At 43.0% G+C, this 144,179-nt stretch overlaps 3 protein-coding genes across 3 annotated transcripts; all 3 read left to right on the forward strand.

The window, feature by feature from the left end:
• Positions 1 to 1,353: 1,353 nt before the first annotated feature.
• LOC103171325 (centrosome-associated protein 350-like) lies at positions 1,354 to 82,780 on the forward strand. Its single transcript, XM_039911972.1, has 27 exons — positions 1,354 to 1,431; positions 6,394 to 6,508; positions 11,158 to 11,780; positions 19,495 to 19,599; positions 21,896 to 21,994; positions 31,160 to 31,294; positions 32,040 to 32,701; positions 34,027 to 34,121; positions 34,783 to 35,498; positions 36,867 to 36,948; positions 41,747 to 41,971; positions 56,247 to 56,338; positions 56,731 to 56,828; positions 58,221 to 58,334; positions 59,294 to 59,418; positions 62,610 to 62,689; positions 63,754 to 63,908; positions 64,762 to 64,934; positions 66,207 to 66,294; positions 69,368 to 69,514; positions 72,479 to 72,657; positions 75,605 to 75,783; positions 76,871 to 76,959; positions 77,248 to 77,335; positions 78,422 to 78,636; positions 78,882 to 78,991; positions 82,684 to 82,780. Exons 2-27 carry the CDS (start codon positions 6,459 to 6,461, stop codon positions 82,778 to 82,780), a joined length of 4,821 nt encoding a protein of 1,606 aa, XP_039767906.1. The 5' UTR covers positions 1,354 to 1,431; positions 6,394 to 6,458.
• On the forward strand, positions 78,794 to 86,465 carry LOC120638331. The gene is made up of 3 exons (XM_039911788.1): positions 78,794 to 78,991; positions 82,684 to 82,769; positions 83,417 to 86,465. The coding sequence occupies exon 3, from the start codon at positions 83,425 to 83,427 to the stop codon at positions 86,050 to 86,052; it is 2,628 nt and encodes an 875-aa protein (XP_039767722.1). The 5' UTR covers positions 78,794 to 78,991; positions 82,684 to 82,769; positions 83,417 to 83,424; the 3' UTR covers positions 86,053 to 86,465.
• A 13,275-nt stretch (positions 86,466 to 99,740) lies between these two features.
• QSOX2 (quiescin sulfhydryl oxidase 2) lies at positions 99,741 to 139,006 on the forward strand (the record flags this gene model as incomplete). Its single annotated transcript, XM_029063159.1, has 12 exons — positions 99,741 to 99,969; positions 115,631 to 115,731; positions 116,887 to 116,935; positions 117,182 to 117,287; positions 117,941 to 118,031; positions 120,895 to 121,040; positions 121,764 to 121,907; positions 122,299 to 122,428; positions 124,963 to 125,085; positions 127,867 to 128,017; positions 131,564 to 131,752; positions 135,443 to 139,006. Coding segments are annotated over 12 exons (1,983 nt in total), but the record flags the coding sequence as incomplete, so codon positions are not given.
• Between the last annotated feature and the right edge of the window lie 5,173 nt (positions 139,007 to 144,179).

The following is a 144,179-nucleotide window of genomic DNA, read 5'->3' on the forward strand; positions in this document are numbered from 1 at the left end:
AATGATTGATTGAAGGAACAGAAAATTTCTGCCTTCTATTTTCATAGCACCTGAAAGAAGACTGACTCTCACCCCTAGATAGTCTTCCTAGATTTACACCCTCCTAAATTTCTAGAGAATACACTCACCCAAGCAGAAAATCTCTGATAATTATCTTTAAATGTAGGGAAAAAAACCAAACCATAGAACACTGGAAATCTCTTTCTCCTTCCACTTTCTCTCTAATAATAGTGATGGTAATTAAGTGCTTATCATGTGTCAAGAAGTGCTCCAAGTAATGGGGTAGATATGAGCTAATCATGTTGGACACAGTCCCTGTCCCACATTGGGATCATAGTCTTAATCCCCATTTTGCAGATGAGGTAACTGAGGCACATAGAAATTAAGTGATTTGCCCAAGGTTACACAGTAGACAAGTGGCAGAGTTGGCACTAGAACCCAGTTCCTTCTGACTCCCAGGCCTATGCTCAATCCACTAGACCATGCTGCTTTCCACCCAGCCTCACTTGTATTTAAGGACAATTCCAGAAGCCAGTTCTCCAGCTAGGACATTGGAAGTAGTTACAGGGGTTTGGTCGATCCAGTTTACAGTGCTGGAGGGGACACTCCCCTTCTTGGACTGTGTGGGTGGGGTGGGCTCTGGCATGCTTAGCCTCTGCCTGTCCTTCCCCAGATGTGGGCCTGGCTTGGGCCAGCCTTCGCAGAGCTGAGGAAGTGGTAAGTCATTGCGTCTGAACCGTTTGGCCTTGAGATCGTTTTTCAGGTGGCTTTGCCAAAGCTAACCATCTTGCTGGGCTCTGTTTCAGTGTGTGTTAGGGGGCGGGGGGGAGGGCGGGGGGCGTGTAACCAATGACCTAATCATCGGAGATTTTCGATTCTGATTCTCTCAGAAATTGGGATATGTTGCCACTGTTGGGTGGTGCTGGGGGAAATGGTGGTTGGTGCTATTCTGTCCCTAAATAGTTTTCTCTAGTGGGTGGCACAGCTTCCATTTAAGGCTAAGGTCCTTCCTAGCAATAAGTCCACAGCATAGAGGCTAAAGTGTAAATAATTGTTTGGACTGCCAGGGGTGGGGGGGAGGAGCAGGCATCTTGGCTTTTATCTTCCCCAACGTTGGAAAATAACTCAGACTGCAACATGCCCAGGCATGCAGAATGTGTGCATTTCCAGGCTGTGTGGGGGTGAGCAGTGAAAAGCCTTGTTAATTTGAGCAGTGCTGCTTGCCAGCACTGAAGAACAACAACAACAAAAAAACCCACAGCATAACAAAATTAAACTGCCAGAGAGATGTGGTGAAGGTCCCTTTGGAAAGTAAATTTGTTCTTTTGCAGCTTCAGAGGATTGAAAGCAAGCTTGCTACACCCAGATGGCACCAGTCCAATTTGGAGAAAAGCAGAGGGCTGCTCTGGTGGGAAAAAAGTGTGGGTTTTGGTAAGTTTTGATTTGCTAGAGAAGGGGATGGACTGGCCCAATTTTTTCCAATGACGGGAGGAGGATCTGGGGGTGGGGAAGGGGTGAGGAATAAACTGCGGCCCATTATGGTAAGAGCTTGATTTTAGAGGGATCTTGGTTTCTATGGATGTTGTCTGAAGGATTTGTTGCCAGAGATGGACCTGGGTATTCATGAAACTTTGGTAGGACTGGATTTCTTAACCTTCCCTTAACTTCTCCATTTTTCCCTGCCCCATTCCCTACCCAACTTGAATTTCTTTTGAAAACCTCTACATCCATACTGTGTTCTTTGCTCCCAAATACAGTGTTCTGCACACTGTAGGCACTCAATAAATGCCATCTGTGCTATTCATCTCAGCCTCCCAGCATCTATGTACATATCTGTAATTTAATTTAATATCTGCCTTCCCCTCTAGACTGTAAGCTCATGGGCAGGGAATGTGGCTACCAACTGTTACACTGTACTCTCCCAAGCGCTTAGTGCAGTGATCTGTACACAGTACGACCCCAATAAATATGATCGATTGATTATTGTTATGATGTTTATTATGCACTTACTATATGTCAGTCACTGTTCTGAGCATTGGGATACGTATGACTTAATTAGGTTAGTTAGAGTCCCTTTTCCATGTGGAGCTCACAGTCGAAGTAGGAGGGAGAAGAGGTTCTAATCCCAGCTCCACCAGTTGTCTGCTGTGTGAATTTAACATGTCCAAAACAGAGCTCCTTATCTTCCCACCCAAACCCTGTCCTCTCCCAACTTTCCCATCACTGAAGATGGCACCACCATCCTTCCTGTCTCACAAGCCCATAACCTTGGCATTATCCTTGACTCCTCTCTATCATTCAATCCACATAGTCTGTCGCTAAATTCTGCCGGTCCCACCTTTACAGCATCGCTAAAGTCTCCACCCCAACTGCTATCACGTTAATACAACCACTCAACCCATGCCGTCTAGATTATGCATCAGCCTCCTTGCTGACGTCCCAACCTCATGCCTCTCCCCATTCCAGTCCATACTTCACTCCACTGCCCAGATCATCTTTTTACAAAAACATTCAGGACATGTCACCCCCCACCTCAAAAATCTCCAGTGGCTGCCTATCCACCTCTGTATCAAACAAAGCTCCTCACCATTTGCTTTAAAGCACTCCATCACCTTGCCCCCTCCTTCCTAACCTCACTTCTCTCCTTCTACAACCCAGCCCACACACTTTGCTCCTCTTGTGCTAACCTTCTCACTGTGCCTCAATCTCGCCTGTCTTGCCGCCAGCCCCTGGCCCACATCCTGCCTCTGGCCTGGAACACCGTCCCCCCTCAAATCCACCTGACAATTACTCTCCCCTCCCTTCAAAATCTTACTGAAAACACATCTCTTCCAAGAGGCTTTCCCAGACTAAGCCCCACTTTTCATCATCTCCCACTCCCTTCTCCATCATCCTGACTTGCTCCCTTTGCTCTTCCCCCCTTTCCCAGCCCCACAGCACTTATGTGTACATCTGCAATTTTATTTATTTGTATTGATGTCTGTCGTCCCCCCCCCCCCATCTAGACTGTGAGCTCGTTGTGGGCAGGGACTGTCACTCTTTATTGTTGTATTGTACTTTCCCAAGTGCTTGATACAGTGTTCTGCACACAGTAAGTGCTCAATAAGTACAATTGAATGAATTAACTATGCCTCAGTTACCCATCTGTTAAATGGGGATTAAAACTGTGAACCCCATATTCATTCAATTGTATTTATTGAGCATCTACTGTGTGCAGAGCACTGTTCTAAGTGCTTAATGGAACATGGACTGTGTCTAATCTGATTATCTTGTATCTAATCCCAGCGCTTAATATAGTGCCTGGCACATTTTAAGCGCTTATAAATGCCATAAAAAGGTAGGTATTTAATCCCCATTTTAAAGTTGAGGAAACTGAGGCAAAGAGAAGTTAAGTGACTGATCCAAGGCTACATAGCAAGCATTTGGCAGAGAGGATTAGAACGCAGGTTCTCTGACTCCCAGGCCCGTGCTCTTTCCACTAGGCCACACTGCTTGATGATAGCTCACTTAACTTCTCTATGTGGACATCTAGTCTGTGATGATCACCATTCCTTTGGCTTATAAAGGCCAAAATGCACTGGTCTTCCAAAGTCCTGGATTCCATTGATTTGAATCCCATGAGAAAGGACCACAATTTGCTCTGACAAATTGCTTTGCCAATTCCATTTCAATCGGTAGTTTTGAGAAGCAGCTTGGCCTAGTGGATAGAGTACAGGTCTGGGAGTCTGAAGAACCTGGGTTCTAATCCTGCCTCCACAACTTGTCTGCTGTGGTCACCTTGGGCAAGTCACTTCACTTCCTCTGTGCCTCAGTTACCTCATCTGTAAAATGGGGATTAAGAATGTGAGCCCCATGTGGGACAGGGACTGTGTCCAAAATGATTTATGTGTAACCACCCCAGTGCTTGGTATAGTGCCTAGCACATCGTAAGTGCTTAAATACCACAGTTAATTAATTATTGAGCTCTTACCATATGTAGAGCACTGTACTGAGGCCTTCCTTTCACTTTTGCCCCAGACCTAAGTTTTTCAGGGCATCTCAGAGCGATTGGCCCACTTTGTGCCAGTGCAGTCCCAGCCTGACAAATAACCAGCACCTGCGATCTGGTTTAGGCCTCTCACAAGAGCCAGAAAAGAGAGAGCATGGGGTTAAGTCAAGGGCACCAGTATGACATCAGTAACCACAGGGACCTTCAGCAGGGCAGGGTTCTCTCTTAGCGCCCAACAGATCTCAGAATTGTCAGGGTGGAACCACCTTAAGCAGGCCTCACCGCTCAAAACAGAAGGGCTGAGAGGCACCCTGATTACCACTCCCGAAACTGAGGCCACCCGTGACCGCCCTCCCAATGATCAGATTTTGATTCAGCTTTGGCAGAGGCACTGAGAAGCAGTTGGAGGAGCAGAAAGGAGTTTGAACTATATGACCAAACGGAACCAGCATGGCCCAGAAGAAAGAGCAAGGACCTGGGAGTCAGGACCTGAGGTCTAATCGCAGCTCTGACAATTGCCTGCTGTGTTACCTTGGACAAGTCATTCAACTTCTCTGTGCCTCAGTTTCTTCATCTGTAAAATAGGGGTTAAGTACCTGTTCTCCCTCCTACTAGACCGGGACTCGATCAGTCATATTTATTTAGCGCAACTATGTGCAGGCCTGTACTAAGAGGTCTTTACTAAGCACTCGGGGGAGTACAGTATAACAGAGTTGATAAATGTGTTTCCTGCCCTCCACGAGTTTACAGTCTAGAGGATGTCCCATGTGGGAAAAGGACACTTTACAACCTGATTAACTTGTATTCACCCCAGGACTAGAACAGTGCTTGTGCATAGTAAGTGCTTAACAAACATATTAATGATAATATAATAATAGCCAGATACCACCTTGCAGAGCACTACAAAGTGCCTGACGCTCTCCTCAGCCAGCTGGCACCCTATAGAGGAGATTTGGGGAGTATGAGGGAGGGTTCAGCAGTGTCCCTCTGCTTCTCTCTGGGAATCCTCACAAGCCATGATCTTCCTGCCCTGAGCTATGGGAAAGGGAAACAGTCTTTGGATCAGAGACACAGCTTAATACTGAGGCAAGGAAGTTTAATAATGGGGCACAGCGGAGCTTTCCAAAGCAAGATTTAACTCTTTTGGTGTCATCGTTTTGAACCTGGAGTTTACAAGTTCATTCTGGAGAGCTCAGTGAGGTGGAAGAGCTCGTTTTCTTTGTTGAGTCTATTTCAGTCAGTGGTATTTACTGAGCCCTTATTGTGTGCAGAACAGTGTACAAAGTGCTTGGGGGAATACAGTACAACAGAGTTAGTAGACACGCTCCCTGACCACAGTGAGCTTGCAGTCTAGAGGGGGAGACAAACATTAATATAACAATTTCTGACCAGCGGGTGCCTGGAAACCTTTACAGTGTTAATGGCAAACTGCCGATGCAGCAGTTTGTCCCTTGAAGTCATCTCTGAGAAGCCGGCGGGGGGAGGAGGTGGAAAGGAAGTTTACCCACTTCTCTATAACTCACATGATGATAATGCTGTTTATTTGGTTTTATTTTCACATTCCCCATGTATTTGTTTTCATAATTTTACTTCTATTGACAGTAAAGTGTTTAAACTGACTGCTCCGTTGTATTTATTGATACCATTTCTTTCTAGAGCACTAGAACTCTGCAGATGTCTGGTAGAGACAGCTTAATACCAGGCCTGCTTTTCTGCTAATGGAAAAAAAAGAGCCATATAGTTGCCATCTATTACAAGGAAATTGATGTTGTGCTTCTATCACTTCCACATATAAAGGCCTCCCTCCCCACCCCATTTGGGAACGCAACTAGAGAGACACTGAGAATGGAGATTAAAAATCTGCCCTAGTTTTTAGCCAATTCCCCAGCCTTGAGAACTGGTTAGGGGTTTGAAAATACAGTCCTTTTCAGAAAGATTTTTTTTGTTAGGGACAATGTGTTTCGTATGGTGCATACATTTTCTTGGGGCTGCTTGACTGAATGTTGAAAATAAATAAAGGGAGAGTAGGAACAAGATATGTTACAGCATGTTGGGGTTCATCTGTTAGAATTTGGGTTCCCAGAGGGCTGAGTTTGACAGATCTTGAGGGATTTAATAAAATTAACCAACTTTATTTTCCCTACAAAAACAGCAGCAGAACTGATAATTTCTGGGTCTGAGCTGGATTGTAGGGTAGATGTGGGAATGGAGAGGGAGTCTGTTGATACTCTTGACCCCGGAGGCGGGAACTGAGGGACTCTGGTGGTGGCCAAATCTTTTGCTCTTAACACTTATTGAGCAACTCAAAAGCACACAGAGTCAAGAGAAACAGCCTCCACCTTTAACTGTTTTTATGACACCGAAGGAGGACTGGAATCAGTTAAGCTTCATTTATTATTCCCCAGGTAGCAAGAGAAGTTATGATGACGTCTTCTCTGTGAGATCGGCAACCCCAGGGATCGTCTGTGAGATGGCAGACCTGGGTGGCTGCAGATTTGAGAAAACATTTCTGTCTCGGAGGTAAAACCAGCTTCGGACCAAGTGTGCTTGGCTTTGGCATAGTTAGTATGGAAGGAAGCCTCAACAGCTACTGCTTGAGCAAGGAACCATTTAGTGTGGGTGGTGGGATCTGGAGGTGGGGAAAGCGCTTAGTACAGTGCTTTGCATACAGTAAGCGCTCAATGATTGAATGAATGAAAGAAATTCTCCTCTTTGGAGGCCTGGAACAATTTCCTTCAGTTTCCTTCCCATGTTCCCGCTTGGGAAGAGTATCCATGGGCCGGTAGGATCCCTGATGGGATGTTTTACCTGTCTAGACTTTAAGCTCACTGAGGGCAGGGAATGTATCTATCAACTTTGTTGTTTTGTACTCTCCCAGGTGCTTCCTACAGTGCACACAGAAAACAATAAATACTCTTCACTGATTTTGGAAAGGGTAGTTTTTTTTTGTTTTTTTGTGGGGTTTTTTTGGCAGAAGTATGGCCTGGGGAAAGAGCATGGGGCTAGTAATCTAGAAGCCTAGGCTCTATTCCCAGCTCTGCTACTGGCCTACTCTATGACCTTGGGCAAGTCACTAATCCTTTTTGTGCTCCAGTATCCTAATAATAATAATAATTGTGGTGTTTGTTAAGTGATTACTATTGTGCACTGTACGAAGCTCAGGGGTAGATAAAAGATAATCAGGTCAAACACAGTCCCTGCCTGACATGGATTCTCAGTCTAAGGAAGAGGGAGAAAAGGTATTTAATCCCTATTTTACAGATGAGGAAACAGAGGCACAGAGAAGTTGTGATTTAGCCTAGATCCTCCCAGAAGGCAAGTGATGGAGCTGGGATTAGGGGATAAAATACCTGCTGTCCCTGGATCTTAGATTGTGAACCCTGAAAAAATGGGGATTGTGTCTGATTGTAGTAATCAATCAATGGTTTTTATGGAGCTCTTACTTTGTGCTGAACACTGTACTAAGCACTTAGGAGAGTACAATACTAAGAATTAGCAGATACATTCCTTCCCCATAATAAACTATTATCTTGTATCTGCCCCAGCTCTTAGCACAGTGTTATGCTACAGAACAAAAGCTTAATAAATTCCATCACTACTATGGAAGGGTACCTATCCTCAGACTGGGGAGACCCAGTTTGAAGGAACACATTCTCTTTTGAATATGTCGAGTAATTCTCTGTTGAACACTACCAAGTGTTAACATACAGATGGTTCAGAAACCTTTTCATCGTTGACCCCGCATCCTAGATGTTCCCTTCCCCAAATCTTGCCCCACATCATCATAAATCCATTCGGCGCTGCAATGGCTCTTAAAGGCTGGGAGGAAGGGGAAGGGCCTGGGAGTCAGAAGGACCCGGGTTCTAATCCCTGCTCCTCCACTTGTCTGCTGTGTGACCTTGGGAAAGTCATTTCATTTCTCTGTGCCTCAGTTACCTTATCTGTGAAATAGGGATTAAGACTGTGAGCCCCATGTGGGATATGGACTGTATCTAACCTGATTCACCTGCATCTACCCCAGCATTTAGAGCTGTGCCTGGTACATAGTAAGCAGTTGGCAAGTACCATAAAAGAAAGAAGGGAGAGAACCCAGAACCAGAAGGAGGATAGTGGTAGAGAAAGGACAGCTGTTTTATGAAACTTTCTTTCTCTTCCCCCTGTATGTGTTTGCCCCTTGCTGATAATAATTGAGTGTGGTATTACCCTGTTATGTTTTGTTTTTAAAGGGTATTTGTTAAGTGCTTTCTCTGTGCCAGACATTGTACTAAGTGCTGGTGTAGGTAGAAGCTAAGCTGGTTAGACACAGTCCACACTCCACATGGTGCTCACTGATTTAATACCCATTTTATAGATGGTCCCTATTTGAGGCACAAAGAAGTGAACTGGTTTGCCTCAGGCCACACAGCAGATAAGTGGCAAAACCAGGATTGGAACCAAGTCCTCTGACTCCCAGGCCCATGCTCTTTCCACTTTCACCCCCTCACACCCTGCACAGATCGTTATTTTAAAACAATGTTGGAGCATATCACTTTCCCCTTCCTAAACCACTAATGGCTACAAATTGCATTTTCCATAAATGAAACTACTATTAACTTGTAGACTGTCCTTCTCCCTCTTAGACAAGCAGCATGGCCTAGTGGAGAGATCATGGACCTGGGAGTCAGAGGACCTGGGTTCGTTCATTCATTTCATCATATTTATTGAGTGCTTACTGTGTGCAGAGCCCTGTACTAAATGCTTGGGAGAGTAAAATACAACAAAAACCAGACACATTCCCTAATCCCGACAGATAATTATTTGCTGTGTGACCTTGGGCAAATTACTTAACTTCTCTGTTCCTCAGTTACCTCATCTGTAAAATGGGGATTAAGTTTATGAGACCCCTGTGGGGCATGGACTGTGCCCAACCTGGTTATCTTTATCTACCCCAGTGCCTGGCACATAGTAAGTGCTTAACAAATATGATAAAAAAGGTACTCTCCTTCATGGGTGCATCTGCCATCTCCCTCAGGTAGACAAAGCAGGCAAGACCTTCTTCCCCTCTTCCTCCATGGATCCCTCAATCAGTGGTATTTATTGAGCACCTATCAAATATCAAGCAGTGTACTAAGCACCTGAGAGTTTCCTCATCTGTAAAATGGGGATTAAATCCTATTCACTCCTACTTAGTCTGTGAGCCCCATGTGGACAGGGACTGTATTCACCCTGATGATTTTGTATCAACCGTAATGCTTAGTACAGTGCTTAACACATAGCACTTAACAAATACCATTATTATTATTATGATGATTAATTCCTGATTCTCTTCTCCTTCTACACTCCAGCTCATTCTCTTTGCTACATCCCAGCTCTCAGTCTTCGCTCTTCCCAATTTAAACCCCTACCTGTTCCTGGCCCCTCCCTCTTCCATCACTAACCTATTTTTTCATGTCTTTCCCCTTGCAGAGAAATCCCTCTCACTCAAACTGCCAAATCATGACTTTTATCACCTTCACAGCCTTAGTTTTTTTAAAAAAGGCACCTCTTCTAAGAGCCATTCCCTGACTCACCTTCTTGGTAAGACTGTGAGCCTGTTTTGGGAAGGGATTGTCAGCTATTTGTTGCTAAAATGAATTGCTCTGTGCACAGTAAGTGCTCAATAAATATGCTTGAATGAATGAATTATATCCCTTAGTCCTGGTTTGTATATCTTATTTAGTTATCTATTTAACTACTTAGCCTTTTTAAAAACCATTTATATATCAGATCTTCCTCTTTTACCTATTGTATATTTCACAATCTGGGTCTGGTTTTCAATCAATCAATAGTATTTACTTAGAATTACTTTTCTACCCCATTAGACTGTAAGTCTTCCAAGAATTTAAGCTGTTTTAATCAATCAGTGGATTTATTGAGTGCTGTCTGTATGCAGAGCACAGTCCCCTCTTTTGTCTGTTCCCAAGCCCTTTGCGTAGGACCTGATACACTGAAAATACTCACTCGATCAGGTAATCAATCAAGCAATGGTATTTGGAGCTTACTGTATGCAGAACACTGAATATAAGCTCTTTTACCTCTCTTGACTCTACCCAAGTACCTAGCACAGGGTCTTGTCCATTGGAAATACTATATCAATCAATGGTATTTATTGAGCAGAACATCATAACTAACCATTTGGGAGAATACAATAAAGTTGATAGATATAATATGTGCCCTCAAGGAGCTTATTATCTGGTGTGGGAGACAGATCTAGTGGGTTCAGACAATACAGCTGCTCCTCAAGATGACCAGCAGAAACCTTTGATCAGCCTTAGTTTGGCAGGACATGACCTATAAACTCTCAATATCTTGCTTCCTTAAAATTAAACATTTCTGGCTAGTAAGTCTAATAGATAGAACCATTAGGATTCAGGGTCCCTGAGCCTGCCTGCTAATTGACTTCTGAAAGTTCCTTCTGTCAACTATTTAGTCCTGCCAACAAAGGCGATTTAGTTTGGGCAGAGTTCACTTTCAATGAACCTGTTGATCTGTGCCCTCTCTTGGCATGATCCTTGAAGGCCTGGACTTTGTTGGTCCAGTTTTTAAAAGATTTCTAGGATCCAGTTGGACTACTGCCATCTGTTATTCTTGGTGGCAGCATGTACAGTATATGAATTCGACGTAGCATCCTGAAGAACAGGAAGTGTGTTTCTTTACTAAATAGTGGCTTCCAGCCTAATGTCATTGCTTGAAAGGCACTGATAGACTAAATATAGATTTACCTTCCTCATCTGGCCATTGTAAGACATCATTTAGTGGGGAAAAACAGTAGGGAAAAAACTAATAAGTATCTTAATGTCTCTGTGCCTCAGTTTCTTCAACTGTAAAGTGGGGCTATAATAATAATAATAATGATAATTGGGGAATTTGTTAAGCACTTGCTATACACTAGGCACTGTTCTAAGTGCTGGGGTGGATACAAGCAAATTGGGATTGGCACAGTCCTCATCCCACATGGGGCTCCCTCTTAGACTGTGAGCTCCAAGTGGGGCAGGGACAGTGTCCAACCTGATTAACTTGTGCTTGCCTTAGTGCTTAAAACAGTGCTTGGTACATAGTAAGTGCTTAATAAATACAGTAATAATAATAGTAATATTAATGATTTTTGGTTTTGGCCTTGAATAGTTGCTTTCTGGGTTTTCTCTAACAAGGGAAGACGTGACCAGTAATACTATCAATTCCTGGCCAAGAGAGATGGAGTCTCTTGAAAACTATTATGCAGAAAGTATTTCGCCCAGATCCACTGTGATCCAGGACATCCTGGAGCCGAGCTCCTTGAAGCGAAGCCCATGCAAAGCAATGGTGGGAGAAAGTTTGTCTGAGTTTGGGGCTTATTCAATGCAGAAGACTCTAAGGCCAGTAAGGAACATGCAGCTGATGAGTGACACCACCAAGACAAAATGGAGGAGCCGGCCAGCCACAGAAGGCTTGGGCTCTGCGGTATATACTTCTCGGTCCCCAGAAGGGGCCAGCCCACCTCCAAACTCTCCACATGGACCTTGGAAGGACAGATCACCCCAGACTCTGGGGTTTTCCTTTTCCTTCAGGGAGAGTCCCAGCAAGTGGATTCTGGGAAGCCCGAGAGACCCCTCTCCTGACTATCGGCTGGAAAAACTGAAAGAAAAGATCCGAGCACAGAAGCATCAAGGCCCAAATCTCTCATGGACACCAAACCCATCTCCTTCCTGCCTTACCGGAAGATCACCCGGGAAGCAGCCGCTGAAGAAGAAAGTTCGAAAAGTGGCGTTTGCTCCACCACCCCCAGTTTACAGAGGTCAGTGTTTCTTAGTTGGGGAATTTTCTGGCGGGCACAGTTGGCCAATAATTGGTCAATCAATGAATGGTATTCATTGAGTGCTGTATTTAGTGCTTGGGAGAGTATAGCACTACAGAGTTGGTAGTCACGTTCTTTGCCTACAAAGGAGCTTACAGTTCAGAGGAGGAGACAAATGTTTTGTACATATATGTACCTAGGTGGTGTAGGGCTGAGGGCAGGGTGAATATTGAATGCTTAAAGGGTGCAGCTCCAAATACCTAGGTAACAGAAAGGAGATGGAGTAGGGGAACTGAGGGCTTAGTTGGGGAAGCGATCTTGGAGGAGAAAATCAATTGTATTTATTGAGCATTTACTGTATGAGAGCACTGTAATGAGCACTTGGGAAAGTACAGTATAACAGAGTGGGTACCTATGGTACCTATGTTCCCTGCACGCAATGAACTTACAGTCTAGAATTTTAGTAGGGCTTTGAAAGTGGGTAGAGTGAAAGTCTGTCGAATATGAACGGGGAAGAAGTTGTAGGCCAAAGGCAGAGTATGGGCAAGGGGTCAGTGTTGAGACAGAAGAGATTGTTGCAGCGATTAGGTTGGTTTTAGAGAGGTGAAGTGTAAGGGTTGGTTTGTAATAGGAAATCAAGGAGGTAAGGTAGCATAAGGGCAAGCTGGTTGAATGCTTTAAAGCCTATGGTAGGGTGGCTTCTATTTGAAGAGATTGGTTGGGTATCCTTTGGAGGTGCTTGAGGAGTGGGAAGATCTAGACTGAACGGCCTTTTAAGAAAAAAAATCCAGGTAACAGAGTGAAGTAAGAACTGGTGTGGGGAGGGGCAGGAGGCAGGGAGGTCAGCAAGGAAGCTGATACAGTACCCAAGGTGGGATGTAAGAGGATCAGCATAGAACAACTTGGATGGAGAGAAGAGGGCAGATTTTATGGTTTTGTAACTAGAAATGACAGGATTTGGTGACAGACTGAATCAAAAGATTGTATTTATTGAGTGCTTACTGCATGCAGAGCACTGTACTAAGTACTTGAGAGAGTATAACAGAGTTGGAAGACACATTCCCTGCCCATAATGAGCTTACCGTGCAGTGGGAGAGCCAGACAATGATATAAATAAATTATGGATATGTACATTAGTGCTGTGGGATTGTGGGTGGGAGTGTGAATCAAGGGAGCAAGTCAGGTGGACCCAGCAGGGATTGGGAAAAGAGGAAATGAAGGCTGAGAGAAGCCCTCTTGGAAGAGATGTGTCCTTAATAAGGCTTTGAAGCTGGAGAGAGTAATTTCTGTTGAATATGAAAAGGGAGGGGCATTCTACGCCAGAGGCAGGACGTGAATGAGAGGTCAGTGGCAAAATAGATGAGGCTGAGGTACAGTGAGTAGTTTGGTATTAAAAGAGTGAAGCATGGGGGCTGAGTTATAGTAGGAAAGCAGGGAGTTAAGGTAAGAGGGGGCAAGGTGATTGAGTGCTTTAAAGCCTATGTTGAGGAGTTTCTGTTTGATTCAGAGGTGGACGGGCAACCACTGGATGTTCTTGGGGAGTGGGAAAACATGGACTGAACCTTTTTGTAGAAAAATTATCCGGGCAGCAGAGTAAATATGGACTGAAGTGGGAAGAGACAGGAGACAGGGTGGTCAGCAAGGAGGCTGATACAGTAATCAAAGTGGGGAAGGTTATGATAGGATAGGAAATGATGATAGGATAGAATATGTGGGTTTTGAATTACCAGGATGGATGGATGGGAGAATCCCTCTAGGTTGTAAGCTCACTGTGGGCAGGGAACATGTCTACCAACTCTTCTCTGTTATATTTTCCCAACTCCTTAGTATAATGCACTGCATCAGGAAATCCTCAATAAATACCACTGATGATGATGAGAGAAGGATTAAATCACTGTTTTTTTCTGATTGTGAAATCATGGATCCCAGCTACTTGTCTGGTGGACTAGAAATCTGGGAGTTAGGTCCAAGGCTGGGTTTATTAGCCCCTGTGGCTGATTGCCCTCTCCCTTCCTCCTCACCCCTTTGCTACTTTTAGTAGTGAAATCAGGGCTTGCGGGCTGGGGGAGGGGCTGATTTGAACTCCTCTCTCTCTCTCTCAAGCACATGAGCTTGTCCCTGTCCCCAGAGTTTACTTGGAGTTTATTTTAAGCACTTCCTATCTCCCAGATGTGTAGCAGCAAATTTGGCCAAGTAGGGAGGAAGTGGGGAGGGAGTACCAATAATCAGCACAGAACTGTAGCTCTTGTTCAAGCTCACAAAAACCCTTCTGGGGAGAAGGTGGGAATATAGTTTTGCACCCCAGATGGCATGGTGTGTGGGCTTCACAGCTCTCCTCCACTGTTCCTGCTTTACAGAGGGACACCTGGTCCTGCTCTGACAGATCTTCAGAAGCAGCCACTTGCCAGGAAAGCTGTTACTCTATACTGTAAGCTCACTGTGGGCAGGGGAGGTGTCTTCCAACTTTGTTATATAGTACTCTTCCTAATAGTACAGTGCTTTGCACTCAATAAATACAATTGATTGATTGAGTTCTCCCACGGACAGAAGTAGGGGTTCATGGAGATCTGCATCATTATTAGACTCTTTCTCTTTAAAAAAAATGGTATTTGTTAAGCCCTTACTATGTGCCAGGCATTCTACTAAGTGCTGGGGTAGATAGAAGGTAATCACGTTCATTCATTCATTCATTCATTCATTAGTATTTATTGAGCACTTACTATGTGCAGAGCACTGTACTAAGCGCTTGGAATGTACAATTCGGCAACAGAGACAAGCCAATGATGGGCTCACAGTCTAATCGGGGGAGACAGACAGCAGAGCAAAACAGAACAAAACAAAAGCAAGACAACATTATCACGATAAATAGAATCAAGTGGATGTACACCTCATTAACAAAATAAATAGGGTAATAAAAATATATATACAAATGAGCACCGTACTGAGGAGAGGGGGAGTGGGAGGAGCAGAGGGAAAGGGGCCTTAGCTGAGGGGAGGGGAAGTGGGAGGAGCAGAGGGCAGAGGGGAAGCAGAGGGAAAAGGGGGCAGCTCAGTCTGGGAAGGCTTCTTGGAGGAGGTGAGCTCTCAGGGCTTTGAAGAGGGGAAGAGAGTAGATTGGTGGAGGTGAGGAGGGAGGGCATTCCAGGACAGCGGTAGGACGTGGGCCAGAGGTTGACGGCGGGATAGGCGAGAACGGGGGACAGTGAGAAGGTGAGCGGCAGAGGAGCAGAGTGAACGGGGTGGGCAGTAGAAAGAGAGAAGGAAGATTAGGTAGGAGGGGACAAGGTGATGGAGACCCTTGAAGCCCAGAGTGAGAAGTTTTTGTTTCGTGCGGAGTTGATAGGCAACCACTGGAGGTTTTTAAGGAGGAGAGTGACATGCCCAGAGCATTTGTCCCTGTTCCACATAGAATTTACAGTCTTAGAAATGAGGTAACTAAGTGAGTTTCCCCAGGTCACATAGCAAACAAGTGGTCGAGCTGGTATTAGAACCCAGGTCCTCCGCCTCCCAGGTTCAGATTCTTTCCCTAGGACACACTGCTTCCTTTCTCTCCCCCACTCCTACTCCCCTGTCCCTCTTAATCTGCAGCTGAGTCACCAGTATAGCTGAAATCCCAGTAGGTTAAGTTGCGGGTGAGGAATCCACCTGCCAAAATGGAACATTTCGGTGCCTTCCCTGTGCCTGATGTCGCTGGGGTTTGGCTGGGAATGAGGCAAATTTGCTGCAGCTGGTTGGGGGGTGGTCATTGATCCAGCTTTTTGCTGGTCTTTCCCCTGTCTGGAATGGATATGGCACTGGGAATCTTTAGGTCTGAGATTTTTATTTTCCATGTCCAGTAATCCTCTTCCTCAACCTCTGCCAAGTTCCCTGGCTCTGAAGTGGCTCCTATGTTCAGAGATGGGAAAGATTCCAACTCTGCCATGAGTGAGGGGGTTAGAGGTACCCCCCCATTAGAGAAATGCTCCAGTTTCAGGGGGGTCTCAGGCAGACTTCAGCAAAACTTTCCATGTGTTGTTAATGATGTTCTTCTGCAGTCCCAGCCTAATGTGAGTAACCTAATGGGCATATGAGTTTATGTGTCCATTGCTGCGAGTTCTGACACTGGCCACCCGAGACAGCAGTGGGAGAAGATAATAATAATAACTGTGGTATTTGTTAAGCTCTTACTATGTGCCAGGTATCATACTAAGTGCTGGGGTGAATACAAGCAAATATGGTTGGACACAGTACCTGTCCCATCTGGGGTTCACAGTCTCAATCCTCATTTTACCACTGATGTAACTGAAGCACAGAAAATAATAATAATGTTGGTATTTGTTAAGTGCTTACTATGTGCAGAGCACTGTTCTAAGCACTGGGGTAGATACGGGGTAATCAGGTTGTCCCTCGTGAGGCTCACAGTCTTAATCTCCATTTTACATATGAGATATTGAGGCACAGAGAAGTGAAGTGACTTGGCCAAAGTCACACAGGTGACAAGTGGCTGAGCTGGGATTCGAACCCATGACCTCTGACTCCCAAGCCCGGGCTCTTTCCACTGAGCCACGCTGCTTCTGGAGCCGGCTGGCCAGGGCCATTGGTGGGGACTTAGAGCAGAGGAGGGAGCAAGGGGAATCTACAGTTAGCTGAAAGGTCCAGCGTGGCCTACAGACCATGTCTGCTGGGGTCCCACCCTCTGCTCTGCAGATGCCTTGGACTAATCATTCAATCAGTCATATTTATTGAGTATTTACTGTGTGCAGGGCACTGTACTAAGTGCTTGGGAGCATACCAACAACAATAGAACAGATACATTTGCTGTCCACAGCCAGTTTACAATCTAGAAGGAGAGACAGACATTAACATAAATAAATACATTACGGATATGTACATAGTGCTGAGGGGCTGGGGGCAGGGGTGGTCAAAAAAAGGAGTAAGATAGGGTGACTCAGATGGGAGTGGGAAAACAGGAAATGAGGGCTTAGTCAGGGAAGGCCTCTTGGAGGTGATACCCTTCAATAAGGCTTTGAAAAGGGGAGAGTAATCTGTTGGATAGGAAAAGGGATGGTGTTCCAGGTCAGAGGCAGAGCGTGGGTGGGAGGTTGGTGGTGAAATAGATGAGCTCTTGGTTCAGTGAGTAGGTTGACATTAGAGGAGTGAAGTGTTCCGGTTGAGATGTAGTAGGAGAGCAGCAAGGTAAGGTAGGAGAGGGCAAGGTGATTGAGCGCTTTAAAGTGGGTGGTAAGGAATTTCTGTCAGATGCGGGAGTGGATGGGAAACCTCTGGAGGTTCTTGAGGAATGGGGAAACATGGACTTTACTTTTTTTAAATGATTTGGGAAGCAGAGTGAAGTATGGACTGGAGAGGGGAGAGACAGGAGTCAGGGAGGTCAGCAAGGAGGCTAAATGCTTGGATTAATGTGGTAGCAGTTTGGATGGAGAGTAAAGGTTGGAGTTTAGCAGTGTTGAGAAAGTTGAACCAACAGGATTTAGTGATAGATTAAATATGTGGGTTGGATGAGAGAGAGGAGTCAAGGACAGGGCCGAGCTTACAGGCTCGTGAGACAGGAAGGATATTGGAGCCGTCTACAGTGATGGAAAAGTCAGGGGGAGTACAGGGTTTGGGTGGGAAGATAAGGAGTTCTGTTTTGGACATGTTAATTTTGAGGTGACTGCAAGACATCCGAGTAGAGAGTCTTGAAGGAAGGAGGAAATGTGAGACTGCACAGAGGGAGAAATATCACATTTGGAGGGAGATTTGGAAATCATCCATGTAGAAGTGGTAGTTGAGGCCATGTGAACGAATGAGTTCTCCAAGGGGGTGGGTTTGGATGGAGAGTAGAAGGGGACCCAGAACAGATTCTTGAGGGATACCCACAGTTATGGAGAGGGAGGCAGAGGAGCCTGCAAAAGAAATTGGGGATAAGCATCCAGAGAGATAGGAGGAGAACCAGGAGAGGATGGTGGCAGTGAAGCTGAGGTTAGATAATGTTTCCAGGTGTAAGAGGTGGTTGATAGTGTTGGAGGCAGCTAAATTGTCAAGGATTAACAGAATGGAGTAGAGGCTGTTGGATTTAGCAAGAAGGAGAACATTGGTAACCTTTGAGAGAGTGGTATCTGTGGAGTGAAGGGGATGGAAGCCAGATTGGAGAGGGTCAAGAAGAGAATTGGAGGGGAGGAACTTGAGGCAGTGTGGGTAGACAACTCTCTCAAGGAGTTTAGAGAGGAACGATAGGAAGGAAATGGAGTGATAACTAGAGGGAGCTGTGAAGCTAATGGAGGGTTTTTTTTTAGGAAAGGGGAGACGATCATGTTTGAAAGCAGTGGGAAAGAAGCCACTGGAGAGTGAACAGTTGAAGATCGTGGTCAGCGTGGGGGAAAAAAGGAGGGGGCAAGTATTTTGTTAAGGTGTGAAGGGATGGAGTGAATGCATAGGTGGAGGGAGTGGATTTTGAGAGAAGACAAGAAATCTCTTCTTGAGAAACTGCTGAGAAGGATGGAAGAGTTGAAAAAGGGCAGGAGGAGGCAGGGACTGGAGAGGAGCAGGGGAGATTTTAGGGAGCTCGTGCCTGATAGTTTCAGTTTTATTCAAATAAAGTAGCCAGGTCATTAGGGGCAAGGGATTGGGGAGGCGGTGGGGGCTGGGGGTTTGAGGAAGGAGTTAAGTGTCTGGAATAACAGGCAAGGGTAATGGGCATGGGTGTCGATAAAGATGGAGAAATAATTTTGCCATGCAAAGGAGAGGGCAGAGTTAAAGCACTGAAGGATGAACTTGAGGTGAATGGTGTTGGCCTGATATCTAGATTTCTGTGAGCAGTACTCTTTGGCTCAAGAACTGGAGCAAAAGAAGTGGACTCTAAGGGTAATCCAGGTAATCTAGTGGTTTGAGATCTATGAAGAGATAGGGAGGCCAGTGTGTTGAGATGAGTACAGAGGGTGGAGTTGAGGGAGTCAATTTGGTCATCAAGGGAAGGTAGTTTGGGTATGGTGGTTAAAGGGTGCAAGATGACTTGAGTAAAGTGGATGGGATCAAAAGATCGGAGATTATCGAGCATGACTCACTGATATTTGATATAGATTTAAAAATCCACATTCCTCAAAATCCTAACAGGGATCAGGATCTATTGTCCTCCAGACCAGCTCCATCTTCCACGTACACTTCCTCTTAAAAAGTAATCATTTATCTCACACCCTTGTATTTCCCCCAGTTTTTTCTGACCCATTTTAAAATTAGTTGCTGAACTTACCATCACACCAGCATCCACAGGAGAGCCGCTTTTCTTTTAGCCGGTTCATAAAGGGAGCCTCTTTAAAGGGGTCCCTTGAAATAAGCCCCAAGGACTTTCACATTCCCTTATCTCCTTCCTCCTGCCCCTCGACAGACAACCACTCTCCTCACCTTCAACATCACATTAAAATAATATCTCCTTCAGGAGGTCTTCCCTAATTTCTCACTTCCCCAGCTGATACTCCCGCCCTGAATTGCCTTTGAGTCCACACCAAATAAGCAGCAAGATACACCACTGCCATTACACTTAGGGACATATCCTTCTACTCTGTTGCTATCCTATCTGTAACTTATTTTAATGTCTCTCTCCCCCACTAGACTGTAAGATCCTGGAGGGCAGGGATGGGTACTACCAAAGGTATTATACTCTCCCAAGCACTTAGTACAGTGTGCTGCACACAGTAAACAATAAATGCCACTGATTGATTTTATATTGGCCCTCTTCTAGGTTTCAGTGCAGTAAAGCTAAAACCGAAGTGCTGTGCGGAAGGAGAAGTTGAAAACTGGAATGTTGGCATCTATGGAACCTGTGGGTCAAGAACCCAAACTTCAGGTAGGCGTGGCTCCTGAGGATGCAGCATTGTGTACCATCATCTCTTCCCTTTAGATTCCCAATCTAAAATGTTTGTTTGAACCAGGGGCGTTTCTTCAGGAAAGGAAAATGGGTAAAGAGCGGCCTGGTATGAACAGGGTTTCTGAGACTTTGGGAGCCGTCCGGCTTTACCATGGTGAGAAGTACTGTAGGGACGACCGGGACCAAAGGTCAAATTGGGATGCTGTAGGGAGGGATGAGGAGGGATATCAGTGAAATGATCTGAAATAAAGACATTTTCAAGTATGGGAAGAGAACTCCTCATGGGCAGGGAATGTGTCTGTTATAGCATACTCTCCCAATTGCTTAGTACAGTGCTCTGCACACAGTAAGTGCTCTATAAATACAATTGGTTGGCTGATTTTAGTCAATTGTAATGGTGAGCACTTTTCAACAATGGTCCCAGCCCCAAATGAGAGGGAGGGTGGGGCTGGTGTTCGCGGGACTGGAATTTCAAGGGGTTTGAAGGGGGAGAGCAGGAGGAAAGACCAGTTTGGGCAGGTGTTGGGGAGAGAGAGGTAGGAAGGGAAGGGGAGTTTTGCAGGTTAGAGTAGAAGGAAAAAGCAATCTGTGGGAGAAGAGGGAGGAAAGAAAGGGCAGTGTAGCAACACGGTCTTACCATGGTGTCAGGAAGCCCTAGAAAAATCCTGTTGTTCACTCATTGAAAGGCCAGTATGCTATTCACAGCCCTGATTCTTCAAGTAGGCCTCACTGTGCCCTGGATCGTTCTCCTCTTTACCAGGATTTTTTTTTTTAACAAAAGAAACCCTCCTGCTTTGCCTTTTATAAATGGACAAAGATGGTGGCGGGTGCTTTTCCCTTTTACATTCATCTCTGATTGAATGTGCTCTTGGTCATTATCTGCTCTCCAAATAGCCAGTGGGCTGCACCCCCCCCCCCTTCCATCAGGCTGCCTCTCAGTCTTAAACACTGTTGACCATTTCTAATGGCTCCATTTAAGATCCCAGTGACATCTGACCAATTTACAAGCCATTTTTCCCCTACCTGTAGATATTCTGGAGGATCCATTAGCGTAATACCATCGGCAATTATTGTTCATTCTGTGATCTCAATCTATAAGTCACATAATTTACTGGCTGTGTCCATTTATATTTTCTAAAGTGTCTGCATTTTAATCTCCTTGTTAACCTTTTTTTTGAGAGTGAGAGGGGCATTGTCTGCCCAGATGGAGTGGCATGGTGAAGCAATTCTGGTGAATGTAAGAGCCTAGCCTACCATCACAATGCATTTCTGTATGGAAGTGTCATGCACATTTATATCGAAAGAGGAATAGGCCTTACAGCCCTGGAGCATTGTGGAAAAACGAGTCATCAGCTGAACAGAATCTTCATTTAAATTAGATTCTATCTGGAATCTAATATAAATGAAGCAGCATGGCCTAGTGGAAGGAGTATGGGTGTGGGAGTCAGAGGACCTGAGTTCTAATCCGAGGTCCCCCGCTTGTCAGCTGTGTGACCTTGGGCAAGTCACTTAACTTCTCTGGGTTTTAGTTTCCTCATCTGTAAAATGAGGAATGAGACTATGAGCTCCTTGTGGGACAGGGACTGGGTTCAACCCAGTAATCTTGTATCTACTTCAGCACTTAGTAAAGTGCCTGACACATAGTAAGCACTTTAAAATGCCATAATTATTAATATTATTATTACCTGAATTTTAATTCTGTCTCTGCCACATGCCTGCTGTGTGATCCTGGGCCAGTCAGTCACTTAACTTCTCTGTTCCTCAGTTTCCTCATCTGCAAAATGGTGTTTAATATTCGATCTTCCTTCTCCTTAGACCGTGAGTTTGGTGTGGGACAGGAATTTTATCCAATATGATTACGTTATGTTTATCCCAGCGCATAGCACAGTGCTTGGTACATAGTGAGCGCCTAAAAAATACCATTATTATTATTATTACTAAAACTCCCTGATTTGAGACCGATAAACATCCCCCAGGTAGATCCTCAGATTTGTGCCATTTTTTCACTCATTCATTGAATCGTATTTAATGAGCTCTTGCTATATGCAAAACACTGTACTAAGCCCTTCAGTCTCCAAGGTGGAGTTTGCCTAGATAAAATGAGGGACCCAAACCTGAGTCTATTTTGTGTGGATGTCCAGAAAGGAAGGCTGCTTCTGCCTCCCTTGGCACCTAGGAATGTTGTATCTTGGTTGGCAGATGGGAAAGAGACCCAGAATCTCCACTTTTCTTTAAGTGCCACTGCAAGCTTCTCCTCTTTTCTTCCCCATCAAAGGCCCAAGAGAAAAAATCAAAGCAGTCAAAAGCCATCATGCTGTCCACACGAAGGGTTCACCCAGGTCATCGGCCCTTGGAAGAACCCTGAAAGACCAAGGTAAATTTTGAAAATGATTTGAGGTCGAAGAGTAAATGTGTCAGAAGAGAGGATTTAGCGTGTGGGATGGGCAAATGGGTGTGATGGAGCCATTAGAGCAGAAGGCTTCCCGCTGCCCTACCGGGTGACCTTCAGCCAAGCTATCTGCTTTTCTGGGCCTAGTAAAACTGGAACAGATGGGCCCATTCGATCAGGAAACAGTAAGCTATCTGTTGCTATTAGGAAGCCTCTTTACCCCAGGTGGAATTGGGGTTCTGATATCGTCTCCCGGAAGCTCATTTTGGGCAAGTTGTCCTTTTTTTCACTTATAAAACGGGTTGGCGATACTAAACTGCCTTGAAAGGAAGGGAGGTGTGTCTTCTAAAAAGGACACAGTATCTATAATATTTCATTAGAATGTGTTTTCTTAGTCCTTTCATGCAAGGGTTAGCCTGTCTCGGGTAAATGATCCTAAAATGATGGTTTTAACCTCATGTTTTGAAGAAATGAGTTGGGATGGACTGTCCCATCTGATTAACTTGTGTCTACCCCAGTGTTTAGAACATTTGAATACCATAGTTATTGTGATCAGTATTATTATTATAATTATTATTAATCTTCATGTCTCTAATGGAATTTTTAGTTCTTAGAGCACTAAAAGGAATGTTGTTTTTTTCTTCTACTTGTTATTCGTGAACACGGTAGGTCTTTAAAGCTTTAGAGGAAAAAGTTAACTTGGTAGTCCTTTTTTCGTGTGTATTAAATCCACTGAATATGTGACATCTTCATGAAATACTGTGCTATGAACATATTGTCAGGGTATGGGGAGCACTATTTAAAATGCACAAAATATAAAATCATTTCTCTCCTTCCCTCCCCTGCCCCTTTTTTGTTTTAATGGATAACTTGAAAAATGGCTTGCTCTTCCTCTGAGACTAGGTCACAAGATCATGCCATGTGAAACATTCATCATTGTAACTGCCAGTGTCACAGTGTCTTTATTGGCCATTAGTTTCTGTCAGTGATGAAGTCAGAGCAGGTCTAAAAAGAGATGAATTGGAGGTCAGAGGTCAGAGCCACAGTGCTTGGGAATTTGATGAATTATAAATTTGCTGTAGTTAACAAAAAATTAAATCACAATAGTTGTAAAATATTCATCTGTCCGTACAGAGCAAAAATGGAACAGAATATATAATTTAAGATTATTTCTTCTAGCTTTGCATCTTTTATAATAGATTAAGCCTGTTCCGGAACTTTGACATGCACACTGGAGACTTAATACGTTTTCATAGATTAAAAATTCTCTTTAAAATTAATTGAAATTAAACTGCTCAGTAGGAAAAAAAAAATGTCCAGTATGATTCATTTACTTATTTGATAGCTATAGGACAATCCTTTAGGAAACTATGAAAAAATAGCTAACGTCTATTGTAATTTCAGAATGAAAGGTGGATTGTCTCAGGTATTGGACTTAATGTTAATCCTAAACTTAGTGAAAACCTAGTGGTTTTTGCCAGGTAGAGCCAGGAGGCTTCATTCTGACTTTAATTAGTTCTCAGGGTCAATCGAGTAGACCCCTGATTATGTCAGATGAAGGATGCATTTTCGACCCAGTTGAACACCAGACACGGAAGGGACAGGATTTATGAGAAATATTATTTTATATGGGCTGGCTGGCCCCTAAGAAGGGCAACTGTATTGGTTGGTCTTAGAGGGAAATCGACTTGGAGGTATCAGAGTTGTTAAGGTTTCCTTAAGGTCAGAATCTGACTCCAGCTCTCAAAGGTGGTTCTGAAAGAAGTGACCTGGCATCTCAATTTGGGCAGAATGGTCACTCTCTTTAGGGTTCTGGCACGCCACCTGAAAGGCCTTGGGTGAGGCCCACTAATAGTCCTCTTCTGGTCAGGGTGGCCTCAATGGGGCAGCAGGGAAACAGAAGACTAGAGGAAAAGCTTTCCAATGGCCTCTCCCACCTCCACATCCTGCTTCTCCATCTCTCTCTTGGGACTGAATTGGGAAAGTCCAGTTCAGACTTACCTATCACCCTCACCTCTGCTGATTCCACTCAGGTGGCAGTAGCAGTGTTGGGAAGCAGCATGGCTTAGTAGATAGAGCATGGACCTGGGTGTCAGAAGGACCTGGGTTCTAATTCTGACTCTGCCACTTGCCTGCTCTCTAAGCTTCGGCAAGCCCCTTCACTTCTCTGTGCCTCAGTTCACTCATCTAGAAAAAGTGGATTTAGACTGTGAGCCCAATGTGGGAAAGGAATAGTGTCCAACCCAATTACCTTGTATCTACCCCAGCATTTAGTACAGTGCCTGGCACATAGTAAGCACTTAATGAGTACCATAATTGTTGTTGTTATTTTTATTGGCAACAGTGCTGGTAAACCTACCCCTGCAGAAGGCAACGGTGGGAATACTGTAGGCTGGCTTAATCACCCCTCTCTAATAATAATAATAAAAATGATATTTGTTAAGCACTTACTATGTGTTCTAGGTGCTGTTCTAAGTTCTGGGGTTCAGGATGTCCCACCTGGGGCTCACAGTCTTAATCCCCATTTTATAGATGAGGTAAATGAGGCAGAGAGAATAATAATGTTGGTATTTGTTAAGCGCTTACTATGTGCAGAGCACTGTTCAAATCACTGGGGTAGGTACAGGGTAATCAGGTTGTCCCACATGAGGCTCACAGTTAATCCCCATTTTACAGGTGAGGTAACTGAGACACAGAGAAGTTAAGTGACTTGCCCACAGTCATACAGCTGACAAGTGGCAGAGCCGGGGGTCGAACCCATGACCTCTGACTCCGAAGCCCAGGCTCTTTCCACTGAGCCACGCTGCTACCCTTATTGGCTTGCCCAGGGTCACACAGCAGACAAGTGGTGGAGCCAGGATTAGAACCCACATCCTTTGACTCCCAAGCTCGTGCTCTGGCCACTAAGTTGCACTGCCTTCTGTCTTCCCTTTCCTCCTTCCTTTGCTCCTCTCTATGCCCCTCCAGACCTTGTCTTTTTTCCCCAGTGGGGAGACTTTTAATACTATCACCTTATCCCAAGAGACCTTTATGCCTAGGATTGATGTGAATCTGAAATCAAGGGAGGTCTGAAATCTGAGAAAGAGGAAGCAGAGAGGTCAGCAAAGAGGCTGATGCAGTAGTCAAGGCAAGATAGGATAAGTGCTTGGATTGGCATAGTAACAGTTTGGATGGAGAGGAAAAGGCAGATTTTAGCGATGTTTCGAAGATAGATCCAAGAGGATTTGGTAACAGAATATGTGGATTAAATGAGAAAGATGAGTCAAGGATAGCCCCAAGGTTGTGGGCTTGTGAGACAGGGAGGATAGTGGTCTAGTTATGAGAAAGACAGCCGGAGGACAGACTATGGGTGGGAAGATGAGGAGTTCTGCTTTGGACATGTTAAGTTTGAGGTGTCAGTAGGACATTCAAGTAGAGATGCCTGGAAGGCAGGAGGAAATGTTAAACTTCAGAGAAGGAGAGAGGTCAGAATTAGAGAGCTAGATTTGGGAATCATCTGTTTAGAGATGGTAGTTGAAGCTGTGGGATTGAATAGGTTTTCCAAAGGAGTGGGTGTATATGGAGAATAGAAGAGGACCCAGAATTGACCTTGATGGACTCCCATAGCGGGTGGGAGGCAGAGGAGGAGCCTGAAAAAGAGAATTAGGAGAAATGGCCAAAGAGATAGGAGAACTAAGAAAGGTCAGTATCAGTGATGCCAAGATTAGATAATGTTTTCAGGAAAAGGGGGTGGGCCACAGTGTCAAAGACAGCTGAGAGGTCAAGGATGATTAGGTTGGAATGGAGGCCATTGAATTTGGCAAGAAGATCATTGTTGACCTTTAAGAGGACAGTTTCTGTGGAGTGATGGGGATGGAAGCCAGATAGAAGGGGCGGAGAGGAAGTGGATGGAGGCAGTGGGTATAGACAACTCACTTAAGGAGTATGGAGATGAATGATAGGAGGGAAATGAGCCGACATCTGGATGGAGCTATGTGGTCAAGGGAGTGGCTTTTAGGATAGGAAAGACATGAGCATGTTTGAAAGTATGGGGAAGAAGGCAGTGGAGAAGAAGCCATTGGAGAGTGAAAGGTTGACAGTGGTGGTTGGGAAGGGAAGAAGAGAGCGGGTAAAGTGCCAAGGAATGAGGTAGACGCAGGTGGAGGAGGTAGATTTTGAGAAGAGGCAGAAGATCTCCTCTTGAGATAATGCTGGGAAAGAAGGGAGAATTGGAGAGGGGGCAGGAGTAGAGAGGGACTCGAGAGGAGCAGGGGATATTTCAGAGAGATCATACTTGATGGTTTCAATTTTATTCATTCATTCAATCATATTTATTGAATGCTTACTGTGTGCAGAGCACTGAACTAATCACTTGGAAGGTACAATTTGGCAACAGATAGAGACAATCCCTACCCAACAACGAGCTCACAGTCTAGATGGGGGAGACAGGCAACAAAACAAAACAAATGGGGGCAGGTCAGAAGGGGCAAGAGATGGGGCGAGGGGGGAAACGAGGGATTTGAGAAGGGAATTAAACATCAAAACTGGCACATGTTATAACGACGGGTAAAATGAGACTGAAAAATCTTGGTACAGCTTGGTAAATCTTTTGAGACTCTTTGGATTGAAAGGTAATGTGGCTGATTTGTGGTTAATTCCTGTTTTGTTGGTTGCTTCCAGAAACTGACTACACAGTTCTCACTGCAACTGTTACGGGACAGTAAATTGGGAAACTGGCCAAACTGACTTTTTTACAATTTGGACTCCCAGAAATTCACAATATTTTTTTTAACCATTCCAAAAATTATTACTTGGGAAAGCTATTGAATTGACTTTTGAGTGGTTAACAGTCTAGACCCAGAGGACACCTTCTTATCCTGAAAGTCTCAGCCATTTTGGGTGACTTTGGATTTACATTTTAAGTGAACTTTCTACCCAGAAGAAACCTGGTTAGACTCCAGCTGATGAAGGGCCCATCACAAGCCAGGGTTTCCCAAGAGCATTTTCCTCCCACCCATTCAACTTTGACAGCCTACCCGCTATTCCAAATGGGTATACAAATCACATCTAAGGCTCTCTTCTAGAATCAAGGGGTGTGATGAGTGTGCTCTGAACCTACTAGCCAAGATGTCCAGTGTGAACAATGATAGTGGGCTCCTTAAGTTGGTCTGTTGCCCAAAGAGATGTGTAGTTTCTCCCGAGATCACCCTCGTCTCCCAGTAGCAGCCATCTGTCATTGCTGGGTGGAACCCCTTTACATTGGTGATGGGAAAATCTTCTGCATGACAGAAAAGCAGCTTGACCTAGTGGATAGTGTATGAGCCTAGAAGTCCAAAGGACCTGGGTTCTAATTCTGACTCCACCACTTGCCTACTCTGTGACTTTGGGCAAGTTGCTTCACTTCTGTGGACCTCAGTTATCGCATCTGTAAAATGGGGATTAAGACTGTGAGCCCATTATAGTACAGGGACTGTGTACAACCCAATTACCTTTTGTCTATACCAATGCTTAATACAGTGCCTGGCAGAAAGTAAGAGTTTAACAAGAGCTTAACAGGGAAGTAGTGTGGCTTAGTGGAAAGAACCCAGGCTTGAGAGTCAGAGGTCGTGGGTTCTAATCCCCGTTCCTGCCACTTGTCTGCTCTGTGACCTTGTACAAGTCACTTAATTTTTCTGTGCCTCTGTTACCTCATCTGTAAAATGGGGATTGAGACTGTGAGCCTCACATGGGAAACCTGATTACCTTGTATTTACCCCAGCGCTTAGAACAGTGCTTGGCAAATAGTAAGTGTTTAACAAATACCGTAACTATTATTAACAAAAATTATTTTAGAAAATGACAGGGATCCCAGTCAACAAATCCCTCTTTCAAAATGCCTTTTGAGACTTTGTTAATGTGGAAATTCAAAGGCAAGGTGTGTGCATGCATGTGTGTGTGTGTGTGTGTGTGTATGTGTGTAGTCTATGGCAGAGGGCTATTGAGAATGTATTTATAATGATATTTGTGTAGGTATTGGCATCCAGTGAATATAATCAGAAATTATGAAGTAAAACCTTGATAAATGTTGTTTATTATGTGACAACATTTATTAAAGAAAACTAATTTGTGCCTGGAATGTGGTGGATCGTTTATTTTTGCATTCTGTGAGGCTCCTTGTTTGTCCACAGCTGGTAGCAGACATTGATTCTCCTCCTCTGTATCCTGCTGACTCTTGCCAGTTTAAAAACAAATTAGTTTACTCCAGTGAGGGGAAATCGTCAAAAATAAAATTATATTTCCATTAACCCTCCTGTTATCTCCTCCAGTCCATTGGGCCCAAGATGCCTTAGGAAAGTCCTGACATCTCTGAGTCTTGGGAGATGGCCGTGTTTTTAAAGGGAAACCATCTGAATTGCAGACCCATGTCTCATCTCTTTGAAAACACAGCCATATGGAGAATGCCTGCTGGGTTCCAGTGACTGATCTAGGAAGCCGGCTTGTGCGGGGAGAGAAGAGAGGGCTTGGGGAGACTTGGTTTGTAAAGCATCAAGTGATTTTTACAGTATCCTTGCAAAAATTGACCAGCCTATCAGTATCAACAGGATTGATGGAGGACCTCCTATGTACAGGGCACTCTACGATACACTTGGGAGACATACAGTTGAAGTAAAAGACATCCTCCCTATCATTAAGGAGTTTACAATCTGATCTTCCCTGACCAGTCCTTCCCTAGACCCCCCCACCCCCAGCCTCCCTACCCTCCCAGGCCCGTGCTTCACAGGAAGAAAATAAATACAAATGCCCAGCTTTCCCAGAGGTCACAAATTCACACTGGCTCTGGGCATCTTCAAAGTTCCTACCCAGGCCACTCTGAATAACACACAGGATGGGAGAACATGGTCTAGTGGGTAGAGCAAAGGCTGTGGGGTCAGAAAGACCTGGTTCTAATCCCTGTACCACCACTTGTCTGCTGGGTGACCTTGGGTAAATCACTTCTCTATGCCTCCGTTACCTCATCTGTCAAATGGGGATTACGATTGTGAGCCCCATGTAGGACAGGGACTGTTCAGTGCTTAGATCAGTGCTTGGCACATAGTAAACGCTTAACAAGTACTATAATTATAGTAGCTTTTATCTAAAATGTGAGCTCATTGCGGGCAGGGATTGTGTCTGTGTACTGTTATATTGCACTCTCCCAAGCGCTTAGTACAGTGCTTTGCACACAGTAAACACTCAATAAATATAAATGAATTAATCCACTCTCAGTGCTCAGTACAGTGCCTGGCACATAGTAAGTGCTTAAATACCATAAAAAAGAAGGTCAGGGTTATTATGGATAATTAACATCCCCAGATAAATCCAAACACCTCTTTGAACCTAAAGCTCCAGTTTGCTTTCTCAGCGACTGTTTTATTAGGTTACAGAGGTGTTCTGGGCCCAGCCCAGCTGTAGAGGCCCAGGCAGGATTGTTGGGGGGCAAGGAGTTTGCAGTCACTAATTGACTGTGACTAGTGACTGTAAGATTCTTAAGAGCAGAAACCATGTCTACCAACTCTAGTATATTGTACTCTCCCAAGCACTTAGTACAGGGATCTGCACACAGTAAGGGCTTAATAAATATCATTGGTTGAAGGAGGCAGTGGTCATCTCTCAGGCCTCCTCCCTCACTCTGGTCCCCACCACTGCAGCAGTCCCAGGGTTGGCAGCTGAGGAGCTGGGGGGCCACCCCAGCTGTAAAATGAGTTATAAGAAAAGCAGGGATGTGGGGCCAAATGCCTCAAGGGTCAATAAGCAGGGATTCAGAATGGGAGAAGCCAAGGAATGGGAGGGGCCTCCAGCCTCTTCCCCACTCTGCTCTATACTACAGGTAGCTACATGGATCATAGCCCTGAAGCATTGCTCAGCCTGCACCTCTTCTCTGCTCAAAACACTCCACTTTCTTCCTGTGCCTTCCTGCATCAAACCTCCTCCCCACTGGCTTTAAGGCTCTCCACCAACTCATTCCTTACCTATCTGTTTTCTTCACCTGCGATTTTCCATCTGGTTCTCTTAGTTTCTCCCAAGCCAGAGTTCTACCTGTATCTACCTCTAGCCTCTTCCCTCTTGCCCATGCTGCTCCTCTTCAGGATCTCACTCCTCCCCCAACTGACAGACCATAGTTCTCCCACATATGTCCCCCTCCTAAAATCCCTTCTCACCCAAGTCTACCCAAAGCTGTATTCACCCACCAGTCAATTCTAACATTTATGGACTTATTTATATCCAATCTTAGCACTCACTTATATTCTTATTCATTAGTTTATTTTGACCACTTAAGCTGTAAATATTTTTCATATTTCTCCCGTTCAAATATATGCTCCTAGTAGGCTGGAATCATATCACGTCTTCATTCTGTATTTCCCAAGCCCTTGGAACAGTGCCCTGCACCAAGTGGGTGTTTAGTAAATACTACTGCTTTTACTTGGTCACCTGGTGCTTAATAAATACTACTACTATTACCTGGTCACCAGGAAGAAGCACTATGTGGGGATGACACATCTGCTGTTTTTTTTTCTGCTGAAGTAAACGCTAGCTCTGCCATTGTGGAACCACATCAGAAGCAGCATGGCCTAGTGGAAAGAGCACAGACCTGGGAGTCAGAGGCCCTGAGTTCTGATCCCAGCTCCGCCATTTGTCTGCTGTATGACCTTGAGCAAGTCATTTAACTTCTCAGTGCCTCAGGTACCTCATCTGTAAAATGGGGATGAAGATTGTGAGCCCTCTGTGGGACAGGGACTGTGTCCTACCTGATTGTCTTGTATCTACCCTAGCGCTTAGTACGTTGCCTGGCACATAGTACGTGCTTAACACACACCAGTTATTATTATTTGGTTCAGAACCAGGTTGGCTAACTGCTGAGGTGAGGGTGCAAAGAGAGGAACTGGAAATTTCAGAATATGCTCTATGGGTCACTCTGAACATCCTTTTAGGCCTGCAGAAAAGGAGTAGGACCACTTATGGAGCGCCTGCTTCAGTACACTGTACTAGGCACTTGGGAAATACAGACTGAAGGAGTGACACAGTTTCTACCCCCAAGGACCTCACACTCTAATGAGGGAGATTAAAAAAATAAAGACAGTTAGAACTTGAGTGGTCAAAATAAATCATAGAGTAATTAGGTTTGTGGTTGATTCGTTTTTTTATACATTTCAGATGTGAACTCAATTGGCACTTCTGCATGGAGAAAAGGACAGGAGCTGGCCAAATTTCTGCTTGGTCCTTTGCCCACATTTCCCCAGCTAGAGTGTTTGCTCCCTGCAGAAGACAGGGTCCTGGAGAAGGAATCAGGTACCTGGTGGCATTTGGCAATTACTTCACTCTGCTGCCTGGATCATTTTCCTAAAAAGCAGTTTGGTCCACATTTCCTCATTCCTCCCTCCTCAAGAACCTCCAGTGGTTGCCAATCCACCTCTGCATCAAACTGACTGGCTTTAAAAGACTTAATCACCTTGCCCCCTCCTGTTTTACCTCACTGATTTCATGCTATAACCCAGCTTGCTCACTTTGCTCCTCTAACACCAACCTACTCATCGAACCTCAATCTCCTCTATCTTACTGCCTATCCCTACGCTGCGTCCTGCCTCTTGCCTGGAGCTCCCTCTGCCTTCTTATCCTACAGGCCATCATTCTACCTGCCTTCAGTCTTATTAAAATCACCTCTCCTCCAAGAGACCTTCCTCTAGTCTCTCTCTCTTCTATGCCACCCTTCCACATGGATTTGTATGCTTTAATCACCCAAAATTTGTTTTAATGTCTACCTTTCCCTTTAGAATGTAAGGTCCTTGTGGGCAAGGGGTTGTTTCTGCCAACTCCATTTTATTGTACTCTCCCAAGCGCTTAGCACACTCTGCACATAGTAAGCATTAAATAAATACCACTGATGATAACGATAATACTTTCCCAACCATTTAGTGCACATGGTAAGCACTCGATAAATCCCATGGATTGGCTGATTGATTGGAAAGAAAAGTGCCACGTACTTATTTTCTGAATTGCAACAAGGAAATATGGATTTGTGGGAATGTTTTTACAGAGAAAGTGGAGAGGGTCCTAACAACTGAGCAGATGCCAACCTCATCTCAGGTCCCACAAAGCCCCACAGTGGACAGGCCCGCTTCTAGAGGACGAATGGTTCCTGAAGACCCACCAGGTTTGCTTCAGTCTGCTAGGAATGTGCTGCCAAGAAACGCCCAGCAGGTGCTGGGTGATCTCCTTCTTCTAAAGCCGGCTGGTGCGGGGAGCGGGCGAGTACAGCCCAGCATCCCAAAAGGTCCTCCGGAGGGACTGGTTGGAGAACCCATTCAAAGTTGTAGGCCCCAGCCCTCAGCGATGAGAATAGACCTCTCTGAAGGGAGAGGTAGATTCCCCAAGGGAGGCAAAGCCCAATGGAAGAAATGCTGGAAAGAGAATATTCTCCAGCCACCCAATAAGAGGATAAACAGAGGCCCCACCCATCGCTACACCCGAGAAGAGGTGCAGGAATTCATGAATCAGCAAATTGCCCAGAGAAAGAGAAAACACCTTGAAGAGAAGAAATCTTTACTGAAAGCCCTCGAGCTAAGAAGTCGAAGGCTGCAGGAAGTGTATAAAAAGCAGAAAGAAGCTTTCTCCAGGAAGACTAAGTCAGGCACTCCCAAAAGGGCCACCAAGGAAGACTGTGCATGGAAGCTGCCAGCAGAACCCCAGCGATCAATAGTGAGTAATTGGAAACAGAGCCTTCTTCCAGGGTGACAGTCCCCCTAGAGGGAGAGGGCAGGCTCACAGAGGGGCAACTCTCCATTCTGGGTGCTTTAGGCAGGAGGCAGGGGACTATACTAGAAGACCTCTTGAGGTATCTTCCTGTTTCTAGGTTTCTGATACTGTTTTTCACCCAGATACTTATGCATTGATCCCACTAGACTGTAAGCTCCGTATGGGCAGGGAATGTATCTACCAACTCTGTTATATTGTACTCTCCCAATACTCAACAGAGAGTAAAGTCCTCAGTAAATATGATCGATTGATCCAGCAGGCTCTCCAGCTATATCGAACAGTGATGATGACGATAATGATGGTAATTATAATAAGTGAAAAGGGCCCACCCACTCACATCTAGAGTGTAATCACATTATGGGCAGGGAACATGTCTGCAAATTACTCTCCCAAGTGCTTAGAACAGTGTTCTGCACATAGTAAGTGTTTAATAAATTGATTAATTTGATTAATTGATTCATCACCTGCAATACAATCGTAGATGTCCTTTTCAAACATGGTGTGCAGTAAGTTCATTTCCAAGTGGGCCCAAGTGGCTGGTTGAGGTACAGACATGGGAGATCAAGTGGATACAGCAGCCTAGGTTTCTTTCCTCACTGCTGCTCCACTTCTTGATCTTTTCAGGGGGCCCTTCAAAGAGCAGGTCAACAGGGCAGGGCTGCTGGGCTATTAAAGCCCCAGGAGGATGTGTGCCCCTGACGGAAATCTTCTAGAGTAGGTGGTGGCAGGAATGCCCAGCACTAAGGTTGTAAGAGCTGGTGCCTTGCCACTCTTTAGACGTTGAGATCAAGACTGTACTGTCCCAAGTGTTTAATCCAGTTCTTAGCATCTAGGCTCATAGTCGTACTACTTATTGAGCACTTACCATATGTAGAGCACTGTATTAAGCACGTGGGAGAATACAATAGAATTAGTAGACATAATCCCTGCCTTCAAGGACTTTACGATCTAGGTGGGTTAGACAGAGATTGAAATAAATTACAGGTCAGGGGAAGCAGAAGAGTGAAAAATATTTTTATAAATGTTAAGGGGATGGAGGTGGATGGGAGGGACCCAATTGATAAGGTATTGCAGAGATGCTGGCGTGACATTTTATGTGTTGGGAGATGAGAAATTAATCAGAGATGGCCCAATTAATTAGTACTTTTAAGAAATGTCATTGATTATTCATTGAGAAATAGACATACTACTCTGTAACAATGAAACCTAAAATCTAAAAGCTTTTGAATCTCTTTGTGTTATTCTGTTTGTGACATTTTCAATAATAGGCCAGGGAGATTGGAAACAGCAGTGAGAAGAAAGCTTTGAAGGGGGCAGTGCTAACAGCAGGGGTCTTGTCGGAAAAAGAGGCACCAGAAGACAGGTGTGTATTATAGAACCTGGCTCTAGGGGCCCCTTTCCCAACTCCATCACTTGCACCAATGACAAGCTCATATTTCATCTTTTAAATTAAAAAAACAAACTGATTTCTAGTGTGTTTTCACCTGACCTTTCCTTCTGTCTAACCTAAATCCAACAGGAACTGTCTGATGAAATGCCATATTTTATGAAAATCCTTTTGTACCTTTATTGCCAAGGAGGAAAAACCCACTTGATTGGTGAGGTTTGGAGCCATTTTCTGTCAAAATATTCTCAAAGCTTACCTCTGAGGACTGTCTTTCTCCAACTCAGAGGCTCTCTCTGTCAGTGGGCTCCGTCGGAGTGTAGGTTTGTGTCTCTGTCTTCTCTTTATGATATTCTTTCACTCTGCCTCTACCTTCTTCTTTTTCTAATGCACTGGATTTATACATCTGTTCCCTACTCTCCATCTCAAGGCATTAAACTATGCAGTGCTCCCTATCTGAAACACAGAGTGTCTAAATCTCTGGGGTTTTTTTCCCTGAATTCTCTCCTGCTTCTCTTGCCTGTCATGGTATGAAGGACAGAAAGTCTTTCTTGGATAGGTGCTGTAGACTTGGAGGAATATTTTCCCCAAGCACTAAAGTGAAAAAAACACCAATAATACTGTTCTTTCTTCTATGCAGTTTCCTCCAGTATTTGAGCAAGGCCTTGACTGACACCAAGACTAATGAAATTCTAGAAAAAGGCTTGGGTTGTCCGTCTTCTCCTCTGTCTGGGAATGGAACCCATGGCCCTTTGAAGCTTCAGGACCTGAGTATCAGCTGCTCACAGGCCCAGCACTCTTCACCCCAGAGTCTGCCTCCTTGGCTGAGCAATATGAATGCAGCCCACAAATCCACCTCTCTTGGAGACCCGACCAGCTTCTTGCTCTTCCAAAACAAAAGGGCCAGGGTGCAGGCCCTTCATGCCACGGCCGAGGAGCTTGGGGAGAGGATTGAGATGGCATCAGAGCAGCTGAACTTCCCAGCTACCTCTGGAACAGCTACTGGGCAATCGGGGAGGTGGGCCATTCCACCTGATACCAGCACCTCACCAAAGAAGGAGCCTCTCGAGGAGGTGATCTCCACAACAGTGATGGCCAATGGGTCCCGAAGGGGAAACCCCACTCAAAAAGGCCCGTGGGTGTCAGGAGAGCAGACGTCAATCACAACAGCATCCTTTGAGGGTAATGAGGGAAGAGCAGCTTGGAGAGGTGGAAGAGACAGTGTGGAAATGAAGAGAAGGACCAGGGCTCCATTTTCCTGCTCCCCATTGGTTGGTGAAGAATTAACATGGAACTTTGATTCAGAGAAGCAGCAGAGTGTTCATTGCGGGAAAGATCTGAAACATAAGTCTGAAGGTAGGACCCTGGGGTAGTGACCGATTCAGATTAAAGAAGAGGTAGTCCAACATCAATCCACCAGTAGTATTTATTGAGTGCTTACTATGTGCAGAGCATATCGAATAGTTCAAAATGCTTCTTCATAAACGATATAATCTCTATCACCCGTGCAAATGGGAGGAAGGAAGGGTATGGAAAAATACAGAACAACGGATAATATAAAACAAGGGAGAGAGTTTCAATTCCATTCTCTAGGGAATCTCCAAGGATAGCACTGGTTTGTCCTGAATCTGTGGAATCTAGAGAGAGGTCCTATTGCAGATTGTAGTTGCCAAGACAGGAGAGGTGATTGGAAGGAAAATAGTCCCTCATCTGGTTAGAGTTTCAAATAAGGCTTCTGCAGATGATCCACAAAGCATAGAACCCACTTATGAAAAAGAAAGTTGATACTGTATGGAAGCTTAACTCTTGCTGAGCCAAATCCCCGCCCCATCTTTCCCCAATAATTAATATTGGGAGAAAGTAAAGCATTCTCTCGGATCATTAATGCATACAAGCAGCTTCCAGATGTTCTCGGCTCTGTTCCCCAGAATACCATGTATGCTGGGAGCACATAGCTCTTACACTGGGTATAGCAGGAGTGGAAGATAACAGTCCCTGCCCTCAGTTTTCACAGGCACATAGATAGGCTCCCAGACATTTTCCAGCCATGAATGCCAACGTGGCACTGCTGCCCAACAAGGCCCCATCTTATTTCTCCCTCTCTTCTGGGTGGACTGGTGTGTGGATGGAGAGAAGAGTCTGCAACAGAAGAAGGAGGAAAGGGATGAAGACCTTTAACTCAGAGTCCTCACTCTCCTCATTCCGGCCATCACGCCCTCTTACTGGAATGAGTGGTGGGTGGGCGGGAGAAGGTCCAGGAGAGGCAGGAAGGAGAGAAAAGGCATTCTTGCTGCAACTGGGACTAAAACCTTTTACAGTAAATGCCCCATTATTGATGTTTTGAACCAGTTCTTTTCAACTTTTCCCCTACCCTGCTACAGAAGCAGCATGGCTCAGTGGAAAGAGCCTGGGCTTGGGAGTCAGAAGTCATGGGTTCGAAGCCCGGCTCTGCCGCTTGCTAGCTGTGTGACTTTGGGCAAGTCACTTAACTTCTCTGTGCCTCAGATACATCATCTATAAAATGGGGATTAAACCTGTGAGCCCCACGTGGGACAATCTGATCACCCTGTATCCCCCCAGCGCTTAGAACAGTGCTTTACTCATAGTAAGCACTTAACAAATACCACCATTATTATTATTATTACCCTCTGAACTCCCTCCAATGTGGCATGCTCTCCATCAGGGAAGTTTTACTGTTCCTCTTCCCTTTTTTTTTCCCTGAAGGTCTTACCAGGAGTGAAGATGGGGCTGTGGAAAATCCAATGCTGAATACCACCGTCACTCCACAAGGATTCTTCAGGAGGAGGTAATTAGAAGCTGGGAGAGGCTCCTGGCCTAGGCTGGAAAGACCAGTTCCCAGACTCTGCCAGCAAGCCATTTAGTTCTCACTTACCTCCTTACCTCATTTACCTTTGCTCTCCACTCTCCTATTACAACCCAGCCCGCACTCTTCGTTCCTGTAACGCCAATCTATTCAATGCACCTCTATCTCGTCTATCTTGACCTTGACCCCTCATCCATGCCCTCCCTCTGACCTGGAGCCCCCTTAATAATAATAATGTTGGTATTTGTTAAGCGCTTACTATGTGCCGAGCACTGTTCTAAGCACCGGGGGAGATACAGGGTAATCAGGTTGTCCCACGTGAGGCTCACAGTTAATCCCCATTTTAATAATGTTGGTATTTAAGTGCTTACTATGTGCCGAGCACTGTCCTAAGCGCTAGGGTAGACACAGGGGAATCAGGTTGTCCCACGTGGGGCTCACAGTCTTAATCCCCATTTTACAGATGAGGCAACTGAGGCACCGAGAAGTTAAGTGACTTGCCCAAAGTCACACAGTTGACAAGTGGCCGAGCCGGGATTCGAACCCATGAACTCTGACTCCAAAGCCCGTGCTCTTTCCACTGAGCCACGCTGCATTTTACAGATGAGGTCACTGAGGCACAGAGAAGTTAAATGACTTGCCCAAAGTCACACAGCTGACAAGTGGCAGAGCCGGCATTCGAACTCATGACCTCTGACTCCCAAGCCCGGGCTCTTTCTGCTGAGCCACGCTGCTTCCCACTTCATATCTGACAATCCATCACTCTTTCCACCTACAAAGCCCTCCTAAAATCACATCTACAACAGAATACATGACGCTGATTGTTAGATCAGTTCTCTCTCTACTAGACCATGCAGTCTGCATCAGCGAGGTCTTGTGAAACTAGACTAGATAGAGGACAAGGCGGCAATTTTCAAGCTTATCTGTGTCCTAGGACAGAAATTGTTAAACAAGATTATTGCCTGAGACTTTGAAGTCCGAGATGGAGGAGATCTTACCATTTTTTATTTCCAGTATTGCCAGGAAAAAAATATTGTAATATGAAACACAACTGTATTCTGCCTCCCCACCCACTCTAGGTTTCAATTTAATGCCCCCAAAATGATTTTTGCCAAACTAGTTATCATTTTATATAGAAATAAGGCCAGGAATATAAATTAAACACAGAACATCCCTTCAACAAATGTCAGGACATTGAATAACCTATCGTACATCATGCTGAGATTTAGAAGTTTTTTTTCTGTGTCAAATTCTGAAATGTATTCTACAACTAATATTATTGTACTCTCAGGGATGTTATTATTCAAAGAGAGTTTTCATAGAGATCACATTCATTTTTGCCTGCACAAACACCAGCCCTGTTTAAATTTGGTGTTGACAGAATTTGAATAAATGGGTCATCTTAATAATATTATGAATACCTAGTTAAGCTTCTACTATTCTCCTCTCTTGATGAGATTTACCAGATTACAAGGTTGAAGAGCAAGCTCACTGTAAGTGTTTCTACTCATTTGAGGTTTATGCCAGTTGTGGTTGTTTTTTGTTCATGTTGCCGCACTTTTCTGGTGAGCAAATGGGTGTGTCAGAGTCTTTAGGAATGTATTCTATCATCTCCAAAAGGAGGTGGTCATAATTTTGACTTCTTTGGACAGAATGTGAAAATTTCAGTTTCCAAAAAAGGAGGCCAAAATATGGATATTTACCCACTCCCCTCCATTCATTCAGGTGTATTTATTGGGCGCTCACTGTGTGCTGAGCACTATACTAAGCACTTGGGAGAGTACAACAATAGACACATTCCTTGCCCATAATGATCTCAGAGTGTAGGGGAGGGGAGACAGACATTAATATATGAATGAATAAATTACAGATATGTACTTAAGTGCCTCCACAGAATCCCCTGTTGGCTGTACACTTTGCATAAAGCCAAAACTCTTAGCCATTGCCTTTAAGGAACTCCATCAGCTATTTCACCTTCTATCTCCTCTTTTCTCTGTTCTCACATTCTTGTCTCTGCATGACTGGTTTCAAGATTCTCCACCAACTCCCTCCATCTTCCATATCACTCACTATTCTCCAGTATGCTCTCTTCATTTCCCCCAAGCTACTTGACTGCCCATCACTCAAGGCTACTCCACTGGTCTGGAACTTTCTTCCCATCCAGATCCACCAGACTGTAGTTCTCCCCAGCTTTAAAACTCTCAAAAAATCCCACCTCTTCCAACAAGCCTTTCCTAATTAACTCCCAATGCCCCAAATCACATCAACCCATCAGTCACCTTTAGCCCATATATGTTTATATTATATGTATGCCATGTACGCTTATTTATATATGTATAATGTATTGTACATAAGTGCTGGGGAGAGGTATAATTATATATGTGTAATCTATTGTAAGATCAATCTCTTCTGATTACTCTATTTTTAAATATTCTTAGGTCTGTTCCACCCATTAGACTGTAAATTTCTTGTGGGTCAAGAACAAGTCTCATCCTTATGTTGTACTTTCCCAAGTGCTAAATCGAAGTGCATTGTACTTAGTGAGTGCTCAATAAACCCCTGTGTACTACTGTTCCCAAGGTAGTCTTCTAAGAAGCAGCATGGCATAGTAGCGTAGTGGATAGAGCACCAGCCTAGGAGTCAGAAGGTCATGGGTTCTAATCCCAGCTTGCCTACTTGTTTGCTGTTTGGCCTTGAGCAAGTCACTTCACTTCTCTGGGTCTCAGTTACCTCATCTGTAAAATGGGGATTAAGACTGTGAGCCCCATGAGGGACAGGGACTGTGTCCAACTCGATTTGCTTGTATCCATCCCAGTGCTTAGTACAGTGCCTTGTACATAGTAAATGCTTAACAAATACCACAATTATTACTATTATTATTATTATCCCCATTTAACAGATGAGACAACTGAGGTACAGAGGTTAAGTAAATGACTAGCCCAAGGACACACGGCAGGCTTAATATAGCACACCATTCCACCATTCCATTATTCCGCTTTGATTTTTATGGTTCTCTATGTGTGGGGTATGGCAGAAGACAGGACAATTCTGGGGCAAATATATCCGTAGAGTCGCTATGAATGAGAAACACCTTGATGGCACTTGATAATAATAATGTCTGGAGAAGTGTTGAAGTATACCGGTTTGTATCATGGAGATTAGTGAAATGGTACTCAAATTTGGGACCCATGAAAATTTGGTGAGCCCAAAATAATCTTGAGCCTAGGGTCTAAAGAAAGCTATTTTTCAAAATTGGTGTAAACATCTTCATTCATTTAATAGTATTTATTGAGCACTTACTATGTGCATAGCACTGTACTAAGCGCTTGGAATGTACAATTTAGCAACAGAGACAATCCCTATCCAGTGACCAGCTCACAGTCTAAACAGGGAACATCTGTAAAATAAGCCCGCTTTGTCCAAGTTTAGATGCTGCCTCAGGGGCCACACTTTGACTCTGGGAAAAAAATGCACTTTTTTCCTGTTCAGGGACCCTGTGATGTGGCATTGAGCCAGTGAGGCACAATGAAACACCCTCAGCACTGTGGCTCTTTGAGGAGTTCCTGCCCTGCTCCCCCTCCCCCCCACTCCCAACTCTTTCCGACACCCATTTCCCACAGGCAGCCTGCCGGGCCTGCATTGTTGTGAGCTATTTTGATTCATTGTGAGCTGTTTCTGGGTCACTCTCTGCCAGGAAAAACAAAGACAAGCTTATTAATGAGAAATATGAAATGAGATTTTGCTAAGCTGATTGCTGATAAAAACCTATCCACATTCATTTTTCTGTGTTAAAACAACAACAACAAAAAAGCAAAAAAACACAAAAGCATCTGTCACTGCTACAGCCAGCCCTGGCTGCTCTGCGATTTTTTGGGATGCTGCCAACTTGGTAAGTGCCCATTTTCACACTTTCCAACTAAGCTTTTTACCTAAGCTTTATACCTAGCTTGCTTTTTATGCATGCAGAACTCAGCAGCAGTTGTAAAATCAGCCACCCACTGCTTTTAGAATGAAAGCCAACATGCAAATTCAGGCTCCTATTAAAGTGACCAAATTCTAGGTGGTCCAAGAGAGAGAGCGCATCTCTTTTTAAGAAATGCAAGTCATAAGCTACATTGAAGACATGAATCTGAGTTTAAACTCATGGGAACAAGTTTATACACATCCAGATAGCTTGGGGTCCTCAAGGCCTAGCATTCATTTGTGTATTTTGAGTGTTATACTATAATGGCAAAGATTTCATTATGCAGCAGATCGTGGACTGATGAAAAAATTGAATGTAATTTCTTTGTTTTGGCCTGTCTCAAACTTCTGACCCGAAATGTCAGGCAAGGCTGCAAATACCATAAAAAAAATAGTAAAAGTTGCTCCTATAAAATCCTGGGTAGTAGCTCTCAGGGTCTGACTTTTGCCATGTTGACCCCTAGGACTGGACTTTTAACCAATCGATAGATCAGCCAGTGATATTTATTGAGTGCTTACTGTGTTCAGAGCATTGTACTAAGATTTGGGAAAGTGCAGTACAACACTGTTAGAAGACGCATCCCCTGCACACAAGGAGCTTATATTCTAAATAACTTTTAAAAAACTTGTTCCTTAAAGACTAACTTTTAATTTTGAAAAATGAGTAGTAACACAACAAACACCATTTTAGCTTTTGCCTAGTTATAGGCAGTCAGTTGTTGTTTTCTGAATTTGAAAATTTTCCATCCAAAGAGTCAGAATAACTCCAGATGCTAAGGATACCCAATGCGTTGACTGTTTTGTGTATGTTGAACAGATCACAATGGGAAACATCAAATCAAGACTACTTGCTTATTGCTGCAGTGAAACCTCAGAAGCCAGATGAAATGTCTATATTTTCTCCTGAAAGCTATTTTGGAAGCCCAAGTTGGAATAATGGTATCCGGTCATCTTCCTTGCTCACTAAATCAAGACTTGAAGGGAGCTCGCTCATGACGATGGGTAAGATGGTGGCTACATATGGAATAGGGGAAAGAGCCAAGTATGGAATTCTTTCAAGGCTTTGCTGCAGCAGGTCATGGCTATGAGAAAAAAAGTCACACAAATTCACAAACTTTACATGAACTGAAATGAGCTGTGCACTTTCTAATGAATCTCAAATATAAGCTTCAGGGATTCTTCTAAATAGCACCCAAGGAATACAACAATTTAATCACTGTGAGAGAAGGGGTTTCAACGTATTTTAATCTCTTGATCACTGGGGTACCTGGAGCAAGCGTATACATCTGAACAATGGCCTTTTTATTTTTTTTTAATGGTATTTGTTAAGCACTAATTATGTGTCAAGCACTGTTCTGTTGAGGTAATGCTGGGGTAATGCAAGTTAATTAGGCCAAAATGGGGCTCACAGTCTAAATAGGATGAAGAACAGGCATTGAGCCCCCATTTTTCAGTTGATTAAATGGGGAGACAGAGAAGTTAAGTGACTTGCCTAAGGTCACACAGCCTGCAAGTGTCAGAGTTGGAATTAGAACCCGTACTTTATCCAGTACACCATGCTGCTTCCCCTTCCTGACTCACTTGCAAGTTGTGAAAATTAATGAGATGATTGAGGTGGCAATTCTTTGATGGGAAGTTTCTAACTAAATCCAAGGTGTTGTCTTATGAATTGTGACTTGATTTTTAAAATCATTGTGATACAATATCAATAGAGGGAAATGACACCATTAAAAAAAATCAGTTTCTTTTTTAAGGCTATTCTGAAAGGTTTCCTTGGGCTAGCTGCTCTTGTTAGGTTAATCTGTAGAGAGCATTGACTTGGTGGATTTTTGTATCGTTCATGTCTTGTGACTAATACAGATGCTGATTTCACTGGTTCGAATATAGTGATGATTTTTTTTGTCCTGGCTTGCTAGGTAGGCCAAGGTAAATTCATTCATTCAGTTGCATTTATTGAGCACTTACTGTGTGCAAAGCATTGTACTAAGCGCTTGGGAGAGTACAATGCAACAATAAACAAACACGTTCCCTGCCCACAACGAGCTTACAGTCTAGATTGAGGGAGCCCGATGTCAATATAAATAAATATAAAAATTTGTAAGATACTTTATTAAATTTGGACCTCACTTGTCTTCCCTTTCCCTTTTCTAATGTTGCCAAAGGAAGAAAGAAGTATTTGATCCTTTCAGTGGCAAAAAAAGCTTCTAATACTCAGAGCAGCAAGGGTAGAGGGAGGAAGGAAGAGCTATTTCCTGACTTTCCAGATTTAAGGAAACAGACTAGTACAGGCAATAGAAGCTAAACCTAAGTTTACCTCACACATATTTTCTTAGGGAGCTGCACATTATGGTAATAATAATAATTGTGGCATCTGTTAAATGCTTACTATATGCCAAGAACTAAACTAAATGCTGGAATAGGTACAAGAAAATCAAGTCCCACATGGGACTCACAGTCTAAATAGAAGGGAAACAGTTATTGAGTTCCTATTTTGAGGATGAGGGAACGGAGGTAAAGAGAAATTAAATATTCTCTGGTATTCATTAAGCACTCATTATGCATCAAGCCCTGTTTTAAATGCTGAGATAGATACAGTAAATCTGATTGGACACAGTCCCTGTCCCACCTGAGGCTCACAAACTAGAGCCTAAATTTCTAGAGTCTAAATTTTAGGTGACTTCCCTAAGGCCACACAGCAGGTCAGTGATGGAGAAGAGTGCCTGGCACATAGTAAGCACTTAACAAATACCATAATTATTATTATTACTATTATTATTCAGGATTAGAACACAGGTCTCTGTCTCCCAGGCCCATGCTCTTTTCGCTAGGCCATGCTGCTTCTCCATGCTGGATGGTAATAATAACTGTGGTATTTTTTAAGTGCTTACTATGTGCCAGGCACTGTTCTAAGCACTGGGCTGGACACAGTCCCTGTCCCACATGGGGCTCACAGTCTCAATCCCCAATTTATGGATGAGGTAACTGAAGCACAGAGAGGTGAAGTGACTTGCCCAAGGTCACAACAGACAAGTAGGCTAGCTGGGATTAGAACCCATGACCTTCTGACTCCCAGGCCCGTATTCTATCCAGTACATCATAGCAAACCTATAAAAGGTTTTGTCTTTTTTTTTTAATGACAATACAATTCTGTCTCTTAATTCAGTCTAATTATAGACTGAAAGCTTCTTGTGGTAAGGAACATGTCTACCAATTCTGGTGCTCTAGACTGTAGGTGCATTTACTTAGTACAGTAGCCACTCAACAAACCCAGCTCTGCCACTTGTCAGCTGTGTGACTGTGGGCAAGTCACTTCACTTCTCTGTGCCTCAGTTACCTCATCTGTAAAATGGGGATGAAGACTGTGAGTCTCACATGGGACAACCTGTTACCCTGTATCTACCCCAGCGCTTAGAACAGTGCTCTGCACATTGTAAGCACTTAACAAATACCAACATTATTATTAAATATGATTCATTGATTGAGACTCCTTTCTCCCCTTCTCTTACTTAGAATTAATTAGATTTTACCATAAAATACCATTAATGTGTGTATGTTTATGTGTGTGTGTGAGGGAGTTTGTGCCTGGCCCATAGTAAGATCTTAACAAATACCATAAAAAAGAGTATGCGACATTATGTGCTTCTTGAGGTCCTTTTTTCAACATCATTGGCCACCTAATTCGGAAAAATAATCTGTAAAAACCTTTGGAATCTAACTTGGGGACATGCCCTCCATAGTTCCATAGTCATCATTTGCTACCTAGACTAAATATTTCCAGTAAAATTCCCAAGGAGTGTAAAATCAAAATCAATCAATCTTATTTACTGAGCACTTACTGTTTGCAGAGCACTGTACTAAGTGCTTGGGAGCATTCAATATAACAATATAACAGATACATTCCCTGCCCACAACAAGCTTACAGTCTAGAAGGGGAGACAGACAATATAAATAAATAACAGATATATACATAAGTGCTGTGGTGGAGGTGAATAAAGGAAGCAAATTAGGGTAAATCACAAAAGAATTGCAAAGAGCAGGAGATTGTTCAGGATGGATAATGGATAGAGCCCAAGCTTGGGAGTCAGCTCCTGCTCCGCCACTTTTTTGCTCCGCCACTTGTTTGCTCCGCCACTTGTTTGTTCTGTGTTCTTGGGCACACTTTACTTTGTCACTTTACTTCTCCATGCATCAGTTACCTCATCTGTAAAATGGGGATTAGCACTGTGAGCTCCATGTGGAACAGGGACTGTGTCCAACCTGATTTGCTTGTGTCCACCCCAGTCTTAGTACAGTGCCTGGCACGTAGTAAACACCTAACAAATACCATTATTATTATTATTATTATTTTGACTGATGCCCTTGAAAGGAAAAGACCCTAGTTAAACGCTAAGAGAGAAAGTATGCTGTGGAAGGGGTTAAGGAAAGCAACAGTAGGGAGTGGGGGATGACTTCTCTCAGCACCACCTTCTCTTCCTCCTCCTCTTCCTCCTCCTTATACCAAACAGGAGCAGCAGATGGTGCATTGTTTTTAAGTGCTTTTCAGAGCCAAAAATACAAGATCAGATAGGCTACTCTCAAGTAGCCTCTAGAAAAAGTTCTTGTTCTTATCAAGAGTTTCTCCAGTTCCTCCTCAAAAATGAAAAAATTAGTTTGTAGTGTTGGGCCTGGGAGGTGAATAGGGAGGTGAAGCTTATTTATTTAGTGCTGCAACTGGATAGGGAATTTTTGAGTAAGGTATTAGGGCGTGGGGGGTTGGTTGCCCTTTGGTTTTGTTTTTTGTGGGGGATTTTTCCTACAACTTTAAGCTCTGTGTTTGCTTAGTTTTAAAGGAAGAGTTTGAGTTGGGGAACACTGCAGGCAGGAAGAATCTGTATGAATCCTGCCAAACTGACTGAAGCTGGAAGGAGCTGTTGGGAGCCTTCCCTGATCAGGTGAAGGTGTTGAGCAGATTCTGGCTGGGATATTCCCACAGGGTCAGACTGATGAGACAATCCCAGAATCGTAGAGCTGCAAGGGGCTTTTAGAGAGCATCTGGTTCATTCCCCTACCTCTGGGCAGAAATCACACACACACACCAAAAAAACAACAAATCACTCCAGGCAGACTAGAAGACTCTGGTGGGGAAAGCCCCAGGTGTTAGGACCATTCTTGGGCCTTTCTAGTCCATATCTGGGCTTCACTGTTACCCCACCTACTCCATCCTCCTTCTTCTGTTATAGCTCCCTTTCCTTTAATCCTGAGAAAATAGATGATTGAAACTATGCAAACTCTGTCCCAAAAACCCTAAAGTCAAATCATTCTCTCCACTTCCCCTACCCCATCCCCAGCCCATCTCACAATGCTCTGACCCAGCTGGGATACAAAATAATATGCCGCACTTTCCCCTCCATCCCTGCCACCTCCAAGCTGACAAGATAAATGGCTCCTGCCCTCCAGGTCAGGGCTATGGCTCACAGCTGAGAAGCAGTGTGCCTGGGGATCTGCTGGGGCGATGATGGCAACTGTCTGCCTTGGCCCTGGGCATATCCCACTCTGCCTCAATATTAATTGTGGTATTTGTAAGTGCTTACTATGTGTCAGGAACTATACTAAGTGCTGCGATAGATACAAGTTACTCAGGTTGGACGCAGTTCCTCTCCCACATAGCTGACAGAACCACAGCTTAATTCCTCTCCCACACAGGGCTCATAGTCTCAATCCACATTTTACAGATGAGGTAACCGAGAAGCAGAGAAGTGAAGGGAGTTGCCCAACTTCACACAGCAGACAAGTGGCAAAACCCAGGTCCTTCTGACTCCCAGGCCTGTGCTCTATCCACTAGGTCACACTGCTTCTCTATACCAGTGCTTAGTATAGTGCCTGGCACATAGTAAGCACTTAACAGATACCATCATTATTATTATTATTGCCTCTTCAACTGCCTGTCCTCCTCCTCCCATACTCTTGGTGGCAGCAATTAATCGTATTCACTGAGTGCTCATGGTGTGCAGAGCACTGTACTAACTGCTTGTTCATTCAGTCGTATTTATTGAGAGCTTACTATGTGCAGAGCACTAAATATTAGACTGCTTGGGAGAGTACACCAAAACAGAGTTGGTAGACACCTTCCCTGCCCACAGTGAGCTTACAGTCTAGAGGGGGAAAGAAAGCAAAGAAGGGAAAATCAGGACAGCAGACAGGCCTCAAGTCCCCCTACTCAGACATGGGACACCATAATCATGCCCCTCCCCTCCACCCAGCTGTGCTGCAAATCCAGAGATCTGGCCTACCAGATTGACAAAAATAATTCTCTCCACCCCACCCTTTGGTGAGGTTACTGAGGCCCAGAGAAGTGAAGTGGCTTGCCCAAGGTCACACAACTGACAAGTGGTGGATTTGGGATTAGAACACATGACCTTCTGACTCCCAGGCCCATGCTCTACCCACTATGTCACGCCGCTTCTCTTTGTCCTGGGTGCTAGTCTGACTCCAGCCTTCCCAGAAAAGCTGTGGAAACCCAACCCTGAAACCCACTGACATTACAGGTCTGTCAGGAGAGAACCACAGCTTAATTCCTTCATTCAGTCATATTTATTGAGGATTTACTGTATACAGAACACTTAACTAAGCACTTGGGAGTGTACAATATAACAATAAACAGAAACATTCCTGCTCACAATGAGTCCAATGGCTCCTGGGCATCAACACGCACAGCAAGAACCAACCCATTCTATAGGTTTCCTCTGGTAAGGTGCTAAACTTCAGCCCCTGATTCTAGGTAAGTGACTATCATGAACCTATTAATCAATCAATGATATTTATTGAGCACTTACTGTGTGCTCACTGGACTAAGTTCATGGGAGAGTATAATTGAATAAGTATATGATTCCTGCCCTCAAGGCAGCTTACAATCTACTATGTATTTTACTTTTCTCTCCCAAGTCCTTACTCCAGTGCTCTGTCAACTGTGAGCCCTCAAAAAATACCATTAATTTATTGACCATCAAGCCCTCCCTCCTCATATCCAACAATTACTCTTCCCACTTTCAAAGCTTTATTGAAAGCACATCCCCTCCAAGGGGCCTTTCTTAACTAAGCACTCTTTTCCCCTTCTCCCACTCCCTTCTGCAACTCCCTGACTCGCTCCCTTTATTCATTACCCCTCCCAGCCCTACAGTGCTCATGTACACATCTGTAATTTTATTTATTTATATTAATGTCTGTCTCCCCTCTAGACTGTAAGCTCATTATGAGCAGGGAATGTGTCTGTTATGTTGTTATATTGTAGTCTCCCAAGCACTTACAACAGTGTTCTGCACACGGTAAGCGTCCAATAAATATGATTGACTGGCTGAATAAACCCACTGTAACCTCTGATATCTTCTTCCCAGCCTTCAGAAGCCATAAAGTGAGAAGGCAAGGGAGAAGGGAGTCCGAGCCCTGGTCAAAATTTACTTTGTCCCAACTGACCTGCTTTATAAGGCATGCAATCTGTCCCAGCCTACGCTGGGGTCGGTCCAGCCCTTCGGAGGCAAATATTTTTCTAGCATTCGAGTCTCACTGTGGGATCTCCTTTTCCGTAAATATTGCACAGGGGTGGTTCTGTCAGCAGAGGGTGCTACTCTCTTGAGGAAAATGAAATGATTTTATATGTGATTATAGCAATAAGAGGGTGATAAAAAATATCTAAACTTTGTGGACCTAGTTATTTTCCCTCAGGTTGAAATTTAGAAGGTGACAGGCCATGTGGGGTTATTGCTCGTTTCCTAAATAAAGAGGAAGAGATACTGTCAGGCAAATAGTCCTTGTGGGAAATGATCATTTTTAGAATGACCGATGAGGCTTGCGTGGGGACCGAAGAATTCAGATACATTCATAAAGGGCATATGAGCACTGCCATGGCCCAGCCAAACACAGAGACGTTTCCCAGAGTGCTCAGTAAAAGGACAGTCTTTTCTATTTTTAAGCGAATTTGATGATGTTAGTGAGCAGGTCCTTAGGTGCAGTGTAAATCAGGAAATCCTTGCTGAATTACTGCCTACTTCACGCCAATTCCAAAAAAAGACACTTACCCCAAGTAAACCCATAGCACACATAATAAGCTCAAAAATAAGGCTCTCACTTTTGTGTCCCCCAGCTTAAGTATAAATAACCACAAGTCGCCCAAATATTTAAACATTTCCTAAAGCATACATTTAGCAATTTAAAGTTTTGTACATTAATCGTTTGCTAAATTAACCACTCCCCTTCCATGCAAACCTCTGGTCTCCCCTTCAGTTACCCTTCTTTTTGCACGAATTCCTTTTATTCATCAATCAGTGGTATTTATTGAGCATTTACTGTGGGCAAAGAATTGTACCAAGTGCTTGGGAAAATAGAACTAGTAGATTAGATCCCTGCACTCAAGAATCTTACAGTCTAGTCGGGGAGGCAGACATTAAATTATGGGTAAGGGGAAGTATAAGAGGCAAGGGCAAGTGGCTGGAAAACGGGCCTGGGAGTCAAAAGGACCTGGGTTCTAATCCAGCCCTGCCGCTTATCATGTGTGACTCTGAGCAAGTCTCTTCACTTCTTTGGGCCTCACTTCCCTCATCTCTAAAATGGGGATTAAGATTGTGAACCCCACGTGGGACAGGGACTGTGTCCAACCTGATTATCTTGTATCTACCCCAGCACTTAGAACAGTGCCTGGCACGTAGTAAGCACTTTAAAGATACCATAAAAAAGTATCATAGTGTTTAACAGGTGTAGAACCAAGTGCCTAGGGAATGCAGTAAGGAAGGAAAAGAGGGTGGGGAGCTGAGAAAGATTTACACTGATTCACAATTAAACTTATTTTATTCTGGTACATACCCCCCTTTTTTGCTATAGAAACTGGATTTTCTTCCCCTAGATTCCACCTCATTTTCAGAATACAGTCTCTAGACTGTAAGCTCGTGGACAGGAAATGGGTCTACCAACTCTGTTGTACTCTCCCAGGTGCTTTGTACAGTGCTCTGTGCACAGTAAGAATTCAATTAATACAATTGATTGATTAAAGAGAGAAACAACTGTAGTCTTCGTGAAGGTTAAGCTCAAACAGCCCCAACCTCCTGAAAGGATCATCTCATACATGTGTCAGAGACTGTGACTTGGCCTCTAGGAATGTACATGCTATGGGATGTAAGATAAAACAGATTGTGTTCTTTTTTCCGTATTAGACATTTTTAATATTTCGGTCTAGTGTTACATCAACAGTTGTATCTAATGGCACAGCTTATTAAAATTGTCTTTCTATAGACTTCTACTAGACTAAACTCCTTGAGGGCAGGGATCGCAAGTACCAACTCATATTGTACTTTTCCAAGCATGTAGTACAGTCCTCTGCACACAGAAAGCCCTCAATAAATTCCACTGATTGATTGATTCCTCCCAGGCAGGGTGCCTGGGTTGACACTCATCAAACATTCCATTACATGGGGCAATGCTGACTTTTAAAGAGAAGGGTCAGCAGTTCAGCCTATTGACTGGCCTGATGGATTGAGAAATCTGAGGTGCTTCAGGATATGAAAATTCTTTGCTTCAAGAGTTAACTCGGTTCTGATCTTTCAGACAAAGAGGATTTGTACTCAGGGCTCAAAATCCACCGATCTGTGGAGAGCACTGCCAAGCATTCTGAACCCCAATCCTGCTTGTCCTTCCCTCACCTTAAAGTGCAGTGAGACCTCTATTTTCAAAGATGACAACCGGGTCTAAACTAAAAATTTGTAATGCACGATCGCATGTGAGAAGTGGAAATTGGTTTCGGCTGATTGCTGACTTGAGCAGGAACGCCCGAAGACTTCTTTGCATTAAGTAGCAGAAAGTAATTCTGACTCTTTTCCCTTGCACGGTTAAAATGGAAATTCTCCAGCCCCGTCTCTCTAATTGCATCCAACAGGGATATTGATATGTTTTAGTTAGATTGTGGTTACTACGTGATGAAAAGTTGTCAACCAAACCTCATTGCCCGTAGATCAAATAGCTTCTCTTCCTATGATGGAGGCCCCAGGATTTGGTACAGGCTAGTGGGTTTCAGTACTTGAAGGGGGAAAAGGGGATTTTAGGAGACATGTTGCTCTGCTCCTCTGGTTTCTGAGGTGGCAGATGGGTACTGACCTAGCCCAGACTCAGCTGTGGGAAGTGACTGAGTTCCTTGTTTACAACACAGCTCCCTGGCCCTGCTTCGCCTAGCAATGGCTCTGAAGCGGTATTTAAGGGCCTGGGGTGGAGGGGTCATAGAGGACACTATAGCATGCTTTAGAGGAACATAAGCATCTTCGTGAGTAATATCCTGACCTTGCATTAACCTGGGTTTCAAGAGAAATGAAACAGGGGGGAGGTGAGGCCTCAGATATTTTATCCACTTAGGAAAAAATGCAGTTCTGCTGTTTCTCTGATCAATGCAGAGGTGGTGTTTTTGAGCCAGGAAGGAGAAAATGAGGCTGCAGCAGGTGGGTTACCCAGCTCTGGAGGGGCCTGCGCTGCTTACGAACTATATTTACACATTCGATGAAGCTGATGCTATTGCTAGGAATGATCCGTGTCCTCTGATCTCCTGTGCTTTTCCTGAAAAACCTATTTCTTCCCCTCTACAACCTGGCCACCGCACACTTTGATCCTCTAACACCAAGCTACTCACTATGCCTCACACTTGTCTCTCCGGTTACGAACCAGTTGCTCATGTCCGCCCTCCCTCCTGCAACTCCTTCTCTTCACATTCAACAGACCACCTCTCACCCTATTTCAAAGCTCTATTAAAATCACATCTTTTCCTCCAGATTAGATGCTCCTCTCCTCCCCTCATGCTATTTTCCCTCCTTACTATTTCACCTAAGGACTTAGTCTTAGCCCCTTAACCTTTAGGTACCCACCCACCTCCCACCCTCACAGCACATATGTATATATCAGTCAATCAAACAATCAAACAGTGGTATTTATTGAGTTCTTACTGTATGCAGAGGACTATACTAAGCACTTGGGAGAGTACAATATAACAGAGTTGCTAGACATGTTCCCTGCCCACGATGAGCTTACAAGATAGTGGGGGAGATAGATATTTGTATAAATCCTTATGCTCAGTTGCTTCCCCTTCCTGAAATTGATTTTACAGTCCGTTGCTCCAGTTAGACCGTAAACTCCTTGAAAGCAGGGATTAGGTCCACATGTTCTGTTCTACTCTCCTAAATACTTAGTACATTGCTCTGCACAGAGTAAGTGCTCAGTAAGTACCATTGATTGATTGATTGAATGACTGGCCAGGCGCAGGCCTCATTCTGGATCTTGTTTGGTGCCTCAGATATTGGCACTTAAAACATACTACCACTAAAAATAATAGAAAGAATGGCCTGAAGGGCTCTGAATCATTCACAATCAGCAAAATAAACTATAATTTTAACATTCCTGTGGCTGAAAAGCAAGGAAACTATGTTAACTTCATAAGCAGCTGCTCTAGTGTGTTGAAATATAAACACAGAGGTCAGGAGCCGAGATTCTGAATAACTTCATGCCAAGGGCTTAAATGCTGTCTCTAGGCCAGTTCTCCTAGCCTTGGGGAGAATGCTCTACCTTAGCCAGTGCTACTTGGTTGTTTATAAAAGTGAAAGACAAGTATCCGCTAAGCACAGAATTCCAGAAGTAGCACAACCCTAGGTTATACCAGAGGCCTTCCAGCTCCAGATTCTGCCTATCTCAGTGACACCAAAGAATGCTTGAGGAACAATGTCACATCAGTCAATCAATGGTATTCACTGAGTGCTTCCTGTGTGCAGAGCACTGTACTACCTGCTTGGGAAAGTACAATAGAACAGAGTTGGTAGTCCCGTTCCCTACTCACAAGGAGTGTGGCCTAGTGGATAGAACATGGCCTGGGAGTCAAAAAGACCTGGGTTCTAATCCCAGCTCCATCACTTGTCTGCTGTGTGCCCTCAGGCAAGTCACTGAACTTCTCTGGGCCTCAGTTACCTCATCTGTAAAATGGGAATTAAGACTATGAGCCTCATGTAGGACAGGGTTGTGACTTCTAGACTTCTAGACTGTGAGACCATTGTGTAAGGATTGTCTCTGTTGCCAAATTGTACTGTCCAAGTGCTTAGTACAGTGCTCTGCACACAGTAAGTGCTCAATAAATATGATTGAATGAAGGGATGACAGGGACTGTGTCCAACCCAATTTGCTTGCATCTACCCAGTGCTTAGAACAGTGGCTGGCACAAAGTAAACACTTAACAAATGCCATCAGTATTATTATTATCCTTCCAGGCAGAGCCAGGAATTGGCTGCAGGACACATCATCATCACCATCCTTCCTAAATAGTCATCCTTCCTACTCAAAGAAGACTATAACAATGAATTTTGCCTAAGATTGTCTGGGTAACTGAAAATGCCAGTGCAGGGATGACAGTCCTGGCTGCCCTGTGCATACAAAATGGTGGTCCCTTTTGTTCTGTTGCCACATTCGATGTCTAGAAGGGATGACTTTCCACCAGCCCACAACAGGTCTGTGGGATGTTGCTCATCTGTGAATTGGAATTTCAGTGCCTTGGAAATCAACTAAGTTAAGTGGAAATCCAGCCTATGAACTATGAGGAAATGTAGGTGATTTGATATGGGCGTCAATTTAAGATGAATTAGAAATTTTGTTCCCAAGGAACAAGAAAACAAGTCTGCTGCCAAAACCGATTTGCTCTGTCTCGTAAAATCTTGCTTCAGATGTTTTTTCCTTCAGGTTTTGGAGTATTACTCTTTTTGGGAAAAAAAACCAACTTTATTGCTGAACAAGTCTTTCAAGCTTTGGAACAGTGAAAGCCGTTTTGTTCCATTCCAGGGTTCTGAAGTTGAAGTGTGTGCCATTTTCCCTTGTAACTAGCTATATTTGAGGGTTGAATTATTCTGAAGTAGTCAGGATAAACTACGGACCTACCCATGCCTCATTAATTACCGTTTGCCCACAACTCCCTGTTGGACCACATTCCAACAAAGGGTTTTCAACTTTTTTAAGAAGCTTCAGATGTTTTTTCCTTCAGGTTTTGGAGTATTACTCTTTTTGGGGAAAAAAACCAACTTTATTGCTGAACAAGTCTTTCAAACTTTGGAACAGTGAAAGCCGTTTTGTTCCATTCCAGGGTTCTGAAGTTGAAGTGTGTGCCATTTTCCCTTGTAACTAGCTATATTTGAGGGTTGAATTATTCTGAAGTAGTCAGGATAAACTACGGACCTACCCATGCCTCATTAATTACCGTTTGCCCACAACTCCCTGTTGGACCACATTCCAACAAAGGGTTTTCAACTTTTTTAAGAAGCTGTAGCCTTGCAGCCTCAATATTCTGCCTGAAATAACTTCATCCTTTCCTAATCCTAACAGTAGTCCTTATCTTCCCACTCCAACCCTGTCCTCCCCGTGATTTTCCCATCACTCTAAACAGCACTCCTATCATTCCTGTCTCACAAGCCCATAACCTTGGCGTTATCCTCGATTCATCTCTTTCATTCAACCCACACATTCAATCTGTCACCAAGTCCTGTTGGTTCAACCTTGACGACATCACTAAAATTCACCCTTTTTTCTCCATCCGAACTGCTAACCACGTTAATCCTATCGTACCTTGATTACTGTGTCAGCTTCCTTGCTGACCTTCCTGTCTCCTGTCTCTCCCCATGCCATTCCATGCTTCACACTGCTGCCTCGATCATTATTATAAAAAGCCACTTAGTACATGTTTCCTCACTACTCAAGAACATCCAGTGGTTGCCCATTGACTTCTGTATCAGATAGAAACTCCTTCCATTGCCTTTAAAGCACTCAATCACCTTGCCCCCTCCTACCGTATCTCCATGATTTCCTAGTACACCCCAGCCCTCACATTTTACTCCTTAATGCCAACCCGTTCACTGTACCTCGATCTCATCTATCTCATCTCTGACCACTCACCCACATCCTACCTCTGTCCTGGAATGCCCACCCACTTCATATCTGACAGACTATCACTCTCCCCACCTTCAAAGCCTTATTAGAAGCACATCTTCTCCAAGAGGCCTTCTCCCACCAAGTCCTCATTTCCTGTTCTCCCATTCCCTTCTGTACCAACTTTGCACTTGGATTTGCACCCTTTATTCGCCCCTCCCTCAGCTCCATGGCATTTATGTACATATCTGTAATTTTATTTATATTAATATCTGTATCTCCCTCAAGTCTGTAAATGCACTGTGGGCAGAGAACGTGACTACCAACTCTGTTATATTGTACTCTCCCAAGAGCTTAATACAGAGCTTGGCACACAGTAAGTGCTAATAAATATGATTGATCGATTGATTAATAATCTTGACCTTCTCCCTCACACTTTCATTCAAGGCCTCTTCTCACATAGCTTCCCTTCTCCCTTTTCACCCCTACACACTTCTAATCACACACATCTAGAAACACTCTCCAGAAACCAGTCAACTCTATGGAGGGGGAGATAGCAGGAAACCTGAGAAAACAGGTTCTGTAGGCTTAAAAGTCATGGAACTTAAGCCAGGCTGCTGCCCACTCGCTACAACGCTGTTGTAGTCTCCTAAATGCTTAGTACTATGCTCTGCATATAGTAAGCACTCAATACATCAATGGAGTGATTCTTAACTGGCTACCTAAAGTTCCCATCGTCCACTAGCATTGCTTGCCATAATGGCCACGCCCACTGCCCCTATTGACTCCAACTGTATTAACAGAATTGATTCACATTGGCAAATAATAATAATACTTATGGAACTTGGTAAGCGTTTACTATGTGCCAAGCACTGCTAAGTACTGAGGTAGATACTGAGGTAGCACTGTTCTAAGTAGTGGTTGGACGGAGGTCCCGGTCTTAATGCCCATTTTACAGATAAGGTAACTGAGGCCCAGAGAGGTTGTGATATGGCCAAGGTCACACAGGAGACCTGTGGTGGGGCTGAATTAGAATCCAGGTCTTCCGGACATCCAGCCCCATATTCTATCCACTAAGCCACGCTTCTTCTCTAAGCCACGCTGCTTCTCTCCACATGGGGATCAACCACATGGACGATTCCCCAAATTTTATTTATTGATCTATATTTTGTTGTACTCTCCCAAACCCTTAGTTCTATGCTCTGCAAACAGAAGGCACTCAAGAAATACAATTGATCTCAAGAGACTGGCTAGCAGTTCTTAATTTATGCTGGGGCTTGTTGAGACTCTACCCAGGAAACTCTGCAGTTGCCAGGTTGGCACCCTGGCAATATGCATGTTACCCTTATTGATAGTAAGACCTCCCCACCTTCAAAATCGTGACATATTTAACATATAAAATTGCATTATCACTTGAGCCCCGAACACCTCCTGCACTGCAAGTTGAGCACCCTGTGGTTGAGATACTTCAACCAATTTCTCAGAATGCCCAGAAATCTTAGTGCAGAAGGTAGGCCCCAGAACAGTGATACCCAGCCTGGCCCTAAACTCATCAAACAGAAAAGAGGACCTCACTTCCAGGAGTGGGGAAGGCACTACCCTTGCACTCTTCATCTCAGTCCCTAAATGAGTTTTAAATGCTGGGATATTGAGGGGATCACAGTGCTAGCCAACCTAGCTTGAGGCCTGACTGGGTCTTGCTGAGTTTTGTTGAGTTTCAAGTGTTTTAGCCTGGTCTGACCCACAGGCCAGTAGCCACCCGACTCCCATATTGATGGGGCCCGTGTGGGACCCTTCTACCTCTACCTCAGTCTACGTTCTTCCTGCCATTTAGATGAGACTGAGGCTCTTACCTGCCTGTGTGTTAATGTACTCACTGGTCTGTATTGGTTATTTTTCTAGGTGGAGGGAATCAATATAGTAGTTATCCCAGAGAATCTTATATGAACCATCTCGCCAACATGAAGCTGAAATACCATACTTTGCTTCAGACACTAAAGGTATGACTAGTTTCCTGCAGGGTTTTTACTGTTGCTGTTGTTCTTGGTGTTTTGTTTTATGGTATTCCTTAAGTGCTTATTATGTGCTCTGTACTAAGTGCTGGGGTAGTTATAAGATTATCAGGATGGATACACTCCCTGCCTCACATAAGCGCACAGTCTTTATCCCCATTTTACAGATAAAGTATCTGAGGCACAGGGAAGTTAAGTGATTTGCCCAAGATCACACAACAGACAAGTGGCAGAGCCAGATTTAGAATTCAGGTTCTCTGACTCCCAAGCCCACACTCTATCCATTAGGCCACAAAACTGCTCTAAAGGTTCTTGGGGTTCTTTCAGTGAAAATACACTGCGGGTATTTTTTTTATTATAGGTAGATGAAATATTCTTTTCTTGGCTAAATGAAAATAAAATGTCTCTCCAAGTTTGCTCTTCCCAGTTCACAAGTTGAATTGCTGAAAGCAGGGTGCTATTCTATGGAATAGAATCTTGGAATTATTTTTAATCTCATGAGTTTAATTGAAAGCTTTATTTTTAGACCTAAAGGCTGACTAGAAGAAACTCCAGAATTTTTAATTGCATTATTAATAGATCCTCAAGTTGAAATTTGGTCTCTGCAAAGCAAGGGAAAACTGAAGAAGTGAGTTGAATAGAAAATTGGAGTTGGGAGAGAGCAGAGATGGGGAAGAGGGGAGGAGTAAAATCACAGAAAGGGAAAGGGAAGGGATGGAATGGAGGACATATTTCCATTGCAGGGAAAGAGATGGGTAATTCAGTGAGGGAAGGGGAGATGGCACAAAGTTTGGGTTTTTTCCCCCAAATTCCTTTTCCTGAAACAAAAGTTCCCTTCCAGGTATCTATCTTAACAGCATTTATTGAGTGTCTCCACAGCCCCACTCCTAACAAGGAGCTCAGAATCCTATGGGCCAACTGATCAAGAAAGTGATTTTAAGGAGTTCTAGTTCAATTTGGGGCAGAGCGGTGGAATAAGATAGGTGTGTGTGCTCAAGTGGAGGGGAATCACTTCTGGGTTAGCAAAGGAAAAAAACCCTTTTCTAGGCAGAGAGGTAACTGGCTTTATTCCTCTCCCAGTGTAAGCTGAGCTGAATTTGAAGGTTTTGTCCACATTCCAATCAATCAATGGTGTTCGAAGAGCACCTAAGCAAAACTCTCGTGCTGCTTGCTTGTTGCCAGTTTTCTCTCAGGAAATGAGAGATGCCCCTGCCTTGGATTAAATTCAAAAGCCCCATATCATGACAATGAGCTTCTGGAAAATGAAGCCAGGGTGAGTTGCATTTCAGTTTGGCTGTTTCCTGTTACTGCTGCCGCACCTGGTTACCGAAAGTCATTTGAGAAAGATGGTTAGTGCCGATATGTCTTCTCCCCACGTAGCTCCATCAGCTGAAACAAGAGCAAGAGATGGCCCTTCTGAAGCTGAGAGCAGAACTGGAATCCCGGGAGGCTCAATCATCTTTGGAAGAATTGCTCTTCCGGCATCAGTTAAAGGTAAATCTAGCTGTGTGGAAAGTGCTGTACCACTTTCAGCTACCACCACAGGGATTCTCAGGACTCCCGTCCCCAGGATTCATTTCTTATACCCACATAGACTTTTTATTGAAAAGATTTCTCTGGGCAATGTACAAATAGAGGCTTCTTAAAATCCATTTCAAATGGCATTATTTCCAAAAAATCTATTCTTTCCTCTACATTATCTGCCTGTTGACCGTGACCTCTGCCAATCTTATTCTATCCATTTTTATCCATTTAAATTCAGAATTTCTACCCAAGACCCCTCTTTCCTTTCTCTGTTTCCCTTTGGTAATGATTTTTCTCTGTTGGTCTTTGATTGCCTTTATGGTAATCTGTTGGTTCTTTCATTGTGCTATTTTAAGATACTATTGGAGGTAGCCCATGATGCTTGGGTTTTGGGGCTCCTCAGGCCTCAATTTACATAACCTCTATAGCATTTCTGGGTCCAGGTCCAGACTCCCTCCAAAATCCTTATTTGGGCTTCCCGAAAAACACACTGGAGGGTGACATGGAGCATGCTGGCAGAAATGGGGGAGAGTTGAAGAGAGGAAATGCCTTTGCTTCCATCGAGTTGTTCTCCTAACTGGCTTCTAGTGGCTCCTAGACTTAGCCAAGTAAGAACAGCACAGTGGAAATAACTTCCATCAGCTGCAAAGCCAGACAGGCTCACATTGGCTCACATGAGTACTAGTCCATTGGGGTTTTCCCAGTATCTGACCCTGCCTGGGACCTCTGCTAAAATATTTTGAAAGAGAAAGGTAGAAATTGGAAATGCCACTTTGCAGGTAGACAAACCTATGCCTGTGACTTCTGGGAAAGCTGTGACTAGAACACAAGACTCCTAACTCAATCGATTCCTTCATACCACATCTTCCCTTGAGCTTGCTCTGAGGAGACAGCCCCTGGCAGTTCCTAATATATACCTTGTTTTACAGTGCTTTCATAGAAGCAGTGCGATTGGGTGTAGAATAGAAAACAGGGTGGACAAGTGGAAGAGAATACAGACTCAAGGGAATGCTGAACTCCCAGTCTCATCTGCCAACAACTCGGCTGGATGCAGGTAAGGAGTGAAGGGGACAGCCTGCCTTCTCCCTTCCCCAGAATGGGGGATTGGTGATTTAACTGAAAGTAGTAGAGTCTCTTTGAATTGACAGGAAACCCAGAAATCCAAAATTAATTCAAGAATCCAGGGCTGGGTCTCCCAAACATGTTGATCAATCTCTAGTATTGATGGGGTGCCTCTTGGGTGTACTGAGGTGAGGGAAGGAGAGGAGAAAGTGTGGTTCCTGCCCTTAAGGGCATGCAAACACATACACACCAGCTCCCAGTCCAGGGAATCAGGCTGTCCTGATCACCTAGGGAGTATTTATTGAGTACCCACTGAATATAGAATGCTGTGTTTAGCACTTGGAAGAGTGTAGTAGTATTAGAGTCATGATCTTTACCCAATCAATCAATCAATCAATCATATTTATTATTTCCTGTCTACAGAGCACTATATTAAGCACTTGGGAGAGTACAGATTTACAGAGTTAGAAGATACATTCCATGCCCACAGTAAGCTGATTGCATAGAGGGAGAGACTGACATTAATATAAATAAATAAATTACAGATATGTACATAAGTGCTGTGGGGCTGAGAGAGGGGTGAATAAAGGGAGCAAATCAGGGTGATGCAGAAGAGAGTGGGAGAAAAGGAAATGAGGGCTTAGTCAGGGAAAGCCTCTTGGAGGAATGTGCCTTCACTAAGGCTTTGAATTTGGGGAGAGTAATTGTCTGTTGGGTGTGAAGGAGGAGGGTGTTCTAGGCCAGAGGAAGGACGTAGGTGAGAGGTCAGTGGCTAGATAGGCAAGATCAAGGTACAGTGAATAAGTTGGCATTAAAGGAGTGAAGTGTGCAGGCTGGGTTGTAGTAGGAGCGGGTAAGATGATTGAGTGCTTTAAAGTTGATGGTAAGAACTACTGTTTTTCGTGGTGGTGGATGGGCAACCACTGGAGGTTCTTGAGGAGTGGGAAAACATTGACTGAACCCCCAAGGAGTTTACAGAATAGCTCCTGGGTCAGCCCCTCCATCCCCCTCTGCAAGGCTGCCCCAAATCCCTGGTAGGACACAGGAGTGCAGAGAACCTCCAACTGTCACATGGGAGCTCCAGCTGACCAGAGAGTGGACTGCAAGGGACTGCATCATATTCACTGAAACAGCAGCAAGACAGGACTAAAGCCAGTGCCAGGGGTGGGATCACCCTCCCTCCTCAAGGACATGACAGAGTCTTGTCAGCTACTCATTGGCCAGACTTCCCCAATTCCTATTTTAATTGGCCTCTCCCTCCTTCCCTCTGCATTCCCCAAGAAGAGAAGCCCAAATACTCCGACTGACTGTAATTTAGCTTAGACCATAATGTCCTATTTTCACTACCAATAAAATTCCAGAATGCTAGACAGGTAGATCCCACAGGGAGTAACTGAGTCTAGAACACTTCTGCAGGGCATTTCCCCACCTGCATAGGATCAATTCAATGTATGCTGCAACTAAAACAGCAGGCCAGAACCAGAAATTGCCTGGGATTATTACAATTCATGTATTTTGGCCTTGGTTCTCTCCCTGCAAAGGAGGGTGGGAAAACTGGGGCCAGTGGTTGAAGGGAGATGAATTGTCCCTCCACAACCTGTGTAACCTGTTGAGGGCAGCTCCTTGAAATTCATCTCCCTCCAACCACATCCAGTGACATTAAACATGTTGGCCAGGCTACTTTAGTGGAGCATCTGGGGCCCAGAGTCCTTAACCCCTAGGACGACTGAACTATTCAGAACATGGGGCCTGCAATGGGGTCAGAGCAGCCTTGGCATCAGGATCGGTTACTCTGAACCTCAGGTACTGCTGGATGATGAGACAAGACCAAGTCCGCATTTTGGGAACTTCAGAGCAGAGGACTAGGAGAGTTGAGTGTCTGATTCAGTGAAAGGGAGAGGGAGGTAACAGAAACTCCTTACCATTGGCTTTAAAGCACTCCATCACTTTGCCCCCTCCTACGTAACCTCCTACGTAACTCTCCTACTACCACCCAGCCCACAAACTTCACTCTTCTAATGCTAACCTTCTCACTGTACCTTGATTTAGTTTATCTGCCAACAACCTCTGGCCAACTTCCTACCCCTGGCCTGGAACGCCCTCCCTCTTCATATCTGACAGACAATTACACTCCCCCCGCTTCCAAGCCATATTGAAGGTACATCTCCTCTAAGAGGCCTTCCCTGACTAAGCCCTCTTTTTCTTTTCTTCCACTCCCTTCTGCTTCACTGTCTTGCTCCCTTTATTCATCTCCCCTCCCAGTCCCACAGCATTCATTCATTCATTCATTCATTCAATAGTATTTATTGAGCTCTATGTGCAGAGCACTGTACTAAGCGCTTGGAATGTACAAATCGGCAACAGATAGAGACAGTCCCTGCCCTTTGATGGGCTTACAGTCTAATCGGGGGAGACAGGCAGACAAGAACAATGGCAATAAATAGAGTCGAGGGGAAGAACATCTCATAAAAACAATGGCAAATAAATAGAATCAGGGTGATGTACATCTCATTAAACAAAATAAACAAAATAGGGTGATGAAGATATATACAGTTGAGCGGACAAGTGCAGTGCTGAGGGGGTGGGACGGGAGAGGAGGAGGAGGAGAGGAAAAGGGGGGAGAAGAGGGTTTAGCTGTGGAGAGGTGAAGCGGGGGGTAGAGGGAGCAGAGGGAAAAAGGGGGGAGCTCAGTCTGGGAAGGCCTCTTGGAGGAGGTGAGCTTTAAGTAGGGATTTGAAGAGGGGAAGAGAATTAGATTGACGGAGGTGAGGAGGGAGGGCATTCCAGGACTGCGGGAGGACGTGGCCCAGGGGTCGACGGCGGGATAGGCGAGAACGAGGGACGGTGACGAGGTGGGCGGCAGAGGAGCGGAGCATGCGGGGTGGGCAGTAGAAAGAGAGAAGGCTTATGTACATGTCTGTAATTCATTTATGCTAATGTCTGTTTCCCCCTCTATAATGTAAGCCAGTTGTGGGCGGGGAATGTGTCTGTTATATTGTTATGCTGCATTCTCCCAAGTGCTTAGTGCAGTGTTCTGCTCAAAGTAAGCACTCAATAAGTAAAATTGACCAACCGGCTGACTGAGAGGGATGGTATAGCACTTTCTGGGGCCTAGTCTGCACCTGTCTTTATTAGAAGATAAGAATAAATTTATTGGGTTCATTGGCAACTTTTCCCCACCAGAACAAACCAATCTACAGAAGAAACCCCAGAGACGAGGAGGAAGTCACAAGGGGAGCTATTGAGTGGTACAGTGTCTACAGGTAATTCATTCAGTGGGGCGGACTTCGGGAGTTGTCCACCGCTGGGACTGAGGGGATTAAAGACAAAACTGAGAGTCTGTCCTCCATCTCTGATGAGGGTAGAATTAGAGAAGATAAGTTGCAATAAGAAAAAAATTTAGATTAGAAGTAAGGAAATTCTTCCTAATAGGGAGTGATAAACCACTGGAGCAGGACCTGAAAATGACTTAGAGTCTTCATCCCTGGAGATCTTTAAAACCAACTCAGCCATCTGATTGGGGGGGTTAAGTTTAGAGAAGCAGCGTGGCTCAGTGGAAAGAGAACGGGCTTTGGAGTCAGGGCTCATGAGTTCGAATCCCAGCTCTGCCACTTGTCGGCTGTGTGACTGTGGGCAACTCACTTAACTTCTCTGTGCCTCAGTTCCCTCATCTGTAAAATGGGGATTAAGACTGTGAGCCCCACGTGGGACAACCTGATTCCCCTATGTCTACCCCAGCGCTTAGAACAGTGCTCGGCACATAGTAAGCGCTTAACAAATACCAAAAAAAAAAAAAAAAAAAAAGTTTGTCCCTGCCTGGGTAAAGGAGGCCGGAGTACATGATCTCTTGGGATCCCTGAGAGTCAATGACTGGCGATGGGCATAGGCTGAAGGCACTGGGTTACGGTCTCTGCTGGTGTAGAATGATCAATCTCAAGGCAGACTTTAATTATCTTATTCCCCCTTTCCCTCTTACCTGCTGAAATGATTTCCCAGCCTCTTCCTTCCATTGCTCATTGAATTGAAGTAACCACCCTTTGAATTGAGGGCAAATTAAAGGCACAGAAAGTATAATTGTATTTATTAATTTATTGACAGGTTAAACCCAACATATAAATCTAGGTGTATTTTTTTAAAAAAAACTAATATTGTAATGTGAAGTCTAATCTAATATCCAAGTGAGGGAATGGAGTACCAAGCTAAATTACTCAAATTTAATCTTGACTTTTTATGCCTGAGCCATAAAGTGCAGAAATGAGATGAAGCTGTTTTGCTTTTTCACTCAAATGAAGAAGTATTTTACATGGAGTGGTCTGACCGTTTCTAGCTGCAGGGGTTCTGCCAGGAAAGCAGAGGCCGGCTTCACCCCCAGCACTGTCCTGGGGTCTTCCGCCCCCTCCCACAAATGAAAAGAACAGCGCAACGCCTGTAGGAGTTGACCCCGAAGACAGCAGCGGGAAAATCACAGATGTCCCCAGCCAGGTATTTATACCAGGAAATAGCCATGCCAAATTTTAGTGTTCCTCTTTCTTTTCCTTGTGCCTGGTTCAGTGGTCTCCTCCCATGCCTTTTCCTAATAGAAGCAGCACGGTCCAATGGACAGAGCAAGGAAGGACATGGGTTCTAATCCCATCTCTGCCATGTGTCTGCTCTGTGACCTTGGGCAAGTCAATTCTCTGTGCCTCAGTTATCTCATCTGTAAAATGGGGATTAAGACTGTGAGCTCCACAGGGACTGTGTCCAAACTGATTAGCTTGTTTCTACCATTAGAACAAGTGCTTAGTACAGTGCTTGACACACAGTAAGGGCTTAACAGATATTCATTCATTCGTTCAATCATATTTATTGAGTGCTTACTATGTACAGAGCACTGTACTAAGCACTTAGAAAGTACAATTTGGCAATAGATAGAGACAATTCCTACCCAATAATGGGCTTACAGTCCAAACGGGGGAGACAGACAGCAAAACAAAACAGAACAAAACAAAACAAGTAGTCTGGCGTAAATATCATCAAGCTAAATAGAATCATAGATATATACACATCATTAACAAAATTAATAGAGTAATAAATAATATATACAAATATGCACAGTACTGTGGGGAGGGGAAGGGTGAAGAGCAGAGGGCGGGAGAAGGGGGATTAGGGAGGGGAGAAGGAGCAGAGGGAAAGGGGGGGCTCAGTATGGAAAGGCCTCCTGGAGGAGATGATCTCTCAGTAGGGCTTTGAAGAGGAGAAGAGAGTTTGGCAGATGTGAGGAGGATGACAAATACCGTAATTATTATTACCATTATTATTGTTACTAACAACTTCCTATCGTGTGCTCTGGCTTTAGTGGAGTGAAGTCAGTCCAGCCGAGTTTGGCTGTTTCACCTCGAAGATGATCGAGCGGTCCCTAAAGGCCGAAGCGGAACGAGCCAGTCACCAGGCAGGCCTCCTCAGACTCTGGGAGAAAGCACTCCAGGAGAAAACCCGGGCGGAGCTGGCATGGCTGGAGGACCAGAGAGTGTAAGACACAGACGGCTCTTCCAACACCGCTTTCCTTTAAGTGGGAGAACATTTCTCAACTTCTGCCCCTCTGTCTGCCTGATATATTGACATAGTAAGAATTCTGTCTCTGGACTCTGCACCATGCTTAGCTCCTGGCCTTCAACAAAGTACGTTAATGAGGGAAATTCCGACATTCCTAAAGGTGAAGCAAAAATTTAGAGGGACATCCACTGCTATTTTTTCCCAAAAGAAAAATTGATAGATGAAAAATGATTCACTAAGCCTTAATAAAACTCTTAACCCTTGCCGAGAAGCATTCTTCTTTTAAATTGGAATCAACTATAGAACAACATGGCCTGGGGGAAAGAGCATGAGCCCCGAGAGTCAGAGGACCTGGGGGTTCTGATCCCTGCTCCACCACTTGGGGTGAGCAGAGGCTATAACTTAAATTCTGTGGATCTCAGTTCCCTCATTTGCAAAATGGGGATTCAATACCTTTTATTCCTCCTTCTTAGTCTGTGAGTCCCATGTGGGACCTGATTATCTTTTATCTACCCCAGCCCTGGGTACAATGCTTAGTACATAGTAAGCGCTTAAGAAATACCACTATTACTATTATTATTAATAATAATACTATACAGGAGTAGTGATGAGCCACTGCAGGGAGACAGAGGGATATGGCCCTATTTTGTGTTTGAGCTATAAGATCAGTAACATTGGTGCAGTAAGAACCTGGAATCACACTGGGGCCACAGATGCCTAGAGAGGACAGAAGAAAGGGAGGAAAGCCAAGCTTATCAACAGTGAGAATTTAAGTATCTGACACAGATCAACCACAAAATCCCAAGCAGGAATAATTGAGAGTTGACTGTACTCCTTTGAATTTTCTGAGCAATTCACATTCAGAACCAGCTTGGAGTCTTGAGAGGCCCTTGGCAATGGAAACATAAGGGTGCCCAGCTTAAAGTGGGCCCCTTCTTGCTCTTCCTGGGCCATATATCCACTGTGAGGCTATTTCTCAGCAGCGATAGGGCTATTTTCATCCATCCATCAATCAGTCAATCAATGTAGTGCTTACTGTGTACTGAGCACTATACTACATGCTTGGGAGATTTATCCAGGATTAGTTGTGGTTTCACAGAGCTGAATAGGGGAGAGAGAACAGAAGCAAGTGGGGATATCTGGAGTGGCTTCAGGGGCCACTTGAGAGCAGTAGATCTAGGACCATCATCCCGTTTCCTCAGTCACTAAAGCGGCCCTGTTTCACACTGTTATCAATCTTTCCTCCAGCTCTCTGGGAAACGTGGGCAACCATAAAGCTGCATCCGCCATCATGGAGAAGCAGCACAGAATCCTAACCAACCTGCAGCAGGAACAGGTGGGGTGACTTTCTGATTTGGCATTCCCTCCATTTCCCCAGACACCTCTGTGCTCATCTGCCAGGAAGTGGCTTCTTCCCTTGGGCTGAATGTTCTTCCTTAATACATGATTTCATTGGTTTTCTTGATTGTTTATTTTGCCCCTGGGGTGGTTGTGACCTGAATCTGCACACTGCATGTTTTAAAATTATAATAATAATACTTGTTAAGTCCTTACTATGTGCCAAGCACTGTTCTAAGTGCTGGGGTAGATACAAGTCAATCAGTTTGGATACAGTCCTTGTCCCTCATGGGGCTCACAGTCTTAATCTCCATTTTACAGATGAGGTAACTGAGGCACAGAGAAGTTAAGTGACTTGCCCAAAGTCACACAGCAGACATGTGGCAGAGCTGGGATTAGAACCCAGCTCCTTTAGATTCCCAGGCCTCTGCTCTATCCACTAAGCCATACAGGGTTTACCCCTTCCCTACTCCAGACAACCCCAGAATCTTTCTTAAACAATCAATTGAATTTACTGAGCACTGTACTAAGCTCTTGAGAGAGTACAGTACAGCAGACTTAGTAGACACATTCCCTGCCCACAACGAGCTTAGGGTGGAATGTGTGGTTTGGGATTCAGAGAAAGGTTACTGAATCATCTGACCCCCGTAATAATGAGCTAGGTCTGATCCCCCACTACAGTGGAACCTCCTTCTCAGAGATGGGATCCCAGTATGTTGATGATGGAACCGGTCCTATGAATGGCCAGACAGTTAGTGGCTCACCTTTGAGAGGTATGTTAACTCTTTCACCTCCCTGGGATCCCATTCATCATCCTAGAAGAGTCTTTTTCTAAAGATTTTCTTGGTGGCCTAAATATCTAAATCTAATACCTAGAAGATACTTTCATCCCTGCTAGATTCAGAACCCAGCACTACTAATTTTGTGCATGGATCCTCACTTGTGTGAGCTTCCTGAGGGCAGGGATTGAATCTCCCAACTCTATTGTACTCTCCCAAGTGTTCATTACAGTGAACAGCACACTGTAAGTGCTAATAAATTCCACTGATTAATTGGTTGATTGCATGATGCCTCTCACCTGGAGCTCTGCACACACCAAATTAACTTCATAATGGCTTCCCTATGAGATGAGAAATATATATGCTTTAAGTTTCAAAAAATATGGATCAAATACCCAGAGCATAAAACAAGAAGAAAAAACAGGGTCCATGAGTCCTTATTAATCAGATTAGTCCTAACAGTTATAGCGTCGTATGGGGCATCAAGGCCGGTCTTTCAATTGGTCTCTCTTGTCTGGGTCTGACACAGTATCAGATACCTTCATATACCCATGTTTTTTCTTTTCAATGCCCAGCCTCCCTCTGCTCAGCCCCAGCTTCCCACACCTGTGCTTACGGAGACTTGGAAGCAGAAACAGCAGTGGATAGTGGATGCTACTTGTCTGCTGCGTGACCTTGGGAAAGTCACTAAACTTCTCTATGCCTCAGTTACCTCATCTATAAAATGGGGATTGATTGTGATCCCCATGTGGGACAGGGACTGTGCCCAACCTAATTAGCTTGTATCTACCCTAGCGTTTAGTACAGTGTCTGGCACAGAATAAGCGCTTAACAAATATCATTAAAAAAAAAGCTGCGTGACTTAGTGGATAGAACATGGGCCTGGAAGTATGAAGGACCTGGGTTCTAAGCCTTGCTCTGTCAGTAGTCTGCTGTGTGACCTTGCACAAGTTATTTAACTTCTCTGAGCCTCAGTTCCCTAATCTACAAAATAGGGATTACGACTGTGAGTCCCATGTAGGACATGGACTGTGTCCAATCTAATTAGCTTGTATCTATCCCAGCAGTTAGTACAGTACCTGGCTCATAATAAGTGCTGGGGAACTTACTGGCTTTGGAGTAAGGGTTGGGTCAGTGGGTCCCCACCCTGGACAGGCTCGAGGTTCTCTGAATTGCCATAAAAGGTTCCATATAACATCAATTCAAGTCATTGCAGAGCCTACTTAACACATAATAATAATAAAAATGATGGTATTTGTTAAGCGCTTTCTGTGTGCAAAACACTGTTCTAAGTGCTGGGAGTGGATACAAGGTGATCAGTTGTCCCACATGGGGCGCACAGTCTTAATCCCCATTTTACAGATGAGGGAACTGAGGCACAGAGAAGTTAAGTGACTTGCCCAAAGTCACACAGCTGACAAGTGGCGGAACCAGAATTAGAACCCATGACCTCTAACTCCCACGCCCGTGCTCATTCCACTGAACCACGCTGCTTCTCTAATGTAATGTAATGAGTGTCTATTTCTTCTGGGTCAGCAAAGGCACATCCGGTGCTGTGAGTGCCTCCCTAGAGGGACGATAAATCCATAATGATAATAATAATAATGACAATAATAATTGTGGCATTTGTAAGCAATTACTATGTGCCAATTTAAAGCCTTATTAAAATCGCATCTCCTAGAGACCTTCCCTGACTCAGTCCTCATTTCCCCTATTCTCACTCCCATCGGTGTTGCCTTTGCATTGAGCTTTGCACATTTTATTCACCCACCTTCAATCCCACATCACATATGTACATATTCTCAGTGTATTTATTTTCATGTCTATCTCCCCCTCTACACCGTTAGCTCCTTCGGGGCAGGGAACATGTCTACCAACTCTATTATATTGTACTCTTCTAAGTGCACAGTGAGTAGTTAATAAATAGGATTGATTGATTCAATCATTCAATCATATTTATTGAGCACTTACTATGTGCAGAGCACTGTACTAAGTGCTTGGACTGTACAATTTGGCAACAGATTGAGCCCAATAATGGGCTCACAATCTAAATGGGGGAGACAGGCAGCAAAACAAAACAAGTAGATTGATTGCCAAGCTCTGAGCTAAACATTGATCTAGATATGACTCCATAAGACCCTGGGCCTCACTGGTTTAACTCCTTAGTCCATCCAGTTGTCTGCCTTAACAATGTCACTAAAAGACACTTGAGGAAAGGGGGTGGTGGTTCTCCTCCATAAGTATCTTGATGATTTATGCCTGCTTCCTCTTCCTTTCCTTTGCCACATTCAGGTAGAAATTAAACACCTGCAGAGTGTCTCCAGCGCAGCTCATCAGGAAAGGAATCTTTTAGCGAAACAGCACAAAGACATCTTCAGTATGCAGCAATCAACAGTTCTTCTGCAACAGGAATGGCAGAGTTTGGTTAAAAAGCAGCAGGTGAGAACAATCAATTTAAAATGGCTGAGTCAAGCCATCAAGGGTCCCATGACAGCACATATCCTGCTGTAGTGATTTCTACTTGCTTCTCCATATTTGTGGATTCAGCAGTTGAGTAAGGCTCACCTGCCCACCTCAGGTCCTGATTGACCTCCTCACACCCTGGACTCACCCTCCCCTTATCATTTTTGGGTTGAGGGACAATAAAATATGTTGGGGGCTTCCTATTAACACGTGACAGAAAAACTGTGGAATGTTTTCTAGGAAGTTTTGAATGTTAATGCCCTCTTTTTTAGCTATACAAGACAATCAATTAATCGTATTTATTGACCATTTGCTCTCTGCAGAGCCCGCTACTAAGCGCTTGGAAAAGTACAATATAATAGAGTTGGTAGACACATTCTCTGCCCACAGTGAGCTTATAGTCTAGAGAGGAAGACAGATATTAATACAAATAACTAAATTATGGTTATATACATAAATGTTATGGAACTGAGGTTGGGGTGAATAAAGGATGCAAATCCAAGTGAGGGGGTGTAGGAGAAGAGGAATTGAGAGCTTAGTCAGTGAAGGCCTCTTGGAAGAGATATGCTTTTAATAAAGCTTTAAAAGTGGGGACAGTGAATGTCTATAGGCTATGAAGAGGGAGGGCATTCCAAGCCAGAGGCAGAATTTGGGTGAGGTCTGTATCAAGATAGATGAGATGGAGGTACAGCGAGTAGGTCGGCATTAGGGGAGCAAAGTGTGTGGGCCGTGTTGTAGTAGAAAATCAGCGAGGTAAGGTAGGAGAAAGCGAAGTAACTGAGTGGTTTAAAGCCGGTGGTAAGGACAATGTGGAAGTGTCCTACTCTCTGAATTAGTGAGGCAGAGCCACCAAAATTAGAGCAGTGGGTAGTCATATGTGATTAAATCAGTCACACCAAAATGGGAAATTCCAGCATGTCCCTCAGCAGGGATGTAGGGAGGCCTGGTCAATGACAGCTTAAAGCCAGGATCGAGCTCCTGCTGGTTAAGCCGCAGTAGGGCTCACGGTTTCAGGAGGTGTAGTCTTGCCAAATCCAACAGCTTCTACTCCATGCTAATCCTCCATCTCTCAGATGCCTTCAACACTGTCGATCACCCGCTTCTCCTGGAAACATTATCCAACCTCGGCTTCACTGACACTGTCCTCTCTTAGTTCTCCTATCTCTCTGTCCTCTCTAGGTTCTCCTCCTTTCTCTCCGTCCGTTCATTCTCACTCTCTTTCGCAGACTCCTCCTCTGCCTCCCACCCCCTAACTGTGGGGGTCCCTCAAGGTTCCATTCTGGATCCCTTTCTATTCCCACTGCCTTGGAGAACTCATTCGCTCCATGGCTTCAACTACCACCCCTAAGCGGTTGTTACCCAGATTTACATCTCCAGCCCTGATTACTCTCCCTCTCTGCAGTCTCACATTTCCTCCTGCATTCAAGACATCTCTACTTGAATGTCCTGCTCATATCTCAAACTTAACACATCCAAAATAGAACTCCTTATCTTCCTACCCAACCCTGATCCTTCCCCTGATTTTCCCATCACTGGGAACAGCACCACCATCCTTCCTGTCTCGCAAGCCCATAAACCTGGTGTTATCCTCTATTCATCTCTCATTCAACCCACATATTCAAATCGTCACTAAATCATGTTGGTTCAACCTTCCCAACGTTGCTAAAGTCCACCTTTTCATCTTCATTCAAACTGCTACCACATTAATCCAAGCACTTATCATATCCTACCTTGATTACTGAAACAGCCTCCTAGCTGACCTTCCTGCCTCCTGTCTCTCCCCATTCTGATCCATATTTCAGTCTGTTGCCCGGATCATTTTTCTACAAAAACATTCAGTCCATGTTTCCCCACTCCTCAAATACCTCCAGCGGTTGCCCATTCACCTCTGCATCAGACACTCCCTACCACAGGCTTCAAAGCAATCAATCTCCTTGCCCCCTCCTACCTCTCCTCGCTGCTCTCCTTTTGCAACTGAGCCAACCTACTCTAATGCCAATTTACTCACTGTACCTCCATCTTGTCTGTATCACCTCTGACCTCTCGCCCACATCCTGCCTCTGGCCCGGAATGCCCTCCCTCTTAAAATCCGATAGAGGTTGACTCTACCCATCTTCAAAGCCTTATTGAAGGTATATCTCCTCCAAGAGAGCTTCCCTGACTAAGCCCTCATTTCCTCTTTTCCCACTCCCTTCTGCCTCACACTGATTTGTCCCCTTTACTGCCCCTTCCTTGACCCACAGCACTTATTTACATATCCATAATTTATATTAATGCCTGTCTACTCCTCTAAATTGTGAGCTCGCTGTGGACAGGGAATGTACTAACTCTCCCAAGCATTTAATACAGTGCTATTCATACAGTAAGCTACCAATAAATACAATAGATTGCTCTTCAGGTAGTAAGCACTCAATAAATCCCTTTGTTTGACTAATTGACTGATTAGCTTTGCCAGTGGCCAGAGGGACCTCCCATCTATAGGGAGGGAATGTCTGATCTCTTCTGGAGCTGTCCACCTGGGAAGAAGTTTTACGAAGTAAACATCTCCTTGCTCCCTGAGCCAATCCCAATGGATGTAAAAGACCTGAGGTTTTCCGCCTGGGCTGCTCCAGCAAGATCCATGCCAGTTTGTTAACTTGGCATTCCTGCCCCATCTGTTCTAGTAGGGTGTCCTCCACTTGGCCTGGGCATCAAAGTGTTTGCTTTGGCCTTGACTCTCCCCACAGCCACCACCCACTCTGACACACATGCCTTCCTTTTCTTGCAAAGAAAAAAGTTGTGTGGACATTTTTTTCCAACTGGCAACGCTCAGCACTGGTCCAAGGCAGATAGGTGGCATGTAAAATTGGCTGAAATCGGAAAGGATAAAGTAAGAGTCAAGGGGATATGCTTGCTGGCTTCCATCCCCCAAATCCTGTCAACCTGGGCGTTCTCTTTCAGCCTCCCGATGTTCAGACAGATGTCAAGGGAGCAGTATGCCTGAAGGCAGAGAAGAGTCTCAGACCTGGGATATCAACACTGAATCTGGAAGGAGCCATGAACTCAAAAGTGCCTGATGTGGCAGAAAAACAAACCAGTCGTGTTCCAGAAGGAAGAAAGCAAAGACATAAGGATAAAAAGTGTGTTTGGGTTTTGCTTTACAGTTGAAATGACTAAGACTCAGTTGAGATTTTTTTTCAGGCTACCATAACATCTGAGAGTGGAATATCTGTTTTCCTTAGCTTTGAGCTCAACATAGAATATGCCACTGAGGGGCAATTTGAGATATCTGAGACTTCTAAAGTGAGGTGACTGAACTCCACCCCTGAGGTCTGGCAAGAGATGACCCCCAAAAACGTTCACAGACCTGTCTTTGTATAATCTGACAATCTTCTAATTATAACAGCAAATTGTCAACAGAAGAATCCAGCTGCATACTTCCAGGCTACACTGCAGCCTTTAGACGATAAACGCCATAGCCAGGAAATGGGTATTTCAGACAGGATGGATATATGTCCAGCGACTTTGATTTTACACCCTCCTTCCAAAGGACTCTCAGGTGAAGCAGTTCAACCTGAGCCTCATCCCTGATCATGAATGAACAGGTAAACAGTTACTATCCAACAGTACATTTGAGGTTCATAGGTTGGTGGTCTTACCTACTTTTAGAGAAAGCCCACTGATTCGATCTCAGAAAATCCCTTTAATATGAGGAAAGAGGCTACATTGTAATCCACTGTGTAAAATTGTTGAGCTAGTTTAGAAAAAAGGATGGCTTCCCAGTTAGTGAAACAGTAAGTCTAGCAGTGCCTATGTATTCCTCTTTCCTACCTAGAAAGGCACTATAATTGCACTGGTTACAAAACAGCATTTTCACAAGCTTCACAACTTCTTTAAAACGCTTCAGATCTTTTATTCCTTCCTTAATGAACATTAATTTATTTGATGTGAGTTTAGGTCCCAGTTCCCAGGAAAAGATGTCTTTATTTTGAAGGGAAGAATGCTTTGTCCTTACTCCTCCACCACTACGTTCCTTGAAATGACTTTATAATCTAAAAACCTGATACACTCATGAATCATGTGCCCCCATAAAGAGTAAAGCTCAATCAATTCAATAGACAATCTGAATGATGATGAGAGATGGCAGTTGATGCAAGAGCCAGGGCATAAACAGTGAGATGATAGTGGATTTTACAGAGCAGGCTCCCGGAAGCAGCTCCAGATTAAACCCCCAAACATTACAGTTTTTTTAATATATATTTTTCCTATCATTTATTTGGGGAAAGATCAGGTACTGTTCTAAAATATCTGTGAATAAAAGGAAGTAATTCAACAATAACAAATCCAAGAAGAGCAGCCAATGAGTCAGTGCTGCACATTTACTTAGCTTTCCTAAGGGAGCGGTTTTCAAATAAATCCCCGTCCGAAACCGATCTATAATTCATGTTGCTATTGATTACAAGTCAGGGGAATCTTTAAAAAGGTTTCTTGGCTGCACTTTCACTTCTGATTACAGAGGAGTTTGCTTTGAGTGGAATGGAGATGATTAGCCCAGGGGGTTAGCAGAGAAGGCCTTTGGTGTACACAGCCCCCCTTCTTGGCCCTGAGATCGGCCTGTTGGGGAAGGGACCGATCCTGGTTTAGCTCTATAGGATCTGATGGCTTTATGCAAAAGGAAAGTCAGAGAGTAAAAGGTTGGATGAGCTGGTACCAAACAAATGAGGCGTTTTTTCCTAGTCATATTATTTACTACTCTGACCCCAGCTATGCACGAAGAAGGTGTGTGATAAATCTTTTTTGATGGTGGTGGTGGTACCTTAAGAGTCCCTTGGGTTTTTAAAATTAGTTTGATGCTGTGGCAAATGAAGTCCAAGGGCTCTATGATCTGAAGAACGACACCCGTGGGTGCAAGGTGATGTTGGGGTGAGGACCCCTGTTCCTGGAGTTCAAAAATGTTAGGCAGCAGGTCTGGAAGCAGGTGAGCCACAGAGAGGGGCCAGGAATGTGGTGGGATAGCAGTTCTATTGGTAATAACAACCATCTTTCCCTCCCCAGCCTCCTCAATTTCTAGGAATCTGGGATCCCTGATCCATTTCCTACTGTTAACAGTGGATAACTTCAGTGGTCCATCGGTCCCGAGCTGCCATTTTGTCACGGGGTCTAGGCAAGCAGATGGTCGCAAAGATGTGGAGGGAAGGCACCCACTTCTGGGGTTGGGATCAAAATCTGTGTTGCTGAGAGAGTAGTCCCAGAAGGGGCGAGAAAGTTGAAATGCGCTGAATCAACTGTTCATTTGGAAACATAATCATTCTTAAATATATCAATAATAATAACAATAGTAATAATAATAATTGTATTTGTTAAGCACTATGTGCCACACATAATACTGGTGTACAGTGAGGTAGACACAAGCTAATCTGGTCAGACATTGTCCCTGTCCCATATGAGACTCACAGTCTAAAGCAGAGGGAGAACCAAGTATTTAATCTCCATTTTACAGATGAGGACACTAAGGCACAGAGAAGTTAGATGACTTGCCCAAGGTCACAAAGCAAACAGGCGGCAGAGCCAAACTAGGTCCCAACCTGACTCCCAGGTTGGTGCTCTTTCCCTATCACAATGAAAAAGGGAATTCTAGGTGGGAGAGAGAGAGCAAGAATGACTTACCAGACTTAAGAGGCCAAAATGCCTAAGTGGGGGGTATTTGTATCTGCCCTTTCTCTTGGTGTTCCTCCATCTCCCATCCCCCTTCCCCAATTTTTACCACTATCCCACTACTTTTCCGAGCCAATGGAAATTGGTCAAAGTCAAAGTGAGTTTTTAAATATCCCCAAGAGTGCCCAGCCAAAATTTTAATCTCAGGGACATTTGGGACACCTTTCTTTCCCTGTAATCTCCTCAAAGCTAGGCCAGGAGTGAAAAGTAAGAGAAACAATAATTTTTGGTGGGCGGGGATTGCCCCAGGAATGACTCTCAACAGAAAGTCACACCTTTTCTTTACTGAATTCTTCCAGGGCAACTGTTTCTAAATTTCAGAGTTTGGCCTGAGTCTGAAAACATTCACCGTTTTTCTGAATTGCCTTGCAGCTGCCTCTCTGAGAAGAAGGATCCATGGCTGTCCTGCAGGAGGTCCCTGGAGAGCCCAAACCCACAGTTGCAAGGATGCGATGAGGAACAAAGTGAATCTAGAGACAACCACAGTGTGACTGATCCCAAAGAACAAATCCCGAGCCAGAACTTGGGGAATGATGGCTGCGAAAGCAAAGGTATTGTTGAGGAATGCTTCAATCAAAGTATAAGATAATTGTTCTGGACATTGTAGATCATTTAAGAGAAGCAGATACTAGTCCCCAGGTACCAGTCTTCTTAGCAGCAATTGTATTGATCTTTAAGAAGTGCCCAGACAATCAAGAAAAGAAATCACTTTTTCACTTCCTTAAAGTGTTGTTTTAAAGTGTTTCCAAGGCTGAGTCTGTGCTGGCCATCTCATCTCAGAATTCTTGAAGTAGACAAGGTGACAAATTTTTGAGGCCAATGAAAGAGGTATGGTGGATGAAAGCACTGTTGGTAGTATAAGAATAGCTCCTTATTTCCACTGGGTTTTCATGGAAATGGAATGATTTGTACATTCCAAGCACTTAGTACAGTGCTCTGCAAATAGTAAGCACTCAATAAATACTATTGAATGAATGAATGAAAAAAAGGCAAAAGAACCAGCCAAAAAAATTGCTGGTAGGAACGAGCAAGCCAAATCAATACTTTTGACTTTTGATCATTAAAAGTATGCAATTATTTAGTTTCTCGTGTATCATTATAGAAGTGGTTTGTTGCCAATTGACATTTATGAATCCAAATAGCAACAGATCCTGGGGATCTAGAAAGGAATTGCAAAATACTCAAACAGAAACCAGAGAGAGTTTTTAACCGACACCATTTCTTTTCAAAAAGGTAAAAAAAAAGTGTCACACAGAAGATAGTGTGAGTAGAAATTATTTCCCCAGCTTAGTAATAAATGTTTCTCTTAATGCTGGGCTTGACGTATTGTCATCCAAGTAACATGCCATTTCCTGATTCATGTTAAGAGGTTATATTAAAGGTTTTTATGGAATGGCTTCACATGCACTCATCGTATTGGGTGCTATGTGTGTAGAATGCAGAAAGTAGAAATGATTTTCTGTGTGTGTGTGTATCCTATTTTTTAAATTAGGGATTTTGCAGTTCATACATTCTCTGAAGAGCCCCAATGATGCTGGATGGATTGTTAAAACATCTAATAGTGTCCCGAGATTAGAACAACCTGATGATTCCAGGGATAAAATGTCATGTTAATTTTTGGAAAATTTTGTCTTTCAGAAACTGGTGAGGAATATCGTGTTCTCCCACAATATTCTGAGGAAGTATGCCTTTTAAAATTGAATGAAGATTCAAATCGTGTCTTCACCGTAAGAGCAAACTTGGGAGCCTTTTAGTCATTTTAAAAAAAGTTTGTTTTAAAATTTTCTCTGGTGTTACCAGTCTGTGGTGACATTTTGACCTCAATTGTGCTCTCAGTGAAAGCCCTGAGTGTCTGAAGTTATATAATTGTCTACATGTTAAATCTACAGGCCGACAATTCAGTTATTTAATCTAACACTGTGTGCAAAGCTACAGTCATGCAAAAACCTAACTATATCATGTCTTTTTGTTTCAAATATCTCTTGATACTAACTGTGACTTTTCAAAATTTACAGAAGTCAAGAATGGATGAAAATAAGCTTCTTTCAAATCATGAACTACTTCCTAGAGACAATGAATTTGAGACCCGAAGTGTTCAAAAAAGTGAGTTTGTGAAAAAAATTATTTAGGTGATTTTCTTAATTTATTCTGTTGAAAATATTCACCAAAATACGGAAAAGCATAGTTAATGCTATCATATACAATCTGTTTCAGTATCCTTAATCAAACTTGATCTACACCAACATGAATGCACAAGTTTCTCATTTATTATCTAAGCATCTCGTTCATTCTTATCCAAGTATAAATCATCTTCAGGCACAGTGTTGGAAATCTGTCTAAAATTCATGATGAGAAATTGTTTCCTTTTTCTCAAGGAAACACTGCTTATTCTGTTTGTTTCATTTTAAGATATTTTTAATGGTGTTTGCGGTGCTTTAAAGGATTTGTGTTGCCAAAATGTTTGTAGATATTCCAAAGAGAAATTTCTATATGTTGATTTTATATATGTTTCTGTTTTACCTTGGGTCCAAGGCTTTATTATTACGCACAACATTGCTGATTCTAAGCATACCCTATATGTCTACCCACATTAGTTTTCTTCCAAACTGTGAGGCCTCTAGAATGGGAAATCAAGATCAGGTAATAATTTTGTTTTAATCTACAAGGGTAAATATGCACTGTTTTCCCTCAAAGTGATTTTTGGGATCCAGAAAGTTGGATAATAATAAGTATGGGATTCAGAAAGTTGGAAAGTAAGCACTACGTGTCAAGCACTGTACTAAGCACTGGGGAAGATACAAGATAATCAAGTCCCACATGGGGCTCACAGTCTAAATAGGAGGGAGAAACCCATTTTGCTGATGAGGGAACTGAGACACGGAGAAATTAAGTGTCTCGTCCAAAGTCACATAGCAGACAAGTGATGGAGCCGGGACTAGAATTCAGGTCCTCTGACTCCTAGGTTCATCTTCTTTCCACTAGGCTGTGCTGCTTCTGAATCACTTCGGGATCTTCTGGCTCACTTCAAAAGCTCTGATCCCTGTTCTCTAACATCCTATTCTTAATATGCGGCCTGCAAATGAGACCGTCTTCTTAGATCTACTGTGTTTGTTCCCACTAGTTTACTGTCCTTTTTGAAATTCAGCTTTTCAAACTCCTAAGGCTCCTAACAATTTGTATGTATTACAGATGAACCTGAAAAAGGCTTCCTCCCCTTAGCACTGAAGGGGAGCCAAATATTAGTTAAAAGTGAACCGGTTATAAAGGGAAGAAGTCAACGATTACCTACAGAAGAGGAAGACTTTTGCTCTCAACAGAAGGCACGTATAAGGGTTATGTCCCTTGAAGAGCATGTAATTAATATTTTCGGCATCAATCAATGTTCTAACGTTCACAGTATAAACGTAAAGATACTTTTATATCAAATGCTTTGCTGCCACAAGTTAATATGATAAAATTAAAACCCATACATTTGATTGATTGATATTTGGAGAGTGCTTGGAGAATTATGTGCCAAATAAGTGTATTTACAGTTATAATTTGGGGGCTGGTCCGATAGCTCTTAGTGGCCTCCATTAGTTTTCCTAAACTTTTGTACAAAATCAGCAAATCTGACACTCGGATAATTCCTCAAACACATTCCTGACAGGTTAATGACAGCCATATAAATCAAGAAAGGTCTGTGCTGAATTCAGATGGCATCAGAAACCCCACATCTCAACCACCGGAGCCGGAAAGGACGCTAACCCAAGAGCAGAGGTACTGTGTTCATTGACTCTTGAAAGACCCCCTGATCAAAACCAATCCACAAGCCAAGAATTCAGCCTGCAGTTATTTGTTCATATGTTTATTCAATTACTGGTATTTACTGAGATTAGCTCGACCACTTGTCTGCTGTGTAACCTTGGGCAAGTCACTTCACTTCTCTGGGCCTCAGTTGGCCTCATCTGGAAAATGAGAATTGAGACTGTGAGCCCCACTTGGGACAGGGACTGTGTCCAACCTGATTTGCTTGTATCCACCCAAGAGCTTAGATCAGTGCCTGGCACACATTAAGCACTTAATAAATACCACAATTATTATTATTATTGTAGTTGTTACATTTACACGCTTATTCATTCATTCATTCAATAGTATTTATTGAGTGCTTACTATGTGCAGAGCACTGTACTAAGCGCTTGGAATGAACAAGTCGGCAACAGATAGAGACAGTCCCTGCCGTTTGATGGGCTTACAGTCTAATCAGGGGATTATGCTTATTATGTGTCAAGCCCTGTTCTAAGTGCTGGGGTAGATACAAGTTAATCAGGTGGAACACATGGGGTTTGCAGTCTAAGCAGAGGAGAGAACAGGAATTGAACCCCCATTTTAAAGATGAGGAAACTGAGGCACCAAAGAGTTAAGTGATTTGTTTGGGGTCACCCAGCAGGCAACCGGCAGAGGTAGGATTAGAACCCAGGTCCTCAAACTCCCAACCCCATGCTCTTTCCACTAGGCCATGCTGCTCCTCTCTCAGGTGTAGAGCACTGTGCAAGGCGCTTTGGACCATGAGCTTGGAAGTAGAAGGCACCCTCCTTGCTCTTGAAGAGCATAACAATCCAAGGAGGGAGACAGGCCAAAAAAATTTTTTTTGCATACAATAGGAATAAGAATATGAACATAGATCCAAGTGGTCAAAACAAAAATAAGCCCAAATAATAATAATGTTGGTATTTGTAAGGCGCTTACTATGTGCCAAGCACTGTTCTAAGCACTGGGGTAGATACAAGGTCATCAGGTTCTCCCACGTAGGGCTCACATCTTCTTCCCCTTTTAACAGATGAGGTAACTGAGGCACAGAGAAGTTAAGTGACTTGCCCAAGGTCGCACAGCTGACAAGCGGCGGAGTCAGGATTAGAACCCACGATCTCTGACTCCCAAGCCCAAGCTCTTTCCACTGAGCCACGCTACTTCTCAAATGTGAGGGCTCCCCACCTTCAAAGCCTTCCTGAAATCACATCTCCCGCAAGAGGCCTTCCCCGACTAAGCCCTCATTTCTTCTTGTCACTTTCCATCTGTGTCGCTTATACACTTTGGCCTGTTGTCCTTAAGCAGTTTGATACTCACCCCACCCTCAGCCCTTATATACACATCCTTACACCCTGCCATTTCCCTTACCTGTAATTTCTTTTAATGCCTGTCTTCCCCTCTAGACTGTAAACTCCCCATGGGCAGGGAATATGTCTCCCTATTCTGTTGTAATATATTTTCCCATGAGCTTAGAGCAGTGCTCTGCACACAGTAAGCTCTTGATAAATACCATTGATTGAAATGGGATGAACAACGGATATATTTCAAGGCGACTAATGTAACAATAATAATAATAATAATTATGGTATTTAAGTGCTTACTATGTTCATTCAATCATCTTTATTGAGCACTTACTGTGTGCAGAGCACTGCTACGTGCCAGGCATTGTACCCGGCTCTGCCACTTGTTAGCTGTGGGACTGTGGGCAAGTCACTTAACTTCTCTGTGCCTCAGTTACCTCATCTGTAAAATGGGGATTAAGACTGTGAGCCCCACGTGGGACAACCTGATTCCCCTGTGTCTACCCCAGTGTTTAGAACAGTGCTCTGCACATAGTAAGAGCTTAACAAATACCAACATTATTATTATTATTATTAAATACCAACATTATTATTACTAAGCACTATGATAACATAAGCAGGGTAGGTGGTGAATGCCTCCTGGAGGAGCTGGCTTTTCAGGAGGACTTTGAAGTGGGGTGGGGGAGAAGAGAGGTTTGTCATGTGGTCAGGGGAATTGGAGGGGAGAGGAAATTTTGGGGGAAGCAAGGCCAGGTTAAATAGCAGGCTCAAGAAAGAGTTTCAGTGATGTCAAATTATAGTCTGTTCGCATATAATGTAGTTTTTCACTCCATGTTTTTGGTAGAATACAGAGGAACAATTTATGGTCACGGTTCTGTCAATGTGCATCTGTCTAGGTAGGATACAATCCTGTGATGGAAGAAACGGTTTGGTACATTCATGCAGTGCAGCATTGAGCAAGGGGACTCTAATCTAGGACAAGTTTTTGTTAATGGGGGGTATGCGAGCACATAACTCCTGCATTAATCTAGAACTGACTGCATTTCCTAACAGCTCCTTATGGGCAAGGACTTGTCTACCAGCTCTGGTGTATTGAACTCTCACAAGCAGTCTAGACTGTTAACTCGCACAGGATATGTGTCTACCAATTCTGTTTTATTGTAAAATAATAATAATAATTGGGGTATTTGTTAAGCACTTACTCTGTGGCAAGCACTGTACTAAGTGCTGGGGTGGATACAAGCAAATTGAGTGGGACACAGTTCCTGATCCACATAGGACTCACAATCTCAATCCCTATTTTACAGATAAGGTAACTGAAGCACAGAGAAGTGAAGTGACTTGCCTAAAGTCACATATGGTGGAGACGGGATTAGAACTCATGACCTTCTGACTCGCAGGCTCGTGTTCTATCCACTACACCATGCTGCTTCTCTATTGTACCCTTCCAAGCCCTTAGTACAGTGTTGTGTTCACACTAAGTGCTTAATAAATACCATTGATGATAACAATAATAATAATAATGATAATTGTGGTGTTTTTTAAGCACTTACTATAGGCCAAGCACTGTACTAAGCTCTAGGGTGAATACAGATAAATCAGGTCGGACACAATCCCTGCCCCACATGGGGCTCACAGTCTTAATCCCCATTTTACAGATGGGGAAACTGAGAAACAGAGAAGTGAAGTGACTTGCCCAAGGCCACACAGCGGACAAGTGGCAGAGCTGGGATGACAGTGATGCTCAGAACACAGTAAATGCTCAATAAATATCACTAAGTGATAGGAATTAGAGTGTGGAGCTGAATCAAAGACTATGGGAGAAAAGGCCATTTAGCTGGTGCCAGGAGAGAGGTAGTATTTAAAGAACCGATTATCCGTGGCTCTGGAGTGGTTTTTGCCTTCCCCTGCCTGAAAGCAAAGATTTGGCTAGTTGAATTTTTAAGGTCACTGTAAGAATGTGACTTTATGACCTAGAAGCCATGTGGCCTAGTGGATAAGGCATGGCCCTGAGAATCTGAAGGAACCTAGGTTCTAATCCCAGCTCCGCCACTTGTCCTCTGGGTCACCTAGGGGAAGTCACTTCACTTCTCTGTGCCTCAGTTACCATATCTGTCAAATGAGGATCAAACCAGTGAACCCTATATGAGAGAGGGACGGTGTCCTATCTTGTGTCTGCCCAGCGCTTAGAACAGTGTCTGGCACATAACAAGTGCTCCACAAATGCCATTAAAAAAACTAATTTGACCTTAAGTCTAGAACAAATCCTAAGCCTGGAATAGTTGGTTTGTGTCAAAATACCCTTTTATGCCCTTCCAAGGATCCTGTAGAGAGCTGTGTGATGTGATTATGAATTTTCAGGATAAAGGAGAGCTGGAAGGAAGAACTTGGCATCCTGAGCATTGAACAGAAAAGTGCCCAGATCTGCAAAATCTTTTCCCTCCAAGGTATGACATAAATTGCTTTTCCAGTAGTAGATCATTCTCTTTCTTTCTGTCTCTCTATCTCTGTCTTTCTTTTTCTTGCTCTAGATATATTTAATAAATATTTTTTCTGATCTTAACAAATGTTGGCTTAGATCAGAAGATGAAACACTTCTCTGCCTTTGCTAGCGTGACCTGACTTTTGGTTAATTGATTGTAGTTTTTTGGATGCAGTGCTGGAAGTAGGGCGGAATGGACCCGCATTTGGCTCTGGTATAAGGAAATGTCCCAGAATAGTCATTCTGGTTATGAAAATGGCACAGGAGAGGCTCTTTCTTCCCTTTTTTTCCTCCAATGGTATTTGTTAAGCGCTTACTATGTGCCAAGCACTATTCTAAGCACTGGAGTGGATACAAGATAATCAGGTTGGACACAGTCCCTGTCCCACCTGGGACTCACATTCTTAATCACCATTTTACAGATTAAATAACTGAGGCCCAGAGAAGTTAATGACTTGCCCAAGGTTACACAGCAGATATGAGTCAGAGCCAGGATTAGAACGCAAGTCCTTCTGACTCCCAGGCCTGTGCTCTATCCAATAGGCCATACTCCTTCCCTAATCCAATTCCTAATTCCTAGTCCAATGCCCACCACTGTTTTTGCTTTTCTAGATAGTTCAATGATCAAAGAAAAGGAAGAAAAGGAAGAAGACCTGGCCCATTGTGAGAAGAGTGGCACTGGAGGAAATAACTTACCTATACTTCTGGATTTGGCCATGTTGGCCTCCTCCGAGGAAGGGTCTGCACTAAGAACCTATGCAGAAGACCTTACTGAGGAAGTGGCAACGTCATTCCTTAATCCCTCCCAGGAATTTGAAAGTGTAGAGTCAGATTCATCCTTTGGATTTCAAAAGGTGTCTGCGGTCTTAATCAACATTTCAGAGAGCTCTTTTTCAGAGAATGACATAGAGCATGATGAGGATACAGACCTCGACCAGTCAGAGGCATCCACTGATGAAGCCCAAACATGTGATAAGTGGTTTCCCCATCCGCTGCCTAAGAAACACAGAGTTAGTAATGAAGGAAACAAGTTAATGACCAGGAATTACTGCAGTCGACCACAGCCTGGTAGTGGGTCCAGTTACAAAACCACTCTAGGCTTGAGAAAGTTGGAAGGAAAGAGTGGTGTTATGGAAAATGTCTTTGCATCTGACTCTAATTTGGACAGTGTAGCTGGCAGGAAGAAGCAACAGGAAAGCGTATTATGTACAGAGTCGCCATTGCTTCTACCTTACAAACCTACCCAGAAAGGAAAGGGAGGATTTTCAGAAGCCTCTGAAAGAGTTTGGCAAAAGGACAAAGGAAAGAATGTCTTTTCTGAGCAAGATGCAGGAGCTGACTCTTCATCTGGGACTTCCCCATACTCGGAAAAATTTTCTGGGCTAGTCGAAGATTTGGAACAACAGGTTTTTCTCTCTGTTGTTGGCAGAGGAATAGGGCAGAAAGACCTTGGAATTGATTTTCCATCTGGACAGAATAAGGAAAAATCCAGATGTCCTTCTCCAGAAAGCTCCTCTATGTCACTTCAACCTAAAAATTCCAAAGTAAAATGCCAAGTCTTTTCATTTCCTTTAAGAACTCTCCTGACTCCCCACATCTTGCCAGCCTTAGATACCAAACATAGCTCTGGAGAAGATCTGGGAGGAGCACCTTTTTCTGCGGACATTATATCTCAAAAGACATTAGCAACTAGGCAGTCCATGCCCCATATAGCTGAACTTGATGCATCTGATGCCAAAAACTTACCAACAAGGATCGAAGATTGTGAAAAGGAATCTGTAACAGAGCTACCACTCTCAAAGAAAGCTAACCTAGAGCCAGTTCTTTCTATTTCACCTAGAGAGCTCACATCTCATCCAAAGAACTGTTCAGCTAGGAATGGAGATGATGACAGGGTTATCCAGGGCAGAGATCTTCCCTATCTCAGTAAAGATACCTTGTCTGAAATACTGTCACCGGTTAATGAAGTGCTTTCCTACGGAAGTGCTGACCTGCCGTCATCCAACCAGAGAGATTTCTCGATTCCCAGTGAAGAACTCCCGACACCTCCTGAGGAGCATTTTTGGACACAGAATGACGAGACCAACTTTGACTTAGATTTCCCTTCTCCACCAGAAGAAGTGCTGTCTTCAGAAGATAGACATTCACCTCATACTCTCGCTGAAGAGTCATCCATTAATACTCAAGAAATGCCCTTGTCACCCGACGATATTTTGTCAGAAAATTCGTTCCCACTGCCTCTGGAACTGGAGAACTCATGTTGTATTCAGGATAGGCATAACTTGGTCTGTGCCGGAGCCAAAGTAAATAGTTTTGAGGAAAAGGAGGAATCACCGCAACATTTAATACAGAAAGAAAGCATCACCAGCCAGACGCAAGAATTAACCTGTTTGTCGACTCCGTCTTTTCACCAAAATGTCTGTAAAAGTCCAGATGTTTTAGCAAGATCACCAGCACCCCTTTACAAAATTGAAGAAGACAATAATTCCCTGGCAATGTATAATACTGGAAACGGAGTACTGGTGGAGGCCATTGAGACTGGTACTCTGAAATTTAAAGAGTGTCCCCAATTTGCCCAGGACCTCAAGATTGCTGTGGAATTTGGTGTGAAGAAAGGTTGTGATGGAAACCAGGAAAGAGTAGAATGCTTGGAGGGTGCCAGGAATTGTGATGAGTTTGTTAGAGTAGATCAAATTTCACTTTTTTTGGCAGACCAAGGTGATAATTCAGCCTACATTGGGGATGAAAATCCATTTTCTGCCAGCGTACCCTCAGAGCACAGTAAATGCCTTGAGGATGACAGTTTTTTTATGGAAATACAACCGAAAGGAAGCTCTTCAGAATCAGCAGATAATCCATCTAGAGCAATAGAGTCCTCATCAGTGGGAGCAGAACGTGGTGTAACCAATAATCAATCTGTGCCTAACCAATTGACTTTTCCAGTCCCTCAATTTTTACGCATCAGAAAAGAAAAAAAGCCGTCGGCATCCCCCAAGAATGAGGAGGAAGAATTACTTGAACATGATGTCCTGCCAGTGAAAGACCAGGAAAGTGACCTTAAAAATAATTCTGGGGAGCAGAAAGTTAACCATAGCTTATTCCAGAGCCAAGAAAGAGATGAAATTGTGGACATTGTCTCCACTGAGCTCACCAAAAGAATATTAGAAGATACTTTAGCTGTATTTTCTGAGTTACCTAATCAGGCCACCCATCGCTATGCAAATCAGCTCGGATATAAATCCAGCTGACAAGGGAAGTTCAGTAATGGAAATGGTACTGTCAGCAGTGTCATCTTCAATTACAAAGGACTACTAAATGCAAATGTGGTTTGCTTTGAAAATTAAAAAAGTCAATTCTGACAATAGCTAAACTAAAAAGAGCTAGGCAGAAAAGGGTGTTTCTGACCTAATAATAATTATGGTACTTGTTAAGCCCTTAATATATGCCAAACACTCTTCTAAAGTACCAGGGTAAATACAAGTTAATCAGGATGGACACAGTCCCTGTCCCACATTAGGGTCACAGTCCAGTCGGAGATTAATGTATTAACTTGTATCTACCCCAGCACTTATCACAGTGCTTGGCACCTCGTAAGCAACTGTATAAGTACCACAATTAATCATTAAGGTGCTTACTGAAGAAAACCAGCTATGTGAATTCTTCTGAAAAATTACATGAAATCTTTATTATCTTATGCTTTTAAGAAGCTTAATTCTGGGGCTTCTAAGCTAAGGAACCAAAACAGGAAACTAATGCTGAGAGAGATGCTAATCCCAAAAATCTAGAGGAAAATGAGTAGTAAAAAAAACCCCAGAGATTTTTTTGAGGTGTTCCACCTGTAACTGTCAAAAGTCAGATTATTTGGGGAGTATAAATTGGTCTCAACTAAACTTCTTTTCCTTGTTTGATTACTTGTTTTTAGGAACTATTCTGGCTCTTCCTCCTTTACATTTATTTTTAATGATCTCTCCTTACAGAGTATAGATTTGGTCCTTGCCAAGAAAGATTATGCTCTGAAACTTTTATAGAGCAGATCAGTAAGAGAAGAATCCCAGCTCTGCTGCTTGCCAGCTGTGTGACTTTGGGCAAGTCACTTAACTTCTCTGTGCCTCAGTTACCTCATCTGTAAAATGGGGATTAAAACTGTGAGCCCCATGTGGGACAACCTGATTACCTTGTATCCCCCCAGCGCTTAGAACAGTGCTTGGCACATAGTAAGTGCTTAACAAATACCACCATTATTATTATTATTATCAAGTAACTGTAAAGCTTTACTTTTCTTTTAGTGATTGACAAGTGATCCCGAGTAGAATTTCAGGAATTGAAAATTCAAACATTTTCCCATAACTCCTAGAAATTCTGGGTTCCTGCTTCTTCAAAAATGTCCAGAGAAATTAGGGTTTTTGGAAGTCTATATTGAATCACTTCATATGTATGGTGATTGATTTAGGTAGCCGAATTCTGGGAGTCAGGCAAGCTTCCCAAATTTCTGAACAATATCGGCATACTTTAGGTGGTAGTTTCTGAAGCACACAGGGATGTCCCTTTTGAATGATGAAATAAAAGATTTACATACTAATGAGGAGGACAGATGCAGGATGAACAGTTAATCAGAAACTTCCAGTAGCACACGGAGTGCTAAAGCCATTTCCTAATTAATAATAAAATTACTGGCACAAACTGTACTACTTCAAGATGTGCTTCCTGGTCAGAAATATAAATTTCTAGGCCAGCCTGCTCAGACAGAAACAGCATCCACTCTGCCAGCTGTGCAATCAGAAACTCATGATTCTGGCAAGTGGGTAACTGCCACTTGCCTGCTGTGTGACCTTGGGGAAGTCACTTCACTTCATGATGCCTCAGTTTCCTAACCTGTAAAGTGGGGATCCATTAACCTATCTTCCCTCTTAAACTTACACTGTGATCTTCTCATGGGACAGGAACTGTGTCTGACCTGATTATCTTATATCTACTCCAAAGCTTAGCACAGTGCTGGGCACATAGTAAGTGCTTACCAAATACCGTAATTATTATAGTAGGCATAGTGGGCTTCTGTCAGGGTGCTCTACATTGAGTCTTTCTGCCTCAGTTTGCTTCTTTTGTTGGCCTTTACTGGTCTTCTTAGAAATAATAGTGACTGTTTCCAGTAGCAGCACAGTAAACTACAAGTGAATCTACAGAAGTTATCAAAGGCAGCGGGCCTGTGAAAATCACCCTTGGGTCCATTTCATTCTCTACCACATGCACTTATGCACGTAAAGCAGGCATTTTATTTATTTTTCCCCTTCCCGAGAGCCACTAGTTTCCTGGTGCAAATGATTAGACAGAGGTACTAGGAAATTGCTGTTGATTCAAAAATATAAAAGGATTTCCTGTGAGAGTCAGGAGATGATTAATTGAGAGAACCAATATACCCATTTAAAGAAAAATCTTAAAACCTTCAATCAGGTAGTGGCATATTGCAGTTCTTCATATTCAAAGATGACCCTGAGCATGGTATTAGCGTTGAAGTACAGGATGGCCCATTTGAAGCTATTAAGTGAATATGAATAAATGAATGATCGTTGACTGGGCCAGAGTTATCTGAACAGGTGCAAGCAGAAAGATAGGAGAAAGAGTTAATTGATAGAGCTTTTGTGATTGTAAACTGGAGTTTCGTATGCTTGTGTCAGAGCCTGTTTGGAGAGGGAAAAATACACTTATTCATCTGCAGACCATTTGTGGTTTTTCGGTGCAGTTTATGCCTTACTTGAATTTCTAATTTCATACCACAAAATTGGAATCAGTGAGAGGGATATAGTTTAGCAGAAAGATTGCAGGACTGGAAATTAGAGGAACTATGTTCTATCCTTGTTCCTTCCCGTAACTTGTCGGGCCCTTTCCTCTTTTTGCACCTGTTCCCCAGTATGTAAATTGGGGATGGAAATCCCTGCTCCTCCCAGTCTCCTGGGCAATTTATGTGAAATGCCTTGAACTCTTTGGGAAAAAGTCAAAGCAATATTATTAGTGACCAGAAGCATCATTGAATCAGTGCTTTGTTTATAGATGATTTGTTGCTTAGCATTAGATTAAACTTTCTCAATATGAATCACTTATGACTCATAAAATCATTTAGGTAATCAATATATTTAAAGATCCAAGTACGTTTTATTTAGTATCAGATAAAGTCACAGAATGAGTTGTAAAAATACACAAAGATTGAAGTGTGTCTGTTGAGTTTAAAATCCTCAACTTTTGGGTTATTTCATTTAAAACGCTGTCAAATTTAAGAGCTTTTCTGTGTGGTTAAAATTTCAAAATACAGAAATTTTGCATTACCCTTTTCATATTGATTTGTATCTAGTTTTCTGGACAAATTAGTCTTTTTTTAATTTTTCTATTTATTGCTGACTCCTTGTTTTCTGGACAAATTAGTCTGTAATTTTTTATTCGTCTCTGGCTTCTCTGGATTTATGGTATTATGTAGAAAAGAATTATGTATTTTCACTCACACTACTTGGCACTGTAATAAATCTATGATATTAAAAACTGCACCTATCCCTCTCAAGTTCAATAGTTTTCAGTCTCCTCATTATTGGTTTGGGCATTGAATTAGTAAGGATTCATTCAGGTTATAGATGTTCACCTGGGAATCCCTGTTTCTTGAGCACCAATCAATCAATAAATCAGTGGTATTTATTGAACACTTACTGTGTGCAGAACACCGAACTAAGCATTTGGGAGAATACAGTGCCTCAGTGCGTACACACGTTTTTTGCCCACAGGAGCTTAAATTTGTGGTTGAGCAGATATGATGTGTAAATTTGGAATAATTTGTGGCCTTTTAACTCTTATCCATGAGTGACTTCTGTAATATTTGAGAAAATGCCTACTCTAGAAATATCAAATCCTCAGCCAAACCTTCAAAGTGTACCAATAATATAGAGGAAAGGCGTAGCTATAAAATGACTGGCTAGGAGAGAAAAAGTATATCCAGTGAAGGTGTTAGACATATTTAATCTCATCCAACATTATGTGTACAAAGCTTTGGGTTTTGGCACCCAGATATATTGACCTGTTCAGTCAGTGGCAAGACTTCAATATCAAGATTACTCCGCTTCAAGGTCTAATATTTTGCTTGCCTTGGCTTTGATCAATATTAACCTCTTGGGCCAATAAATCTTGATACTTGCCTCAAGAGAAGTCATTATCTTTCATAGAAAATGATTATTTCTCAGTTAAACCCTACATTTAATTTTCCTGTAATCTGTCTCTTTCAGCATCGTGCATTTAACAGTTCCTCTCCTGCATAAAATGCCCATGAAAATGCCTTCAATACCAGAGGCTTTAAATCCCACAACATCATCCTTACTTTACTGTTTCCTTTGATTTCTTGAGCCTGACATTCCATAATTGTCATTCTCTGCACCTCATAAAATGTGAATGAGGGCCACAAATCCTATTTGCAGGGAGGCGGTTTCCCAAAAAAAAAAAAAGTCATTTGAATCAGAAAAGTGTGGGTGAACATTGTTTTCACATGCTAAAGATGTATCTGGAATCTTAGCCACTTGTGTTTTCCTTTTGCCTAACTCCTTGCCCATCCGAGATGGGGATATAAAATGCCCCCACATTAGAGCATAAATGTCTGAGGCAAGAATAATGTGTTTCTTTTCTTTTGCAACTAGGTTTTGGATCCCTGGGCATTTTTGAAAATAGTCTTTATTGTGCTCCTTGGTGCTGTATGTAAAAGAAGCTTTCTTTCTATGTGGAAGAGAAGCACCATAGCTTAATGGAAAGAACATGGGCCTGGAAGTTCGGAGAACTGGGTTCTAATCCCGGCTCCTCAACGAATCTGCAGTGTGACCTTGGGCAAGTTACTTAACGCCCCCATGCTTCAGTTTCCTCACTTGTAAATTGGGGATTAAATACTTTCATTCATTCATTCAATTGTATTTATTAAACGCTTACTGTGTGCAGAGCTCAGTACTAAGCTCTCGGAAAAGTATGATACAATAGTATACAGTGACATTCCTTGCCCACAACTAGCTCACAATCTAGAAAGGGAGAGACAGACATCGATACAAATAAATAAAATTACAGATTTATGTATATATATATATATTTAAGTGCTGTGGAGCTGGGAGAGAGGGGAAGAGCAAAGGGAGCAAATCGGGGTTTCACAGAAGGTGGTGGGAGATGAGGAAAAGTGGGGCTTAGTCTGGGAACCTCTTGGAGGAGATGTGCCTTCAATAAAGTTTTGAAGTGGGAGGAGAGTAAATTGTCAGATTTGAGGACAGAGGATGTTCCAGGCCAGAGGCAGGACATGGGCCACTAGACAGCAGTTGATTGTATTGTATTTACTCTGGAGTTTAGCACAATGCTTGGCATATAATAAGCACTTATCAGTACCACAGTTATTATTATTACTATCACAGGACACTGAATAGTAGAGACCTGCCTGGGTCGAAACTCCCAGACCAGGCCTGAGCCCATTCAGGTAAGTGCTGAGCTTAAATGGAACTCAATACCTTCTCTCTCTTGGATGAGTTCAAGATGACTTCTAATGATTGGCGGGGAAGGAGAAGGAATCCTTGACTTGTCCCTTCATCCTTGACTCGTCCCTCATCCTTGACTCGTCCCTCTCGTTCACCCCACACATCCTATCCGTTACCAAGACCTGCCGGTTTCACCTCTACAATATCGCCAAGATCCGCCCTTTCCTCTCCACCCAAACGGCTACCTTACTATTACGGGCTCTCGTTATATCCCGGCTAGACTACTGTGTCAGCCTTCTCTCTGACCTCCCTTCCTCCTCTCTCGCCCCGCTCCAGTCTATTCTTCACTCCGCTGCCCGGCTCATCTTCCTGCAGAAACGATCTGGGCATGTCACTCCCCTTCTTAAACAACTCCAGTGGTTGCCTATCGACCTCCGCTCCAAACAAAAACTCCTCACTCTAGGGTTCAAGGCTCTCCATCACCTTGCCCCTTCCTACCTCTCCTCCCTTCTCTCTTTCTACCGCCCACCCCGCACGCTCCGCTCCTCTGCCGCCCACCTCCTCGCCGTCCCTCGGTCTCGCCTATCCCGCCGTCGACCCCTGGGTCACGTCCTCCCGCGGTCCTGGAACGCCCTCCCTCCTCACCTCTGCCAAACTGATTCTCTTTCCCTCTTCAAAACCTTACTTAAAAATCACCTCCTCCAAGAGGCATTCCCAGACTGAGCTCCTCTTCCCCCTCTACTCCCTCTGCCATCCCCCCTTTACCTCTCCGCAGCTTAAGCCTCATTTTCCCCTTTTCCCTCTGCTCCTCCACCTCTCCCTTCCCATCCCCACAGCACTGTACTCGTCCGCTCAACTGTATATATTTTCGTTACCCTATTTATTTTGTTAATGAATTGTACATCGCCTTGATTCTATTTAGTTGCCATTGTTTTTACGAGATGTTCTTCCTCTTGACGCTGTTTAGTGCCATTGTTCTTGTCCGTCCGTCTCCCCCGATTAGACTGTAAGCCCGTCAAACGGCAGGGACTGTCTCTATCTGTTGCCGACTTGTTCATCCCAAGCGCTTAGTACAGTGCTCTGCACATAGTAAGCGCTCAATAAATACTATTGAATGAATGAATGAATCCCATATGCCCAGTGTGCACTTCTAGGATTTGTAACCCCAGATTTTCATGAATAAATAAAGTTATATCATCCTGCCACTGTTTGATGGTACCAAGGTTGTCACATTTCCCAGGAACTGTTGTGACCTCAATCCACCAGTGAGAAGCCCAAGAAGGCCTGAGGTGATGGGTTGGAAGCCATTCTGTCTTGGCTCTAGCCTCCTGGCTAGCCAGTTGGAACCCAACCCCTCTCTGGATTCTGTCATTGAGCCAGTTGTATTTATTGAGCGCTTATTGTGTGCAGAGCACTGCTTGTAAGAGTACACTATAATAGTATAACAGACACATTCCATGCCTGCAATGAGCTTAGAGTCTAGAAGGAGAGAGAAACTTTATTATAAACAAATAAAATTGAAAACAGGTATGTAAGTGCTGTGGGGATGGGGGGTGGGTGTGGAGCGATGAATAAAGGGAGCAAGTCAGGGTAACCCAGAGGGGAGTGGGAGAAGAGGAAAGGAGAGCTTAATCAGGGAAGTCCTCTTGGAGGAGATGTGCCTTCACTGAGGCTTTTGAAGGTGGGGAGAGTCATTGTCTGATGGATATGAAGATTGAATGAATACAATTCAGTGAATGAATATGAAGATGGAGGGCATGCCAGGCCAGAGGCAGGACATGGACAAGCGGGTTGGCAAGATAGATGAGAGATAGATGAGATAGAGGTACAGTGAAGTTAGCATTAGAGGAGTCAAGTGTGTGGGCTGGGTTGTAGTAGGAGAATAGCAAGGTGAGGTAGGAGAGGGCAAGGTGATTGACTGCTTTAAGGACTCAATGATCCATATCTGAGCTGAAGGGTTCAATTTCCTGCAGGGGCCCCAGGCATAAGCAGAATGTGCTCCCATCCTACCTGAGCCATGAGGAAGCATATGGCCTAGAGGAAAGAGCACCTGCTTGGGAGTCAGAGAATCTGAGTTCTAACCTGCCTCCCCAACTCCTCCCCCAGTTGTTGGCTGTGTGACCTTGGACAAATCACTTAAATTCACTGTGCCTCAGTTCCCTCATCTGTAAAATAGGGATTAAGACTGCAAGTCCTATGTGAGAAGCATTGCCCCCTTGTGAGAAGCAGCGTGGCTCAGTGGCAAGAGCCCGGGCTTGGGAGTCAGAGGTAACGGGTTCAAATCCTGGGTCTGCTACTTGTCAGCTGTGTGACTGTGGGCAAGTCACTTCACTTCTCTGTGCCTCAGTTCTCTCATCTATAAAATGGGGATTAAGACTGTGAGCCTCACATGAGACAACTTGATTAACTTGTATTTACCCCAGCGCTTAGAACAGTGCTCTGCACATAGTGAGCGCTTAACAAATACCAACATTATTATTATTATTATTATTATGTGGGACAGGGACTGTGTCCAACTCTATTATCTCGTACCTAACCCAGCACTTAGAACAGTGCCTGGCACATGGTAAATGTTTGACAAATACCATCATTATTATTATTATTATAAGGAGACTCCCATTAACTCAGTAAAACCTTCCTCCATCACACTGCAAAGCCCATTCACAGGAGAACATTTTCAACCTCTGCTTCTCTTAACATTTAATCATCTTACTTCAGAAAACGTTTTCTCTTTTCTGGCCAACCAGAACTGCATTCACCAAAGCTAATCAGGTTTATTATTATTATTCTTCTTGTTGTTGTTGTTGTTATATTAAGCACTTACTATGTGCCAGTCACTGTACTAAACACCAAGGCTAGATACCAACACCAAGGCTAGGTGTCCACATAATGGTAAGGAAGAGTAGAAAGAGGGTCTCAAGGGTTTATTTGGACAGAATTGGTATTACCCATGTTAAGAGGCAATCCTGACTGTCCCTACACAAACACACACAAGCATGCACCACAGGCCTACCAGCTGCATTATACTGTACTCTCCCAGGCCGTTAGTGCTCTGCACACAGTAAATGCTCAATGAATACAATTGATTGCTTGATTGATTGACTTTTCACCAATCATCTCTCCAGTCCTTTTCCACTGTCCCTCACAGATCCCTTTTTAAGCTTTCATTCTCCTTTTCCACTCTTTTCAGCCCCAGGGAGAAGGCTGGATCAGTGTTCTACTCCTACAGATTCGTAGTAATTACAAATTGAAGGTGAAGGGATGAAAAAGCCCATGTAATGTAGTTAGGGTTCATTATTGCTCCTTGGGAATCCCTAAGCTAGACCACATCCCTGACAACTTCCTGAATTTTGAATAGAGCTAAATATGCTGTTAGTAAAATGTATTTAGAGAGCATTTCCAGACCAATGGACTAACTTTGTTTACAGCTTCCCATGGAAATGGGTGTGACTGCATCCTGTGCATAATAAGCTTATCAAAATAGTGTTAATCTGCATTTCTCCCAGGCTTCTTAAATTCCTTCTCTTCCTCTTCCTGGGAAGTGGTCCCTTTAGTAATGGATCTGAATGAGGGAAAAAGAAAAATTCTTTGCTTCTGAAGTGGAGTTATTCGTTGATATGTTACCGGAATAAGCTAGAAAAGGAACTGCCCTCTTTGTTGATTACAGTTTGAAAGGCCGTTGTGTGTTTTTAAGCTGTGTCGGGTTTTTGTGGTGCTTTGTTTTGCTGAGTTCTGAAAAGCAGTGCCTTTCAAAGCTGTAAGCCCCATTCTGTATCTTTGTGTTCAAGATGTAGAGAAAGAGATATACAGAATAGTATATCATTTCACCATTAAAGGGAAAGGGAAAAAAAACCCCAACCTTGGTATATTAAAGCTGAGTAGAAAAAAAATGCTTTATAGTTACTACTTTTATCTGGTTGGTTGGTTTGTGATGTTTTCACCCTTTCATAGCAAGTGTTAATTTTAGAAACTATCATATTAAAATGAACCTTTTAAGGAATATAGTCTGGCTTCGGGATGGTACTGTAATACTACCCCAGTGGGAAATTAGGTAATTAAGCTGTTTGACCTGTTGAATGGATTTTTCCTGAGGCTAACACTCCATTTAACCAAACACTTTAAACTGGCATTTTTAAATTGTTTTCCTAGAGTTGTATAATGTTAGAGTGGAAAAAAAAACCCCTTACTGTAAAGCTCATGTACAATGTAGTTTTTTTAACCCAAATTTTCGGGTGTCCTGATTTATGATTTGGGAAATTTTCTCTCACTGCTCTTCATAGCCTTGCATGCTGACCTGAGTTTATGACCTTTCTTGAAGCCTTATAATCTACTGTAACCACCTCATTCATTAACATCAGCAGCAACATATAGACGGGCTTCTTTATGCAACACAACTCTTTTACTCCACTTTACTCTCAGTTCTTCTACTACTCCCTGCCTGTTTCCCGTAGCCCATTTATGCTTTTCAGATCATTTTTCTCTCCCAAGCAGGTGAGATGGTGTCTTGTTGGACTTAAATGAGGACTCTACCTGTTTTTTTTTAATGGTACTTGTTAAGCACTTACTTTATGTCAGGCATAATACTAAGTGCTGAGGTAGTTACAAGCTAATCAGGTTGGACACAGTCCATGTCCCACAGGGGGCTCACAGTTTTAATCCCCATTTTATCATTAGTAGTAATAATAATAATAGCGGTATTTGTTAAGTGCTTACTTTGTCCCCTGCACTGTACTAAGCACTGGAGTAGATCCAAGATAATCGAGTTGGACACAGTCATTCATTCATTCATTCAATAGTATTTATTGAGCGCTTACTATGTGCAGAGCACTGTACTAAGCGCTTGGGATGAACAAGTCGGCAACAGATAGAGACAGTCCCTGCCGTTTGATGGGCTTACAGTCTAATCGGGGGACAGACAAGAACAGTGGCAATAAATAGAGTCAAGGGGAAGAACATCTCGTAAAAACAATGGCAACTAAATAGAATCAAGGCGATGTACAATTCATTAACAAAATAAATAGGGTCCCACATAGGGCTCACACTCTTAATCTCCATTTTATAGACGAGGAAACTGAGCACAGAGGAGTTAATAATAATGATAACAATTATTATTATTATGCTATTTGTTACACGCTTACTATGTGTCGAGCACTGTTCTAAGTGCTGGGGTAATAATAATAATAATGTTGCTATTTGTTAAGCGCTTACTATGTGCAGAGCACTGTTCTAAGCGCTGGGGTAGACACAGGGGAATCAGGTTGTCCCACGTGGGGCTCACAGTCTTAATCCCCATTTTACAGATGAGGGAACTGAGGCACAGAGAAGTTAAGTGACTTGCCCATAGTCACACAGCTGACAAGTGGAAGAGCTGGGATTCGAACTCATGAGCCCTGACTCCAAAGCCCGTGCTCTTTCCACTGCGCCACGCTGAGATACAAGGTAATCAGGTTGTCCCACGTGGGGCTCACCGTTTTAATCCCCATTTTACAGATGAGTAATGGAGGCACAGTGAAGTTAAGCGGCTTGCCCAAGGTCACACAGCAGATAAGAGGCAGAGCCGGGATTAGAACCCGTGTCCTACAACTCCCAGGCTGTTTGCTCTGTTGGAAGATTACCTTGGGAGGAAGGTGGGTTGGCGAAGGAGCTGCAGGTAGAGAGCAGATCTGTAAAATGAAGTGAGTTGGTGAGGGCACTTGAAATCAACTGAGCTTGACACGCAGGCACAGGGGGAGCCAGTGGAAAGTTTTGAGGAGAAGAGAGATACTTGCCAAGCAGCGCTCCAGGAAGATGTTTCTTGTAGCAGCAAATGGTTCAGATCGGAGGCAGGGAGACCAGAGAGGAGCCGGGTATGGTAATTTAGTGGCGATATGGACATTCATATGCATTTAATTCGTACAGCATTTTAAACTCTATACTATAAATGAGCAATATTATCTACAAAGCAGTTCCTCCTGGGTAAAAAGAAATTTATTTTACTTGTCAGATTTCTATCATTATGAATAGACTATATTTCTTTCAGTAGGAATTAACCTGAGGCACAGGGAAGTTAAATGACTTGACCAAGGTTTCATCCAGCAGACAAGTAGCGGAGCCAAGATTAGAACCCAGGTCCTTCTGACTGTCAGGCCTGTGTTCAGCCCACTAGGCCACGCTGCCTCTCTACCTGCCACCGAGCAGATGTCCTAGAGTTGGCAGAGACGTCAGTTTTGAGGTGGCTGCTGTCCTACCTCATCCAATTTCTGCTCCTCTATCAAGGCAGAGGTATCTAGTGTGAGAAATGATGCAGCAAGCTCCTAATGGACCCTCTAGTCAGTGGAGCCAAATAACTCAGGCAAAACCCTCTCTAGATAGCCTGTCCACGTGAGATGTAAGCTCGCTGTCTAGACTGTAAGCTCCTTGTGGACAAGGAATGTGTCTGCTTATTATTATTATCACTATACTGTACTCTCCCAAGCATTTAGTACAGTGCTTTGCACACAATAAGCACTCAGTAAATATGATTTAATGAATGAATGTTTCAAGCTAAATATGATTTAATGAATGAATGAATGAATGTTTCAAGCCAAAGCATTAGGTCCCCTGTGTTTGGACCAAGAAGATGAGCTACCGGGGACCACTTTGTCCCAGTGGGACAAAATGGCATCCCATCACGATAAAGTGACCCGACACAGGGGTTGGTGAGATGCCACAATGGGCCCCTGAGTCCTGGGATGTCAGGATCTGCCTTTATGGTGAAAAAAGTGTGTAGGTGTGCAGAATTGTGCAGCATTTCACCATTAAAGGGAAAAGAAAAAAAAACTTTGATATGACGATGCTGAGTAGAAAAAATGTTTTATAATTCCTTCTTTTACCTAGAAAAGCAGCGTGGACTAGTGCATAGAGCATGGGCTTTGGAGTCAGAAGGACCTGGGTTCTAATCCTCCCTTTGGCTCTTGTCTCCCTCTAGACTGTAAATTCATTGTGGGCTGGGAACATGTCTGCTAATGCTGTTACATTGTACTCTCCCAAGTGCTTTGGTAAGGTGCTCTGCACTTAGTAAGTGCTGAATAAATACAATTGATTAATTGATTGCTGGTGAACTTGGGCAAGTCACTTCACTTCTCTGTCCCTCAGTTACCTCATCCATAAAATGGGGATTAAGACAGTGAGCCCTATGTGGAGCGAGGACTGTGTCTGTGGACTGATGCTTGCATCTATCCCAGTGCTTAGTTCCGAGCCTGGCACCTAGTAAGCTCTTAACAAAAAGCATGATTTTTGTTATTAATAGTAGTAATAATAATAATATGGTTTGTCTGTGCAAATAGGGCTGAAGCGATGGGGCTTGGGGTTAGTCTCTGAGGAGGGGTTGGAGGCCATCCCACAACTCCATAGCAGCTGAGGGGCAGGGGTGGCAAGGTGGGTGGAGGGAGGAGAAGGGGGAGGGAGAGACACAGAGAGAGGCAAAAGAGGGGAAAAAAGAGAGGCCGAGAGAGGGGGAAAGGGAAGGATGAGGAGGAGGAGAGGAAGGGAGAGAAGAGAGGAGAGGGAGGGAGAGAGGAGAGGAGAGAGAGGAGGGAGAGAAGAGAGAGGAGAGGAGATGGAGGAAGAGAAAACAGGAGGGGGTGGGAGACAGAGAGGAGAGGAGAGGGAGGGAGAAAAGAGAGAGGAGAGGGAGGGAGAGAAAACAGGAGGGGGAGGGAGAGAAGAGAGAGGAGAGGGAGGGAGAGAAAACAGGAGGGGGAGGGAGAGAAGAGAGAGGAGAGGGAGGGAGAGAAAACAGGAGAGGGAGGGAGAGAAGAGAGAGGAGAGGGAGGGAAAGAAGAGAGAGGAGAGGGAGGGAGAGAAGGGAGAGGAACGGGAGAGAAAACAGGAGGGGGAGGGAGAGAAGAGAGAGGAGAGAGAGGGAGAGAGGAGAGGAGAAGGAGGGAGGAGAGAGAGGGAGAGAAAAGAGAGGAGAGGAGAGGGAGAGAAAACAGGAGGGGGAGGGAGGGGAGAGAGAGGGAGAGAATAGAGAAGAGGGGAGGGAGAGAAAAGAGAGGAGAGGGAGGGAGAGAAGAGAGGAAAGAAGAGGGGGAAGGGGGAAAGGGAGGGAGAGAAAGAAAGAGACAACGAGAGAGAAAAAGAAAGGGAGACCGAACGGAAGAGAGAGGGAGAAAGAAGAGAGAGAAGGAGAAAAGGAAAGAGAGAGAAAGATCGGAAGCAAAGCAAAGCAAAGGCAGGGGAAAGGGGAGAGCGGAGGCCCCGGTGGGCGGGAGGGGGCGCTGTGGAGGCCGGTAACCAGGGCGGGCCGCGGGGTCACGTGAGCGCGGTTGCTAGGGTCGGAGGTCAGCGCGGCGCCGCCCGGGGCCCGCACAGCCGACATGGCGGCCGCGCGCGCCGCCGGGGCCCCGCGCCCGCAGCGCCAGGACCGGCCTCCCGCCGCCGCCCCCCGCACGCCGCCCCTCCCGCCCCCGCCCCCGCCCCCGCTCCCGCTCCCTCTCCCGCTCCTGCTCCTGCTCCTGCCGCTGCTGTCCGGCGCCGCGGCGGGGCCCGGCGGGGCGGCCAAGCTGTACCGGGCCGGCCGGGACGCCGTGTGGGTGCTGGACAGCGGCAGCGTGCGGAGGGCCACGGCCAACTGCTCGGCCGCCTGGCTGCTCCAGTTCTACTCCTCCTGGTGCGGACACTGCATCGGCTACGCGCCCACCTGGCGGGCCCTCGCCGGGGACGTGCGAGGTGAGAGCGCCGGGACCGCCGGTGGGAATGGCGGTATGCCGCAAGCGCTGACTGTGCGCGCAGCGCTGTGCTAAGCGCTGCGGGAGATCCAGGGGCATCAGCCGGGCCCCCGGGAGGCTCAAAGTCTTCATCCCCGTTTTAATAATAATGATAATGTTGGTATTTGTTAAGCGCTTACTCGGTGCGGAGCACTGTTCTAAGCGCTGCGGGAGACACAGGGGCATCAGGTGGTCCCACTTGGGGCTCACGGTTAACCCCCCTTTTACAGATGAGGCCCAGTGAAGTGACTTGCCCGCAGCCACACAGCTAAGTGGCCGAGGCGGGATTCGAACCCCTGACCTCTGACTCCCAAGCCCGGGCCCTTGCCACTCAGCCACGCTGCTTCTCTGACTCCCAAGCCCGGGCTCTTGCCACTCAGCCACACTGCTTCTCTTAATAATGTTGATGTTTCTTAAGCGCTTACCATGTGCAGAGCACTGTTCTAAGCGCTGGGGGAGATACAGGGGCATCAGGTGGTCCCCGCGGGAGGCTCACGGTTATTTCCCATTTTACAGATGAGGTCACTGAGGCCCAGTGAAGTGACTTGCCCGCAGTCACCCAACTAAGTGGCAGAGGCAGAATTCGAACCCATGACCTCTGACTCCCAAGCCCGGGCTCTTGCCACTCAGCCACGCTGCTTCTCTTAATAATGTTGGTGTTTCTTAAGCACTTACCATATGCAGAGCACTGTTCTAAGCACTGGGGGAGATACAGGGGCATCAGGTGGTCCCCACAGGAGGCTCACGGTTAATCATTCATTCAATAGTATTTATAGAGTGCTTACTATGTGCAGAGCACTGTACTAAGCACTTGGAATGTATAAATCGGCAACAGATAGGGACATTCCCTGCCCTTTGACGGGCTTACAGTCTAATCGGGGGAGATGGGCAGACAAGAATAATCCCCATTTTACAGATGAGGTCACTGAGGCCCAGTGAAGTGACTTGCCCACAGTCACCCAACTAAGTGGCAGAGGCGGGTTTCAAACCCATGACCTCTGACTCCCAAGCCCGGCCTCTTTCTACGGAGCCACGCTGCTTCTCTTAATAAGGTTGGTGTCTCTTCAGCGCTTACTATGTGCAGAGCACTGTTCTGAGCGCTGGGGGAGATGCAGCGTCATCGGGTTGTCTCACGTGAGGCTCACGGTTAATCCCCATTTTACAGATGAGGTCACTGAGGCCCAGTGAAGTGACTTGCCCACAGTCATTCAGCTAAGTGGCAGAGGCAGGATTAGAACCCATGACCTCTGACTCCCAAGCCCGGGCTCTTTCCATTAAGTCACGCTGCTTCTCTTAACAATGTTGGTATTTGTTAAGCGCTTACCATGCGCACAGCACTGCTCCAAGCGCTGGGGGAGATACAGCGTGGCTCCGTGGCAAGAGCCCGGGCTTGGGAGTCCGAGGTCTCCCTGACTCAAATCCAAACAGAGACAGCAGAGCAAAACAGAACACAACAAAACTGCTTCTGATCCCCAGCGGATCAGCCTGTCTTGCTTGTGGATGCAGTGATAATCATGGTATTTGTTAAGCGCTTACTATGTGCGAAGCACTGTTCTAAGCACCAGGATCATTCTCCTTTTGGAGTCCAGGGACCTCCATCCTCCTCCCCAAATAGCCCTTCCCTTCCAAAACCCGATATCTTTCTCTTTTGCGTTATTTCGTGTCGTGCGACTCTCCTTAACTTTCCTCAGAAAATCTCAGTCCTTTTCAAGGCCAGAGTCACTTGGATCCTCCATTTTCTCCAACCCCACCACCGCTCCCTGTGTTTTCCTTGTGGTCATTTAACTCTACTTTTCCTGTCTCCCTTTATAATAATGGTGATGATGGCATTTGTTAAGCACTTATTGTGTGCCAAGCACTGTTCTAAGCGCTGGAGGTGCAGGGTCCCACGTGAGGCTCACCGTCTTCATCCCCATTTGACAGATGAGGTCACTGAGGCCCAGAGAAGTGAAGTGACTTGCCCACAGTCACACAGTTGACAGGTGGCAGAGCCGGGATTCGAACCCATGACCTCCTACTCCCAAGCCCGGGCTACTTTCCACAGAGCCAATTCCCACCCCACTCCTCCTGGGACTCTCCCAATCCCCGCCATTCCCAGGATTCGCAGCCTCCTGGGGCCCCGCTTCCCAAATCATCCATTCCATCCTGTTCATCGAGCCCTTACTAGGTGCAGAGCACTGGACTGAGCGCTTGGAATGGACAGTTGGGCAACAGAGAGAGACCGTCCCCACCCAATGACAGGCTCGCAGGCTAAAAGAGGGAGAGAGACAGCAAAGCAAAACAAGTAGGCAGGCATCCATACCATCAAGATCAATAGAATCATAGATTTATTCATTCCATCCTATTCATTGAGCTCTGACTGGGTACAGAGCACTGGACTGAGCGCTTGGAAAGGACACTTGGGCAACAGAGAGACTATCCCCGCCCAATAACGGGCTCACGGTCTAAATGGGGGAGACAGACAGTAAAGCAAAACAACAAAACAAGTAATCGGGCATTCATTCAGTCATATTTATTGAGCGCTTACTATGTGCAGAGCACTGGACTGAGCCCCTGGAATGGACAGTTGGGCAGCAGAGAGAACCATCCCGGCCCAACGACGGGCTCACGGTCTAAATGGGGGAGACAGACAGCAAAGCAAAACAACAAAACAAGTAATCGGGCATTCATTCAATCGTAATTATTGAGCGCTTACTATGTGCAGAGCACTGGACTGAGCCCCTGGAATGGACAGTTGGGCAGCAGAGAGAACCATCCCGGCCCAACGACGGGTTCACGGTCTAAAAGGGGGAGAGAGACAACAAAACAAAACAAGTAGGCATCAATACCGTCAAGATCAATAGAATCATAGATTTATTCATTCAGTCGTATTGATTGAGCACTTACTATGTGCAGAGCACTGGACTGAGCGCTTGGAATGGACAATTCGGTAACAGAGACAATCCCTGCACAATAACGGGCTCACAGTCTAAACGGGGGAGACAGCACAGCAAAACAGAACAAAACAAAACTTCCTCTGATCTCCAGCAGATCAATCTGTCTTTCTTGTGGATACAATAGTAATGATGGTATTTGTTAAGTGCTTACTATGTGCAAAGCACTGTTCTAAGCACTGAGATCATACTTCTAATCTTTTGGAGTCCAGGGACCTCTGACCTCCTCTCCAAATACCCTTCCCTTCCAAAACCCTATATCTTTGTTTCTTTTACGTTACTTCATGTCGTATGACTCTCCTTAACTTTCCTCAGGAAAATCTCAGTCCTTTTCAAGTCCAGAGTCACTTGGATCCTCCTTTTTCCCCAACCCCACCGCCGCTCCCTATGTTTTCCTTTGTCGTATAACTCTACTTTCCCATCTCCCTTTATAATAATAATAACAATGATGATGGCATTTGTTAAGCACTTACTATGTGCCAAGCACTGTTCTGAGTGCTGGGGAGGTACAAGGTAATCAGGTTGTCCCACCTGGGGCTCACAGGCCTAATCCCCATTTTACAGATGAGGTAAGTGAGGCAGAAAGAAGTCGAGTGACTTGCCCAAAGTCACACAGTCGACTAGTGGCATAGCCGGGATTAGAACCCATGACCTCTGACTCCCGAGCCCGTGCTCATTCCACTGAGCCTCGCTGCTTCTCATTAAAATGAGATTTTACGAAAATTTCAGTCCTTTTAAACTCCCCAATCACTTGATCCTCCTTTTTCTCCAATCCCACCACCACTCCCTATGTTTTCCTATGTTTTATAACCCTCCTTTACTTCCCATTAGGAAAATCTCCATCCTTTTAAGCTTCTGAGTCACTTGATTCTACTTTTTCTCGAGCCCCCACCACCACTCTTTTCTTCCCGCAGGACCCCTCTCCCATCCATTGAAACATCACCTAAAATCTATTGCATTGTACTTTCCCAAGTGCTTAATGCAGTGCATTGCACACAATAAGCCCTCCAAATATTTTTGATGGAGGGGAAGCATGTCCATCAAATCTGTTGTACTCTCTCAAGGGCTCTGCTCACAATAAATGCTCAGTAAATGTGATCGATTGATTCACCAACTGCCCCTGAACTTCCAGTTCCCCTTTCCTCTCTGGCCACCTCCTTAAACACAACTTTTTCCGCTCATCTAGCCTGAGGCATGTGGGGAAGGTTCCTGAAAACCCCTCCCTCTTCTCCACAACCAACGATTCGATTCGGGTTTCTTTCTATCCTTACTCTCAGAGCTAGCAATTCCTCATTCCCCTGTCCGTGTATTCCAGGAACATCTAACCTATTTCACACACCTTCCTTTCCAATACCCTCTGCTTTTCACCTGCCTAGATGCTGGAGGTTATATCCCGGTGGGATAACTGTAAAATGGGAGCCATAGTCCCAAGGCTAGTGAGTGACCCAGATATTTACCAGCCATTTAAGTTTTCCCAAATGTATGTTGTGAAATGAAAAATAAAAAAACAAGGGATCGTCAAGATTCTTCTCCTCAAAAAACCATGGCGGCCCAATCACACACATTATGAGAGCCCCTAAACTAAAGCACACTTCCTCTTAACTGCAGTCATTTGGGAAGTTTATCATCTGCTCATTGTGTTTCCCCACCTTTCTGCTATTTAATGTTTACATAACACTCCGGGTGGTACAGTCACTAATTATCCTTCTGTTTGCTCTCTCCTTTTTTCACTGTTGCAAGCCACTTCAAGTTGCAACAACAAGAACATTGCTTTAACTGTTTGGGGGAATCTATAGCAGAACCCTTCCAAGACTGAGAAGTTTTTTTTTTGTTATTTTTTAAAAAAAGCACTGAAATCCGTTCAGAGGAGGGAGTGTCCTTCGAAAAGAAATGAGATTTGGCAGATTTTGCAAGTTCTGAACTCTCCAATTCCATATCTTAGATAGCAGGTGAAGTGACAAATTAATGTTCTTTTCTCCCCGGACGCCCAGTACCTTTGGTCTCCTAAACCACTGCGGCTTCAATGGCATATATTTGAGTCACCTGTAACTCGTTTTCAAAAGAATGTCAGACTATAGATTGGAAGTATTTTATATTCAGTATATATGAGTTATGAATATTCATTTCCTTTTCTTATGGGTCACGGCACAGACAGCTTTACTCCCTTTGGTCCAACGATTGTAAGTATGTAAGTATGTAAGAAAGTATGTGCTGTTCTACAGTCATAAGGACTGAGATCTGGAATAATAATGTTGGTATTTGTTAAGTGCTTACTATGTGCCAAGCACTGTTCTAATCGCTGGGGTAGACATAGGGGAATCAGGTTGTCCCATGTGGGGCTCACAGTCTTAATCCCCATTTTACAGATGAGGGAACTGAGGCACAGAGAAGTTAAGTGACTTGCCCACAGTCACACAGCCGACAAGTGGCAGAGCTGGGATTCGAACTCATGAGCCCTGACTCCAAAGCCCATGCTCTTTCCACTGAGCCACGCTGCTTCCCCAACTGGAAGCTACCAGGTAGTTCCTATTGTCATTTGAACAGGGGATAGAGTAATGACAGGAATACTACAAGTAATAGAGGGTTGTCAGCTTTTTAGATTAAGCTTTTCATTAGTTCCCGTAATTGGAAGAAGAAGCATTCTAAGTTACAATGGTCCTTAATTAGCTTGTACCAACACATTTCATGACTTTTTGAGCCAGACCAGCTCTGGAGAGGTTTTTTTTATGTGTATATGTATGTTCCATTTAAAGAACAGAATTTAAAACTAATCTAGGTGAAGTCTCACCATGATTTAAGTGTGAAGTAGAACTGTTAATCATATTCATAGTTTTTTTTAGAAATGAAAGCGAGCTTGACGTTAGAAAAAATAGCGACTGATCTCAGAAAGTGTTGGAATGAACCATTCTGAGGCAGTTCTCAAGCAATACTATTTTTATTAGTGATTTTTCAGATGAACCTAATAGGTTTCTGTAAGTATTAAATTGAACTTCCTTTTACTTTTTAACGTGCTCTTTTGGAAATTTTATGGGGAAAATGTTTTATTTTTAAAAAGAAACTTGGGCAAGTGCATAAAGATTCTTTTGGTAAAATTGTTTCCAGGATTTAGATAGTACATATCCCTGCCTCCTCTAAGTAGTTTATCAAACAAGAACAACCAAAAAAAAAAAAATGCTCATTCTACATCAGGCCAGTAGGCCTGGGATAATTGTGGAAAGCTTAATTTGTGATGGGTTTTGATATGTTGATTACAGATTTGTAATAGGTCCACTGTGTATTCATATCAGATTAATTCAGATCGTATTCAGTTTGTCTTGTTGTGATCTTTCAAGCCAATTGCGAAAAGAATTAGCAACTCGGACTTTCAGTAGTCAAGCTGGGCTCTTTTAAATGAGCCAGGTATGCTGTGAAGCTTCCAAAAATGTGTCATTGTGAAAGTGCATGAGTTATCCTGTGACCGAAACCAGTTGCTAAAGCCTCCAGTATATTGAGAAACATTTTTTCCACCGGCCCTGCAAGGTATATCCCACAGTCTTTCAAGAGAACTTGAGTTTAGTTTTTGTTTTCTCCTTAGCCTAATAAATGTAGTGCTGAAAATGAAATCCTAAAATGTTGTTGAGGGGTGCCAGATATAAGTGCTGAAGTTTTTTGGGTTTTTTCTAAGAATTGGGTGACCCTTTCTTATCGCTTTTAATAGCCTGGTGTATTTGAATAGGAATAATCCTCATAGCTGGATAACTGATTACGTGATATTAAACTTTCACGTTGGCAAATTTCTCAGCAGGTCATGAGATCATTGCTTTAAGGAACTTATCAAGTAAAGTACATTTGGAGATTATTTCAGTGTTTGATTAAAATATTGAGAAATAACAAAGCCCTGAGAAAGCGATAAGTCTTTACACCTGTTTAAAGAACACTGTAGTTCCTTACAAGGAAAGTACAGAATTTTTCTTTTGCCCTGTCCAGTTATGTAACCAAGATTCTGTCATTATTTTGTAAGTCCCCCTGAGTTCTCTCCATGTTCCAGGTGTGGAAGCAAAAGTATTCCCTTACTTTGACATGAAGCTGTACGTAATTGTATTTATTGAATGCTTCCTGTGTGGAAAGCCCTGTACTAAGCATTTGGGAGAATATAGTACAACCGAGTTGGTAAGCATATTCCCCGCCCACAGGAGCTTGTAGCCTAGAGGGGGAGACAGACATTAAATAAATTACAGATACGTACGTAAGTGCTGTAGGGCTGAGAGTTGGATATATTAATGATATAAATCCAAGAGTTGTTCTAACAATTATGCCCCTTAATTGTGTGTGTGAATTTTAGCTTTTTAAAAGCGTTTAGTTTTCTAAAAATCTATTTTAGATCGGGGTTCTCAAGTGAGGCTCTTTTCATTGTTTAGTGATATCCAAAAATAATAGCCTTTGAGAACTAGCTAATATTGAACCTTTCTCCCTGTCATTTTGTATTCCAGTTTGGCTCATATGTAATTCTCCGTATTACCACCGAAAAGTGTTTTGACTGTAGTTGGTGAAAGGTGATGGACCAGGAGCCTCACTATTCTATTTCAGGAGATCATGTGCTTATTTATCATTTGGTTGGAATATATTATAGTGTGAAATAATTGTTCCTGTTGAGTAATTGCTCTTGGTTTGCAATAACTTGTTATTTCTGCTGTGTAGGTAAATTTCAGCCAAACTCTTCTCTCTGGCAAGGACTGTGTTCCTTCGTCCCAGATCTGTCAATCCGGCAATTGTGCTTTGAACTTGGGCAAGTTATACGGGATGTGTATTCAGTCAGTGGTATTTACTGAGCACTTACTATGTGCAGAGCACCCTACTAAGCACTTGGAAGATTACAGTGAAACAGACTTAGCAGACAGTTTCCCTGCCTGTAATGAGCTTACAGCCTAGAGGGGAAGACAGACATTAATGTAAACAAATAAATAATTTACAGTATATAATTTAAGTTTATGTGCATAAGTCCTGTATAATTAATCGGGTATTATCCTTCATTAAGGAAAGAAGAACAGCTATGGATCGGGCCTAAAAATTCAGAAAGCCTTGTGGGCCAGAAACAGGTTGGATGACAGAATTTACTGATCTCGGTATAATTAGGGCTAATAATTCGTAAGCCTCTATGTTAATAGTCTTTTAGGGCTTTGACCCCTTTCTGGTTCTGATATTTAGAAAAATTTCCAGAGGCCCTCGTAACCGGTAAGGGCCACAGTTGAAGTGTTGAGTGGAGTAGCTGTTTTTGACGGTGGCTCTGTGTATGCATGGGAACCTGTTCAGGTTGTGATAACAGTGCCGAAAATAGCCAACACCCTCTAACCAAGCTGAGGTGTTATAGAAGTGAAAAGGAGTTAAGTTCCATACAGTTTCCACCTCCCAAGTGGAAACTGCAGGCTTCATTTTAAATAACACTTAACAATGCGCATCCCAGCTGGTGCTCTTTAACCTAAGTGCTTTGCTAGAGATGGGCTTACATTGTTATAAATTCGGGTATTTGCATTAGTTTTATAGTGCTCTCGTCAATTCATTGTATAGTCCGGATGGAGACAGGTGGAAAAGAGGAAGAGGAGGAGGAGTGGTGAAAGTTGAATGAGGCCGATACCCCGAAGCCAAACTTTTTTTCTTTTTGGCATTTTATTTGATAAAATAGACTGTTGTATCTTTTGTCTCTCTCTGAATACGTGTCCATCTGCTCTGGGATGCTTGCAGTTACTGCCGGCGCCTGGTCAGCTGTTGACACGTCCAGGGTAACTGAAATTCTCCATCAGCTGCCCTGTCCTTCCTGATTTAAACATGCAGGAGTTCTTTCAAAGAAAAACAAAGGGCCAGCTAAATTTCAGCAGCATCCTGCTATAGAACTGTCAATCAATCTTTGAACTTGATGAAACTTTTATGTCCTAATGCAGAGGTAAGTTTAACAATCATGTGCTTTTGAGGATCTTTTGAAATGCACAAGTTGATTCACTGACATTTTTTTCTTAAAAGAGAGGAACAAAGTCTACTTCTTGCTTCATTCTCAGCACTGCCTCAGTAGTTCGACTCTCCGTGTCTCTTGATTTTTGGAGCGTATAAAATTGCCAAGCGACTATTCAACCTTCAAGGCGGGAGTATGTGTACTTTTTTTTTCCTAGAAAACGTAATGTTTTGCAGTTGATTTCTGAGTTCCTGAAGTTTTTTTCCAAATGAACAGATGGAAAGGTTTATCGGATTCTTATTGGCTTAAAGACAGGACATCTTGTTTAATGGTTTTTAAAGAGAGTCTCAAAACCATACAGAAATTCTACAAATCAATTTAGAATAGTCAAGATTTAACTAGTACAGCAGTGTACTAGTTTAGGGCCAGAAGTGGGCAACTAAATACTCCAGTCCCAACAGCAAGCACCTCCCCTTACCTTTCCCAGCCCTCCTCGACCATTACTTCTGCCATGGCCACTTTTCTGGGCCCCCAGAGTAATGCTGGCAGTAAAGTTAATGCCAGTGCAGGAGATATGCCCGGAGATAAGGTTGTGTATAGACTAGGGAGGATGGGAGAGGGCAAGGTTTGGCCTGGAGTGGTCCAATAGATTCTTCTGGTCCAGGATCCCCTTGGCTTCCAGTTCCCCTTCTATTCTCCATCCATACCCACTCCCTGGGAGAACTCATTTGCTCAAATGGCTTTAACTACCACCTCTGTGCAGATGATTCCCAAATTTACATCTCCAACCCTTCTCTCTCCCCATCTCTGCAGATTAACATTTCCTCTTGCCTTCAAGACATCTCTGCTTGGATGTTCTGCCAACACCTCAAACTTAACATGTCCAAAACAAAACTCAATTATCTTCCCACCCAAGCCCAGTCCTCCCCCTGATTTTCCCACCACGGTGGACAGCATCCTCCCTATCTCTCAAGCCCGTAACTTTGGTGTCATCCTTAACTCTCCCATTCAACCCACATATTCAATCTATCACTAAATCCTCTTGGTTCAACCTTCACAACATCGCTAAAATCCGCCCTTTCTTCTCCATCCAAACTGCTACCGTATTAATCCAAGCACTTAACCTATTCTGCCTTGATTACTGTATCAGCCTCCTTGCTGACTTCTCTGCCTCCTGTCTCTCTTCCTTCCAGCCCGTACTTCATTCTGCATCCTGGATCATTTTTCTACAAAAGCATTTATTCCAAGTTTCCCCACTCCTCAAGATCCTCCAGTTGTTGCCCATCCACTGCTGCATCAAGTAGAGCTCCTTGCTATCAACTTTAAAGCACCCAATCACCTAGTCCCCTCTTACCTCACCTCACTGCTCTCCTATTACAACCATGTCTGCACACTTCACTCCTTTAATGCCAGTCTACTCGCTGTATCTCAGTTTCATCTGTCTTACCGCCAGCGTCTTGGCCATGTCCTGCTTCTGTCCAGGAATGCTCTCCCTTTTCATATCAATTACTTTCTCCACCGTCAAAGCCTATCGAAGGCTTGTCCGAGAAGCCTTCCCTGACTAAGCCCGCATTTTCTCTTTTCCCACTCCCTTCCATATCACCCTTATTTGCTCCCTTTATTCCACCCCCCAGCTCCATAGTACTCATGTAGATATCTGTAATGTATTTATATTAACATCTCTCCCCACCTCTAGACCGTGCGGTTGTTGAGGGCAGGGAGTGTGTTTACCAACTCTTGTTAGAGTGTACTCTTCCAAGTGCTTATTTCAGTGGTTCGCACACAGTAAGCTCTCAATAAATACAATTGAATTAATTAATTAAGCATAGTAGTAGGTGCTTGGGAGCATACACTTAAATGGAAAACTCTGTCCATTCCCTGGTAAAGCTTAGAATGGAAAACTCTGTCCATTCCCTGGTAAAGCTTAGAACTTAATGAAGTAGGCAGCAGATACAGAGAGCATACACCTAATGGGAATGTAACAAAAAAGCAGCCATAACTGGAAAGAGCAAAAGGTGAATTAATAGATGGAGTAAATAAAGGGATCTGTGCATAATAATAATTGTTATTATTATTATTATGATATTTGTTAAGTGCTTACAATGTGTCAGGCACCGTACTAAGTGTTGGGGTGAATACAAACAAATTGGGTTGGACACAGGCCCTGTCCCCCATAGGGCTCACAGTCTTAATCCCCATTTTACAGGTGAGGAAACTGAGGCACAGAGAATTGACATGACTTGCCCAAGGCCATACTGCAGACAAGTTGCAGGGCAAGTATTAGAACCCATGACCTTCTGACTCCCAGGCCCTTGCTCTATACACTACACCGTGCTGCTTCCCATAAATGCTTCACTTAAATGCCAAGAGTGGCTAATGGCATGACCTGATTTCTTGATACCAACCCTGTTGTTGGGAATAGTAATAATAGTCGAACACTTAAAATGGGTGAAAATGAATTGCTGAATCTTCCTAGGAAGTTGTCAGAGAAGTTATTTCTAAGCATGAAGCTTTTGAGCTTTCCACAACATTCCCATTTAACAGAGTAATTTTTTCCTCCAGAGCAGTTTTGAAAAACAATTTTAATGTAACCCAGGTGACTTTGATTTGAGAGGTTATTCTTAATGTATTTTGCAGAAAGTATTAGCCTAGCCCTTGGATGACTCTCAAAGGTAGTTGAGTAGTAGCTATTTAGTCTCTGGGATAGGATTGAAGGTAACTGCATTTGGAGGGGAAAGCAATTGTAATTGCAACTTGCCCATTCTGATGTAAAGATGTAAATTTTCAAAGTTTCATTTCTGTAATTCAGAATTTATGCCTGAATGATACTTTGGGTAGGAGAAAGAATTATTTATCTGTCCAATCAATCAGTGATATTTATTGAGAGCTTACTGTATGCCGAGCACTGTAAGTGCTTGAGAAAGTGCAATACACCAGAGGTGGTAGACATGTTCCCTGCCCACTAAGAGCTTAGTTTCAGATCTTAAATACAATATCTAATTTCATCGCATGCTCATAAAACAAGCATTTCCTTTTTGAAGTAGTAACTGAAGTGAAAGGCGTGGGATTTGCATGGGTTGTCTCACTTTTCTTCCCCCTTAGTCAGGAAAGGCTTCATGGAGGAGGAAGATGTTTCAGGAGCCGCTTGAATGAAAAAAGGATGCTCGGTGAGCAGGAGGGCCAGGGGATGTGGGTAAGGGGCTTGTTCCGAGCAGAGTCTGCAGTCTAGGTGAAAGCTCAGAAAGGGATGAGGCATTAAATAAATATGCTGAACTCATCAGGCAGAATGCCTTTCCTTAAAAATGGGTTTTTTTTATTTCAGTCTTCTGTGGCCATCTGTTATATTAATTGGATGACAGTATTAACTGTTGTTCTTTAGTTATATGCAACTAGAGAATCCAGAAAGATGTTGTCTGTAATTCCAGGGCAGTTTTGAATCTCCTTTATTTTTTTTAATTGTAAATTTGTTCCATTGAAATTGCTGATTAAAGCCAATGGTTATGATGGGAATTCCTTCACCCCCTCTTTTCCTTTGATCTTCACATCTAAGTAAGAATTACAGAAAACAGTACTCAGGAAGAATATTCACATTTAACCAAATGGATGTCATAGGAGTGAATTTCACATTTGTGATTATGATGACAGCATCCAAGTACTGTACTTTATTAGATTCATTTCAAATTAATAGCATTTATTGAGTGCTTACTATGTATAGGGCACTGTACTATGCACCTGGCAGAGTGCAATAGAATCAGCAGACACATTTCTTACTTAAGTCTCTGGAAGTTATTGAAGAAAATTCAGCAGATAATATGGTCAAAGTCCATCAGCAATTTCTTTTTACTGCTTGACTTGTCTTAGAAAAGGGGGGAAAACTTCGCCCGTAGCTTCAGCTGGATTATGGTAAGGGGGGCAAACATCATTCTTGATGCATTTTCTGTGTAGCTAAAGGGTATCCCTTTCCTTTGTGTTTCTTTGGAAAAAAGGGGTGTGCACTTGAGACGGTGCGGATTCATGACCCTCGTTACCCTCGTCACCACAACTCTGCTGGGCATGCTGCCATTTGTCTGGGCATTGGCATAAAAAAAATAGCTGGGGTGGGTATGGTGGGGGGGTGGGGAGGGGCACGTGTTGGGGAAGAAGGGCCCAGCAGTGAGTGGGGAACAGGTACTGTTTGGGCCAGCATTACCCTTAGCCCTGCCACTTAGTATGTCATTACGCAGCCAGGTTGGTGTCAAAAGTCACACTGGGAGAGCTGGGAGAGTTCTGGTCAGAGCCCTGCCTCGTTAAAAGGAGCAGCACGGTGTAGCAGATAGAGCACAGGCCTGGGAGTCAGAAGGTCATGGGCTCTAATCCCTGCTCTGCCACTTGTCTGCTGTGTGACCTTAGGCAAGTCACTTCACTTCTCTGGGCTTCAGTGACATCGTCTGTAAAATGGGGATTAAGACTTTGAGCTCCACATGGGACAACCTGAGTATCTGGTATCTACCCCGGCACTTAGAACGGTGCTTGGCACATTGTAAGTGCTTAACAAATACCATAATTATTATTATTTTTTTAAAATGTACCTGTTTATGGCATGGAGTCCATTCTTGCATTCAGAAGAAATCCCTCACTCCCCTTTCCACTCCTGAGCATGTCAAGTATCATGTCAAGTCATGTCAGTATGTCAAGTATCCCAGACGTTTTCATCTAAAGAAAGTTCGAGGGAAAATATTAGCAGAGCCAACCCTTCTTTAAAGAAGTTCAAGGAGGGTACAGAATTTGATACACCAGTTGTCTGGTGGTTATTTGCCAAGTTCTCTGTTTGCTCTCATTTGAATGAATGTTTTGGAATCATTCTCAGTTAAAGCGTCTTCCTAAACCATGCCTCAATTCATATGACTACTTGCCCAGATTTTCTTGGTGCATCAAAAACTGTGTTAACAGCCATTACTGTTAGTTTTCTTTTTTCTTAATTTTATCAAAGTGTAGGCTAGGGAGGTTTAATTAGGATTCCATATTTTATTGTAAGTCACTCTATCTGCTTTGTTTCATTTGAATGGATTTCCAAGTTCAGTTAAAGAAAAATTAAGTACTATTATCAGTGATAGTAAAAGATGAATCTAAAAGATGAATCTCCTATTTAGTCATTGTATTTTTCTTGCACATCTGACCTACAAAAATGATATTAAATAGCTTTGGTAAAATGAACCCGGTCATCCCTTTCTGCAGTCTCACATTTCCTCCTGCCTTCAAGACACATCTACTTGGATTTCCTGCCGTCACCTCAAACTTAACACATCCAAAACAGAACTCCTTATCGTCTTACCCAAACCCTGTGTACCCCGTGACTTTCCCATCATGGTAGACAGCCCCACCATCCTTCCAGTCTCACAAGCCCATAAACTTGGTCTTATCTTGACATCTCTCTTTCATTCAACCCACATAGTCAATCTATCACTAAAACATGTTGGTTCAACCTTCACAACACTGCTAAAATCAGCTCTCTCCTCTCCATCCAGACTGCTGCCATATTAATCCAAGCACTTATCCTGGGAAGCAGCATGACATAGTGGATAGAACAGAGGCCTGGGAGTCAGAAAGTCATAGGTTCTAATCCTGGCTCTGCCCCTTGTCTGCTGTGTGACCTTGGACAAGTCACTTCACTTCTCAGTGCCTCATTTACCTCATCTGCAAAATGGGGATTGAGATTCTGAGCACTACATGGCACGGGGACTGTGTCCAACCGGATTTGCTTGTATATATCCCAGCACTTAGTACAGTGCCTGGCACATAGTAAGTGCTTAACAAATAGCCATTATTATTATTATCATCATCCTATCCCACCTTGATTACTGTATCAGCCTCTTTGCTGACCACCCTGACTCTTGTCTTTCCCCACTTCAGTCCATATTTCACTCTGTTGCCTGCCTCATTTTTCTACAAAAATGGTCAGTCTGTTTCCCCACTCCTCAAGGACCTCTAGGGGTTGCCCATCCACCTCCACATCAAATAGAAGCAACTTACCAGTGACTTTAAAGCACTCAGTCACCTTGCCCCCTCCTGCCTAACCTCACTACTCTCCTGTTACAACCCAGCCTGCACACTCTGCTCCTCTAATGCCTGCCTACTCGCTATACCTCGATCTCGTCTACCTTGTCACTGACCTCTCGCCCATGTTGTGCATCTGGCCTTGGAATAAGCTCCTTTTTCAAATCCCACAGGCAATTACTCTCCCCACCTTATCATTAATCATATTATTCATTATTCTTATTCATTTAATCATATTTATTGAGTGCTTATTGTGTGCGAAACACACTACTAAGTACTTAGGAGAATGCAGTACAACAAACGGACACAGTCCCTGCCCAAAGTACATCTCCTCCAAGAGGCCTTCCCTGACTAAGCCCTCATTACCTCTTTTCCCACTCCCTTCTGCATTGTCCTGACTGGCTCCCTTTATTCAATATCCCTGTCCCTAACCCTACAGCACTTATGAACATATCTGTAATTTATATATTTTCATGTCTGTCTTCTCTTCTAGACCGCAACTCATTGTGGGCAGGGAATGTATCTGTTATATTGTTGTGTTGTACTCTCCCAATCACTTAGTACAGTGCTCTGCACACAGTAAGCATTCAGTAAATGTGATTGATGGAGGTCCTTGTTACTTTATTTCACATGTCAATCTCTCAGGTATGTGTTGAAGAATGCTTTCTTTTTGGTGTTAATAATAATAATAGTTAATCAATAACCCTCCCCACCACTTCCCCCATATTTTTCAGATTGGGACTCTGCCATTAGAGTTGGGGTCCTGGATTGTGCCGATGAAGAGAACTATGAAACCTGCCGTGAATATGGTATTCAATTCTACCCTTCTTTTAGGGTGAGTTCTCTATCAAGTGTATAAGTGGTGTTAAAAACATGCCGGTTTCCTGCTTGAACTAAAGGTATCTTTAGTAAAATAATTTGTAGTATTTCATGCATCAGTCAAGGAAGGATGTCATCCCTACTCACCCTCCCAAGAATTGGTTCAGTTTGAAAAAACAAAAATAAATTTATTTCAGAAAGGATTTCAAGTCTGTTACCACTGGCTCCCTGACTTGAGATTGTGCTCAACTTTTTAGGCAAGTTCTTGAACTTCTCTCCGGAGAAGTTCTCCAGATATGATCCTTACCCTTTAGGATTGCTGTGAGTGGTGGTGGAGTTTATAATTGTTGAATAGGATAAAAAAGGATTTTTTTTGTCTTTTGGATAGGAGGTAAGAGTACTTATTACTTTAAAATAACCTCATTAGACACCATACAGCAATCAAATGAATAAAATGCAGATGTGCCTGGAATCTGGTATACTATCTAGAAAATGGAGAGTTATACATGCAGTTAAGTCTTGAGTTTGTCTACCACCAGAGGGAGCATGGTAAGCTTTGAATGTACTAAAGAATAAATATGCTCGGGAACCTATTAAGAGAGGTTAAAAGATGGCCTGTTTGCAACAGTATTTTTTTGCATTATTTAAATTACATCAAGAAATGACTCTCCAGAAAAAGTCCAGAAATAACTGGTTAGGAAGCTGAAGATCTCACTCAAATAATTTTCTACAAATTTTTGTTTATTTTATTGCCCATGGACTTGCAATCCTGTTTGAGAGCCTTATCGTGCTACTGTATCTTAGTAACAGCGTTACTTGTAACATAAAATCGTAGGTTTACCCTCTACTGCTTCAGCTGAGTGGGAACTGGGTTTTTTTAAGTTTTTTGTTTTTCATTGTGTTGTAGTTCTGAATGTAAAATATGTAATGTTTCTGACCCTCCTGGGCAGGATATCTTTACTCCAGTTGCTCAGAATTGCCTTCTAAAATTAGGACATCATGTAGTGTAACTTTGAGTGCAGTGATATCAGAAATTTACTATTAGCCTTCCATAAATATGAACTCTCCAGAGAAAATTGACCAAAGTAACATGGGTAAAGCAGTAATGATTTTTGGTATTTTCTTTAAACCAGTGATGACTCTTACTAAAGTTGCATTTTTTTCCCCTCAGTACTTTAGGGCATTTACAAAGGAATTCACACATGGAGAAAATTACAAAGGTAAATATACATCCATTATGTTCAAAATCTGTTAAGTTAACTGTTGGTCCTAAAATAAAGACTGGAAGAGTCTCACTGGATGCACGCTCATCCCTTTAAATTAATTGCATTAGTACTGGTTTAATTATGCTAACTAACTTTGGAGATCATCAGGTAGAGTGCACAACTTAATTTTGAAGGAGTTTGTGTTTTGTAATTGCTGCTCTTTGTATTTAGAGAAGTGAGTGTAATTTTATTTTTCAGCAGGATCAGATCGAGAACTACAAACAGTGAGGCAGACAATGATTGATTTTCTTCAGAATCATTCCCAAGAAAACCGGCCCCCTGCGTGTCCCAATCTGGAGCCCATTTCGTAAGCATCTCTGATTCTTAAAAGTTAAGCTTGTATCTTAATCCATCATATTTATTGAATGCTTATTGTGTGCAGAGCACTGTGCAGCGCGCTTGGGATAGTACAAAAGAACAATTGGTGGGCACATTCCCTGCCCATAATGAGCTGACAATCTAGAATGGCAGACATTCATATGAATAAATTATGGATATATTCATATGTGCTCTGGGGCTGAAGGAGGGGTGAATTAAGGGTATAAATCCAAGTGCAGGGGCAACAAAGAAGGGAGTGGGAGAAGAGGACATGAGGGCTTAATCAGGGAAAACCTCTTGGAGGAGATATGCCTTCAATAAGTTGTTGAGGTGGGGAGAGTGATAGCTTGTCGGATATTAAGTGGGAGGGCGTTCCAGGCCAGAGGCAGGTTGGTGGCAAGATAGATGATTTCAAAATACAGTGAGTAGGTTGGCCTTAGAGGACCAAAGTGTTCAGGCTGGGTTATAGTAGGAAAGCAGTGAGGTAAGTTGAGAGGGCAGAAGGGAAGTGATATAGGAAATCAAGGATGAAAGCTAAGGGGTTTTTTTAAGTTAGAATCATATTAAAGGATACAGTCACTTGAAGATGAGTAAAATGACTGAATTATTCTGTGAAATAAATAGTTTTTCTTCTCCTAAAAGGTCCAATGATGTTGCTTCTCTCTTTGACATCAGTGGTGGACATTATATTGCCATTTTATTTGAAAGCAATAACTCATATGTTGGACGAGAGGTATTGAATGACTTACTTTCTATAATATTTGAAATAAAATAATGTAGTGTGGCTGTATTTGCTTAATAAGATTCATGTGGAAAAGTAACCATTAGAGCAAAATTAGATTTGCTGAACAAGGAGTTAGCCATATTTTCATTTTTCCAGTTCACAAGGTTATTCTCTATGCTAACTTTGTTAAAAAAAAAAAAAAAAGAGAGAGACCTTATGGTGGTGAAGGAATTTCCTTGGGTGGTTGGAAATAGGTCAGGCCTATAAGAACATGGCAGTAGGTAATGTCCAACTTCATATTTAAACATCTGCATTTAGAAGCAAAATTCATAGTAGCACTCCTTAGCACTCTGAGTTCTTGCAGAGTAAGTTGCTTTAGTTTCTTCTGGCCTACTTTTATAAAGTCATATCTCCTTTTCAGATCCTTTGCCTTTCAAAATTTTGCTATATTCAAGGCATCTGAGAATTTATAGAAAAGTGTCCACAACATGTGTTACATTTTCAGTTTTCCTCTGCTTCTGCCGAAATTTACAGGTTTGCCCAAGTGTAAATTAAAGGAAACATCAGGTGTAGGTAATTATAATCCTCTGTATAAGAAAAATTAGGGGCAAATTTAATTTACAAACAGAGAATTTAATTATTCAAGGACTGTTAATCCCAGTTAGTAGATTATCCAAGGCCCTTTTTTCTACTTTTCCCGCCTACTACCTGCCAGCTGGCTATTTTTCTGCTGCTTGGGAAATTCAGTAAAGAATGGACAGTGAGTGGAAAAAGAGGTGAAACTCAAACCAATCAGTTGCACACATTAATAACTATCTTGAAAGGTATAAGTGGGAAGAAATTGGTGGGGAGGAGGTTGAAACTGTTGGGTAGAGTATCCTTTTTTTAAATTTCACATTTTCCATTTCCCCCCCAATTGGAAGTAAGCTTTAGATGAGCCTATATTATCGATCTGTAAGAGAGGGTGAACTTTATTAAGAAATTTTCCCCAAAATACCTATAGAGACTTTACTTTGAGACTACACCCAAACTATCTTTTGGTGTAAATCTTGCATTAAAAGATTGCCTGAAATTCATCATTGATAGTATTGCAAAGGAAGATAGATGTGGGCTTGGACAGTGTGTTTCAGAACCTCTACCTATATCTAAACACTTAAACCTGAGGTGAAGGTGTAACTGCTCTGTGCATGTTGATTCTGTTTAACCTGCTGGTGACACCTAGATTCTTCTTAGATTCTGAAAACTTAAATATAACATTTGTTAGAGTTAGCAGTTTTGAAAGAAGCATTCTCCCCACTTGATTGTTGTCAAGTGGGCTAAAGCAAGACAAAGTTGCAGTGATTTTTTTTTTGGTATTTGTTATTAAAGACCTCATATATGTCCAGTTAGCAGTTCAGTGTTTAACTATACTATTTTGTCACTTACTTGGACAACATTGTTCCTCAACCACCTGTCCCCTTGCATGTTTGGGTGATCTTTAATTTGGGGGTCTAGATCTAATAGATATATTGATATATTTGTTTTAGAGAAGTAAAATTCCTTGAAGTGATGATTGCTCGTGATTTTGCCCAACCGAGGCAACATGTCCATTAAGGATCTTGTAGATCCATTTTTGTTATCTTCAATTAGCTAAAGAGTAGATGAGGTGGCTAATTTTCATTTTGGCCCATATCTGCCCTGTTCTTATTTCACAGTTTTAACAAGCTGCTGTCTCAGCCTGACAGTAATGCTAAATTGTGCTTGTTTGTTTTATTAAAGTCAAGATCTAGGGGAGTAAAGAAAACAAATTGCATAATTATCTTTGTAGAAGCATACAGTGTTGTACGACATTTCCAATTATACTTGCTTGTGAGCTGGCCCAGTGGCATGCCTGAAGTATGACATGCAGCCAACTTTGAAATCATATACAGAAGTTGATTGCATCCTAGGCAGTGGTTCAAAGGAGACTGAATATATTTCAGGGAAGCTGGGTTATGTTAGGAGGGGAATGGGCAGCCCCAAAGCTTTTCAGCATATCTACTTGGTTGTTCCTTCCAAAATGCAGGGAAGCTTGCAGAATGGCCTAATTCTTGCTAACAAAAAAGGAATCTCTGTTATTTTTGTTTGTATGTGTATACAGCCTTATAGATAGACTCTTGCTTGCCTGCCCAAAGACTCCAACAATTTGTATAGCAGACCAGTGGTGAAGGATATCGGGATTATGTAGTTTCCTCTCGGAACTACAGGCTGTGTAGCCTGTGGGGAAGGAGAGTGGGGGGAAAAGCTTTCATGGATTGGTTGTGAAATAACAACAACCATTGATTGATTGACCAAATTGACTGAGTACCTCCTGGGTACAGAGAACTGTGAGTCCCATGTGGGATAGGGACCGTGTCCAACCCACATTTTGCTTTTATCCACCCCAGAACTTAATACAGTGCCTGACATATATTAAGTGCTTAACAAATACCATGATTATTATTATTATTGTGGTTAGGGTGTTTTACCGTGGAAGATCCATATGAGGTATTGCACCCCATTTTCATGTAAATAGAAGAAATTTAAGACTATTACATTCTATCATGAGAACTTATTCAAAAATAAGAAAATATTTCTAGTTCTGTTATATTTCTTCATTTGTATTTTTGTCAGGGGTTTTTATGATAGAGATTCTTTTCTATAATTTTCCTATAGGTCGATAAGACTCATTCTTGAATACTAACTAGTGAATCACTGATAAATGAACATCCCTGTTGAATAGTGCTTTATTTTCCCAAAATTTAAAGCTTTGGGTTGGGTGTAGTCTGTATTTACTTTGAATTTGATTTTTTGCTGGGTTGGGGAAAAGTCACTGTGCAGTGCAGAATCCTTAATATGCTGTTTTGTCACCCAGGTGATGTTAGACTTGGTTCCATTTGAAAACATTGTGGTAAACAGAGCGCTGAATTCTGATAAGACATTTCTAGAGAAGCTCGGTATTACTTCAGTCCCTTCATGTTACCTGATCTATCCAAATGGGTCTCATGGATTAATTAACATGTAAGTAGTAAATGGCTGTAAGGGATATGGGCGGCATTTTGTGGGATTCATCTAAGTTCCAGCTCTATAATGAGTGAGCTTCTTTCGGATCCCTTCATTTTTCAATCAGTTTGATGGGCCAGGATACAAATAATCTTTGTGCAGCACTACCTTCTAAATATATACTTTAAAATTAACTACTTTTTTTTTTTACAGTGGCTTTATTTTTATTCTTTCATGTGTGGGAATTACTCTTTGAGATGTTCTGTCCTTTACTAAATGTAATTAAGACCATTTATTTTCATATACCTCTTTTCTCTGAAGGGCTTAAAATACTGATTGCCGGTGCCAGTTAATTCAGTTTCCTGGCAACCGAGGAGATAGGGGACTGGGAGATTTCCCCTTCCGCATAAGGAAGGTACACCAGAGTGCTGGTAGAATTAGGCAATTTGTTTAGTTTGTGAGGAAGGGACCCAGCTATAGATAGAGTGTCCGGCCTGTAACTGGTCAGTAATTATATCCTTTGAGAAGACGTTGTTAGGCCTACCGGTACTTTGGCACTCACTGATTTAAGGACACAAAAATTTTCTTGGGTAAATTGCAAATCATACTTGGCCTTCGGGCAATTATTTCTTTGAGTTCCAGCCACCACCTTCCATAATGAATTGGGCTGACCTGAATGATTGAGCCCATCAATATCGGTGTTTTTGAGTTCTAACCTTTGCTCTTTCCTTTCTCATGCAGCGTGAAGCCTCTTCGTTCTTTCTTTTCTTCCTATTTAAAGTCATTGCCTGGAGTGAAAAGGAAACTTTCCTCTCAAGTTACTTTGCCAATAAAGCCAAATAAAGAGGAAATTGTGGACACTTCAGCCTGGAGGGAATTTGATAAGTAAGTGGACTTCTATCAGATTTGGGCAACTGAAGCTCTGCAGTAATTTTTGTTAAAGTGGCTTATCTTGGAAAAAAAGTGTATTCGGTTCCGAAGTAAAATGTTTCCATCACCTGTTTTTCGTGAGTGCTATGAAGTAGCATTTTTCTGGCAATGCAAGCCTGTGTTGGATGCCGCGCAGTGCATATTATACAGGTAAATCCTACAGAGAGAGTTTTCCTTAGTGTGGACTTTTGCAAGAAAACACTCACTGTATAGGAGAACTGGGTGTATTTGTTTTAAGAATCCAGCCTTTTGAATTTTGGATAGCAGTTTTTATATTGGAGTTTGGGGGAAAATTTAGCCTTAACGAAAATGACCTTGTAAGCATATTTTATATTATGTCTTGTAGGTCAAAGCTGTACATGGCCGATCTCGAATCAGGATTGCATTACCTACTCAGAGTGGAGCTTGCTACTCACAAGACGCTGGAGGGAGCTGAACTAAAGACTTTTAAGGATTTTGTTACAGTCATGACCAAGGTATACATGCCCCACCTTTGATTATATTTGTAAGAGGAGGGTTTAAATGGAAATTTTACTTCATATGGAGATGCAAGATTTTTCTAAGTACTTTAAATAGCTTCCATTATGCTTTTCGTATTGAAAATATGTTTTTGTTTAATTGGCATTAATGAAGGTGTGTAGGTTAAAATTTCATTAGGGCTATCACCCTTTCCATATTATTTATAGGCACAAATACCTGTTCTACCTAATCCCAAACCCTACTGGGATGTGGCCTGGCCACTCACTTGATTTTCCCTGAGTGGAATCTCATTGTCTTTTAAAGGAAGTGTCTCTCCATCTCTCCCTCTACCAAGACCGGCGACCCTCTTCTTCATCTTCCAGAGATTCTTGCTGATGTTACATTTCCTATCTCGCAGGCCTAGAGAGAAGGCAGTAATTGAAGAAGCTTCTAAAGGGAGCATTTCTCACTGGTTTTAATGCTTTTTAAAGAGCCATTTATTAGCTAGTGATTAGATCAGACTCAGTGGCCCATGCCAAGGAAAATGAATAGAATATGAGAAGAAACGTGGCCTAGTGAAACGAGCGCAGGCCTGGGAGTCAGAGAACCTGAGTTCTAATCCTGGCTCCACCACTTGCCTGATGTGTGACCTTGGGCAAGTCACGTAATTTATCTGTCCCCCAGGTACCTCATCTGTAAAATAGGGATTAAGACTGTGACCCTCGTGTGAGACAGGGACTGTGTCCAACCCAATTATCTTTTGTCTACCCCTGCACTTAGTACAGTGCCTGGTACAGAGTAAGAGTTAAATACCATTTTTTAAAAATAGGGTAGTTAACTCACAGTACATAGAGCTACAAAGAAGACTTCATCGCAAAACTTTGGATTTCTGTCCCAGTTATTCAGCCAACACTTGTAAATATGGGTGACTCACTTAATCTCTGTTTCTTCAACTTGTCTGTGAAATGGGTTGTAAGAATTCTTGCTCCCACACTAGAAATGTGTGGATTAAATTAAAACATTAGGGATTCCCCTTCTCACATCTTTTCATCCTGCACCGGAACCTCTCCGCTTTTCTACTAGGTAGAATTCTGTCATTTTGTTTTGGAATAAAGTATCCTATAAAGCCTTTTAAATAACCTATATAAACCTTTTATGAAAAGGAGAATGTTTGTTAAAATTGCCTTGCTCTCATTTGAAGTTTGTTATGGGCATTTCAAAATGATTTCCCTTGCCAAGCTATAAAAAGTACTCATTTTTACATTATACAGATTGCTTGGTAAAACATCTCATTTCAAAACCCATAAGTAAATAAATTTTTGTTGTGTTTTTTAAAAATCCCAAGGAAAAAAAAATATGTCAACAAATAATTATTGTTGCCTTATATTTCCCAAAGGTTTGGTGTATAATAATCAGTTAGGCAGGTTCTTAGCCACTGTGGCATTCAGAAGTTAGAAATCTCTAGATGTCCTCATTTCCTTAAAGAAAGTGTAATGCTAATCTTTTCATCGCATTATCCCTCAAACAGTCCCTGTTCTTCATGATGGAGCCTGGCCAGCTAATTCAATTTGGTTGCATAGCTATTAGCAGATAAATCGGGAAAGTTCCAGTGTAGTTTGATAGACTCTCTCATTTGTATCTCTCTCTCATTTGTATCTCCCTCTGTGATTTGCATTACATGTTTTTCCTACTGGTCTTATGTGTGGTCTAGATTTCTTTATAGCATCAAATGAAAGTGGACTGTACTTAGATTAAAATGAGCTGTGTAAAACTTAATATGAGGAATACATTCATAATTATTTGTAAGCAGATAATGGCTATAAATGATTGTAAACTAGTGAATCCTAAAGAAGAGAATGTACAATGCTGCTAAATATGAAGTCTGCTGTTTTATTTTCTGGTCATATGCCATTGTTATGAGATATTTCTGGCTATCTGCACTCCTACCAGTGACATGCTTTGACCTTGTAATAAGACTGTTACCTAAGAGAGAGCTGTACAGTAAAGGAGTGTACTGATCATAGGGGGATCCTCCCTCCTTTATTTATCCCCCCTCCCAGCCCCACAGCACTTACGTACAAATCCATAATTTATTTATATTAATGTCTCCCCCCCAGACTGTAAGCTCATTGTGGGCAGAGAATATGTCTATTTGGTTACATTGAGCTCTCCTGAGCGCTTAGTACAGTGCTCTACACCCAGTTCAATAAATGCAATCGACTGACTGAATGACTTGCATCCCTCCCCGAAAATCTTAACCTGCAGAGTCCACTGGTTATCTGAGTGATCCAGAACCAGAGTTTCCATTCCTTCCTGAGACAGTCCTTTGCTTGTTTCTTTAGAGAAAGAGTCCCAAAATCAGTTATGAAACACTCCAAGACATGTTGACTAGAATCTGCCTTAAAGTTTTATGCAATTGACATTTAGACTGTGAGGACTGTGTTCCACCCAATTAATTTATATCTACCCCAGCACTGAAATCAGAGCTCAACGGATAGTAAGCACATAACAATTGCCATAATAACAATTTTGGAGGGTTTGTGTGTCTCAGTTATTTCCAGGCCGCCAGTCTGTGATGAAATTACTGGAGACCTTACAAGAGTGGTTAGTGAGCCTTCCGTTGGACAAAATCCCCTATGATGCAATCCTGGACTTGGTCAACAACAAAATGCGGGTAAGCTGTAAAATAGTTTCCTAAAGTAGAAAGAGAACTGTAGGGACTGGAGAATCACCCTGTAGATCCAGGAGTCCCCAAATCAGGCCCTTAGAGGTGAAGATACTTATTTTCAGTTTCTCATTGTAAAAACAGCCTTCTCCCTAACTACTTCGTAGAAGCAGTGTAAGATTAATAACCTAGATTCTACAGATGTGGAGGCAAGAAGTTACCTCTAAAGATACACTGAGAACTAAAAATACATCATTATTCCTGAACCTTTTTTAAAATTCGCTGTGAATTTTAAAAGAGTTGTTGCATCTCCTGGATATGAGCTATTTAGTTCTTGAATGCTGTGGGTTTGGGTCTACTGTTTTAAAAAGTAAATCAAATTACTTGGAGACGGTAATGAAGTACCTTTAATTGTTATGGTTATATATTTTTTGTTTCCATTGCTAGTGTTATCTTTTCTTATTCGGTGGTTGTGATATTTTCAAAGTCCTGTCTGGATCAGAGAAATGGCAAGATATTCTCCAACAGAAATAGTATTCTAAGATGTTTTTAACACATACATATGTTGGTTTAATATGTTTCATTTTTTTAAAAAAGTAGTTTAAATTTCACTACCAACCACAAGTGGAATATAGTTTAGGAAATATATTTTTAAATCCCTGTTCAGCCTCAAACTTAGTGCAGGAAGCAAAAATATAATTCTTCCCTGATGCTGGCATATATGAGCAGGCTGAAGTGCAGATAAGTGGTTTACAATGTGAAGGAGCCAGAAAATGTTTTATGAAATCAGTGCTCAGTAAAGCTAAAGAGCTTCACTCTTGAAGCTGGCATTACAATTGGGGCTTTTCATCATATACTCCTACTGTCCAAGATAAATGGTGTGAGCATGGCCACTAAAATACTTTAATAACTTGGAGTAGACCTAATATCTCATTTGCCAAAAAGTTTTCATGGTACATATTTGTCTTTCAATTAACATTTTCTTCTAGAGATTTTATTAATAAGATGTATTTTACTTTGCCCACTAAATTACGTCAGTTTCATTAATCAGCATTTGTAGTTTACAAGTGAATAGCACTTTTTTTCTGCCGTAATGTTTCCGCACATTATCTTAGAAGTTCACATTCTTAGCAGAATTGACCATCAAGCTAATTTGCAGTGTTACTCATGACTACAATGCCATCTGTCATGGCATTTCATTCATATTAGCATGGGTACTGGGCTAATATGTACTTATTCAAGGAGGAAATTAATGATAGTTAAATAACTCAAATTAATCTTTAACCCCTGAAGTGTTCAAAGTTGCCTCTAATGTATTAGAAATAGTCTAATATACTTAATTAGAGAAGCAGCATGGCCTAGTGGTAGAGAGCATGGGCCTGGGATTCAGAGGACCTGCGTTCTAATCCTGGCCCTGCCAATTGTCTGCAGTGTGGCCTTGGACAAGTCACTTAATTTCTCTGTGCCTCAGTTTCTTCATATATAAAATGGAGATTCAATACCTGTTCTACTCCCTCTCACCCCTCAGTTAAGATTGTAAGTCTCATGTGGCTCCTGATTACCTTCTATCTGCCCCAGTGCTTAGTATAGTGCTTGGCACAGAGTAGACGCTTAAATGTCATTATTTTTTGAAGGAAAAGTAATTTTAATATTTTGTACTCACACCTAGATCCTCTCAATTAGAGTATTCTTATTTCTGAATTATTATACTGTTACTCTATCGGTTTATTTGTACTTTATATTTTACAGGTATAGTTTGCAGGATCAGTTGGATGCATTTTATTTTTCTACTCTGTGCTGAATTATTTTTAATTTTAAAACAGCAAAAAAAAAACCAACAACAGGTTTTTATCTTTCAGGCCTGGGGCTTGAATTTAACCCAAGGTAGAAATATGAAATGCTGGGAAAAAACCTATGTAGTACAGTCACTTAGAAGAATTGGCTGCCATGAGCCAATGGGATTTATTGAGTGCCTTCTCCATACCCTTGGGATGTGCAGTAGGAGGAAATGATACAGACCTGACACAGCTCCTTCCTTCGAGGATCTTAGAGTCTACACAACTGTTAAATTAGCTCCCAAAGTGAAGCCTGCGATTAAGCAAGAACATCTTTTCAACCTAATCAGAAATCCAGGCAATAAGATCAGCTAGAAATATCTAATAATTAAAAGGAGCTGCATCCTATATTCATCTCTTGTTGTGAAAACCATCTGCAAAGAATGAGAGGAATTTCTTTTTGGGAAAGAAAATCTCTCCAGTTGAACAGGCTGTGTAATTAAAACTCCAACAGTATTTGCAGTTTTTACCCGGCCAAATCAATCATCCTTTCAAAGTTCTTGCCACCAATTTCCCTAATGAAGCTTTTGCATTTGAAATGGAAATCTTGTCAAATTTGTAAAGGAAACCAAACCCTACAAAATGTCTTACTATCTTAAAAAGAGTATAATAGTATAATCACTGTCATTTGCTTTTGAAGCTTATGCCACTGGTAGTGGTATTCTATCCCTAAGGGAGAATGTGACCGAAAAGAACACTGTTACTAATCAACTGCAATGTATGTGGATAATATACAATACGTTACACTTTTTGTGCAAGAAAAGACAGATTCTTCCTGGTCTGATATGTTTGTGGAGACTTGCTGTTTCCTGGACTGATGCCTGTTCTCTCTTGATGCCCAAACTGAAGGACCAACCCTGCATTTCTGGTGAAGATCAACTCTGGGTAATAGAAAAGAAAGAGAATTATGCTTATTTTGCTAAATTGTTTTTGTGGTGGGGGGAATTTCTTTCAGATCTCTGGAATATTTCTGACTCACCATGTTCAGTGGGTTGGGTGTCAAGGAAGTAGGCCAGAGTTGAGAGGCTACCCTTGTTCCCTGTGGAAACTCTTCCATATTTTGTCTGTCCAAGCTGCCCTTCGGCCTAAAGCCCTCATTAATACAGGTAAATAATGTAAATGAGATAATGGTACAAAGTAATTGACGTCAAAGTGCTTTGAATAAAATGTAAATGCTCCACAAATTGAAAATTAATTATTTCAGGACACTTGAACATTGGGTAATGGGTGTTTCTAGCTAAATAGTTTCACAAATCTGTGCTTAGTTACCGGCTACAGAAAGTCATCTGCCGTACAAGTTATCACCCTCACTAACTAGCAGTGGGAAAGAACTCTCAGAGGTTTTTTCAGAGTCTTCAGTGAAACCTGTTTATAGAGGATAAAAAAAAAATATAAAGCCCAAACTCAGATTGGATTAACTGGGAAGTAGCATGGTCTAGTGAAAATAGCAAAGGTCTTTGAGTAAGAAGAAATGAGTTTTAAATCCAACCATTTAATTGGCTTGTTGCAGTTCCTTGGAATAGTCAGTAAAATGCACCTTGCCTTTGTCCCAACTCACAGGGAGAGGGATGTTGCAAAAGTAAAATGAACTAAGTGACACCGCTTTGGAAAAATATATTCTACAGATTCCAAATGCTGTTATTGTTATTAAAATTGTTGTCGTTTTTATCAAGGCGTGAAGATCAGTGTTGGATTTTAGAGTGTTTTTTTAAATTTGTTTGTATTTGTTAGGTGCTTACTAAGCGCCTGAGAGAGTACAATAGGGCAGATGATTTATTGGAAAGAGATTTGTCCAGAAAAAAGACAGGAGTGGAATTTTCTTGGTCAAATTTTATGGTTTCCCCAGCAGAAATTGAGAGGAACCTAAGTTAGTGCTACTCACAGAGATGGAAACTGATGTACCTCAAGCTTATCCCTGGATAAGTTAGCCCAAATTAGAGCAGCCCAATGGGCCCTGAAGGCCCTCCTTGAAGAACAAAGAAGAAAATATATCTAGTAAGGCTTTTTCCAAAATCGCAATTCGGGCATTTTCCAATCTGCTGTTCACCATCTGTGTCAGGTGAACTTACATCCATAGTACCAAGAAGTTGCAGCTTGTTTGGTCCTGCCCTGACAGTGGAAACTGCACTCTCTCAGTGACAGTCTTTTTGCCGTGAAAACACTTTGTAACTCCAGAGCATTTGCCTACTTGTTTTCACTTGATAGTGTCCCTGTCAAATTATTCCAACAATCCAAAACATGGTCAAGGAAATGGAATTTTTCAGTACGCACCCTCTAAAAAAAATCTTAAGCATACTTTTAACTTTATCAGTCTAAATTGGAATAGATATTTGATGAGTGCATCTTCTACTGAAAGAATTGGGTCAGTCTGAGACAGTCGGATTATGTCTTGGAAGGTTTTTCCTCTCCTTATTGCTTGTTTAAATCCCATCCACTAAAAAGCATGATGCATTTGCTAATCCTCCCCACCACAGGTAGGGTTTTATGATTCTTGTCCACTTTAAAGATTAGGGTTACCCTGAATTGCAGTAGTTTGGGAGAAAAGAGAAAAGAAGGATTACATGATGATACATGGCAGATGTTATTAGAAGATCCACCTCGGGGCTGGTAAAAGAAAAACAAGCAAATGAGTCATTTTTGTGTGCCCAGGAAAACCCCATAAAGTACATTTTTTCCTAGTTGTGGTGATCATGATTCAAAAATGAAATTCTCTCCACAATTAAATTTACTTTCCTCTTCTCAGATTCCTGGTTATCTTTTTAAATGGATTTACAAGCCTGATTTTTAGAATGAAGAATTTTGCACTAATTCAAATTAATTTTAAACTGTATTAAAATTCCTTTTACCACTTTTGTCACTGAAATCCAAAGAAAATGGCCTCAAAAGCTTAGCTTTTATTATTTAATTATAGAGAAAGAGGATTTTGGCATTGGTGACATACATACCATTAAATCAGGATCCTGTTATCCTTTAGGAACAGTAATATTCATGTGAAACATTACAATTGCTCTAACTTTAAAAAATCAGCCTTGAAGTACCAATTGCATGATAAGCAGTTCATTTTTTCTCTGATGCACATCTTTGCTTTTTAAAATTATTTTTCAGCCTTTCTTCTAATACTGGTATTTAATCTGCTCTAATCTCATGGGTCTCTTATTTATACACGTCTATTCAATCACTGTTATTAGATGTCTGAGTGGTGATTGCTGGGTTTGCCATTTTTTCTGCTTTCCTTTTTGCCCTTACCTTGTTTTTCTTCTTGTTTTAATGTTTGTTTTTTTCCCTTTTGTAGGTTGATTTTTCAATGTAGTGTACTTTCTCTTTAGGGAGCATATATTTTGTTCCCCTGATCTTTGGTTGTTAAAATGTATTGATCCCTAGAAAACTGCAACCATGCAAGTAATTACAAGCCTTTTTCCATGTCCCCTCAAAATGTTTCACAATCTCACCTTCCCACCATGAGTTACAGTTAAATCTTGGCTACTTATCTAGTATGGAATATGAATGGGCAAATATCTTTTTGCAAGATATTTATTTCTGTTAATCTGAAATGGAGTTAGACAAAGTTTTTTGGGTTTTTTTCACCTGTTATATGTTCAGCACATGGCATTTTACAAACATCTGTGCATTTCTCTAGAAACTTGGAGCCTAACTCCCACCTTAACAATACAGTAGGGAAGTGAGGATAATTTCAGTTCTATAAAAATATTTACAGATGTAGTTTTAAAAAAATTAGAAAGAGAGCCAAAATTTAGGATGTCAGAGTAATTCAGGTGGTTGCATTTGTCATAAGGGAGCCCTCTGTGCCATGCTAATAGGAAGTATTTGGTAAAATTGATTGCCAGTCGTGAATAACTGATTCTGCTCCAAGCCATAAGCATTATGAACAAAGAGTGTCAGAGATTTCAACTAAAAGGTGGAAAATCTCATGTTTAATCCCAAATTCAAATTAATCACATATATAAATGTAATTATTTTGTCAATAATATATATTGAGTTCAAACCTCCTGCACTAGGATTGAGCAATTGAGGAAAGTAAAAATCATATTCCCTGTCCTTTCCATGCTAAAGGAGGAGACAAAGCAAGCATAACCTAAACTAGGAAAGTCATTGCAAATAGTGATTATTTTCTAGAGCTGTTCATAAGTGCGTCTGTCCCTAAGTTACTATCTGAGTTAGGAAAGGGGGTTTGTGAGCACTTTGAGAGCAGTGGACTCAGTGGTCTCCTAGAGGCCCAGGGGAACTGTTGCATTACTTCAAAGATTGAATTTACTACAAGGAAAGTGAATTTGGCTCACTGGAGATGAGAGAAGGAAAAATATGTTCTTTACAAGTGTATGTATATGCAGAAGGCCACATGAACAGAAGCTGCAAAATTAATGGTATTTATGGAGAGCTGTATTTTGTGCAGAGCACTGTACTAAGCCTTAGGGAGAGTACAATACAATAGAGTGAGCAGACATGTTCCCTGCCCACAGTGCCTCCAGTTTCTTGAAATTTTGACCTTGGTTTTCTGCCTCAGCTATGGTACAGTATAAGTTGATCTGGATAAACAAAGCTTTCAGATACTGCAATCTGTCCAGGTCTGTAAGAAAAAGTTGGATTTTTTTTCCTCTCTGGCCCAGTTTAATTGCACACTGTTAATTTTGCAGACTTTGACCAGAACCCTCAAGGAGTCTTGCAGGTCATGCGGCAGTATATTCAGAAATTTTTTGGGTGCAAGGAGTGTGCTCAGCATTTTGAGGAAATGGCTAAAGAATCCATGGACTCGGTGAAAATCCTAGATCAGGCAGTACTTTGGCTGTGGAAGAAACACAACATCGTGAATTACCGGCTGGCAGGTACAGTAAAATCCAAATGTGAATTCCTGTGATTTCTTTTTAAGGGTATGATGGTCAGTGTGGTGTTTAGCAGAGTTGAACCAACTTACTCTCTGGGGTAGAAAACCAGCTCATCATAGAATCCTCAGTAGATTGTGAGCACCTTGAGGGACAGAATCCCTGTCTAATTTCCACTTCTTTACTCTTTCCCAGCGCTTGGTACAGTACTATGCACACAGTAAGCGCTTAATAAATACTGTAACTTCTGAAAGGGATGATTCAGAAGAGGCTTTCTGTGCCCATCATTCATACCACCCAGTTTGAGAATTATATGGAAATCTCCTGGAGTTGTTCATCTTTTGGCTGGGCTACCATATCAAAGTTGAGGTAGGAGATTAAGTTGTAATGATAATGCAAGCCCATCAGCATGCTTAAGAATGCACAGCAATGGATATCATCCTTTGTGAAACAATACACTTGATGCCGCCATAACTCATGTTGAAGGGAAAGCTCTTCCAACAGCACATGTCTATCTGGAAAAAACCATAAAACATTGAAAGAAACCATTGTGGGCATGTCATGCTGCATGTAACATAATGCTAGTGTTCCTTAATATGGAGTCAAGAGCATAACCCCCCCATCATAGGAGACTCAATCAGTCAGTGGTATTTATTGAGCTCTTACTCCCTGCAGAGCAGTGTACTAAGTCCTTCAAAAAGTACATTACAATAGAGTTGGTAGACATGATCCCTAACCAGAAAGAGTTTACAGTCTAGAGGGGAAGACAAAGGTTAAAATAAATTACAAGCAGGGAAGATGGCAGAGTATCAGAATACATACATTAAGTATCATGGGGCTGAGGGTGAGGTGAATGTCAAGTGCTTAAGGGGTATAGATTTAAGTGCATAGATGACAGAAGGGAAGGTGAAAAGGGGAAATGACAGCTTAGTCAGGAAAGGCCTCTTGGAGATGTGATTTTAGCAGGGCTTTGAAGGTGGGGAGAATGGTCATCTGTTGTATTCAAAGCGGGGAGGGAGTTTCAGGCTAGAGGGACATGGGTAAGGTGTCCGCAGCAAGATAGACAAAATCAAGGTAGAGTGAAAACGGCATTAGAGAAGCCAAGTGTGCAAGCTGGGTTGTAGTAGGAGATCAGCAAGGTATAGTAGTATGGCAAAAGCCTAAAAGCTGATGGTAAGGAGTTTCTTTTTTGACGTGAAGGGGATGGACAACCACTGAGGGTTTTTGAGGAGTGGAGAGACATGAGCTGAATGTTTAATGGCTTGGAGCGGGTAGAGACAGGAGGCAGCAAAGTCAGCAAGGAGGTAGATGCCAGTACTAGAACTGAGTGTATTCCTGTTGGCGGGACTCTTCAAGAGTGTGGGTTTGGGCAACTAAACCCAAGAACACTGTCAATAACTGGAATATTCAGAAAGGACCCACCCCCTTGTCCTTTTGGGTTTAGACAACAATTCTAGACAGGCAAGCAGGACTGAACATATCTGAACCAGTATGATAGAGCTTGAGCCCAGACTTGTAGGAGGAGGGTACCACCTCTTCAGTAATGATCAGACTTGGCTGGAGGAAATTTTTGCTAGTTTCTTTGTTGACTACCTCACAGTCCAACTTGTTCATGAAGCAGATTTCTTTGTATTTAACGGAAGTCTCCTTTGAGCAGTTTGCAAACTTCTTTCCTTAAGAGATGCGCTGACCTTAAGGAAAATAATTAAAAAGGGGTTAGGTCCCAAGCTCAGATTAGCCACTCTATTTTCCTCCTTTTGCAGAGAGCGAACTTAAAACCATCTTGGTGTAGAATTAGATTTCATTCCGTTAAATTTCATTCCATTGAAACTGGTTCCAAACTTTCCAGACCACCCTCTATTTAAAGTTTGGAATTTTAACAAAACTCACTGACACCTTGTTTCAGCCTTTGCAACACTGTCATTCTTTATGACACTAGTTCCATTTACTACCTACAGTGCAGTACTTCGTAGGAAGAGGCTGGGAGGGAGAGGCGAGAGGGCATTATCTTATCACCCGGTGGGGTCAGCAGGGAGGGTGGGCACATCCATTTTGGTTCCAGTGAAGGAAAAGTCAGCTATCCTATAATTGAACTTCTCTGATTCAATGAAAATACATGAACATAACTGTATTATTTATTGACTGATTGTATTTGTTAAGTGCTTACTAATTACTAAGTGCTGAGGTAGGAATGAGGTCATCTGAGTGGATGCACAGTGCCTCTCCCTCATGGGGCTGACAGTCTAAGATGGAGGACCAACAGCTATCTCTTCCCATTTTACAAATAAGAGGGCCAGAGAGGTAAAGTGACTTGCTCAAGGTCACCCTGGAGGCCAGTGACAGACCGTGGACTGGACTGTGGGACTTTTGATTCCCAATCCATTGTTCTTTTCCAGTGTCATTCATTTTTTATTGAGCAATTACTGTGTGCAGAGCGCTTGGGAGAGTGCCACAAAACAGTATAACAAATTCTCCTCCCACAATGTTTGCAGTCTAGAGGAAAGAACAGACATTAATATAAATAAATAAATAAATAAATAAATAAATAAATAAATAAATAAATAAATAAATAATACTTGATATGTACATAAGTGCTATAGGACTGGGGGAAGGTGCTGGATAAAGGGAGGAAGTCAGGGTGTTGCAGAAGGGTGTGGAAAAAGAGGAAATGAGGGCTTAGTCAGGGAAGGCCTCTTGGAGAAGAGGATAGGTGTTGTAGAATTCATCATTCTGGGTAATTTTGGCAAAACCTGACTTCACTTCAGGAACTTATCCCTCATTTATAACAGTGTTCTTATGAGACAGTTGGTTCAAGATGCAGTTTTCAAATGCCAATTGTGTACTAATTCCAGGGCTGCTTATAAGTAATTCTCCAACAATGCAACCACATTTAAAATATGATAGCAACTGAACAGGCTATGTCTCTTACATGTTCAAGAGTTTAAACTATTCTTAAATTAATAGGTGATTAAAATGACCCTTAAGAAGATTTATTTCCCAGTAAAATCATTTTTAATAATAGTTGGATGGAAAACACTGCTCAACTGTTGGGTTTTATTTAATCCATTGCATTATAAGAACCTCCTATAACTAAAGCACTAAGGAAAATTGATTTTTATTTGGATTCAATTCCTCATTGTTGTGAGTTTGAATAGGTAACAGTAGTTACAATTTAAATATGCATCCCTATGTTTATAGTCAGCATTGGCCTCATTTGGAAGGCATGAGTTGCCTTAGTCAAAGTGTCATACAAAAAGTTGTTCTAAGGAAGCCAGGGACTGAAAAAGGTAGTCATCGATAGCCCCCCTGCAGTAAATCACACCAGAATCTGAAACAAAGCAAAATTCAATTACAGATGAAATCATTACTTGACACTTTGCTGGGCAAAAGAAATCTCCTTGAATGACATATCTGATTCTACAAGTGATCCTCATGAGTTTTCTGAAGTTCTTCAATGTGATCCACAAAAGTGCAGTTAATGAAGGAGAATAGATTGAGAGGGAAGCTTCTGAGACTGTCTAGTTTTCCTTTTTGTTTCCATTCCCGTCTATTTCCAGAATGTTTTTGCTAATTGTGGTAATTAAGAGATTATCATCTCATTGTAGTAATGGGGTTAATTTAAAAGTCTCTGTTGCTTTAAGACTCTTCTCTCTCTCATCTGTCCCCTCGTCCCTCCTTCCTTCCCTTGTTTAGGTCAGCTAAGCGAAGATCCCAAATTTCCCAAAATTCAGTGGCCACCACCCGAGCTCTGTCCAGCCTGCCATGAGGAAATCAAGGGGTTAGACAGTTGGAATGAAGACGAAGTGCTAATGTTCTTGAAACATTTCTATAGCCAAGAAAATATCTTAGATAAGTATTCTGAAGAACAAACAGATTCCAGTGAAGTTGGGCCTGGTGCAGAAGATGCAAGAAAAGAAAAGAGTTCCCAAACGAAACCAAGTGAAAGCAGAGATGGCAAAATCCCGGATTCACATCATGCTTTGGATCCAAATCAGAGAAATGGTGGGCCTGTCAAAGACAGCGTAAAAAATGAATATGAATCAGGGCTTCATAAAGAGACCAAACACTCTTTTTTAGGGATTGGCTTTTCCAACATAGACATGAGTCTCTGTGTGGTTCTGTATGTAGCATCATCTTTATTTTTAATGATAATGTACTTTTTTTTCAGAATGAGGTCCAAGCGATGGAAAGTCAAGTATTACCGGCCAGTAGTATAGGACACTTTGTTTTTTTATTTTATTTTCAGTTTGGTCAGAAGTGAAGTTTCTTTGTAAATAACGGATCCGGCAGTACCAGATGCAGCTTTAATATTTATGATCAGGGATTTTATATTGTTCAGGACTTATTTTCAAACTGCATTTTTCCCCTTACTTCCTCCAAGCTAATTTTACAAATGTTCTGTTGTGTAGAAGAGAAAGGGTGGACTTTTCCACGACAGTATATATGTATAATTTGTAGCTCATTGTGTTGGCATCTTTTAAGGCTATCTATGTAAAGAACTTTTCTGCATAATTTAATATTCCAAACTTTGGGAAAGAAGTTGAATACTTATCCACGTGCCGAAAATATTTCCCATTAGACTTCTACATCCCAAGTTTACTCAACAGGCCATCAGTCTGTTTGCTTTGTTTCTGTGTATAGAGGAGCCTGGATTGATTTTTATTCTTCCAGAGGTGGAGGAAGTTCATCTTGATTTGCCATTTTATGGAGGGAGCTGAATGTTTGCTGGGGAATGCTTTAAGAGCTCAGGTTTGTGTCTTGTTCTCTTATCCACCAAAAAGAAGACTGCTCTTTGAAGGAAATTGGAGTAATAGTGAGTGGTTCTCGTCTGCTTGACTGTTCTTAGGGGAAGGAAATATTCAATGTGAGCCCTTGCCCAGGACAGTCGAGGTGGGGATAGCAGCGTTGCCGAGTTCCTGCATCAAGAGCTCAATCAATGCTGATGAAATAGAGTAAAAGTCCTGAATGTTTGTATTCCGTACAGAGTAACGATTTTAAATTCTATTGTAGAAATCCCAAATTGAGCCGGGGGGAATAAAAAGACATCTTGCAATTGATACATTTGATGCAAGACCCAAGGAATGGTCAAATGCATGTATGTTTTTATGAAGTCCCTGTTGACAAGAATGTATGAGCGCATTATTGTTTTTCAAGAGCAGACCTGACAGGTTTGTCTTGGCTCTTCTGCCCATGAGTTAGTGTATGATGAGAAAGATCTGTCAGAAGAGTTGAGAAGAAAGATCTGTTGGAATAGGATCCTCCCATCTTGGGACGTTCCAGAATTTTCTTCATAAAACCAGCTGCAACTGAAGCAGCAAGTAGAGGCACCAGGCCTTAGCAAGGAACTGATGGAAGAAGGCGAAACACTGCTTGCCACTTCTCCCCTGCCCCTAATTCAAGCTCTTTGGTTTGACAGCCATTAATGGAAAGATTTGATTCCTATTATTGGATATTACTTAATAAGTAGTAAGCAGATCTGGTTTCCCATTTCTGAGTCAGTTCCATTTTCAAAACAAATGAGTCAGGGAAGTTATTACTGCATACCTGATAGGCCCCCAAACATCAATGTATTTGAACTCCTAGGGTCTTTTTACAATGTGAGTAAATAAGTTGCTTGCAGGTATCAAAGGAATATAAAATCTCTAAACAAAACCCTGTTTTAAGACATGTCCAGCTTAATCTTTGGCATAGAATGTCCCCCCAAATGCTGGCTCTTTGTCTTTCTAAGGTTTCACTTTAAACACAAAATACATGTGAAATTGAAACTGAGGCACCCAAGTAGCATGAACTCTGGAGCCAAAGCTGATGTCCTAGTTGCTCCTCGGTGCTTTCAGAAAGAGAAAGATCCTAAAGAAAGATTGTCAGTCTTCCTTTCGGTTCCTTTGCTGCTGTCAATGTCTCACCGGCTTAATTTGACTTGTTCTGAATGTTGTGTTTCAAATATGTCCTGGTTTAGACATAGTTTTATTTTTAAAATTGTTTTAACCATGTTGACCTTTAACAGAAGTTTCTATTTTTTCCTCTAGCCTATTTGAATTTTTATTTTGAGTTGCTTCTCAGTCAGATTAAAGCCTTCAGAAGTTTACAGGAACATTTTGACATTGAGCCTTAGTTGAGGTTGAGAGTCAGTGACAGGGACTAGGTGAGGAAGGGGATATATTCTTCAAAAGGTTTATTTGCTACAACAGATGCTCTCAACTATCACTCTATTTTTCTATTTTATTAGAATGGTCTTATTAAGGAAGACCAGGAAATTGGGGCATTCAAAGAATGTAAATGGATTTGCATCCATTCTGCTTACTGTCATGGTGCTATGAATTGTCCTGCTTTCCCCTCCTACTGCCCTGTGTAAGGCTTTTTTGCTCTGTCTTTCTTGACACTTCAGTGTATTCCAGGTTGGGCCTTGAATAGCTTGAATTCCAGATGATTTAGGTGTGTGGGTATCGTGAACATTAAGCTAATTTCTAATTTAATCACAGGAATCTTTGTTCTTTCTCTTATGTTTATCTGCCAATATGAAGGTACCCCAGGAGCACCAAGGAAAATGTTTTTAGGCAAAATGTCTTCTCAGGCCTGAACATCTCTTCCCAAACAGTTTTTGGGGTTTTTTTGTTTGCTTTTTCAAATGTAGTGAAGGGGATACTCCATTACACCAGAGTCAGATTATACAATTATTTTCCCTTTCCCCAAAGCCCATGTAATTTCAGGTCCACCCTTTTGATTGCTAGCATTGCAAAGTAAGTCTTATGTTCAGGACAGGTCTGTAACTTCCCAGGTATGAGTGGTATAGATTGAAAATAACATTTTTAAGGGGGAAACTCATTCATGATTCAGTGATCGGTTAGAAGTTCAGATAAAGGGAACCAGGGTGATCTCTCTCACCAGCATCTGGGATGGGAGAAGCTTCTGTGCCAAGAAAGTCAAATAACAGTGTTCTTGCATTGAATTGTGAATTTCAAGTTATGTATTCACCACGTGTTGCTCCTATTCAGAATGAGATGTTGGTACCTTGCAGGAAAGGATCAAAGTATATTTTTAAAGTCAAAAATCTTACAAATGAGATGTTGAAAATGGTGTAATAGTTCAGTAATTTAAATGCTTATTTATTTTTAATGGAAATATTTTGATTAAAAAGGAGCTCGGTGAAATGCAGGCATTGATGTGATTTCTTCCTACCAGGGAAAGTGACTATTTTGTACCAAGCAGTTCACCATAATGGGTGTACTTTTCAAATAATAAATCTGACATTTGAAAAAATTGTTGCTCTTTGTGATGAAATAAGTCTCTTCAAAAATGTCTTCGGAGTCAGAATTTGCTTACAGGTTTAAAACTCTTTTGCCTAGAGAAAACTCTCCCAAGTCTGTTTTACCTAAAGTAGTCTTGAACATGCTTCTGCTTCCCTCACCTGCTACAGAGTCTTCGTAGTTGGCAGACAGCCCTGGAGCTGGATTGGACATGGAGAGGTTTTTTGTTTAATTTTTTATGATGGCGTTCGGTAGTCGCTTACTATTTGCCAGGCACTGTACTAAAGGCTTCAAGTTAATCAGGTAGGACACAGTCCCTGCCCCACGTGGGGCTGACAGTTCTTAATTCCCATTTTACAGGTGAAGTAACTGAAGTACAGAGAAGTTAAGTGACTTGCCCAAAGTCACATGGCAGAAGAGCGATGGAGCCGGGACTAGAACCCAGGTCCTTCTTACTCCCAGGCCCATGCTCTTAGGCCATGGTGCTGGGTTCACCTGGTCCCAGTCTCCACCTGCAGGCAGCTGAAAACAAAACCCTTCTAAAACCATAGATATCTACCCTTTCTCCAAAGTTTCAGGAATGGAGACTGCACAGCCCTCTTTTAATAACCCATTATTGTACTTTTTTCACCCTGATAGGCATTTTTCTTCTGTCCAGTTGAAATCTGTCCCTTTTCTTATGGGTCAGCGCTCAATGGACACAGAGAATGACTAGTCAGCCTCCTTGACATTAAACTCCTTAAGAGACTTGGAGGAAGGAAATCCCCTCTTGAACTTCCCCTAGGCTAACACTGTAATTGAGCAGTGGGAAGCAAACTAATGGCAGTTTATTTCCTAAGCTCATGACTTTTCTTAGGACCAATTTAAAATTTTCCTGAGCACTCGATAGTCTCGCCCAATTGAAGTGAAAAAAATTGGCACTTGTAGCAGCTCCATCTATCCTGTGGATGTGGTACCCCGATGCTGTGGCAGAGTAAAAACTGGAGGGAGGATGGAGTGGTAGTTTTTTTGTTTTTTTGTACCCGAGGTCACTTCCAGTAGTAGCCTCCTTGGGCAGCTGAATTTAAAACAGACTTAGTAAAAAGTACTTTCCTTCCCAGTGTGTTTTGCCATGAAGACTCCTGCCTTCCTGTATGGCTAAATCATATCTCCCAGCGTTTCTGTGCTAAACTCACATTTGAACCTGCTATTAACGTTCCATTCGGCCCTGAGGCCTGTCTGATTCTCTGTTTGTCTATTCAACTTGCCACCATAATTTAGATCAACCTTCTCCGACCCCATTGTTGGGTCACTCTCCAAATCAATCAATTGTATTTATTGAGCACTTACTGTTTACAGAGCACCATACTAAAGACTTGAGAGAGTACTATGGAGTTGGTAGACACATTCCCTGCCCACAATGGGTTTACAGTCTAGAGGAGGAGACAGACAATATAAATAAATTATGGCAAAGTACGTAAGTGCTGTGGAGCTGAGGGAGGGGTGAATAAAGAGAGCAGATCTAAGTACAAAGATGACACAGAAGGGAGTGGGAGAAGAAATGAGGGCTTAGGGAAGGCCTTTTGGAAGTGATGTACTTTTAATAAGGTTTTGAAAAGGGGAGGGAGTAATCATCCATTGGATATGAAGAGGGAGGACATTCCAGGCAGGAGGCATCAAAATTGAAGTACAGTGAGTAGGCTGGCATTAGAGGAGAGAAATGTTCAGCATGTATTAATGTATTAGGAAAGACTTGAAGTAAGGAAGGAGGGGACAAGGTGATTGAGTGCTTTAAAGCCAATGGTAAGGACTTTCTGTTTGATGTGGTAGTGGATGGACAACCATTGGAGGATCTTGCAAGGGAAAGCATGGACTGAACAGTTTTAAAGTAAAATGATCCGGGCAGCGAAGTGAAGCATGGACCGGAGTGGGGTGGGACTGGAGGCAGGGAGGTCAGAAAGGAGGCTGATACAGTAATCAAGGTGGGAGAGGATAAATGCTTGGATTAACGTAGTAGCAATTTGGATGGAGAGGAAAGGTTAGATTTAACAATTTGTGAAAGTTGAACTGTCATAATTTGGTGACAGATTGAATGAGCGGGTTGAATGAGAGCAATGAGTTAACACCAAGGGTATGGGCTTATGAGATAGGGAGGGTGGCAGTGTTGTCTCCAGTATTGAGAAAGTCAGGGGAAGAACAGGGTTTGTCAGGGAAGATTAGTTAAAGTTCTGGGAGTTCTAGCCTGGAAGCTACTCTCCCCCTGATTCAGCTGCCCCAGAAATATGCTGAAAATGGATGACTCAGGTTGCGAGACCAAGGGTAGCAGGTGGATCCAGCGCTTAGAACAGTGCTTTGCACATAGTAAGCGCTTAAATACATTATGAAAAATGGACAGCAGAAACGTTTCAGGTATTTAATTGGAGTCGCTTCAAACCAGATGGCATTTCCAGGCAGGCCGCACTCATAGACAACAGAGAATTGGTCATCTTGTTTTGAAATGAAACCGTGCTAGTTGAGGCAGTGTGTCAGAGCCCTAGATAAGTCAGAGAGAAAGAAAGTTTAGATCTTTTCCCATTGGGAAGTGTCAGTCTCCCCCCATGCTTGAGAGATCTGTAACCTCAGAAGGAACGTTTCATCTCTGCGTTCCCTTTCTTTGAGAGTGTCGGTAGAGGTAGGATGGGCAAGGTGAAGACCTTTAGAACAGCAGGAAGAGGTACTCTCCCGAGCGCTTAGTACAGTGTCCTGCACATAGTAAGAGCTCAATAAATACGATTGAATGAATGAACCCGCTCCTCTGAGCTCTAGTCGCAGGATCCCAGCTAAGGAGAGGAAAGCCTGGAAAGGGTAAATCCAAGGGCCCGAATCAGGTAAAGGAAACATTGACTGTGGTATTCGCCCACTCACTAGGTGCTCAGTAAATTCCATCAATCAATTAATCAATTAAGTCTAGCTTGCTGCTTTTTCCCCCCAGGCATATAATCCAAATGGATTCCTCTCCCACCCACAATAGGCACAGCCTAAGTTTGAGAGTGAGGTAGGGAGTAAAGTGAAGTCATGGAGGGAGAAGGAAAGGGTAGAGTTGAGTTGCTGCTGCCCTTGTGTGTTTTTCCCCAAAATACAGCAAGAGGAGTGAAAAGGGACTGTAATCTCCTTTTGGGAAGGGAACATGTCTACCAATTCTGTCATATTGCAATATCCCAAGTGCTCAGTACAGTGGTCTGCATATGGTAAGTACTCAATAAATACCATTGATTGATAGTTTTAAGCAGCAGGAAAGCAGTGTATATGATCCCCAACTGGGGGCTAGGATGGTAGGTACCTTACCCCAAACCCCGGTCTCGGACCATGGAGTGGACTACAGTTTACCCCTCAACTAGTCTGGCTTAGTGGAAAGAGCCCGGGCTCAGGAGTCAGAAGGTCATGGGTTCTAATTCTGGCCCCGCCACTTGTCTGCTGTGTGGCCCTGGGCAAGTCACTTCACTTCTCTGTGCCTCAGTTACCTCATAATAATAACAGTATTTGTAAAGTGCTTACTAGGTGCCAAGCACTGTTCTAAGAGCTGGGGTAGATACCTGGTAATCAGGTTGTCCCACGTGGGGTTCAGAGTCTTAATCATCATTTTACAGATGAGGGAACTGAGGCACAGAGAAGTTGTGATTTGCCCAAGGTCACCCAGCAGACAAGTGGCGGAGCTGTGATTGGAACCCACGACCTGACTCCCAAGCCCGTGCTCATCATAGAACAGTCCTTGGCACATAGTAAGTGCTTAACAAATGCCATCATCATCATCATCACCACCTGTAAAATGGGGATTAAGATTGTGAGCCCTATGTGGGACAGGGACTGTGACCAGCCCAATTTGCTTGTATTTCCCCCCCACCCCCCAGCGCTTAGTACAGTGCCTGACACCTAGTAAGCCCTCAACAAATACCACAATTATTATCTCCCATCTCCAACCGCACCCCCCCCCCCACCCTAAGAAGGGAGAAAAGTAATTGGGATGGGGGGAGACAATGAACAGGGAGAAGGGCCGGGTTCTGTGGCTGGTGCCCCCCCACTCTAGGTTTCCCGAACCCCGGCCGCTGGGGAAGCTTGCTGCGGGCCCGATGGCAGAAGCCCCAACGGGGCTGGACCCTGGAGACCTCGGCGCCCCGCTCGTTCCCTGCAGACCCCCACCCTACGGAGGGAATGGGCCAGGTTGGGGCGAGGGTCCAGCGCTCTCCACGCTGCCGCCCCCCCACTCATGAGAAGCAGCGTGGCTTAGTGGAAAGAGCATGGGCTTGGGAGTCAGGGGTCGTGGGTTCTAATCCCGGTTCCACCACTTGTCAGCTGTGTGACTTTGGACAAATCACTTCACTTCTCTGGGCCTCAGTTCCCTCATCTATAAAATGAGGATGAAGACTGGGAACCCCACGTGGGACAACCTGATCACCTTGTGTTCCCTCCCCCCGCCCCCCCCCCAGCACTTAGAACGGTGCTTCGCACATAATAAGAGCTTAACAAATACCATTATTATTATTACTATTATTATTATTATCGTCCTCTCAGCTCTTAGCCACTGGCAGGCGTTTCGGCCCCCACCTCCTCCCGGGCCAGGCAAGGCGGCGAGGGCCGGACTGCCCCGGGGGTCCAGCGCTCGGCTTGGGCTCTGACCTCATTCCCCCCGTCCCTTCCAGCCCTCAAATCCCATTCCAGGGATTTACTTTTGGGGAAAGGATGCTGTTCCGGTTTTCCTAACGGGGCTTCCCGCTCCTGCATCGGCGTTAATAATGATGATATTTGTTAAGCGCTTACTATGTGCAAAGCACTGTTCTAAGCGCTGGGGAGGATACAAGATGATCAAGTTGTCCCACGTGGGGCTCACAGTCTTAACCCCCATTTTACAGATGAGGGAACTGAGGTCCAGAGAAGTGAAGTGACTTCCCCAAAGTCACACATCTGACAAATGGCAGAGTCGGGATTAGAACCCATGGCCTCTGCCTCCCAAGCCCTAGCTCTTTCCACTGAGCCACGCTTCACTGCTCTGGGCCTCACTTACCTCATCTGTAAAATGGGGATTAAAACGGTGAGCCCCACGTGAAACAACCCGATCACCTTCTATTCCCCCACCCCCACCCAGCGCTTAGAACAGTGCTTTGCCCAAAGTAAGCTCTTAACAAATACCACCATTATTATTCTGGGGAAGGACTGGACTTATGGGGGGTACC

The sequence above is a fragment of the Ornithorhynchus anatinus genome, chromosome 4 (assembly GCF_004115215.2).
Source record: "Ornithorhynchus anatinus isolate Pmale09 chromosome 4, mOrnAna1.pri.v4, whole genome shotgun sequence".
NCBI lineage: Eukaryota > Metazoa > Chordata > Mammalia > Monotremata > Ornithorhynchidae > Ornithorhynchus > Ornithorhynchus anatinus.

What these genes read in the sequence shown, in the direction of transcription:
- LOC120638331 (XM_039911788.1), top strand. Translation starts at nt 83,425, where the DNA reads ATGATCAAAGAAAAGGAAGAAAAGGAAGAAGACCTGGCCCATTGTGAG.
- LOC103171325 (XM_039911972.1), top strand. Translation starts at nt 6,459, where the DNA reads ATGGCAGACCTGGGTGGCTGCAGATTTGAGAAAACATTTCTGTCTCGG. An exon ending in ACCACCCCCAGTTTACAGAG is followed by an intron (nt 11,781 to 19,494) that starts GTCAGTGTTTCT and finishes GCCCTCTTCTAG; the next exon opens with GTTTCAGTGCAGTAAAGCTA. An exon ending in CAAAGACATAAGGATAAAAA is followed by an intron (nt 72,658 to 75,604) that starts GTGTGTTTGGGT and finishes ATTGCCTTGCAG; the next exon opens with CTGCCTCTCTGAGAAGAAGG.